Here is a 137,139-nt window from a genome sequence, read left to right on the forward strand (position 1 = left end):
TCTCAAGTGCACACAGAAGATTTTCCAGTGTAGATATATGTTAGGCCACAAATTTAGTTTCAACAGATTTTAAGAGGTAGATATCATATAAAATATCTTCCCTGACCACAAAGAGATGAAGTTAGAAATCAATAACAAGGGGCGCCTGGGTGGCTCAGTCAGTTAAGTAGCTGCCTTCGGCTCAGGTCATGATCCCAGGGTCCTGGGATCTAGCCCTACATGGGGCTCCCTGCTCAGTGGGGAGTCTGCTTCTCCCTCTACCCCTACTTGTGCTCTCTTGCTTGCTCTTTCTCTCAAATAAATAAAATCTTTTTAAAATTTGACAAAAAAAAGACTCAATAACAAAATTAAAACTGGAAAATACACAAAATTGTGGAAAATAAACAACATACTCTTAAACAATGAATGATCAAAGAAGAAATCACAAGGGAAACTATAAAATACTTAAGAGATGAATAAAGATGAAAACACAACATACCAAAAGTTATGGGATACAACAAAAGCAATACTAAGGAGGACATTTATAGTGATAAATGCTTACATTAACAAATAAGAAAGATCTCATATCGAAAACCTAACTTTACAACTTAAGGAACTACAAAAAAAGAACAAATGAAACCCAAAGCTAGCAGAAAGGAGGAAGTACTAAAGATCAGAATAGAGATAAATGAAATAGAGAATAGGAAAATAGAGAAAATCAAGGAAACCAAAAGTTGGTTCTTTGAAAAGATCAACAAAATTGACAAAACTTTAACTAGATGGACTAAGGAAAAAAGAGAGAAGACTCAAATTACTAAAATCAGAAATGAAAGTGGGGACACTATGACTTATCATTCTATGGAAATAAAATGGATTATGAGAGTACTATGAACAACTCTACACCCACAAACTGTATAACCTAGATGAAATAGACAAATTCCTAGAAACACAAAACCATCAAAACTAAATCACAAAGAAGTAGAAAATCTGACTAGACATAACTAGTAAGAAGACTGGATCACTCACTAATTTAAAAAATCTTTCAATGAAAAGAAGCCCGGCGGGGCGCCTAGGTGGCACAGCGGTTAAGCGTCTGCCTTCGGCTCAGGGCGTGATCCCGGCGTTATGGGATCGAGCCCCACATCAGGCTCCTCCGCTGGGAGCCTGCTTCTCCCTCTCCCACTCCCCCTGCTTGTGTTCTCTCTCTCGCTGGCTGTCTCTATCTCCGTCAAATAAATAAATAAAATCTTCAAAAAAAAAAAAAAAAAGAAAAGAAGCCCGGGCCCTGATGGTTTCACTGGTGAAATATACCAAACATTTAAAGAAAGACTAATAGCCATCCTCCTCAAATTTTCCCCCAAACTGAAGAGGAGGCAATACTTTCTAATTCATTTTATGAGGCCAGCATTACCATGGTACCAAAGCCAGACAAAGATACTATAAGAAAAGAAAACTAGAGACCAAATTCCCTGATGAACATAGACACAAAAACCCTCAACAAAATACTGGCAAACTGAATTCAGCAGCATATTGAAATGATTATATACCATGACAAAGGGATTTATTCTTGGAACACAAAGATGATTCAACATATGAAAATTGTTCAATGTAATGCACCACACTAACAGAATGAAGGCTAAAAATCATGATTTAAATAGATACATAAAAAGCATTTAAGAAAATTCAACATTCTTTCATGATAAAAATTTCATCAAACTAGGATCAGAAGGAAACTACCTCAACATAATAAAAGTCATATATGAAAAGCCCACAGTAAACATTATACTCAATGATGAAAGACTGAAGGCTTTCCAAGATCAGGAAAAAGGAAAGAATGCTGCTTTCACCATTCTGTTCTTTTTTTTTTTTTTTTTTAAGATTTTATTTATTTATTTGACAGAGATAGAGACAGCCAGTGAGAGAGGGAACACAAGCAGGGGGAGTGGGAGAGGAAGAAGCAGGCTCATAGCGGAGGAGCCTGATGTGGGGCTCGATCCCATAATGCCAGGATCACGCCCTGAGCCGAAGGCAGACGCTTAACCGCTGTGCCACCCAGGCGCCCCTCACCATTCTGTTATATTCATTCTTTTCACAATTCTAGTCAACATAGTACTGGAAGTTCTGGCCAGAGCAATTAGGTAAGAAAAAGAAATAAAATGCATCCAAGGGAAAGGGCACAGGGTTTGAAACATGGCAGACGATGTGGACCAGCAACAAACTACCAACACTGTAGAAGAGCCCCTGGATCTTATTAGGCTCAGCCTGGATGAGTGAACTTATGTGGAAATGAGAAATGACAGAGAGCTTTGAGGAAGATTACATGCCAATGATCAGCATTTAAATATGATATTGGGAGATGTGGAAGAAAACTGTGACTACCATAGACATTGTTGAGGAAACATACAAAGAGATATATAAATGAAGAAAATGGAATATTCTGATGCTCTCTGGAGAGATGGTGTTGTACTAGTTGCCCCTCCATTAAGAACTGGCTGAAACAAAGAATTTATCATGTATGGAATATAGGAGAGTCCGTATGATTGCCTCTTTAAATGTAGAAGACATTCAAAAGGGAAACCTGTGTAAATTTTGATATTAAGAAATGACCAAGTATTCTTCCAGTCCTGAAATGAATTGATTTGCAGATAACTCAAAAATTCTTAAGCTATAGGGCATTTTTATTTTTCCCAATCCTTTCAATAAATATGATCACCAAAAAATAAAAAATAAAAAAACCCATCCAAATTATAAGGAAGTAATAAAGTTACCTCTGTTCATAGATGAAATGATCTTATACGTGCAAAACACTAATGATTCTATTTAAAAAAAAAAACAACTGTTAAAACTAATAAATTGGGGTACCTAGGTGGCTCAGTCAGTTAAGCGTCTGCCTTTGTCTTGGGTCATGATCCCAGGGTCCTGGGATTGAGCCCCACATCAGACTCCTTGCTCATCAGGGAGACTGCTTCTCCCTCTCCCTCTGCTGCTGCTCTCCCTGCTTGTGCTCTGTCAAATAAATAAATAAAATCTTTAAAAAAAACCCTAATAAATGAATTCAACAAAGTAGCAGGATACAAAGTTAACACTCAAAAATCAGTTGCATTTCTATGCACTGACAATGAACAATCCGAAAAGGAAATTTTGAAAACAATTCCACTTACAATGGCATCAAAAAGAATAAAATACTTCGGAATTAACAAAAGGAAGTAAAAGACTTATGCAATGAAAACTATAAAATATTGCTGAAAGAAATTAAAGAAGACATAAAGGGAAACATATCTCATATTCATGAACTGAAAGACAAAGTTGTTAAAATGTTAATACTAGCCAAAGCAATCTACAGATTTAATGCAATCCCTATCAAAATCCCACTGACTAAAAAATACAAATAAAAAATTCATGTGGAATCTCAAGGGGTCTTGAATAGCCAAAACAATCTTAAAAAGGGAGAACAAAGATGGAGGATTCACACTTTCTGACTTCAAAACTTCGTATGCAAAAGTTACAGTAATCAAAACAGTGTGGGACTGGCATTAAGACAGACATATAAACCAATAAAATAGAATGGAGAGCTCAGAAAGAAACCTCTGCATACACGGTCAAATGATTTTTGACAATGCTGCCGAGACCATCTGATAGGGAAAGAATAATCTTTTCAACAAATGGTGCTGGGAAAATTGGTTAACCACATGCAAAAGAATGAAGTTGGACCCTTACCTAACACCATATATAAAAATTAACTCAAAATGGATCAAAGACCTAAATGTAAGACCTAAAACTATAAAACTATTAGAAAAAAACATAAAGCAAAATCTTCGTGATACCAGATTTGGCAATGATTTCTTGGATATGACACCAAAGGCACAGGCAACAAAAAATATATAGCATAGTTAGATATCGTGAAAAATTTTCAGGGTACCTGGGTGGTTCAGGAGTTGAGCACCTGCCTTCCACTCAGGTTGTGATCCTAGCGCCCTGGGATCCAGCCCTGCACTGGGCTCCCTGCTCAGCGGGGAGCCTGCTTCTCCCTCTCCAGCTCCCCCTGCTTGTGTTCCATCTCTAGCTGTCTCTTTCAAAAAAATAAGTAAAAACTTAAAAAGAAAAAAAGAAAAATTTTCAAATTTGTATATCAAAAGTTAATGTCAACAGAGTAAAAATACAACCCACAGAATGAAAGAAAATATTTCTGAAATCATGTATCTAATGAGGGATTCATATCCAGAATATATAGAGAACTCCACAATCTTTTTTTTTTTTTAAAGATTTTATTTATTTATTCGACAGAGATAGAGACAGCCAGCGAGAGAGGGAACACAAGCAGGGGGAGTGGGAGAGGAAGAAGCAGGCTCATAGCAGAGGAGCCTGATGTGGGGCTTGATCCCATAACGCCAGGATCACGCCCTGAGCCGAAGGCAGACGCTTAACCGCTGTGCCACCCAGGCGCCCCAAGAGAACTCCACAATCTGATTCAAAAATGGACAAAGGACTACAATGAGATACTATCTCACACACTTTGGTATGGCTACTATAAAAAAAAAAAAAAGGAAAGAAAAGAACAGGTGTTGGTGGAGATGTGGAGAAATTGAAACCCCTGTGCACTTTTGGTGACAATGTAAAAAAAATGGTACAGCTGCTGTGTAGAAAACAGTAAGGCAGTTCCTCAGAAAATTAAAAATAGAATTATCATATAATCTAGCAATTACACCTCTGGTTATATACTCAAGGTAATTGAAAGCAGGATCTCAAAGATATTCTTGTACACCCATGTTCATAGCAGCATTATTCACAATAGCTAGAACATGTAAGCACTCCAACTGCCTATTGAGGGATAAATGAACAAGCAAAACGTGGTACAGCCATATAATGAGGTATTTTTACCTCATTAGGAAATTCTGACATTTGCTACAACATGGATGAACCTTGAGGATATTATACTAAGTGAAAAGACAAAGACAAAAAGACAAAGACTGCATGATTCTACCTATATAAGGTACTTAGAATAATCAAAATCATGGGGACAAACAGTAGTAGAATGGTAATTGCTAGGGGCTGTGGGGGGTGGGTAATAGAGATTTATTGTTTATACAGAGTTTCAGTTTTACAAGATGAAAGAGTTGTGGAGGCAGATGGTAGTGATGGTGTGCAACACTATGAATGTGTTTAATAACACTAAGCTGTACACTTAAAACTGGTTAAGATGGTTTAAGTTTTGCATTATGTATATTTTACCACAATAAAAAAAATTGGAAACAATGGAATACAACATGGTATAGCCACAGAGAGTCATAGTTGCTTCTAAAAGTTAAACATACACTTTCCATATAACCCAGCAATACCACTACGAGGTATTTTCCCAAGAAGTTTTGTTTACAAAAACCTGCATGCCAGTGTTTACAGCTACTTTACTCATGACTGCCCAAACTGTAAAAATCCACATGTCCTTCAACTACTGAATAATAGATACACTGTGGTACATTCATAGAATGCAAAACGCAGTAAAAAGGAATGCAATATTGATACATTCAACATCCAGGAATTTCTTATATATTACACAAATGAAAGAACCCAGGCTCAAAAGTCTACATAAAGTATGATTTCATTTAAATGACATGCTAGAAAAGGCAGAAGTATAATGATTTCCATCACTATACTTGATGGAGATCCCTGGAACCAATCACTGGTTGCTGTGGGTTAAAGGTAGAGTTAGGGTTTGACTACAAAGGGGCAGCACGAGGGAGATTCGGAAGTGATGGAGCTAGCTGTTTTGTATCTTGACTGTGGTGGTAGTTACATGACTCTATATGTATTTGTCAAAAGTCATAGAACTATACACTTAGAGTAAACTTTTACTGTATAGAAATTTAAATCTAAAAATAATGAAAACCTTGTGTGTCAATGATACTTCAATTTAAAAAAGATTTTAAAATGAGATATTTTTTAGGGGCGCCTGGGTAGCGCAGTCGTTAAGGCGTCTGCCTTCGGCTCAGGGCGTGATCCCGGCGTACCAGGATCAAGTCCCACATCGGGCTCCTCCGCTGTGAGCCTGCTTCTTCATCTCCCACTCCCCCTGCTGTGTTCCCTCTCTCTCTGGCTGTCTCTCTGTCACATAAATAAATAAAATTAAAAAATAAATAAATAAATAAATAAAATGAGATATTTTTTAAAGATTTATAATCTTCTTTGGAATTTATCAAGATTTATAACAAAGCTACAGTAACTACAACAGAGATAAATCTCTGTATGGATAGATGTCAGATATATAGATATTTATAGATATCAGCTCTTTAATCTTGGGATAATGCCCTTATATTTAACTGTATTCTATATATTGTCTGAAAAGATATTCTATATATTGTCTGAAATTTTCAAATTTTTGTTTTGTAATATGTAGTAAGTCTTTAACCACCTTAGGTTGATTTTTTTATAAGGCACGAGGGGTGAATCTAAATTTACTTTTTTAAAATATGGATATCCAATTGTATCAGCACCATTTATTAAACAGCATTTTCTTTCCCTACTTATGTGCAGTGTCAACTCTGCCATTAATTAAAGCTCCATATATATGGGGGTCTGTTTCTGGGTCCTTTATTCTGTTTCATTGGTCATTTTGTGTATCCTTGCATATTTACCTCACTGTCTTAGTTTCTGTAGCTTTATACAGACGAGAGAGAGAGAGAGAGAGAAAGAGAATCTCCAAAACAAGTAAAACAAAACAATATAGGGACATATACATAGGTTCTAAAACAATAAAGAAGCAAGGAAATAGCTACCCTAAAAGTCAGAACACTGATTTCCTCTAGAGAGGAGGGAAGTAGTGGTGTTGGAGTATGAGCACATGGGATCTTATGGGATACTGATTCTTGACCAGGGTCATGGTGATAAGAATGCCTGTATTCCCTATGGGTCAAGAAGGCACCATGGAAAATAATTCAGGTTAAACTCATTAGCAGGTACACTACCTAAGAAGGCTGACTCTGGAGTAGGATATGAGAGGTGAAGTGGTTAGATTAGAGTCAAATCTCCTGTGTCAGCAAATTACGCTGTCCAGGGAGAATTCACATATAAGTCTCCACAAAAAAGTCACTATTCAGATTCCTCCTACACTCTGGGCCTACATGGTGAGTCTGTGTGTCCCAGAGAAGTAGAGACCACCACCAAGGGATGACTGTAGTCATGTCTCCAGTAATGTTGGAGATGACTGTCCCTTATTTCCTTCCATGAACACTCAGGCTTGAGGAAAGGAGGGGGTCTTAAGTTTGAAAACATTGGAGGACTTGTGGTGAGAAACACATGCTTGGAAAAGGGGGAGGAGATGAGTCAAAGGGGAAGGAAGAATAAAAGAAGAGACCACCTCTTTTCCAGTTCAGGTCCCTTGAGTCACAAGCCTGTCCAGGAATGGGAATGAAGCAGCTTTGAATTAGATGAGACTGGAGTTTTAAAGTAGATGTTAGACTGGATTTTTAAATGAATGAAAATGATCAGAAGTTAAGGGATCTAGAACTCAGCAAGATAAAGTCAATAATATAAAGGTAGGCACAGAGCTTGGGGAAAAACAAAGTCTGCTCATATTTGTACTCTACTACCTCAGACTATTCAAAGGTCGTGGTGTGTCTGTGTTTTTAACATTTATTTATTTATTTTAGAGAGAGAGAGAGAGAGCATGAGTGGGAGGGGCAGCGGGAGAAGGAGAGAATCTCAAGCCGACGCTGCACTGAGGCAGAGCTCCATGTGGGGCTCCACCCCACAACCCTGAGATCAGCACCTGAGCCCAAACCAAGAGCTGGATGCTTAACCTACTGCACCACCCAGGTGCCCCAGGGTTTTTTTCTAATTAAGGGACAAATAACGTATGAAGTCTTTGGAGAATTATCACACCCAGACCTAAAATAAAATTGTTTTACCTATTTAAAAAATCAACTTAAAAATATAAATAAATAAAATATCAACTTCTTGGATTAACCTATCCGTTGAACAAATATTTGATTACCTACTTGGGCCTAGAAGCACATACGACACTGTTCTAGGCATATGGATACAGTAGCAAACAAAATTCCTGCCTCCCTACATTCTAGTAAAGCTTATATTCTACTAACTTAAAATATCTTATATAGTGGGGAATATTTGAGTGTCTAACATCTGTGTATAAAGTCTGGGTAAATGCACAGATTTAGGGGAAAATTATAGAATCTTGGCACACTATCATCTATATTAGCCCTTTAATCTTGGAATCATTCCCTTATGCTTAATAATTTAATTTCCCCAAGAAATTTGTGGGATTATTTCCCAATCTCCTTTGACAGTAAGAAAGTTAAGGCTAAAGAGAGAAAGTGACTTGCTGAGGGTCACAGAACTACCTATGGGTTTGATATAATAAAAACAGATTTGTCTCCAAATGCTATGTTCTTCCCACCAGGCCAAGAAGCCCCTTAAGACAGAGATTGTAACAATACTCCCACCATTGGGTCTGGGATTAGTCTTGCTGCCATGGACACCTAAATCAGTGAGAAGACATTTGGGCATTTCTCTATTAGATGTCTACACACCCTACCACACAAAGTCCTAAAACTGAGGTTTTGCCTCAATTTGCCTGCCTAGACTCTAGGTCCACCTGCCCTATGCCATAGGTGGAAACACAGATGGATTTGTGGGTTTGGGGATGGGAAAACTGATGGAGACAATGTTGAGCTCATTCTGGGAAACAATAAGGGTGAGGGCTTATGGACACCAACTTCTGAGAAACGAACATCAAGAGTATCAGACCACATGACAGAAAAATACGTAAATGTAAGATCTGAGAAGCTAAATAAAAAATGAATTGAAAAATTGAATTGAGGGGCGCCTGGGTGGCGCAGTCGTTAAGCGTCTGCCTTTGGCTCAGGGTAAGATCCCAGCGTTCTGGGATCGAGCCCCACATCAGGCTCCTCTGCTGGGAGCCTGCTTCTTCCTCTCCCACTCCCCCTGCTTGTGTTCCCTCTCTTGCTGGCTGTCTCTCTCTGTCAAATAAATAAATAAATAAAATCTTTAAAAAAAAAAAAAGAAAGAAAAATTGAACTGAAAAAATGAATTGAAAATTGAAAAAATGAATATGAATTTATAACATATTTTGAATTGTTGAATTGAAAAAATGAATATGAATTTATAACATATTTTATCTTAGGAAACTATTTCCTAGGTGTATTTACTGAAAAGGCCTAGAAACAATGACAGTAGCAATGAACACCCCTAGCACAATATTGTGATCTCTAAACATCATTTCCCATCAAAAGGAACTAGCTATCCTTGGGAAAAAAAGCTGATTTCAGATCTGGGGTATGAAGTGTACAAATTAATCCTGATAAATAAGGGGAAAGAATCAAAGTTTACTTTGCTTTTCTCATATAAACGGTATACTCAGGTAGCAAATGTTTGGTAATTGGAAATTTCTTTTTCTAGAAGTATTAAGCTAATAAAAAAAAGAAGGAATGATAAAGTTAGAATACCACCATTTTATAATCTCTAATGAGTATGTACATCTAGCCAACAACCATCCATGGCTGCTCACATCACAAAAAGAGAGAACACCCAGAAATTTTTTGCCTCCTGATAGAAGCACATAAAACCATTCACGAAGTATTGTTGCCAGAATATTGATCCTAAAATGAATCAACTTGTTGACCTAACTACCAATTTATAAGAAATCCAGGGAACAGGGGGCATCTTAAATGACACCACAGGGAGGCAATTAGCAAATTCCAGATGGTTAGAAACTACAGAACAAATCACCCAGTTTCATCAGTAAATGCATTGCAAGAGAAAAAAGACAGAAGGAGCGCTATAGATTAAAAAGTTTCCCAATGGATACAGCAACAAACTGCAACGTATGAATTTTATTTGGATGATTCAAACAATCTAAAAGAATTATGAGACGGTCTCTCGAATAGTTAAACATAGAGTTGGCATATGATCAAACAATTCCACTCCTAAGTATATGCCAAGAGAAATAAAAACATACGTTCATCCAAAAAACTTTTACATGAATGTTCATAACAGCATTATTCATAATAGCCCCAAAGTGGAAACAACCCCAAATGTCCATCAACTGATAACTGGATAAATAAAATGTATATCTCTACAGTGGAATATTCAGCAATAAAAAGAAATAAAATACTGATATATGCTACACATGGATGAAGTTTGAAAATATTATGTTATGTGAAAGAAGCCAATCACAAAGGACTACACATGTTGTATGATATCATTTATATGAAATGTCCAGAATAAGCAAATTTCTTAAACCAAAAGTAGATCAGTGGTTGTCTAAGGCTGAGGTTGGAGGCCGGAGTGGTTGGGGTGACAGCAAAAGAAAGTGGGGTTTCTTTTGAGGGTAATGAAAATGTACTAAAATTGACTGCGGTGATGGATGCACAACTCTGTGATATTACAAGCCACTGAATTGTACACTTTAAATGGGTGAATTGTATGGTATGTGACTTATATCTCAACAAAGCTATTAAGGGGCGCCTGGCTGGCTCAGTCAGTAGAGCATGTGACTCTTCATCCTGGGGCCGTGGGTTGAGTCCCATCCTGGGTGTAGAGATTACTTAAAAAAAAAAAAAAAAAGTTTAAAGCAAGCCACAAAGCTGTTAAAAAAAGATAAAGCTACCACAAAAAAAAAAAAAAAAAAAAAAAAGAAGAAGAAGAAGGAGGAGGAGGAGGAGGAAGAAGAAGAAGAGGAGAGAGACAACCAGGAAAATCTGAACACTGACTGGGTATTTGATGATATTAAAGAATTACTGTTATTTATTTTACAAACAGTGATAATAGTTTTGTCAGGGTTTTTTTTTTTAAGCATTATTTTTTTAGAGATAAGTACTGACATATCTACAGATGAATTTGGGATTTGCTTCAAAATAATGGGGAGGCCTGTAGTGGGAGGAGGGAAAATGAAACCAGATTTGTCACCAGTTGGTTACAAGGTGGGTGATGAGTACAAAGGGATTCATTAAGTTATCCTTTTGTATATGTTTGAACATTTCCGAAATAAAAGGGCTAGAAGCCACAAGGCAAGAATCTTTATCAGGCTACCCCTGACTCACTGTGGGAACCCCTCTTTCTTCCGGGCCTCCTGATGAAAATTAAGGATGACAATAGCTATATCTCATACTATTTTTTTTTAAAGATTTTATTTATTTATTCAACAGAGATAGAGACAGCCAGCGAGAGAGGGAACACAAGCAGGGGGAGTGGGAGAGGAAGAAGCAGGCTCATAGCGGAGGAGCCTGATGTGGGGCTCGATCCCACAACGCCGGGATCACACCCTGAGCCGAAGGCAGACGCTCAACTGCTGTGCCACCGAGGCGCCCCTCAGACTATTCTTGTGAGGAAAGTGAAGATATGTGTAAGGTACCCTACCAAGGGACGGGGCTCCATTTTGTCTAAGGCCAGAGATTCCCAAGAGCAATGCAAAGGAAAATCTGCTCATCACACACAAAGGGTCTACGAAACCCGACACTGGACAGTAATGACCCCTAGATCTATGGAGAGAAGAACCTACAATAGTAATCGGTCGTTCTATCTATAATCAGTAGCCCTTACAGCAACGTGAGATATTCGCAATTCAAACAGCCTTGCGGTTAGGTGCCAAAGGACATTCAACAAGTGACCAGAGAATATAAAAATTTAGAGTGGGAAAAGACACACCAAAGTTTCATTCCACTCCCATCGGTTTATCCGGTAAGCCCCTTCTTTTCAATCCCTCTCCCACACGTTCCATTCCCAAAGCTGAAACTGGACGGGGAGGCAGAAAGGAGGATGAACACCACCAAAGGAAGGGGGTTCAAAACTCAGACCCTCTGATAATGAGAAGGTGACTGCCTCCTGTCGGATTTTTACCTTACCGGACTCAAGAGCACAGGGCTTCGGGCAGACAGATCGTTTAGATGGGGGCGGGGCTACAAGGTCCAGGAGCCAATAGGCGATAACCGGTAGGTTCACGTCCCGTCCCTCGCTCCAATCTTCCAAGCTTGCCCGGTGAGAAACTTCAGAGGTCCAAAGACTTTTGGGACCTCACGTCTTCCCACTCCCTAGGCCCATCCTCAGAGCCCCACCCGCCAATGGTTGAGATGTCTGCTTTTTCTTCTTTTGTCTCAGAAAGTTACGCAGAGGCAGCCACCCTATGGTAGCTAAGCAATCCAAAATACTGAGATCTCTGAGCATTAAGGGAAACTCATTCCTTGGATCTTCTGGTATCCCAACCACCACCAGCTACAGCTCCCATCCCCAGTCGCTAACTGACTGGCCCTATCTCCTTTTGGGAAGTACTTCAGCTCAGTTGTGGAGCTGCCCCTCCCACAAGTTCTGAGAGACCCACTCAGTCATCACCCACTAGGCAAATTCATTTGATTTAGCCGTTCAGTAAAACCTGCCATGTCTCCTACCACACAGATATGGGGCCCTGGCGGGCTCAGCAATATAGTTTGGTAGTTCCCTAAACTGGTTGTGTGTCGATTCAGTCTTGCAACCTCTTTTCAAAAATAATTTTTACACTCATTATAGGATTACCATGTCCCATTAGCAAGTGCATTAATATTCTTTCCATCCTTGCTGAAGCCACCATTTCCCAGGTTTGTCTTTGCTAAAGGCCAATCCCCAGATAAAAGCAAGGCTAGTAATAGAGCATCTGATTTTGCCAAGGCAAGGAGAGGGCAGGAATGCTGGGCTGGGCATCTGGCTCTCAAAAGAAAGAACTTCTGGGAAAAAGACATTTATAGGGAAAAAAAAGTCTGCTGACACTCAGTACTTGTAGTCCCAGTGGACTGATTTATTGACCAACAGCATTACTCCTCCAGCTCTCTTCCAGGAGCTGGACAGATGAGTCAAGAAGCAGATTTATTAGGCATTACTGATAGTGTATATGTATATATGTGTAGTGTATATGACATATACACACACACACACACACACACACACACACATATATACACACACAGAGGAAGAGGATGGGGAAAACACAATGACAGTGGTAATCAGGGAGGATGGGGGCTGGGAGGGGGCTCCAGAGTCAGACCTCATGAGTCCACCAAATAAGGCCTCTACTCTTGGGAGTAAAAGCAGTTCTGGGTCTGGGGATATCAACAGTTGCAAGCTGGTAGAGTTGCCTATTATGCTGTTTCGAGGAATGTGTGATGTCAAATGAATCAAGTTAGGCAATTACACAACAGGTTGACCAGCAACTTGATTATCACCTTATAGGATTTCTTCCTTTTGGACCTCTTCAATGGGTGTTGGCTGGATTAAGGGTAAGGATTTGGAGGATATCACAGGCTTGCCCTGACTTGTGGGGGTGAAGGAAATCCTTTGGGTGAGGCAATATACAAAATATGTGGGGATGGGGAGGGTGATAATGAGAAAAAGGGCAATCATCACAAGCAGCCCCCATGATGGATATTGTCGAAGCACCTCTTTTGACTGTGGAAAGATGGGAAAGGGGCTCAGAACATCAAAGTTCCCAGAAAAGGAAGGATTGTGGAAGGGAAGGGTGGGAGGCTGACCAGGGCATGGGACTAATGAGTCTGTAGGGAGTCAGGGAATGAGATGATAGGGTCTTTAGGCCATGGGTGGATTGAAAGATCCAGCCCCCACTCCCTAGGAAAGTCTGGTATCTAGGGAGGGAGGCTCACACTGTTTGAGTCCCAGGCCACATAGGTGATAGTCTTCAGAGACAGATGAATCAGAGTAATCACAAACAGGGCTAGCAGCACAACTGGAGACAGAAAGCACCACAGCCAACGAATGATGGGAGAAGCGAGGGGTCCCCACATGATCGCCAAGTCTTCAAGGAACCTGGGAGGAAGGGCCACAAGACTGTAGGAGGCCTAGTCAGACCTCACCCAGCCTTGGGGGTCAAGGCCTGACTGACCTTAGCATCTTTCAAATATTCTACTTTACCTCCAAACCCCTGCCTCAGCTCAAGCCTCATCCTCTCTTATCTTCTCCCTAGTCAGTCCTGCATCCCAACCCAAGAAAAAATTTTAAAACATCCCTCTACTGCTCAAAACCTTTCATGAGTACCCAATTCCCTCAGGATAAAGACCTAGTCCTTTCATTCATTCCACGAATATCAAAGTGTTTATGATGTGCGAGGGACTCTTCTACATGCTGGGTATCCATAGTGAACAACATAGACTGAAAAAGAAGGCAACACTTGACCTTCAGGGAAATGTTCTTAGTTTCTTCCAGCCCATGGATCGAGCCTCCTCTACTGCATGTTCTCAATCACAATAAATATCCAAGTGCGTCCTTTGGCCTAGAATGCCATTCTCTTTGTCTACTTATTCATCTGTCTGGACTATGCTCAACCACTTTCTCCTTTAGGGTGTCTTCCCGGTCTCTCCAGGTGGCCCTACAGTGCCCCCGGCTACCTGGACTACAGACTTACCACCTGGATTGGGATTACCTGCTTAGATAGGTCTTTCCCTTTGGTCTCTGTGTTTTTTGAGAGGAGGGGCTCACTCTAATTTATTTGTATCCCAGTAATGACAAGGCTTTCCCGACACAGAGAAAGCCCCAAGAAAATTTTCTGAATGAGTGAACCACTCTCACCTGAAAATGCTGCCACCTGAGCCTTCTGCTTCTGAATTATGCCACTTGGATGTCCACACACCAGCCTTTTAAAAAGTCAGGCTCAGGAATCCTTTGTGTTTGACTTGGATTTTCCTATTCTTCCTTTGCACAGTTATGTCTACTAAGTCCCTGTCCCTGATTTTCTTGTTCCCTCTTCCATGGTGGCTTTTCCTTGCAGCATTAGAGACATCTCTCAACCTACACCTCTAGCACCCTAGCCCAAGCCGTTGTTAGCTCTCACTTGGAATATTACAATAGCACCTGACCGTTCTCCTTGCTTCACTCTTGACTCCTCAAAGTCTATTCTCTACACAGCAGTCATAGGTATTTTTAAAAATAAATAAATCTGATGATACTACTCCCCTACTCAAAACCTTTCAATGCCTCCTGCTCTCAAGTTCTGCATGAAAAGCTAAGTCCTGCAATGGCTTAGAAGGTCCTACATGATCTTCTGTTATTTCTCTGGCTTCATCTACCAACATTCTACTCCAACCTGATCTCCTTGTTCCTCAAAAATTCCAGTCATGATGCATCCTCCTGCCTTGGTACTTAGTGTTTCCTCTGCTTGGAACACTTGCTCAAAATTTGTCATGGCTCCTTCCTTCATTTCATTCAGGAGTCTGCTTAAACGTCACCTTCTCAGAGAGGCTTTCCCTGCAATCCTATCTAAATTAATTCCCATTCTTGATCATCTTACTTTACCCTTTTTCTCCTGTCAATTATTAGCACCTGACATTTTTATACGTTCATCTAGTTATTGTCTGTCACAACCACTAGAATGTAAATCCCTTGAGGACAGGGATGCTTGTTTTATTCAATAACCTTGGTGAGTAAAACAGTGTCTGGCACATAATAAGCACTCAATAAATATGTTAAGTGAATGAATGAATGAACAGGTTTTTCAAGAAGGCCCTGAGGTTAAGGGTCCCTATGTCACTCTAGTTGGGTGACGACAGAGGCAGTAAGAAAGGGGGTCAACCTTCCCTATAGACCCAAGCTATCACCTCCTGGCCACATAGGCCCAGCCCACAGCTATGTTTTCAAGTATGATGATGATGGTTATGGGGAGGACCGTCCAGTATTCACTCAGCAGTCTGATGCAGTAGATGCCTGAAGGTCGAGTGAAGAAGAGGCCACACAGGAACATGAGCACAAAGACAACCACTGGAGAAAACATTGGATCTGGATCAAGGTCAGAGGTCTAGAGGTCTGGTTGGTGACAAGGGCTAAGCAGAGGTTATAGACCTGGGCTGGGTAAGAGTCTCAGAGAAGTCAGGGCCATTGGTGGGAGTAGGGCATTGGTCAGAGTACCTGTAAGCAGCTTTGTATGGTTCCTGAAAGAAGAAAAGGTGTCCTGGAGTGGGGTAAGGATGCCCTGCATGATCCCTATCATGCTGCTCAGCCCCAATGTCAGCAAAAGCAGGAAGAAGAGGATGGACCAGAAGACAGACCCAGGAATCAATGACATGGTTTCAATGAAGGCCACAAGTGCAAAGCTTGGGCCCGCCTTAACCTGTTGAGGGGAGAGAGGGTAGGAGTTAAAGTGTCCTTGAACTTAAAAAAATACAGACAAGGATACTATCTATCTTCCCTGGAAAACTCTCTAAAAGCTGTGGGTCACTGAGAAAATCAGATCTCCGGGCTGACCCTCTGATAAGGAAAACCAATCCACCTAACATTATCCACAGAAGGGCATTCTGCAAGCTATAGTTCTCTGCTTAGCAGGGCTGCAGGTTATCCTGGTGCTTTTGGGATTTTTTCTGGTGCTAACAAAAGCTAAAATTTCTGTTTCACTGAAGGCTTTGAGTAACTCTAGGCTCTCCTCACCTATTTTTACTGACCTTCAAAAACTGCTTCTCTAAGTTGCATTCAGTCACGTAGCTGAGGACCATGTCCTTGATGGGCTGGTGAAGTCTGCTGAGCCAGGAGTTGAAGATGGAGGATGGGTTATCAGCCAGGTTTGGAGGGGGCTGGGCCTCAACAGGCAGTTTCCCCAGGGTTACCAGCTTCGCAAGTGTTTCAGCATTCCTGGGGATGAGGAGTTGAACCACATAGAACAATCTGGCTCCTTAAAGAGATTGCCTTCTTTTCCTTTATCTTCTAGATAAGAAAGCACACCACTAACCTAGCACTACTGATCTAGGTAAGGTAGAGCCTGGGATAAAACCTAGAAGGTACCCACCTCCAGGATCATGAATTTGTGTGAGCCTGGAGAACTTATGACCATGGAGGAACCCCAGGAGATGTGTTGTCTATCATCTTTGCAGGGACTCTGGGGTACCTGCTGCAGTATCGTCTCTTATTCACCACCTACCTTTTCCCTTCCTCTCTTCTTAGACTAGTGGGTAAAAGGCAGTCTTCTAGGATTTGCATTACAGAATGTCAGGGAGAACCATTTACTTAAATTAACGTAATGCTCCTGTGGAGTTGTGCTATGTGAGAGAAACTGGTTCTTAGACTTCTTGATCTGAGCCCTGCTGACCTTTTTAACTGTACCTTCTTCCCATGACCTCTGCACATTTCATGCTCTAATCAGACTCAACCACTTACAGTTTCAGGACTGGCCATGCTCTCTCATGCCTAAGACCAACTCCACCCCCACTACCATTCTGCACTTGACTAATTCCTAAAAATCCTTAAAAATTCAGTTTGTTGCTCTATACAAACTGCAGTGGAAGGCTTGCCAAAACTTAGTGATAAGAGCAAAATGCAAGGTGCAGGGAAATAACTATAGTTTGATCACATTTTAGAAAATAAGATACATCCTCTTGGTAATAGGTAAGTTAAATATTTGGATCAGGGGCGCCTGGGTAGCGCAGTTGTTAAGCGTCTGCCTTCAGCTCAGGGCGTGATCCTGGCGTTCCGGGATTGAGTCCCACATCGGGCTCCTCCGCTGGGAGCCTGCTTCTTCCTCTCCCACTCCCCTGCTGTGTTCCCTCTCTCACTGGCTGTCTCTCTGTCACATAAGTAAATAAAATCTTAAAAAAAAAATATTTGGATCAACCCTCTCACTGTAAATAACTTAAAAGTCTGAAAGATATTTTAAATATTCTTTTTAATTTTTTAAAGAGTTTTTTAAAATTTATTTGACAGAGATATAGACAGCCAGCGAGAGAGGGAACACAGTCGGGGGAGTGGGAGAGGAAGAAGCAGGCTCATAGCGGAGGAGCCTGATGTGGGGCTCGATCCCAGAAGGCCGGGATCACGCCCTGAGCCGAAGGCAGACGCTTAACCGCTGTGCCACCCAGGCGCCCCAAGCATTAAAAAATCTTGAAAGCAACCTGGGAAAAAGGACACACTACATATATGGGAACAACAATTTGAATGACTGAATTTCTCATCAGATATGAAGGCCAGCAGGAAACAGTACATTTCTTAAGTGCTGAAGGAAAAGGACTGTCAACCTACAATTCTTTATCCAAAGAAAATATCTTTGGAGAATGAAGGTAAATTAGGGAGAGCAGGTGATATGATGAGCACTGGGTGTTATATGCAACTGATGAATTACTGAACTCTACATCTGGAACTAATGATGTACTATATGTCGGCTAATTGAATTTAAATTAAAAAAAAAGAATGAAGGTAAATTAAGGCATTTTCAGATGAAGGGAACTCTAAAGGTTCATTGCCAAAATACCTGCCAACATAAAAGAAATGTTAAAGGTTTCAGATGGAATCAAAGTAATCCAGGAGGGAAAATTCTAACTTCAGAAATGAAGGAAGACCAACAAAAATGGAAAGTCTCTAGGTAAATACAATAGTATATTTTCCTCCCCTTAAGTTTTAGAATATGTGTCAGTTGAAAGCAAATGTATGTTAATCGAAAGCAAAAGCTGTAACATTGTTTGATGGGGTTTTCAATATAAGTAAATGTAGTACATATGGCAACTATATCATAAAGGGTTGGAGGACAAAGGGCCCTGTATGATGGTAAGGTTTTACATTCCACTTGAAGTGGTAAAATATCAATTCTAATTCTGTAGAAAGTTAAGTGTGCACTTTTGTTGGGTTGTCTTCTTAGTGAGTTTTAGGAGTTCTTTACATATTCTGAATATAAATGTACAGATATATACATTTCTCCAATTTTGGGACATGTATTTTTATTGTCTTAATGGGTATAACTTTCAAAGAGAAAATGGTTTGAATTTTTCGATATCTGCCCACAGAATCACGGTTCCCTGCTTCATACCTCGAGACCAACTGCCAGAGATATTCTGTTTGTAGAGATCCAGATATTTAAGGCATCCAATTTTTTGTTTAAGTAGGCTCCACACCCTGCATGGAGCCCAGTGTAGGGCTTGAACTCTCAACCCGGAGATCAAGACCTGAGCTGAGATCAAGAGCAGGACTCAGCCAATTGATTCACCCAGGCACCCTGTGGCACCCAATTATTAGCTATAACAAGGGCTTACCTACTAAGGGGTGATGAGAACTCTAAAGAATGGAGGATCACAGATATAGAGGATGGCAGGCACTACCACCAGGCCTAAGGCAGATCTTCTAAGAAAGGAATGAATGTGGAAGAGTGATTCCCAGGATATATTATTACATGAAAAAAGGAAAAAGCTACCTATCATGTAAGAAAGAAGGGTAAATAAGAAAATATACATCTTTCTCATTTCTACAAAAACAGGAAGGATAAGCCAAAAAATAATGAGATTGGTTACCTACAGGGGATGGATGGGAACTGGGTTGAAGTGATGTGGAGGATTGATACTTCTCTGAGTATCCTTTTGTAGAATTTTGTCTTTTGAAACCATATTAATGTTTAACACTAAAATAAAAGTTTGGAGGGATATTAAAATTCCATACAAACAGAAATAAATTAATATAACTGTATTTCACATGAGTAACAATCATACTGAATGGAGGAAAAAGAACTAACCCAAGTAATTTTTCAACACAGTATTCTGACTCTAAAATTCAGGATAAAGACAAAAGATGTCAACAAATACTGAACCCTAGGATTAGTATGTTTGTTTTTGCAATGGTATGAGCTAGGAAATCTTTAACTATTTGCTGTGCATTCTACCATGGAGATTAAACAAGTTTGTGTGTGGGGGGGTGTGTTCGTGTGTGTGTGAAAGAGAGAGAGAAACAGAGACAGAGAAACAGAAAGACAGAAAAAGAGTTCATTACAATCCTAAAAATACTATGGAAAGTAATTTGGCATTATCTAGTGAAGCTACAGATACACGTGGTAGAAATATGGCCGTAGTGTTTTGCAGCTCCTCCCATCAAGAGGTAAAGTCTATTTTTCCACCCTGTGAATTTGAGGTGGATTTGTGACTTCCTTTGACTAAAGAAATGTAGCAGCAACAACAACAGGAGGATTCCCATGCTTAGGTTTCAACACTTTACTGATTCCATCTGTGTTCTCCGTGAACCGTCATACGAGGAAGCCCAAGCTAACCATATGGAGAGGCCTCCTGGAAGAGAGCAGCCCTTGTGGACCCGCCAACTGACTGGAGCACTAGAGTGAGCCCAGCCAACACCACATATAACAGAGCAGTGCAGTCTCAGCTGAGCCCACCTAAATGCAGAATTGTGAGTGCAAGCCTGACAGAAGAATTTTCCCACCAATCTATGGAATCATAAGAAATAATAACTCAGGGCGCCTGGGTGGCTCAGTCATTAAGCGTCTGCCTTGGGCTCAGGGCGTGATCCTGGCGTTCTGGGCTCGAGCCCTGCAACAGGCTCCTCCGCTGGGAGCCTGCTTCTTCCTCTCCCACTCCCCCCGTTTGTGTTCCCTCTCTCGCTGGCTGTCTCTCTCTGTCAAATAAATAAATAAAATCTTAAAAAAAAAAAAAAGAAATAATAACTCATTCTTGGTTTCAGCCACTTACTTTTGGAGTGATTTGTTACACAGTAATAAACAAGTGTGTCAACAATCTCACTCACAGATATATACCCTAGACAGATGTGCACATATGTAGGACATCAGGAACATGTATTAGAATATTTAGAGCAGAATTGTTTAAATAGCCAAAAACTAGAAAGCCTCCAAATGTTCAATAGTCGAATGGATAAATAAATTGTGGTATGTTCATATACTAGAGCACTCAGCATTAAAAGCAGACTACAGCTACACATAATATGGATGAATTTTACCAACATTCATTGAATGAAAGAAGAAAAACACAAAAGAATACCAAGAGAATGTACATATAAACGAACAAATTAAACCACATAAATGGACACACTGAACTATACTGTTTTATAGGGGCACCTGGCTGAATCTGTCGGAAGAGCATGTGACTCTTGATCTCAGGGTCTTGAGTTTGAGCCCCACATTGGGTGTAGAGATTACTTAAACAAATAAAACTTAAAAAAAAAAAAAAAGCTATATTGTAGGGGCACCTGGCTGGCTCAGTCAGTAGAGCCTGCAACATTCAATCTCAGGGTCGTGAATTCAAGCCCCATGTTGGGCATGGAGCCTACTTAAAAACAAAACAAAACAACTACATTGCTTTGTATAAGTGTAAAAATTAAACTATATTGCTTAGAGGGACACCTGGGTGGCTCAGTCGGCTAAGCGTCTGCCTTCAGCTCAGGTCATGATCCGAGGGTCCTGGGATCCCTGCAGTGGGGAGCCTGCTTCTCCCTCTCCTCCCTGGCTCGTGCTCTCTGTAGCTATCTCTGTCTCTCTCTCAAATAAATAAATAAAATCTTCTTTTAAAAATGTTTTTTAAAAGCTAATTGCTTAGTATGCATCCACAGATAATAAAATATATAGAAAAACAAGTAATTATCATAAAAGCTAGGATAGTAGCTAGGAGGAAAGAGGTTATAATTAGAGATACATTGAGAGTTTCTAGGGTCATTCTAGCCCTTAACATGGGTGGTGTTTGTTTTATAGTTATTTATACTGCACTTTTGGTTTTATGTGTGTTTCTATATTTATGTGTCATAATAAAATGTTTTTAAACGATAAAAAATGCCATTATACTCCCACCAGACTGGCAAAAATTTTAAAGTTTGAGCAAGTCTAATCAAATGTGCAGAAAGTAGAATACATGGAATTCTCACACATCATAAACCACTTTGGTAATGAGACAATAAAACTTTAGGTGTGTACCCCTTACCCAGCAATCCCATTCCTGAGTATATACCCTAGAGAACTCTCACACATATGCACGTGTATATGCCCAGGTTTATTCTAGAAGAAAATGGTGGTTATCTGCATGGGTTAGGATCACCAGGGACAAATTCAGTTTAGGTGTGCCTCCTCTGGGAGTCTCTCACTGGCCCAATCAGAATTAATGGCTCTGTCTTCTGTCTTCCCTATCATCCCTGCTATTAGTTATCATGAGTTTACAACTGTCCAATTATGTAATTTCCCCCACCTCTTCCCACAAAAACTGAAAACTCAGTGAAGGCAGGAACTATGGTCTGATTTACCTGTCCACATCTCTGTGGTACACAAAGAGTACTTTCTAAATGTCCAATGGGTGTTTTTGAAATTAGTGCCTAAAGAATGAAAACCAAGGGTGAGCAGACAATAAAGATTCTAGTTCTGAGGGTCCCTTTGGGATTTAAGTGTAATGGATTGACAGAAATCTCTAAATTTAGGAGTTGAAAGTTACAAGTGAGGGCATTCAGGAAGTATAAAAGTTCTCCAGATCTTGAATGTTTGCCACTTTTAACCTATCTCTGTGATGGCACTCTGAAGTGGAGAGTAGCAATCTCTGAGTTTGAAGATTTCTCGGGCCAGAAACGGCTCAGAGCAAGAAAATATATGACAGGGATTCTATTGTCTCTGTTTTTTGCTCCAGGGGAGAGTAGAGGCTTGCAAGTGCACCTGAGGTTGCCAGGTGTGAAAAGAAGTCTTTGCAGCACCTTGAAAGTTAGGGTCTCTGGGTTTTGTAGTTCCCTGGGGCTGGGACCCTCCCTAAGGGGCTGGCCTTACTTCTCATTGCAGTGGTGCGTGATGATTGTAGCCCAGAAGCCCAGGACACAGAAGGAAAAAGATGTGACCAGCAGCATGGTGAACAGGTTGACCAGAGCCACAACAAAGGCATCACTGAGACAGTTGGTAGATGGGTACATGTGCGAAGATAAGGAGACAACAGGGCCAAAGCCCAGACCCAAGGCAAACAAGACTTGATTTCCTGCTTGACACCATACATTCATGTTGTACATAGCCGATATCTAAAAAGAAGACGACAGTATAAGGAGAAATGTCAAAGAAGGAGAGGAAAATCTTAACAGAAATGGGGGGAAGGACGCGGGTAAACAATGCGGAAAGGATGCCCTAACAATAGACAGTGGGTGTCTTGCAAGGCCTGGTGGGGAAATGAGGGAGATTTACTTTACCTTGGCAAGCAACAAATGTTGAAAGCCAAACGCTGCCCCTTCCAGCAGTAGACTCCGGAAGAGCAAACAGAGGATGATGAAATAGGGGGCTGGCACCAGGACACACATTACCTGAATTGAGAATGGGGCATATCAGCAACCATGTACCAGTGGGGGGTCCACCAACGGTCAGCAGGGATCAAAAGTACTGAGTCAGGGGGTGCCTGGGTGGCTCAGTCAGTTAAGCAGTTAAGCGTCTGCCTCTTGGTTTCGGCTTAGGTCATGATCTCGGGGTGCTGGGATCAAGCCCCACGTATGGCTCGGCCCTCAGCAGGGAGTCTAAGGATTCTCTCTCTCCATTTCCCTCCCCCCACTTGTGTGCTCTCTTTCTTTCTCTCTCTCTAAAATAAATAAATTTAAAAAATTGTTAAAGTGCTGAGTCAGAAATAAGGAGTTAGAAGACAGTTTTCAGCAAAGGTCAAAGGCTAGTGGGAGCCAAAGACCAGAAGGAATGAGACATTAGATCAGTGAGAACAATGCTGGATGAGGTCTAAGGCATCCGAGAATGTCAATGGTGGCTTACCTTACCAGTAGACTTGAGCCCATTAATCGTGAAAGCACCAACAAGACACCAAGACACCAATAAGGGCAGGTTCAGACTGAAGACTGGTGACCCACCATCCTCAATTCTGTCTGAGGCCTTCAAGGTCACCCGGTACCAGAAGTACATGAAGGGTGACGTCCGTGCACATTCGGGATCTGGGGGGACCTGGCTTTGGACATGCCTGCTAGACAGGGTGACCCCTCCCCTCCTCTTTAGCCCTTCCCCCATTTCCCGCTACTCCTTCCCCCTCCCTTTTCTTCTTTTTTCTACTATTTTCCTCTTCTTTATCCCTCTTCACTCCTTTCTCTTCTTCCAAATACCCCTCCAGCTGTTTTCCCCTTCTCCTCTTTCACTTCCTCCTCACCAAAGTCACTGGAGTTCTCCAATAAGGGACATTTTTCCCATGGAACTGGAAAGTGGAAGGACTGGCCCAAGTAGAAGAGGGTCCAGGCATTGACCACATTCAAGTACAAGCCGGTGAGGAAGCATACCTGGGGGACAAGGGGGAGGTGGCTGGGGAGGAAGGATGAGGACAGGCAAAAAGAGGGGTCTGACAGAGGACTGGGGAGGACTTGAAGGGACTGGACCCGTGGAAGTGAAGTCATGGGACCCATCCCAGGACAAGGGTTGGGGTGGGAATGGGGCATAAAGAGTAGGCCTGGGCAGGCCAGGACTCCTTACCATGAAGCTGGTATACCCCACACCACCAATCCAGGGGCTGATGACCTTCCACGTACCAATGCTGCCCTGACGCATCCTCTGACCAGCTGCCATCTCCAGGAATAAAAGAGGAACCCCAACCAAGAACAGCATGAGGATGTAGATGATGAGAAAACTGCCTGTGCAGGGAGTCAGGAGGGGCTCTGAGAACCACCTGGCGTTTCAGTGCCTGGACTTCCTTGGGGGTCTGGGAAAATACATTCCCCACCAGTGACCTCCCTCAGGGCCACTGGCATCAGGGATCAACTGTTTCCACATCCCTCATAGTCCCAGGTGTCCCTTGGATCCCCAGGTCCTGGAAGACCCAGATGCTTAGTTTCCACCCCGTTACCCCCGACCCCAGCCTCCAACCCCACCATCCATTCTGATACCCTGTACCTCTATCCCTCTTATGATTCTAGGTGTTCAGGCACCTGACTCCTATTCTCATAGTACCAAGCTTCCAGCCTCTACAGATCCCAGAGACCTTGGAGTTTAAAGCCCCCTGTGGATCCATGCTTCTTGGTCCCCAGACTTACAACCTCCATTGTGAAGCCAAAGGAGGAAAAACCGCCACATACTGCTTATCTTCATGGAGTAGCCCACCTGAGTCAGGATGTACTCAACCTTATTGGACCAGCATGGACGGGTAAAGAAGACCTCACTCTTTTCCTTCTCTGCCACTTGCACCTTCTCAGGTAAGGGTTTCTGGTTCAGCGCTTCGGTAGCCTCCACCTCCAGTACATCAACTGGCCTGCATTGGCTGGCTCTGCACTGGGCCTCACCAGCCTGAATCTCCCAGGCCAGAGCCTTCGCCATCCGGGTCTTCAAATCCTCAGATTTTGAAACCCAGACCATCGGAGGCCAATTAGCTATTCTCTTATCTTCCCAAGTCTGGCTTCTGGGTAAAGCCTCAGAAAGCTCTATCTCAGGAGGTAAGGCTTTTGTCAGTGAAGATTTTGAAACCTGGGCCTCTGTCTTCATTCCAGGCAGACTCTCTGGAGCAGCTCCAGCTTTTTCTAGGGGGTACTCACCTTCCTGAGTAGACCTTAAAGACACCAAAACCTAGATTTAGATTTCAGAGTTAAGAAATGACTTCCAAAACAACCTCAGCACATACATAAAGCAAACTTTTCTGTTCCTACCACCACTGAAATTCAAAGCACACAAAATCTCTTACGTAAGTTTTACCTCTTAGAAATGTTTTGGTGCAAGGGATAAGGGTCGAAATAGCCAAGCTTATAATTGGGAATCGCACTCAAAGGGTTTCTGGAAACACTGAGGTATAGTCCCTACAGAGGGAAGTACCCTTTATAGTGGGCTTTTGAATCAAAGAAACAAATTTAAGGGTGACTGGCTGGCTCAGTCAGAAGAGCACGTGACTCTTAAGTTCAGGGTCTTGAGTTTGAGCCCCACGTTGATGTAGAGATTACTTAAAAGAATAAAATCTTAAAAAAAAAAACCCACAGATTTAATACCACATTTTCCTTACAACCTTAGGAAGGTTGCTTTACCTCTCTGAGCTTTCTCTTCTATAAAACACCAGGTCTCTGCTCAAATATCACCTTACCAGAGATGTCTTCCCTGCCTGCCTATCTAAAATAGCAGCTACCAGGGCACCTGAGTGGCTCAGTCAGTTAAGCTTCCAACTTCAGCCCAGCTCATGGTCTCAGGGTCCTGGGATCCAGCCTTGCACTGGGCTCTATGCTCAGCGGGGAGTCTGCTTCTCTCTCTCTCCTTCTCCCTCTGTCCCTCCCCCCACTCATGCTCTCTCTCTCTCAAATAATTAAATCTTTAAAATTAAATTAACTTAAAATTAAAAAATAAAATAGCGGTTACCCACCCTCAATATTCTCTCCATCCTACTCCCCTTCATTTTTCTTCATAGCATTTTTCACCTCCTGGTGTGATTATCTACTGATTTTTCATCTAGTTATTGTTTATCTCTGCCCCCACCCCACCACCGACTGCTCTATCCCCAGCAAGAGGACCGCACTCTACCTCATATTTGGGGTCACTCTCCTCTCCGCTCTCTGTGCTTCTGCCACTCTGACCTTTTGCTGGCTCCTCAAATGCTCTATAAGAGAATGGACAAGGAGGGTGCTGGAAAAGAAAAGAAAAAAAAAAAAACTGGATGTGGAAGAGGGGAAGAGAGAGGGACCTGGAGTTTTCTTTCAGAGGGAGAAGGAGCATGCCATCCAAAAGCAGAGGCAACAGGTAGGCATCAGGGCAGCACTGGTACATCTGGGTCACAGGAATAATCAGTTATGAGACATACTGTTTTGAAAGAGTTCTTTGTAGCTCAGGAAATGCTTATAATTCAATGACAAGTTAAAAAAAAAACTGAGATGGAAATCTCTGTCTTTAGTTCTATCTCTACTACATTTAAAAGTGCAATGATCTCTCCCCTTTCATTCATAATTTTATTAATTTGGGTCCTTTCTCTTTTCTTTTGAATAAGTCTGGCCAGTGGCTTATCGATCTTATTAATTCTTTCAAAGAACCAGCTTCTAGTTTTGTTGATCTGCTCTACTGTATTTCTGGTTTCTAATTCATTGATCTCTGCTCTAATCTTAATCAGTTGCCCTTTCATGCATGGCTTAGGCCTGTTCTTTTGTTCCATCTCCAGCTGTTTAAGGTGTGAGTATAAGGACTGCATTTTAGATTTTTCTCTTCTTTTGAGTGAGGCTTGGATGGCTATGTATTTCCTCCTTAGGACCACCTTTGCAGTGTCCCATAGGTTTTGGACCGATATGTTTTCATTCTCATTGTTTTCCATAAATTGCTTAAGTTCTTAATTTCCTGGTTTACCCAAACATTCTAAGCAGGATGGTCCTTAGTTTCCAAGTGTTTGAGTTTCTTCCAAATTTTTTCTTGTGATTGAGTTCCAGTTTCAAAGCATTGTGGTCTGAGAATATGCAGGGAATCATCTCAATCTTTTGGTATCAGTTGAGATCTGTTTTGTGACCCAGTATATGGTCTATTCTGGAGAAAGTGCCATATGCGTTTGAAAAGAATGAGTATTCTGTTGTTTTAGGGTAGAGTGTTCTATATATATCTATGAGGTCCATCTGGTCCAGTGTGTCATTCAAACCTCTTGTTTCTTCGTTGATTTTCTGCTTAGATGAACTGTCTATTGCTGAGAGTGGAGTGTTGAGGACCCCTAATATTAACATATTATTATCTATATGTCTCTTTATTCTGGTTAACAGTTGGCTTATGTAGTTGGCTGCTCCCCTGTTGGGGGCATAGATATTTATAATTGTTAGATCCTCTTGTTGGATACACCCTTTAAGAATAATATAGTGTCCTTCTGTATCTCTACGGTCTTTAGCTTAAATTCTAAACATATCATAATAAAAAATTAATTAATTCATTCATTAAATAAAATAAAATAAAAGTGCAATGAGTAATATTCCACTGTGTGTATATATATATTACTCAGTCATCAAAAAGAATGAAATCTTGCCATTTGCAATGATGTGGATGGAGCCAGTTTATTATGCTAAGCAAAATAAGTCAGTCAGAGAAAGACAAATACCACATAATTTCATTCATATGCAGAATTTATGAAACAAAACAGATGAATATAGGCGGAAAAAGAGAGAGGCAAACCATAAAACAGGCTCTTATCTATAGAGAACAAACTGAGGGTTGCTGGAGGTGAGGTGGCTGGAGGGAGATGAGCTAAATGGGTGATGGGTATTAAGGAGGGCAGTTGCTATGGTGAGCGCTGGGTGTTATATGTAAGTGATGAATCACTAAGTTCTACTGCTGACACTAATATCACACTGTATGTTAACTAACTAGAATTTAAATAAAAACTTAAAAATATAGATATTTAATTGTTTAAAAAAGTGCAATGAAAGCAAAGGCTGAAAGAAAATATGTCAATACATAGGTGATAATAGAATACAGGTATTTTTATATCTTTCTTTCTGACTTTATTTTACTAAATTGCCTAAAAGAAGTATTACTTCAAAAACCAAGAAGAATATGTATTGATAAGTGAAAATTAAAAATAAAAAGATGATACTAGACAAAGAAGTCAGATCGAAGGAGCTCCTTTCATCCATATATGGGGCAATTAAGGCATCAAATAGATAACTATATGGGGCACCTGGGTGGTTCATTCAATTAAACAACTGGCTCTTGATTCATCTCAGGTCATGATCTCAGGATCGGGAGACTGAGCCTGGCCCTGGGCTCAGCCGCACTGTGTGGAGTCTGCTTGAGATTCTCTGTCCCTCTCCTTCTGCCCCTCCCCCCACTCACTTGTGTTCCCCCCCTCAATAAATAAATAAACAACAATAGTAACAGATGAGAACCCATAGAATAAAATAGGAATCCATGAATCCATAGTGATATAAATAAGCAAAAGGAAAATTTCTGCCTTACAGCAAAATGCAAACTAATAAATGTATGGGGAATGACGACAGAATTAGAAAGTCATCATTTGGAAACCACTGAGAGTCGTAACTAATTCAAGTAAGAATCATCAATTGTTGCTAACACAAGAAAGTTTGATGGGGACAAATAATTGCCCAGTATTCATGTATCTCTTCCAAAAAACAGAAAAATAGTACCACTATGTGTTAGACACCACCTAAACCAAGTAATGAAAGCCTACTGATACCATTTATCTCCTGATATGATGCATGGAAAAGAACACAACATCGTTTCAGTGATATTCCTGCCAAAAATGTACAACCAGAATCTAATCATGAGGAAACATCAGACAACCCAAACTGAGGGACATTCTATAAAATAACTGACTTGTATTCATTAAAAATGTCAAAGTCATGAATAAAAGGAAAGATGGAAGAACTGCCAAGGTTGAAATTACAACTGTAAGTCTGAAACTACATGAAAATAAGAAGGTAATACTGGAACTTAAAAAACAGCTGGGTTGGACTTTCACCTTCTAGTTCACATGTTAGGAGCTTGGAAGTCACCACTCCACCCTGATAAGTAAAAAGCTGAACAGACTGAAAAATCAACAACTCTTCGTGGATCCCTAATGGAGGTAGGGGCAAACCACTGCCCTCAAGATTGACAGATGGCAAAACCAAAAACTCACGGATTACCGGAGCAGACACTCAGGAGGAGAAACTGCCATGGAACCAGTGCCAGAGTAGGAAAACCTCAATCGTAACTGACAAATTGCTGGAGGCTCAGTGTGGACAATCTCAGTGTGGACAATCTGAGAGTTAAAAACTTCAGGGAGACCCAGTCATGGGGGTGGAGCACTTTTTTGTTTTACCTCCAGGAGCTTGACCAGGTTTTCACAGAATATCAAATAAAAATCCCCTCATGCTTCCAGCAGGGGGAGGAAAAAGGAACCATATTGAAACACTCCAGGGCACTGTGTTCTTAACAAGACTGAGATGTACTGTAGAACACTTGCCCTCCCTGACGGCACCACATTACTAAAGGCCTGTTTATAGCAGTTCCTTTACCCAATACATCACGTCCAGCTATCAGGAAAAACTTATAACGCAAACCAAAAGGCAAAAAACATAATTTGAAGGGACAGAGTGAGCATCAGAGCCAGACAAGTCACGAATGCTGGAATTATCAGACTGGAAATTTGAAAGAACTAGGATTAATTTGCTAAAGGCTCTAATAGATAAAGTAGACAGCATGCAAGAACAGATGCGCAATGTAAACAGAGAGATGGAAATCCTGAGAAAGAACCAAAAAACACTGATAGATATTAAAAAAAAAAACTGTAACAGAAATGAAGAATACCTTTGATGGGCTTACTAGTAGACTGGACATGGAAAGAATCACCGAGCTTGAGGATATCTCAATAGAAACCTCCAAAACTAAAAAGCAAAGACAACAAAGACTGAACATCACCAGGCAGAAAATCAGTGATGGAGTGGAATTCAACAACACCATCAATCAACTGCGTATAAATGACATCTGCAGACTACTTCATCCAATAACACCAGAATACACATTTTTCCCAAGACTACATCCTGGGCCATAAAACACCTTAACAAACTCAAAAAACAAAAAGTCATACAATGTCTGCTCTCAGTCCACAATTGAACTAGAAATCTAACAGAAAGATAACTGTAAAATCCCAAAATATACAGAGATTGAACAACTCACTCCTAAATAATACATGGGTCAAAGAAGAAATCTCAAGAAAAATCTGTAAATATTTTTAACTAAATGAAAATGAAACAAGATTTACCAAAATTTGTGGGATGTAACAAAAGCAGTGCCTAGAAGGAAATTTATGGTACTGAATGTATATATTATTTTAAAAAAGCTCTAAAACCAATAATCTAAGTTACCACTTTAGGAAACTAGAAAAAGAATAGAAAATTAAATCCAAAGTAAACAGAGGAAAAGAAATAACAAGAATTAGAGCAGAAACTGAAGACAGAAAATCAATAAAGAAAATCATTAAAATCAAAAGCTCATTCTTTGAAAAGATCAATAAAATTGATAAGCCTACACTCAGGCTAACTAAGAAAAAAGAAAGAGGACACAAATTATTAATATCAGAATGAAAGAGGGGACATCACTATAGATCCCCACAAAGTCTCCCTAATGGACATTGAAAGGATAATAAAGGGACGTCTAGGTGGCTCAGCCGGTGAAGTGCCTGCCTTTCGCTCAGGTCATGATCCCAGGATCCTGGAATCAAGCCTGGTGTCAGGCTCCCTGATCAGCAGGAAGCTTGCTTCTCCCTCTCCCTCTGCCTGCCACTCTCCCTGCTTGTTCTCTCTCTGTCAAATAAATAAATAAAATCTTTTAAAAATAAATAAATAAGTAAATATATATATACATATATATATATATGTATATATATATGTATATATATATATATGTAAATAAAATAAGGGAATACTATGAACAACTCTATGTCCATAAATTTGATAATCTAGATGAAATGAAGCAATTCCTTGAAAGATACAACCTTCTGAAACTGACACAGGAAGAAATAATATGAATAGGCCTGTCTCTATTAAAGAAATTGAAAAAAATAATAACCTTCCAAAAAAATAATAATTAATGACCTTCCAAAACAGAAAGTACCAGGCTGAGATGCATTCACTGGTGAATTCTATCAAATATTTAAGGAAGAAATTACACCAATTCTCTATACTCTCTTTCAGAGGATAGAAGCAGAGGGAACACTTCCTACTTTATTCTATGAGACAAGCATTACCCAAATACCAAAACCAGACAAAGACATTACAGGATAAGGAAACTACTGACCGATATCTCTCATGAACATAGAAGCAAAAATCCTCAACAAAATATTAACAAATCCAACCCAACAATGTATAAAAAGAATTACACAACATGACCAAGTGGGATTTATCCCAAGTATGCAAGGCTGGTTCAACATTCAAAAATCAATTAATGTAATCCATCACAACAACAAACTAAAAAAGAAAAATCACAGTTGTATCAAAAGATGCAGAAAAACTATTTGACAAAATCTAACACAAAAAAACTATCAGTAAAGTAGGAATAGAAGGGCAACTCCCTCAACTTGATAAAGAATATCTACAGAAAACCTATAGCTAATGTCATTCTTTCTTTAAAGATTTTATTTATCTTGAGAGGGAGAGAGAGAGACTGTGCAAGTGCACGGGGGGAGGGGCAGAGAGAGAGAAAGAGAAGCAGTTCCCCCTGAGAGCAGAACCCAACTAGGGGCTTGCTCCATCTCGACCCTAACTAAGATCATGACCTGAGCTGAAATCAAGAGTTGGACACTTAACTGACTGAGCCACCCAGACGCCCCTAATGTCATTCCTAATGGTGAGAAACTAGGAACTTTACCACTAAGAGCAGGAAGAAGGCAAGGATGTCCCCTCTCACCACTCCTTTTCAACATCGTACTGCAAGTCCTAGCTAATGCAGTAAAACAAGAAAATGAAATAAAAGACATATAGATTTGGAAGGAAAAAGTGAAACTGTCTTTATTCACAGATGATATGATCATCTATGTAGAGAAATCAAAAGAATCGATTTGTCCTGAAACTAATAAGCAGTTAAAGCAAGGTAGTAGAATACAAGGTTAATATGCAAAAGTCTATCATTTTCCTATATACCAACAGTGAACAAGTAGAAATGAAAAATGTAATAACATTTACATTAGCACCCCCAAAAATGAAATAAATTTAACAAAATATGTTCAAAATCTATATGAAGAAAACTAAAAAATTCTGATGAATAAAATCAAATAACTACATAAATAGAGAAATATTCCATGTTTATGGATAGGATGACTCAATATTGTTAAAATGTCTGTACTTCCCAACTTCATCTATAGATTCAATGTAATCCCAGGCAAAATCCCAGCAAGTTATTTTGTGGCTACTGACAAACTGATTTTAAAGCTTATGTGGAGAGGCAAAAGACCCAGAATAAGCAATATGATATTGAAAGAGAAAGAGAAGAATGAAGTTGGAAGACTGACATTATCTGACTTCAATACCTACTATAAAGCTACCATAATGAAGAAAAAAAGTATTGACAAAAGGTTAGACAAATAGATCAATGGAACAAAATAGAGAGTACAGTCGTCCATATAAACATAGACAATTAGTCTTTGAAAAAGGAGGAAAGGCAATACAATGGAACAAAAACTGTCTTTTCAACAAGTGGTGCTGGAACAACTGAATACCCACAGGCAAAAAAAAAGAATTGGACACAGACTTCACACGCTTCACAAAAATTAACTCAAAATAGATCACAGACCTAAGTGTAACATGCAAAACTATAAAACTTCTACAAGATAATACAGGAGAAAATCTAGATGACCTTGACAATATGGCAACGACTTTTCAGATACAAATTCAAAGGTACAATCCATCAAAGAAATAACTGATAAGCCAGACTTCATTGAAACTAAAATCCTGCTCTGTGAAAGATTCTATCAAAAGAATAAGAAGATAAGTCACAGACTAAGAGAAAATATCTGGAAAAGATACATCTGATAAAGGAATGTTATCCAAAATATGTAAAGAACTCTTGAAACTCAGCAATAAGAAAATAAACAACCTGATTAAAAAATGGGCCAAAGACCTTAATAGATACCTCACCAAAGAAGATACTCATACAGCAGTATGAAAAGATGCTCCACACATCATATGTCATCAAGGAAATGCAAACTCAAACAAGATAGCACTACACACCTATTAGATTTACCAAATCCAAAATACTAACAACACCTAACACTGACAAGGATGTGAAGCAAAAGGAACTCTCATTCATTGCTGGTGGAAATGCAAAATGGTACAGCTACTCTGGAAGACAGTCTGGCAGTCTCTTACAAAACTAAACATACTCTTACCATATGGTCCAGAAATTGTGCTTCTTGGTATTTATCCTAGAAAGCTGAAACTAATGCCCACTCAAAAACCTGCACATGAATATATCGCAGCTTTTTTCATAATTGCCAAAACTTGGAAGCAACCAAGATGTCCTTCATTATGTTGGAAAAAATAAACTGTGGTACATCCAAGTGGAATATTATTCGGCACTACAAAGAAATGAGCTATCAAGCCCGAAAATAAATAGAGGAACCTTAAATGCAAATTAGTGAAATAAGCCCAACCCATAAACGCTAAATACTGTATGATTCCAACTACATGACATTCTGGAAAATGAAAAAATACAGAGACAGTGGAAAGATTGCCAGGGGTTTCTGAGGGAGGGATGAAGAATTGGAGCACAGAGGATTTTTAAGGCAGTGAAAAGCTCTGTTATGATACGGTTATGCTGGATACATGTCATTATACATTTGTCCAAACCCATAGAATGAACAACACCGAGAGTGAACTCTACTGTAAATTATGGACTTTGAGTGATTATAATGTGTCAGTTTGCTTCATCAACTGTAACAAATGTACCACTCTGGTGGGGAGAGGTTCCTAATAGGGGAGATTATGCACGTGTGGGCACAGGGGGTGTATCAGAACTCTCTGTACCTTTCTCTCAATTTTGCTGTGAACCTAATACTGTATTGCCCTAAAAAAATAAAGTCTTACATATGAAAAAAAAAATACTGGCAAGCTCCCTGCCACTCCTACCATTCACCATAAAACAAAAGGAAGTGCCTTCTAGGAGACCTGGCTACATGAACAACAATGTCCACACTTACCCACCATCTCCCTATGCCCCCTAAAAAACAAGTAAATGATTTTAAAAGGAACTCTTTTAAATATCTGGGATATTTAAGGGACATCTGGGGCACCTGGGTGGCTGAGGCAGTGAAGTGTCTGCCTTCACCTCAGGTCATGATCCCCAGTCAAGCTGGGCTCCCTGCTCAGCAGGGACTCTGCTTCTCCCTCTGCCCCTCCCCCTGCTCATGCTCTCTCTCACGCTCTCAAATAAATAAATAAAATCTTTTTTAAAAAATGGGGATATCTGCATCATTTCTAAAAAATAGTTCCCATCCTCATGTCAAAAATGGAGAAAATTCTGCTATATACGCGATAGGACCAAACTGTAGTCATTAAGGGATTAATTCACATCTATCCTTCCTGATAAAGTTGTTCAATGTTTTCGGAAATAAGTTATAATTTTCCAGGCAGCTTGTTGGAGAAATAAAAACAATCCCTCTCTCGAGCCCTTCTGTTCCAGTTAACCAACAGCTTCCAGAAGCTGTGTCCCAGAGGGTGCAAAGATGTGTGAGCCATTCCAAAGAACAAGTGAATGAGTTAATAGGTCTCTCCCTTAGACAAACTGCTGCCACAGCATTAGGAGGGAGCGAACCACAACTGTTCAGAGATGAAGAAAAAATTAGGTAAAGAACTCAGCCTCTGGCACAATATCTTTAGCTAAAAGGAAAAAAAAATTGGGAAATATTATAGAGATGAAGAGTTAAGTCTGGTCATGGTCCCACTCCCCTCAACTCTCCATCAGGCACCTAAATTACTCAACAGTAATATAAATCTAGTTAGTGAGGCTTCAAACTTAAGATCTGTGAAGAGCATTCTACACCAAGAATCAGATGATCAAGAGCAGTACAAAAAGAAATGTAATGCCACACAAATTTTAGACCAGAAGCAATGTAGGACTAATCTGTCTTCAGTCAAAGACAAATAAAAAGAAAGAAACATTTGGATTTTAATGCACATGCACTCTTCCTGAAAAAAAAAAAATCACAGTCAACTAAGATATCAAGCAAAATAATAATTAGGATATAAATGGCCTGGTGATAAGCACAAAAAAATACTAATAGAAATCGTTTAGATAGCGTCTACTAAACTTTCTAGCACAAATATAATATTTTTAAAACCCTACTCAAACCAGCTACAGCTTGTACCACAATCATGGTGGATCAATGCATCAATGCCAGCATTCTAGCTCAGTTCATCAACTGGCACGTTTGTCTTGCTGGGAGTTTGGAAAAGATTCATCCACTGGAAAAAAATAGTACCACTGATTGACAGAGCCCCATGATGAAGAAATCTCTGGGAACATGGAATTAGTTGGAAGACTAACAGCCAAAGCAACTATCATGTGTGTGTCTTATGTCCAGTTTAAAAAGAAGATAACCAGCCATCCTCTTGCTCTTGAACTTTACAGTGAAACTGTAAAAATTACCCATGAGTTCCCTCAGTTTTTGCCTTTGGGGGCTGTGCAATACAACTGATCTTGATTAATTTTTTATGAGTGTGAATGAGCTACCTTCAAGACTATTAAAAAAGGACCCTGATTTTTGAGGGAGAGAGTTCTACAGTTTCTAATATTTAATTTGCTCTCTTTTATAATTTCATTTACCTAATTTTAGATATTCCAGTCTGTAGCTCTTGATGGAACTGATGTATTGACAGTGTTCATCTAAGTCGTCTTATAAAGAATCCTTTCTCCAGTATATGGTCAAACTAGATGCAAGAACAAACCAAACTCTGAGCTTGGTTTTCTGTTTCATTAATAAAAATTAAAATGGTACATCCTATTGGTCAATTCATTCTTATTCTTTCACGCATGTATTCAAGCACAAACTTGGAATTTCATAGCTATAAGGTCAGGTCTTAGACCTACCAAATGAAACCTTGTATCAACTGTATTAAAGATTTACTCGCTACCTCACAATATGCCATATTAATTACTTTCTTGACACTCCCGGCAAGAAACAATTTTGATGAGGGGTGCCTGGGTGGCTCAATCAGTTGAGCATCCTACTCTTGATCTCAGCTCACATCTTGATCTCATGGTTGTGAGTTCGAGCCCTTTGTTGGGCTCCACGCTGAATGTGGAATCTACTTTAAATATATATATTTTGGGGCGCCTGGGTGGCACAGCGGTTAAACGTCTGCCTTCGGCTCAGAGCGTGATCCTGGCGTTACGGGATCGAGCCCCACATCAGGCTCCTCCGCTAGGAGCCTGCTTCTTCCTCTCCCACTCCCCCTGCTTGTGTTCCCTCTCTCGCTGGCTGTCTCTATCTCTGTCAAATAAATAAATAAAATCTTAAAAAAATAAATAAAAATAAATAAAAATATATATTTTGATGAATTAAAAGAGCAAACAGAGTCCTACATCTTCTGTAATTTGAGAAGTATCTTTTTTGGGGGATTTTAAAACTGAGCATTTACTAATGCTAAAAAAGGGATACATGATCATTAAAACAGTTATTGGAATCATTTATTTTTTTTTCTTCAACTGTCATTTTCCTTACTGTGGAATTACTGTTTACCACCAAGTAATTTGGGGGTTGGATAGGGAGGGATGTGACAAGTATAGATAGAGGGCGATGCAGAATAACTGTGATGAATTGTATAGCCAGTTAGGTTTTATGGCTTCACTCATTACCTTCAGTGAGGAAATAAACTAATTCCAAATTCACTTAGATTGTAAATTATACCAAAAAAATAATTTTATAACCTTAAATTTCAACTTTCAATCATCCCCAAATACTCTGCAAATTACTTAAGGGATGTTGCCAGAGCAGCTTATAGTAAAGGCTTTTATTTTAGGAAGGGACAACACTTCCTATTGAATTCAACTGAACTGAAATTCAACTGAAATTTACGAGGGACATCAGGTAGCACCAAAAACATACTGTTGTCTTAAATACCAGATAAAGGATCAGTCTTCAGTTACACTGAAAACTCAGTGTGATTAAATATTAAAAGCTACCATGTTTAGTAAATTGGACCAAATGAATAGGTTATTTTGCTTTCTGTTGAATGAATACTTTGTTAATGATTTATAGTACCATATGTCTAGTCCCGAACTCATTTCTCAGCTGCACAACATCTGTACCTGGATGTTCTACCAGCACTTCAATTTGAACAGGTGCAGTTTGAACTAGTGTAGCTCCCCTGCCATATGTTCCCTGATTTTTTGTAATAATTTTACTGAGATATAGAGCACATATCCAATTTACCTATTTCAACTGTACAATTCAAGGGCCTTTAGTATATTCACAGAGTTGTGCGACCACCATCAATTTCAGAACATCTTTATCACCCCAAAAAAGAAATTCTGTACCATCTGCTCATCATGGCCTAATCCCTCCATTACCACTACTCACCCTACCAGCCCTAAGCAACCACTACTACTAATCTACTTTCTGCCTCTAGAGATATGCCTATTCTGTACATTTCATATAAATGGAATCATGTAATATGGGATCTTTTGTGATTGGCTTTTTTCACTTAGCATAATATTTTCAAAGTTCATCTATACTGCAGCGTGTATCAGTAGTTCATCCCTTTTTGTGGCCAAATAATATTCCACTATACCATATATTGTTCATCTACTCATCAGTCGGTGGACCTTTGGGTGGTTTCCACTATTTGGCTGTAATGAATAATGCTATTATGAACGTTCGTGTATAGCTTTTGTGTGTACATATGTTTTCATTTCTCTTGGGCATGCACCTAGGAATGGAATTGCAGTGTCAAATGATAAAAATGTTTAATTTTTTGAGGAACCGACAAACAATTTTTCAAAGTGGCTGTACCATTTTCTAACCCCACCAGTAGTATATAAGGATACTAACTTCTCTATAGCCTCAACAACACTTGCTATTATCTGAGTTTTTTATTATAGTCATCATCATGGGTGTAAAGTAGTACTTCACTGTGGCTTTGATCTGCCCTGTTTCTTTTAAGGCTACCATAAACCACCCATTTGCCCAGAAATGCTTGAATGCATCCTTCCATTGCCACTTCCATACATCACTGCTATTGCCCCTATAAGTTCAGATAATTGTCATCTCTCACCTGAACTACTACAATAGCCATAGTATATAACTGGACTTCCCTGTTTCCAGCCTCTTGCCTTGACTCAGACCAAAGAGTTGCATAAAACATCAGTTATCATCATTATACTATAAAACTTGAAAACCTGAGATATATATAGAAAGGGGAAAACTTCCTGCAAAGCATACAGTAGAGAAACCAGGCAAACACTCCCTAAGTTAAGTGATCATTGTTAAGATCACCAGTGATGTCATGTGGCTATCATGTGCCTTTTTATTTTTTAAGATTTATTTATTTATTGATGGGGCACCTGGGTGGCTCAGTCGATTAAGTGTCTGCCTTCAGCTTGAGTAGTGATCTCGGGGTCCTGGGATAGAGTCCCGAGTCCAAGTTCGGGCTCCCTGCTCAGTGGGGAGCCTGCTTCTCCCTCCCCCTCTGCCCCTCCCCCCGGCTTGTTCATGCTCTCTGAAATAAATAAATATTTATTTATTTTAGAAAGAACGGGGAGGGGCAGAGGGAGTGGGAGAGAGAGAATCTCAATCTAATGTGATGTGATAAGAAGGGTACTTCCACACTTCTATGGTATTTTTCCAATACCCTAACTCCCGTCTAATTATGACAAAACATCAGACAAACCCAAATTGAGGGACACTCTGCCAATTATCTGATCAGCACCCCTCAAAGCTGTGAAGGTGAAGAAAAACAAGGAAACACTAAAAAACTCACAGAGCAGAGGAGACTAAGGAGACACAACAACTAAATATGATGTAAGATCACTGATTGGCTCCTGGAACACAAAATGATATCAACGAAAAAACTGGTGAAATGTGAATAAAGCCTGCAGTTCAGTTAATGATAATGTATCAATGCTGGTTTCTTAGTTTTGACAAATGTAGCATGGTAATGTAAGATAACATTAAGGGAGACAAAATGGACAAGGGGTTATATGAGAATTCTCTGTATCATCTTTGCAACTTTTCTGTAAATGTAGTTACTTCAAAACAAAACTAAAAAGCTACCCAAAATTATGTGACTAAAAGATGTCTAAAAATATACAAAGCTTTTATTAAAAATACAAAAATGTATCGAAAGAAATAAAAGTTGAACAAATGAGGAGATACACTATGTTCCTAGTGTATCCTCCAGTCTTTGCTATTCCCAGCATTTATATGGAGTATAAAGTGTCCAGTCATACTACAGTCTTCCCCCAAGTAAATAATTTTTAAAAATTAAAAATGTGGGGGTGCCTGGGTGGCTCAGTCGTTAAGTGTCTGCCTTCGGCTCAGGGCATGATCCCGGCATTCTGGGATCGAGCCCCACATCAGGCTCCTCTGCTGGGAGCCTGCTTCTTCCTCTCCCACTCCCCCTGCTTGTGTTCCCTCTCTTGCTGGCTGTCTCTATCTCTGTCAAATAAATAAATAAAATCTTTTTTAAAAAATTAAATAAAAATAAAAAATTAAAAATGTGGGAAAATCTGCAACACTTCTGGAAACTAAGGTCCCATCATCCTGTCAAAAACCAAGTAAGCTCTAAATAGAACCATATCAAAGTCACTAAGAGGACAACTCACAACTCCCATTCCTGATACTGTGATTCAGTATTTACTTTAGTCTCTTAGAGCTGTCATAACAAAAGTACCACAAACTAGGTGGCTTAAAACAACATAAATTTATTGTCTCACAGTTGTGGATGATAGAAGTCCAAAATCAAGGGGTCTTCAGGGCCATGTTCTCTGTGAAACATAGGGGAATCCTTCTCTGACTCTTCTTCATGTCTAATAGTTGGCTGACAATCTTTGACATTCCTTTGGCATGCAGCTGGATAACTTCAATTTCTGCCTTCATCATTACTTGCTCTTCTCCCTAGTCTCTATCTTCACATGACCATCTTCTTATAAGGACACCACTAATATTGGATTAGGGGCCCACTCTATATTAGTATGACCCATTCTTATCTGCATCTGCAATAATCCTATTTCCAAATAAGGTCACTTTATGAGTTACAGTGGCTTAGAACCTCAACATTTTGGAAAGCGGACACAATTCAACTCATAATAGTATTTCAGAAAATAAATTTAAAATTATTGGGCATAACTGTATTAAAATTCACAGGATGGTCTAAATAGCATAATGGATAGGACCCAGTAAAGGGTCAATAAACTTAAAGATGGGGGTGCCTGGGTGGCACAGCGGTTAAGCGTCTGCCTTCGGCTCAGGGCGTGATCCCGGCGTTATGGGATCGAGCCCCACATCAGGCTCCTCTGCTATGAGCCTGCTTCTTCCTCTCCCACTCCCCCTGCTTGTGTTCCCTCTCTCGCTGGCTGTCTCTACCTCTGTCGAATAAATAAATAAAATCTTTAAAAAAATAAAAAATAAAAAATAAACTTAAAGATGGACTGATAGAAATCACCCAATTTCTGAAAGAAAGAGAGAAAAAGGATGAAAGTCACAAACTCTTAGCGACCTAGGAGGCCAATCAAAAGGCCTAACAATGGATAAGTAGAGTCCTAAAAGGACAGGAGAGGATGAAAATAGGTCAGAAAAATATATATGAAGAAATAATGGCAGAAAGCCCCCAAATCTGGTGAAAGGCCTAAATTTCAAGTTAAAGAAGCTCTAAGAATAGGATAAATACAAACAGCAACATGTCTAACATGAGCACAATCAATCTGCTAGAAATCAAAGATAAAAAGAAAAATCTTGAAAACAGAAGAGAAAAAGAACAGATTACATACTGTGGAACAATACCAAATGCTGCATACTTGTCAAAAGAAATTACAAAGGCCGAAAGAAAGATGAATAACTTCTTTAAAGCAAAGAAAAGCAGAAAGCCTGTCAATCAGAATTCTATAAACAACAAAAATATCCTTCAAGAAAACAAGATGAAATAAAAACTTAAGCAAATAAAGAAAAACAAAGAGAATTCATCACCAGCAGACCCACATTACAAAAAATCATGACGGAAGAAGTTCTTGGGACTGAGGGAAATGACATCAGAGGGAAACTTGGATCTTTAGGAACAAATAAAGAGTAGGAAATGGTATATATGTGGGTGAATATAGAAAACTATATTGTCTTCTTAATTTCTCTAAAACATATGAATATTAAAACAAAAATTATATGTTGTAGGTCTTATACTAAACTTTAGATGTAAGACATATTAAAAGCAGCAGGTGGTACAAATATTGGACTTACATGGTTGTAAAATGTCTACATTTTTATGTGAATTGATAAAATATTAATGCTAAATAGACTATAAAAAGTTAGTATGAATTGTAATCCTTAGAAAAACTGCTAAATAAATGTGGAAAAGAGTTATAGCTACCAAGACAATAAATTAAAATGGATACTAAAAATGGTTCAAGCTATCCAAAGAAGGATAAGAGAACTAAAACCAAAAAATTAACAGAAAATAAAAAAAAAATAATAGAATTGGAGACCCAAATCCAACCATATCAATAATTACACAGAATGTTTTTAGTTTAAGCATTCCGATTGAAAGGCAAAGATTGTCTATCAATAAAAGATACCCAACTATTAGCTTCTAGAGAGATGTACCTTAAGTTTACAAACACAGATAAATGAAATTAACTGAATAGAAAAAGATCTAACTTGCAAATTAAGCATAAGAAGGCTGTAGTGGCCTTATTAATGTAACATAAAATGGGCTTTCAGGTAAAGAGTATTACCAGATATAAAAAAGGATATTTACTAATGATAAAAAAAAGGTCAATTCATCATGAAGCCAGTATTTACAAATGTATACACACATAACAAATCTCAAAATACATGAAGTAAAAATTTACAAAGGCTAAAGGAAAAATCAACTGAACCGACCATCATGGTAGAAGTTAACACTCTTTCTCAGCAATTGATGGGAAAAAAGAAGACCAAAATATTAGTAAAGATAAAGAAGATCCAAAAACACTATCAGCAACCTTGCCCTTATTGACATTTACAGAACCCCAAAACTGCAGAATATACATACTTCATTAATGCCATAGGCTAGGCCATAAAACAAGTAGCAATCAATTTACAAGCATTGAAGTCACAGAGTTTGTTCTCTGACTACGATATAAGAAAATTTCAAATCAATAACAGTAAGATGTGTAAGAAAATTCCAAATGCTTGGAAATTAAAAATATATTATTAAACAATCCATAGGTCAAAGACTAGATCACAAAGAAATTACAAAATATTTTAAACTGAAGGATAATAAAGCTACAAAATATCAAAATTTGTGGAATGTAGCAAAAACAATTTTAGAGAGAATTTTATAGCTTTACATGCTGTTATTAGAAAAGAAGGGTTTCTTTTTTTTTTTTTAAGATTTTATTTATTTATTTGATAGAGAGAGAGACAGCCAGCGAGAGAGGGAACACAAGCAGTGGGAGTGGGAGAGGAAGGAGCAGGCTCCCAGTAGAGGAGCCTGATGTGGGGCTCGATCCCAGAACGCCAGGATCACACCCTGGGCCGAAAGCAGATGCTCAACGACTGAGCCACCCAGGCGCCCCTAGAAAAGAAGGGTTTCAATCGATGTCATACAAAAAGCTTTCAGTAAAAGAACAAAATAAATCCAAAACAGGAGAAAGGAAAATATAAATATAAAATTAGAAATTATGAAGTAGAAAACAGACAATAGCAAAAAGTAAAGAAGCCAAAGCTGGTTCTTTAAAATGATCACAAACCTGGTAAATTCTTAAACAGATTAAGACAAGAAGATATGTAAATCACCAATATTAGGAATAAAAGTGGGGTTATTACCAAATATGCTATAGACATTAAAAGAATAAGAAAATATGACAAATTTATGCCAACAGACTTAACAACTTAGATGAAATGGGGAAAATTTCTTAAAAATACAACTTAACAGGGGCGCCTGGGTGGCTCAGTCGTTAAGCGTCTGCCTTTTGCTCAGGGCGTGATCCCGCCGTTATGGGATCGAGCCCCGCATCAGGCACCTCTGCTTGGAGCCTGCTTCTCCCTCTCCCACTCCCCCTGCTTGTGTTCCCTCTCTCTCTGGCTGTCTCTCTGTCAAATAAATAAATAAAATCTTAAAAAAAAAATACAACTTAACAAAACTGATATCAAATGAAATGGGAAATCCGTATAGTCTTATATCTACTAAATAAGTTGAATTCCTTATCAAAACCGTTCCCACAGAGAACATTCCAGGCCCAAATGGTTTCAATTAGTGGATTATAGCAAATATTGGAAAACAACAACCACCACCCACCAACCTTATATAAGTCATTTCCGTAAAGCAGAAGAGGAAACACTTCCCAACCATTTTACAAGTCTACCATAACCCAAAAACCCACACTTGAAGAAGTAAGCAGAAAAGCAGAAATCTTAATTCAATTCGTTCAAAAGTTAACCAAGTTGAGGAAGCCGGAGACATTTACGTTAACAGCTGGCAGCTCACCTAAGCACAAATGTTCACTACTACTAGATATTTTGCCTGCAGCTGAAATGTAACGTACCTCAAGAATAACAAGGAGCTCTTCTGGCTCTCACAATCGCGTGTTGTTAAAACCGATTTCGACTCTTCCTTCTGCTGGGGGGGGGAGGGTAGGAAATATGTATTCATGAAAAATACAGCCACGTTTCTTGAACACATTCCGAAAGGGTCTTCCTTAAAACAAGTTTTCTGGCAAACAGGTAATAAATTTGACCCTTCCGTGAGAGAAGTGAGTTTTGGCAAACGGAGACGCCGCCAACTGGCCCCCTGTGCCACCTACACAGCCCGAGGACCCTCGGCAGACCCTCCGTCCAGGCTGAGCGGCACTGGTGGGCCCCACACGTGACCACCTGCATCACCATTCCCAGCAATCGCTCTCCCAGACCCATGTCCTCGGGGGAGGGGGGGCTCGGGGTCCCCTCGGCGTACCTCCTTCCCTGGAACTGCCACCTCCAGGGAGGAAAGGGGGGAGCCGGGGTCAGATTCGTCAAGGAGCAGGGGAGAACTGTCCCTAACAGGCCGAGGGAAGATGGCGCTGGCCCGGGTTTCCGCTGCCCGGGCGCTTGACCCGCTGGGCCTCCCCGTAGGGCGGGGACCCACGGCCGAGGCCCCAAGTCAGATTCAGACAGCAAAGGGGCCGAAACCAGTTTGTGGGTCCTGGGAGAGACAAAAAGGAGGGGCTCTCGGGCCTATTTGATCCCTCGGCTCCTCGGAGCCCCGGGCATCCAGGGACCCCAGCCTCAAGAGCGACGCCCAGCTTCGCACACCCCGGATCTATGAATTTCCAGGCCACCCTGGAGCTGTCACCCTCTCCCCAGCCTGGAGGCCCCGGGCAATTCCGTGTTCTGCTAGGGGGAAAAAAATGAACCTGAAGAAGCCTCAACTGTTAAGCCTACCGAACAGGCCCCTTCAGGCCTCGTCAGGCCAACTCGAGACTCGCTCCGCGTTCCGCCGCAGAGGCAACCTTTCCCGCCGTCCCTCTGCGCATGCGCTACCGCCTGGGCGCACCCCCCTACTGACCAAGCGGGGGATTCCGCCCCTCTACCCCAATACGCCCTTCTGCATTGCGCATGCGCTCGCACGCCCTCTTCGCCACTTTGTTCTCCGCGCAAGCGCCCTGGCCTGCCTGCCTCCTTACCCCTTTAGACCATTCGCAGAACACCCTTCCACCTGCGAGCGCTGCTAAGGCCAAGCTTTTAGCCGCATCCCTGGGCTGGTGCATGCACTTTGCTTCCACTGCCCCGAATGACGTAGAGATGAGGGTGAGGTGGGAAGCTTGTTCTTCCAGGTCATTTCTCTTGCTTTCAAACTTTTGGTGCTTATTTAAGCTTCCCCTACTACTACCCAGACCTTAAATATGTGTCCAACAAGACAGACATGGACCTTGACTTCAGAGAGCTGAGAAACCTACTGGGATTGCGGCTGTGAATAATAAAGGGTAACCTCACTAAAATTGAGTCTGGAGGCCAGAAAAGGGAACTCTCACACCCTACCACTCTAGTCAATTGTAGATCCAGCAAGAAGAAACATACCTTGCAGGTGGATACTAGTTGCAGAAGGAAAGAGAAAGAGAAAGAGAAAGAGAAAGAGAAAGAGAAAGAGAAGAAAGAAAGAAAGAAAGAAAGAAAGAAAGAAAGAGAAAGAAAAGAAAGAGAAGGGAGGGAGGAAGGAAAGAAAAAGAAAGAAAGAAAGAAAGAAAGAAAGAAAGAAAGAAAGAAAGAAAGAAAGAAAGAAAAGAAAGAAAGAAAGAGGGGAGGAAGGAAGGAGGGAAGGAAGGAAGGGGAAGGGGAGGGAGGGAAGGCAAGGGAGAGAAGGGAAAGGAAGAAAGAAAGGAATGAAAGAAAGTTTTTCTCCTACCCAGCAACACCCCAGTCAATGAGAGACTGTCACAACTCAGCCAGTGAAAATTCACTACACTTCTAACTCCCAGTTTGCTCCAATGGAGATCTGTGTTTACAAAAACCCTCCCAACCCCCCCAACCCCGCCTTTCTGTAAAGAGTAGTTTTCTCCTTTTTTCCTGGACTTTTCTGTGGTTTTGCCATAGCTTGCTTGTCCTGAATTGCAATTCTCTGTTAGTCCTGGAAAATCTTTTTTTGCTGGTAAAATAACTGACAGTTTTCTCTTTAAGGTTAACAGTACTTGATGATCAGAAGTGGGATCCAGAGAAGACACCCTCCCCAACCAACAACTCCAAAGCTGGTGAGCAAACACATCCCAGTACCCACAGAGCCAGTTGAGCTCACTGCTTTCTTGAGGACCCTGGAGTTTGAGGGTAAGTTTTCTCCTGGATTTCAAGCTCCACTCACTGTGTTTTCAGCTCTCTGGGCATTACTTAGAGTCTGTTTTAAGATTTTGTCCTTTCTGAGACTACTTATTTGGACTTTGTTCAGACTCTTGTTTGGAACTAGGCTGTTTCCTATTGCAACCGTGCTGTCTAGGAATTTTTCTCTTTGCTCTAAAGAGAAACCTCTAAGAAATGGGATTCCCAGTCATCCAAATGCTTTGAGGCTGCTCTGCCCCGTCTGGGACCCTGGCTGGTTTTTTTGGCACACTTCTAACTAAATGGACTGACTTGACCAAAAGTATTTTAGAACTCCAATAGCAATTATGGGGAACTTGCGATCTCTCCAGACATGTCTTACTCAAAATTAAATCGGAAAGCTACAGGTCAAAAACACAAGCAAACAAACAAAAACCCCAAAACAAACAAAAGCCTGAATGGGATGCCTATTGTAATTGGTACCTTGAGGCTTACAAATGTTTTCAGGAGTCTAAATTTGCCTCTTTGCAAAATACTATTTCTAAATTAACTGAGGCAAATAAATAATTGAAAGAAGTCAGAATGTCTTCTCACGCCTCTTTTTCCTCCTCCCCCCACCTTTTGTCTCTAGACACTTGGCAGCCACCTTGTGCTCAGGCCCTGCCTCTGGCACCTTTTCCTCTGCGCAGTCCCCACCTCCTCTATACTCACCGCTCCCTGGTTCTAATCTTTTCACGAACTTCCCTTTTCCTCTGAAACTCTCTCCAGCTCTCTCCTCTCCTGAATCTGTGAAAATCTGCCCCTCTAATTTTATTCTTTGCGGGGGGGGGGGGGTTGCAGAGAGAGAGGGAGAGAGAGAATCTCAAGCAGGCTCCTTGCTGGGCATCCCAAGCAGGTCTCAGGGCTCAATTGGTTAAGCATCTGCCTTCGGCTCAGGTCATGATCCCAGGGTCCCTGATCATCGGGGAGTCTGCTTCTCCATCTCCCTCCGTCACTCTCCCTGCTTGTGCTGTCTTTCCCTCTCTCTCTCTCAAATAAATAAAATCATTAGGAAAAAAAAAGAGTCAGACACTTAACCAACTGAGCTACCTAGCCACCCCAAACCTGCCCGTTTTAAAGTTAAGTCTTCTGAGAATCCAAATAAACCCCAAATTTCTTATGTTCCCTGGACTAAGTGAGCCATAGTCAAAGAGTTTCCTAAAATAACTTGTGGCTGCATAATTCCAATCTCTGCCTCTTCCTTCACCTGGCATTCTCTTCTTTCTGTGTCTTCTGTGTGTCTCTTACAATGTAGGACACTTATCATTAAATTTAGGGCTCACTCAGATAATGCAGGTTGATCTCATCTCAAGATCCTTAATTACATGTGAAAAACCCTTTTTTCCAAAATAAGGTCACATTCACAGATTCCAGGACATATCTTTTTTTTTTTTTTTATTCCAGTAGCGGTAACATACAGTGCTTTATTAGTTTCAGGTGTACAATATAGTGATTCAGCAATTGTATACATTACTCAGTGCTCATCGTAAGTGTACTCTTAATCCCCCTCACCTATTTCACACATCCTCCCACCCACCTACCCTCTGGTAACCATCAGTTTGTTTTCTATAGTTAAGAGTCTGTTTTTAGGCCACCTGGGTCGCTCAGTCAGTTAAGTGTCTGCCTTCGGCTCGGGTCATGTCCCAGGTTCCTGGAATTGAGCCCCACGTTGGGCACCCTACTCAGCGAGGAGTCTGCTTCTTCCTCTGCCCCTCACCCTACTATCGTGCTCTCTCTCTCTTTCTTTCTCTCAAATAAATAAATAGAATCTTTAAAAAAAAAAAAAAGAGTCTGTTTTTAGGGGCGCCTGGGTGGCTCAGTCGATTAAGCATCTGCCTTTGGCTCAGGTCATGATCCTGGGGTCCTGGGATCAAGCCCCGCATCATACTCCCTGCTCAGTGGGGAGCCTGCTTCTCCCTCTGCCTGCCATTCCCCCTACTTGTGCGCACTCTCTCACTCTCTCTGACAAATAAATAAATAAAATCTTTTTTTTTTTTAAAGTCTGTCTCTTTTCCTCTTTGTCTCTTTTGGTTCTTAAATTCCACATATGAGTGAAATCATATGGTATTTGCCTGTTTCTGGCTTAATTCACTTAGCATTATATGCTCTAGCTCCATCCATGTTGCAAAGGGCAAATTCCATTCTTTTTTTTTTAAAAGATTTTATTTATTTATTCGACAGAGATAGAGACAGCCAGCGAGAGAGGGAACACAAGCAGGGGGAGTAGGAGAGGAAGAAGCAGGCTCATAGCAGAAGAGCCTGATGTGGGGCTCGATCCCATAACGCCAGGATCACGCCCTGAGCCGAAGGCAGACGCTCAACCGCTGTGCCACCCAGGCACCCCGGCAAATTCCATTCTTTTTTATGGCTGAGTAATATTCTATTATATATCACATCTTCTTTATCCATTCATCTACCAATGGACACTTGGGCTGCTTCCATAATTTGGCTATTATAAATAACGCTACAATACACATAGTGGTGCATATATCTCTTTGAATTAGTGTTTTAGTATTCTTTGGGTAAATACCTAGTAGTGGAATTACTGGATCATGTGTACTTTTTTTCTTTTTTTGAGGAACCTCCATACTGTTATCCACAGTGGCTGCACAAGTTTGCATTTCCACCAACAGTGCATGAGGGTTCCTTTTTCTCCACATCCTCATCAACACTTGTTGTTTCTCGTGTTTTTGATTTTAGCCATTCTGACAGGTGTGAAGTAATGTGTCACTGTGGTTTTGATTTGCATTTCCCTGATGATTAGTGATGTTGAGCATCTTTTCATGTGTCTGTTGGCCATCTGTATGTCTTTTTTGGAGAAATGTCTGTTCATGTCTTCTGCCCATTTTTTAATTGGATTATTTTTTTGGTTTTGAGTTGTATAAGTTCTTTATATATTTTGGATACTAACCCTCTATTGGGTATATCATTTGCAAATACCTTCTCCCATTCAGTAGGTTATCTTTTAGTTTTGTTAATTGTCTCCTTTGCTGTGCAGAAGCTTTTTATTTTGATGTAGTACCAATAGTCTATTTTTGCTTTTGTTTCCCTTGCCTCAGGAGATGTATCTAGAAAAATATTGCTACGGCCAATGTCAGAGAAATTACTTCCTGTGCTCTCTTCTAGGATTTTTATGGTTTCAGAAATCACATTTAGGTCTTCAATCCATTTTGAGTTTATTTTTGTGTATGGTATGAGAAAGCAGTCCAGATTTTCCAACACCATTTGTCTTTTTCCCACTGTATATTCTTGCCTCCTCTGTCAAAGATTAATTGACCATATAATCATGGGTTTATTTCTGGGCTCCTTATTCTTTTTTCTTTTTTTTAGATTGATTGATTGATTGATTGATTGATTTGCAAGAGAGTGATCATGAGTGAGGGGAAGGGCAGAAGGGGAGGGAGAGAATCCCAAGCAGACTCTGCACTGACCACAGAGCCCAATGCAGGGCTCAATCTCACAACCCTGAGATCATGACCTGAGCCAAAACCAAGAGTTGGATGCTTAACCGACTGAGCCACCCAGGTGCCCCATGGGCTCTCTATTCTGTTCCATGGATCTATGTGTCTATTTTTGTGCCACTACTGTACTGTTTTGATTACTACAGGTTTGTAGTGTAGTTGAGCTCTGGGCTTTTGATACTCCTTTTTTGAGATTGCTTTGGCATGGACATATCTTTTGCAGGGAGAAGGGCAGGGTATCACCATTCAACGTACTACAATCAGTATAGAAGCAATTGTAATTATTTGTGTGGAAAATGATGAGAGCCTGGATTAGGATGGTGGCCTTGGAGACAAGTGGGTGGATTTGAAATGTATATTAGTAGTAGAGCATAGAGAACTTAATGATGGCTTAGAAGAGGAGCTCAGGGATGAGGGATGGTGAATCAGTATCCTAATGGAGATTGGATTTAGGGCTATATAAACCAGGTCTGGGTTTCAAAAGACCTCTCAGGCTATGTAGGGAATGGACTGGAGGGGAAAGACTAAGACCAGGGAGGAGCCTGAGGTTTGGGTCCAGGAGGGAGAGCACAAGTCCTGAGCCAGCCCAAGCAATGAGAACAGAGAGAAGTGGAGAGAGTAGACAATCAAGAGGCAGAAAGGATTGGATTAGGGAATGATGGGCTCTATGGGAAATAATGAGGGAATAAAGGCATCCACCCAGGGGTTGGCCCACCAGGGAAGAAAGAATCTGTGAACTTGAAGACAGATTGCTTGATATGATCCAGTCAGAGGAGAAAGAAAGAAATAAGAATGAAAAAGAGTGGATTCAGTTTGTTAGCATTTCATTGAAGATTTTTGCATCTGTGTTCTAACATTACACCTCAAGGAACTAGAAAAAGAAGAACAGGGGCACCTGGGTGGCTCAGTCAGTTAAGTGTCTGCCTCCGGCTCAGATCATGATCCCGGGGTCCTGGGATCAAGCCCCACATGGGGCTCCCTGCTCAGCTGGGAACCTGCTTCTCCCTCTCCCTCTGCTGCTCTCCCTGCTTGCGCGCTCTCTCTCTCTCTCTCTCTCAAATAAATAAATAAAATCTTAAAAAAAAAAGAACAAAAGAACAAACTAAGCCCCAAGTTAGCATAAAGAAGGAAATAATAGTGATTAGAGCAGAAATAAATGAAATAGAGACTAGAAAGACAAAAAGATCAATGAAACTAAGAATTGGTTTTTTGAAAAAGTTAAACAAAATTGGAAAATCTTTAGCTAGACTAAGGAAAAAAGATAAATGACTCAAATTAATAAAATTATAAATAAAAGAGGAGACATAATAACTGACACCCCAGAAATGCAAATGGAAATACAAACTATAAAAGACAAGTATGAGAGGTGCCTGGGTGGTGCAGTTGGTTAAGCATCTGACTCTTGGTTTCAGGTCAGGTAATGATCTCAGGGTCATGAGATCGAGCCCCACATCAGGTTCTATGCTCAGGATGGAGTCTGCTTGGAATCTAGCTCTCTGCCCCTCCCCCCTCTCCCTCTCTAAAAAATAAATAAATCTTATTTTAAAAAACTACTGTGAACAATTAAATGCCGATAAATTAGGTAACTTAGAAGAAATGGATACATTCCTAGAAATATACATTTTACCAAGACTGAATCATGAAGTAAATCTGAACAGACCAATAATGAACAAGGAGATTGATGTATAATCAAAAATCTCCCAACAAGTAAAAGCCCAGGACCAGGTGGCTTTATGGGTGACTTCTACCAAACATTCAAAGAAGAATTTCTATCAATCGTTCTCAAATTCTTCACAAAAAATTGAAGAAGAAGGAATATTTCAAAACTCATTTTACAAAGCCAGCTTTACCCTAATACCAAAAAGAGAAAACACGGCAAGAAAATTGTAGACCACTATCCCTGATGAACATAGATGCAAAAATCCTCAACAAAATACTAGCTAACTGTGGGCACCCGGGTGGCTCAGTTGGTTAAGCATCTGACTCTCGATTTTGGCTCAAGTCATGATCTCAGGGTTGTGAGATCGACCCCCGAGTTAGGCTCTGTGCCAGGCATGGAACCTGCTTAAGATTCTCTCTCCCTCTCCTTCTGCCCCTCCCCCCTTTCCCTCTCAAATAAATAAATAAATAAATAAATAAATAAATAAATAATATATAAAATATTTATGTGTGTGTATATATACATATATTATACATATAAACATATATATGTATAAAATACTAGCAAACTAGGGGCGCCTGGGTGGCACAGCGGTTAAGCATCTGCCTTCGGCTCAGGGCGTGATCCCGGCGTTATGGGATCGAGCCCCATATCAGGCTCCTCTGCTATGAGCCTGCTTCTTCCTCTCCCACTCCCCCTGCTTGTGTTCCCTCTCTCGCTGGCTGTCTCTATCTCTGTCGAATAAATAAATAAAATCTTAAAAAAAAAAAAACTAGCAAACTAAATTCAACAGCACATTAAAAGGCTCATACACCATGATCAAGTGGGATTTATTACTGGGATGCAACATACATGTGGTTCAACATAAGTAAATCAACACCAGTGATGTACCACATTAACAGAATGAAAGAAAAGTATCACATGATCATTTCAATAGATGTAGAAAAAGAATTTGAAAAAATTCAACATCCTTTTGTGATAAAAATCCTCAACAAAGGAGACATAAAAAGAATGTACCTCAACATAATAAAGGCCATATGTGACAAGCCCACAGCTAACATCATACTCAATGGTGAAAAGTTAAAAACTTTGCCTCTAAGATCAGAAACAATACAAAAATACCCACTCTGTCAAACAAAAGAGCTTCTGCAGAGGAAAAGAAACAATAAATTGAAAGGCAATCTTTTCAATGGAGAATGGGAGAAAATATTTACAAATCATCTATCTGACAAGAGGTTGATATCCAAAATATATAAAGAACTACAACTCAACAGCAGAAAAGCAAACAATGCAGTTTAAGAAGGTGCAGGGGTGGCTCGGTTGGTTAAACATCTAACTCTTGATTTCAGCTCAGATCATGATCTCAGGGTCGTGGGATCAAACCCCACATTGGGCTTCACGCTCAGCAAGGAGTCTGCTTGTCCCTCTCCCTCTGTTCCCCCTGTCTCTCTCTCAAATAAATAAATAAAGTCTTTTTTAAAAATGTGCAAAGGAGGGGAGCCTGGGTGGCGCAGTCATTAGGTGTCTGCCTTCAGCTCAGGGCATGATCCCAGGGTCCTGGGATCGAGCCCCGCATCGCGCTCCCTGCTCCGCTGGGAGCCTGCTTCTTCCTCTCCCACTCCCCCTGCTTGTGTTCCCTCTCTCGCTGGCTGCCTCTCTCTCTGTCAAATAAATAAATAAAATCTTTTAAAAAAAATGTGCAAAGGACCTGAGCAGACATTTTCCCAAAGACATGCAAATAGCCAACAGATACATGAAAAGATGCTCAACATCATTCATCATCAGGAAAATGCAAACCAAAACCTGTGAGATATCACCACACACTTGTGAGGATGGCTATTATCAGAAAAAATAAGAGATACCAAGTGTTCCGGAGGATATGGAGAATAGAGAATCATTGTGCACAATTGTGGGAATGTACACTGGTATAGCTACTATGGAAAACACTATGGAGGGTCCTCAATAAATTAAAAACATAACTATTATATGATCCAGCAATCACACTCATGGGTATTATTCAAAGGAAATCAATATCTTGAAGAGCTACCTGCACACTCATGTTCATTGCAGCATTATTCACAATAACCAAGATATAGAAAGCTTAGGGGCGCCTGGGTGGCACAGTGGTTGGGCGTCTGCCTTTGGCTCAGGGCGTGATCCCGGCATTATGGGATCGAGCCCCACATCAGGCTCTTCTGCTATGAGCCTGCTTCTTCCTCTCCCACTCCCCCTGCTTGTGTTCCCTCTCTCGCTGGCTGTCTCTATCTCTGTCGAATAAATAAATAAAATCTTTAAAAAAAAAAGATATAGAAAGCTTAACATCCTTTAACAGATGAATGGATCAAAAAAATGTGAGAGAGATATACATATATAAATATATATATATAGGAATATTATTCAGCCATGAAAAAGAAGGAAATCCTCCCATTTGCACCATGAATGAAACTGGAGGGCATTGTACTAAGTGAAATTAGCCAGACACACAAAGACAAATACTGCACAGTATCATTTAAATGTGGAATCTCAAAAGAAAAAAAAAGCCAATTTCATAGAAACAGAATAGAATGGTGGCTATCGGGCTGGGGCGTGGGGGAAATGGGGAGGTGTGGGCCAAAGGGCACAGACTTTTAGTTAAAAGAGGAATACATTCTGAGGATCTAATGTATAGCATGGTGACTACAGTTAATAATTCAGTATTGCGTACTAGAAAATTGCTGAGAATATCTATTAAGGTTTCTCACCACCAAAAGAAGAAAAAAGTTAACTATGTGCGATGGTGAATGTGTTGTCTTGAGCTTGGTAATCATTCCACAGTGTATAGATATATCAAATCATCATGCTGGATGCCTGGGTGGCTCAGTAGTTTAAGCATCTGCCTTCAGCTCAGGTCATGATCCCAGGGTCCTGGGATTGAGCCCCAGGTCAGGCCTCCTGCTCAGCAGGGAGCCTGCTTCTCCCTCTGCCTGCCGCTCCCCCCTGCTTGTGCTCTCTCAGTCTTTGACAAATAAATAAAATCTTTTAAAAAAATCATCATGTTGTACACTAGAAATATATACAATTATAATTGTCAATTATTCCTCAAGAACATTGGAAAGAGAAAAAGAGAAAGTCCAGAGCCAAAAATCAGGATACTGTTAATATGAATTGATTTTTGATAATATTAATAAGAAAATAAATTGCATTTGGAGGTTTAAAAAAAAAAACAGTGGATGAGATCTCTCAGAAAGAGAGAGTGCTGGGTCTCTAGGAGGCGCCGGTTTGCCAGGGCCTGGGCGGATGTCAGGATGATAGGAACATCCCCAAACCTGGAAATCTGACTTGACGAGAGTGGGGACCGTGGGGCAGCAGGAGAGACTCAGAGGCTGCTGGGTGTGCAGCTCAGGTCTGGAGACAGCCAAGCGCTGCAGACCTAGCTCTAACTGCCAAGGTCCCGGGTTCAATCCTGACTCCTCCCCAGCCTCCCCTTCTTGGGGCCCCAGCGCAGATGCAGGAAGTACTGCTTGAGGCTCAGCTTCCTCTCCGGTGTTTTGGCACTGCCCAGCCACCCCCCTCACTCCCAGGGACCTTCCCACTTGGGGCACTGCAGCACTTTCACTTCCCCCAGGTGCCCAACCCCTGCCCCAGCATATGGGAGCACCGTGGTCTACACTTGTTGCTAAGAACAGGATGCAGACTCAGAGAGGGGCCGTGACAAGGTGCGGGGCGGGAGGGGGGGGGGGGTTCGGAGGCGGGGTGTGGGGAGGGCATAAGCAGAGAAAGGTCCGGCATGCAGAGAGAAGGGGCCAGAAACCCACAGATAGATGCAGGGGGTTGGGGGGGGGGGAGGCAGGGATGGACAGAGACCCAGAGAGAAGACAGAGACCCAGAGAGAAGACAGAGACCCAGAGAGAAGGGAACAGAGACCCAGACAAGGGAGGACAAGAGGAAGAGGGGACAGAGATGGATGCAGAGATGGCAGACCTTAGCAGGCAGTGAGGTCAGAGTGTCTGTGAGGTCGGCTGCTGTCCAGGGCTGGCCTGGGGCCCTGGTGCCCAGAGTGGGTGGGTGTGAGGAGCTCAGGAGTCCCTTTGGGTCCCCCAGCCTGAGCCATGGAGACCTGGGAGGGAATACCCAGTGTGTCCTTGGTGCCCACAAATTCCAAGGCCCCTCAGGTACTGCTGTGTGTCCCAGTGGGGCCGGTGAGGGAGACAGGGGGGTGGGGGGGGGGGTGGCAGAGACAGACAAGTAGGCCACCTTGCCTGTAGAGAGAGGGGGTGGGGCTTCACCCCGGGAACTTCCTCTTTCTCTGTGTTCTTCCTCTCTCCCTCTCTGTCTCTCACAGCCTCTTTCTGCCTGTCCCCTCCGGGGCCAACACCTCTTCTGTTCTGTCCCTCCCACTGGCTGCTCTCCCCTCTAGGCGAAGATGTCGGCCCAGGACAGCTGCCTCAGCCTCATCAAGTACCTCCTCTTCGTTTTCAACCTCTTCTTCTTCGTGAGTTGCCACATGGGTGCCCAGTCCAGGCCCTGGCCCCAGCCCCTGCCCCTGCCGCAACTACCTGACCTGATATGTTCCCCCCACCCCCCTTGCCTTTGTCCACCGCCATATTCCCATCTCCTCTCACCAGGTCCTAGGCAGCCTTATTTTCTGCTTTGGCATCTGGATACTCATTGACAAGACCAGCTTCGTGTCCTTTGTAGGTGAGGGGGCTAGGGCCATTGGGGAGGGCCTCCCGGAGCAAGTGTGACCTGGCCTGCCCCTGAGTGACCTCCCGGGGTCTCCCTTGTCCCAAGCTCTGCTTCACAGCCTGCTGCTGCTCTTAGCCTCAGGGTCTTCCTCTGGCAAATGAGTTGTGCATATGAATGATAATAAAAATGGTAATAGCCATTTCTCAGGCACTTCCTACGCGGTAGATCTCATGCAGATGCTTATCAGATCCTCCCACAAACCTTCCCCTCTCTTGAGGTTCAGAGAGGGGATGTCACTTACTGGATGTCACACAGCAAGGAAGTAGAAAAGCAGATAGAACACGAATAATAGTAGGAAAGTAATAATGGAATAATAGTCAAGATCCTAATGGCTCATATTTAATAAGTGTTTGCCCTGTATTGAGGACTGCGTTGAACACATGCCTCCCATGTGTCCCTTAAAATAACCCTAGGGAATAAGTATCACCTTCCCCTAGCACTCAGGGAGATTTTAGTGACTGATCCAATGCCACGGATCAAGTGATGGGACTGAAACTATTGGGGGTGAGAAGAAGCAGAAGGAGGAAAGAGACTGAGACCAAGAGGGAAAAACCGTGACCAGGGAGAAAGGGGGACAGAGATCCAGAGAGAAAACAGACAGAGAGGGGGATGGGGGAACAGTGACTCAGAAGGGACAGAGTCCCAGAGAGAGGGAGAGAGAGAATCCCAGGAGAGGAACAGAGACTCAACATGTGGCAGGGTCAGACACCCAGCAAAAGAGGGCCCCCAGAATACTGCTCCCCAGTTGAGTGGCTGTGTGGGTGGAGAATGGGGCTCCCCGGAGCTGTGTGCATGAGCCCAACGTCACTGCCTCTCACCTCCCCCAGGCTTGTCCTTCATGCCCCTGCAGATCTGGTCCAAGGCCCTGGCCATCTCCGGAATTCTCACCATGGGCCTTGCCCTCCTGGGCTGTGTGGGGGCCCTGAAGGAGCTTCGCTGCCTCCTGGGCCTGGTGAGTGCCCTGTCCACATCCCCCCTCAAATAGAGCCCTGGCAGCTCTGCATCCTGGGAGGGGGCTCAGTCTGACCTCTCAACTCTGCCCCCCAGTATTTTGGGATACTGCTGCTCCTGTTTGCCACACAGATCACACTGGGAATCCTCATCTCCACTCAGCGGATGCGGGTGAGCATGGCTTCCTCTCCCCACACTGCCCCCAACTGTATGGAGGGGGCTGGGAAAAGACAGAAGCAAAAGCAGACACAGGCTGACATGGACAAAAGGAAATAACGTGCCAGGCCGAGGAGGATGGAGAGAGACAGGGACACAGAAACAGACACACAGGAAGATAGAGACAAGGATAGTCAAAGGAAGACCACGACACGGATGGAGGAAAACAGACATAGCAAGGGGGACGGAGATCCAAAGGGAAACAGACAGAAAAAACAGGTGGAGAAACAGGAGGCTCCGAGAGCGAGCGAGAGAGACCTAATGAGAGAGCGTGGGAGATAGCTGGGGGAACAGAAGACAGACGATAGAACCAGGCAGAGATTTTGAGGAACAGAGACATAACTAGCCATTCAGTGAGAAATCGAGAGCCCCTTCAAGCCACTCGGGGAACCCTTGGGACTGAGAAAGCCCGGGAGTGGCTAGGTTGGGTAGGGGTGAATGGGGGTGGGGAAGCGGGTGGCAATCCAGCCTCACTCTCCGCCTCTTAGCTGGAGCGGAGGGTGAAGGACATCGTGATGGAGACGATCCAAAACTACCGCTCGCGGCCGGAGGAGTCGGCGGCGGAGGAGAGCTGGGACTACGTGCAGTTCCAGGTGCGTGAGGCCCCCACCCACGCGGACGCGCATCCCTCCCTCTAGCTCTGGGACTCTGACGTAGCTCTGACCCCTGCCCCGAGCAGACTCCGCCCGGACGGAGCAGGGGCCCCCAGCTGCAGGACCCCAAGGTAACCCTACCCCACCCCACCCCACCCCCAACTCCTGCCAGCCCTACGTGGCCCCACCCCGAGAAGATAAAGTAACCAACTCCACTGTGGCCGTTTCCCCCCAGGTCCCAGACCCTGGAGAGGCTGTGCTCTCTGCCCCGACAAAACTTCCCCCTCAGCCCCAAGGCCCTAGCGTGACCCCAGTCCCTAATCCGTGGTGACGCTGGCCCTCACGGGACCCGGCCCACGTGAGACTCCATTCGCTGGTCATTCACGTGGCCCTGCCCTCCCATCCACCTGTCCCCTACTTGAGGCTGAATTGCACTGCACACACAGTCTACGGTCCGCAGTGTGATTCTGCAGCTTCCCCCCCCCAGCCCCAGGTGGCCTGTGATTTGTCTCTCCCAACCCCATGTTCCCCTAATGTCCCCAAGCCTAGCCCGCCGTCCCCCACCCTGCGCCCACTCCTTAGCCCTCTACTCCGCAACACGACCTCATACACATCATCCAGTCCCCTGAACCCCCAAATCATCTTGAATCCCTCCAATCCCCGTCCCTCTGAATCTCGTCCCTCTTCCAGCTGCGCTGCTGCGGCTGGAACTCTCCTCGAGACTGGTTCAATATCCCCAGCCTCATCAGCAACGAGTCGGAGGTGCATCGCGTGCCCTGCTCCTGCTATAATTCATCGGCGACCAATGACTCCGCCGTCTTCGAGAAGCTCTCCTTCCCCCAGTTCAGCCGGCTGGGACCACTGGCGCGGCCCCGGCACAGTACAGACCTTTGCGTGGTTTCTGAAAACAGCAATATCTACAGCGAGGTGGGGAGGGTTTGGAGCCCGCTAGTAAGGGGGAAGGCCCTGTGAGGTAGAGGTTTGCTCCCCAGGAGGCGGAGCCGCAGGACATGGGCGGCGTCTGCAGGCTGGGGCTACTAGAAAGCGGTACACGAGGAGGGGTGGGGCCCCTTAGAAGGGGCGTGGTTTTTAGGGGCGGGGCCTAAAAGAAAAGGCCTGACTGAAAGGAGGCTGGGACCCGGAGAGGTGGAGAGACTAGAGAAGCCTACTAACTAGGGATGCGGGGCGGTGCCTGAAAGAGGGGTGAGGGCTGGGCTGAGGAGAACAGCGGGCACGGGCTTGAAGGCGAATTCCAGAAAGAACCCTACTTTTAACCTTTCCCCACATCCCCAGGGCTGCGCGCGGAGCCTCCAGAAGTGGTTGCACAACAACCTCATCTCCATAGTAGGCATTTGTCTCGGCGTCGGTCTACTTGAGGTAATTTGGTCCCGCCCCCACTCGCGATTGGCCATACAATCCCTAGATGGCCCCGCGCCAAGCTGCGCGTCCTCCCATTATCTGGGAAAGGTGCGTGAGTGTTAGAGCGTCAGCCAATCCGGGCTCTCCTGCCTCTCCACTTGGCACGAAGGAGGCCTACCCTCTGCGAGCCCTGATTGGTCGCACTCAGGAAGTAGGCGTTCCCTCCCGCCCTCGCGAAGTTCCCATTGGTCCTCCTTGGCGTTCCAGCCCCCTGCTCTTAGCCGCAATATCCCTCCCCTTTCCCTGCAGGTGAGTGTAGCGGGGCTGAGCCTGCTACTACTGCGCAGGGCGCTCCGCCGGGAACGCCGGTTGCAGGTGCCTGGCGCCTATGGTTCGAGCCCCGGGCCTGGCCCGAGTGCTGATGGCGGCGGCGGGCGCTGTGGTGTACTGAGCAGCAGCGGGCGTAGCGGCGGTCTGTGGGGTGGCTGGGGCATGGCGGATGCCTGTCCCAACTGGGGGGACAAGGCCCCACAGGGCAAGCTGCCCATGGCCCTGGGGTCCTGGCCGCTTTGGGATCAAGACGAGGAACAACCTGAGACCGGGAGCGCGGGCGAGGAGGTGGAGGTCGAGGTGGAACTAGCGGCCGAGGCAGAGAGGGAGACAGATGAGCCTCCGGAATAAAGTACCCTGGGCTAGCTCCGGATCTCACTCCTTCCCAGACTCTAAACCTGCGCTAGACGCAGCTGGATACGCCCCCCCCCATTCCCCTTCTCTCCATCCTCCCCCACCCCACCCCGCATCTTTGGTAGCCTACCCTAAGCCCCCAAATTCCCATCCCTGACCCCATCTTTCACAACCTGGCCGAGCTCCCCCTCCAGCCCCACCCTTCTCCGCCCCTCCCATGACCCCATCCCGCCAAACTTCGGCGCTTAATTTTCTTCCCCTGGAACCACCCCTTTTTTCTCCTTCGGAACCCCCACCATCCCTACCCCAATCCCCCTCGCCGTTACCCTGTGGACCTCTCTGACCAGGTCTCCTTTCTCTATAGCTCAGCTTCATGACGCTCTCGATATTCCTGTGCAGAAACCTGGACCAAGTCTACGACCGGCTCGCTCGGTACCGCTAGGCCCCGGTCCCTTCCCAAAGCCCCGCCCTGATCCCTTCAAGTGCCCTAGGGGCTTCCCTGTGGTCTGTAAATATTTGTTCAATCCCCAGTTCGCCCCAACCACTGAGTCCTCCACCTCCTCATTTCCCCGGGGGACCCAGATGTCTGCCTGCCCAGCTGCTGTCACCTCTCCCGCGGGACCTGGGGCTTCCGGCCACCAGCTTCCTGCCCCCAAAGATACCTCATTTCCTTGCCTTCGGCTTACCACCTCCCACAGGATTATTTTCACCGAAACCCCAAATAAATCCCCTGCGTTTTGGTAAAATAGTTTTATCCTCTGTCAAAACACAAACCAACACACTTTGCGGGTGAGGGGAGGCAACACAGTATAGAGCCCACGTCTTATTGAGAAGAGAGGATGAGATTTTAAAAGCCTCACCCCACAGCTTGCCCAGCTGAGAAAAAGTCACGACCCTAATACCCACTTATAAATATCTCTTGTTATATTAAAAAAAATATTTCCAGGGCCCATCTGGCTCTGCTCCTGCACAAAGGGTTAACCTTCAATATTTGATCTCAAGGTCACAGGGTTGGGGTGGTAAAGAGAGGCAGACTGGGAAAGGGGGGGGGTGCTGAAAAACAGAGGGACAAACCAACATACTTTCTAAGGCCATTCAAAACATCCAGAACCAAGCTGGGGGAGAGCACCTGTTAAAGACTGAGAAACCAGTGCTGTACCTCGGGGCTGTCTCACTTCTGTCCCCAGTCCCTGATGCTCTGGAGTGATCTGTCCTTTCAGACACCACTGTGAGGCCCCAATATCAGGATCCATCTTTTCAACTCACCACCCAGCTTTTAAGGTCCCCTCTAACACGGAGCAGCCCCTCCCCAAACGAGCATGAAGAAAGCTGGAGGTCCTTCCTGGGAGGAGGATATTCCAGGGGGGGTGAGCCACTTTTGGGGTCCCCTTTCAGTCCCTGACCAGGCGGTAAATGTGGTGCTGGGCCCCCCGCTCACTGGTGGAGACCTCAAAGACGTAGGCGGTACAGAGCAGCAGCTCCTGGGTGTCTCTGTTTGTCACCACCTGCCAAGGAGGCCAAGAGAAAGGGTTTATGCAAAAAAAGGGAGAGCAGGGAACACTGTGCCCTTCCTGAGGTATCATGAGATGATACCTAGGAAAGAGGTCCCCACCATATCACATTCCCTATATAGAGGGGATGCCTGACAGGTCCCGTTCCCCATTTGAGCATTGGCAGTGAGGGGCCTCACATCAGATGGCGTATCAAAGTTAACCAAAGTAGGGGGCACCTGGGTGGCTCAGTCAATTAAGTGTCCAACACTTAGTTTCAGCTCAGGTCATGATCTCACAGTCCTGAGACTGAGCCCACATTGTGCTCCGTGCTCAATGTGGAATCTACTTCAGATTCTCTCTCTCTCTCTCTCTCAAATAAATAAAATCTTTGAAGTTGACCAAAGTTAAAGGGGATCCCACCATATCATGTTCCCTGGGCTAAGGTTAGGTTCTCTATGAAGGCGGTCCCTTAAACTGAGGATCCCCAGTGAGGGGGATCACAGTTTCCCCAGTGAGGGGGGATCCCCCTAAATGAGAGTGCTGTGGAGTTCCCACCACATCCGTTCTCTGGGTAAAGGGGTCCCCTAAGCAAAGGCTCAACTGTGGGCTCCCCCTGTGTCAGTTCCCCAGGCGAAAGGTCCCCGGGCTGAGGGGCCGTTGTGGGCACTCCCCACCATATCGGCTGCCCTGCTCGACTCAGCCCCAGTGCCTCACCTGGAGGATGGTGAAGTTCTCCAGGACGCTGTTCATCATATAGCGCTCGGGCAGCTGTCGCAGTTTGTGCAAGAAATTCACCAGGTACTCACACATGGGTGAGCGCAGCAGGCGGTACACAAACCTCCCGTCCTCCAGCTGGGCACGCTCCGTCTGAACCAGGATGGGGGCGCAGAGCGGGGAGGACAGTGACCGAGAGACACAAGGGTCGCCCCAGGCACTCTGTGCCTCTCCAATGCCACGCCCACTCCCCACTGCCGTCCTTCCCCCATCGCCCCATCCGTGGTGAGCAGAGATGGGACCTGGACCCATGGGTGTCCAACTTGGGATCCCTGAGCCTGAAAACCAGCAACCCCTCCAGCCTCTCAAAACTGTGCTCTGAACCCTCCAAGACCTCTGAACTGCTCTGACCCCCAGGCCCTCAGATACCCTCACACCCTCTAAAGACCCCCTCCACTAGGTCTCCAAACTCTATATGACCTCTGAGTTCAAGAGCAATCCCTAAGTGTGACCCCTGAACCTCCTTGCCCTGCAGATTCCTCCATAGACATAAGAACTTTTTGAATCTTAGTGACTAAAAATCTCTGTACCACACATTACCTCTCAACCCTCAAAATAACCCCTACCCGTGCCTTGGGCACGCAGTATCAGCTCTAAGTCCATGCATTAATGAAACCCCCAAAGAGGATAGGACGCTCCCCACCCCACCACACAGACACCCAAGTGCAGGAGCTGTTGTGGCTTTGGTCCCTTTAGTCTGCACGCCCAAAGTGGCAGGTGGCTGGGTGCTCACCTGCCCAGAGCTCCACCCCTCCAGCCTCACCTCCACCTTCTCCACCACCTGCTTGCCAAAGGAGCAGACCTTGGAGGAACAGGTGAGGGTCATGTGCTCCAGGCTCTCGTACTGGCTGCTCACTCCATAGAAGCCACCGCTGCTGCCACCGGTCCCTACCTCCTCGCCACTCGGGCCCCAGTTCAGGTCCGCCTGGGGGATGGGGAGGCACAGGTAGGTTCGTTATACATGGCGGGGACGCATCTTAAGTGGGAGCTCTGCCCCATGGCCTGGCTTCCCCCCATAGCCCTGCAGTGGCCCACCTCTCCTCCTCCACATTCAAAGCCCCACATCTCCACGGGCCTGTTTCTGGAAAACACCCATCCTTCTATCAGTACTGGAGAGGCTGGCTCCCTAAAAATGGTCCTGACCCTCTCTCTCCAGTAAAAGCCCCTTCCAAGACCCTGGTTACTAAGGAGGCAGTTATTCCCTAGCAACTAGAGACACCCCGCCCCAGCGAGCCCTTCATGACCCTAGTTGCTAAGGCAAGTGGCTGCTCCCTAGCAAAGGGGCTTGGAGGGGCCTGGGGAAGCCTGACTCCTCTCTAGAACATTCTCCCCAGCCCTTTCAGCCAATTCTTGGAGGTCAGGCTCCTCTAAGACCCCAGTGGTCAAGTGGACATACAGTCCACTAGGCCAAGTGGGACCTAACAAAGCCTAAGACCTCATCACACCTGTGGCCTGAGCCCCTTGGCCACCTTTCGGGAAGCCTACCTGTCCCTCTTCCTAACTTCACTGCTAACTCGACCAGGTCACTCTCTGAGATGGTTTAGTCCTCTCCTCAGAGGCCTGACTCCATGCATCACCCTGGCAATGGCCATTCCCAGCCTTCCAGCCACACCCCTGCATCCCTTCAGAGGCTGGGCTTTCTAGGGTTCGTTCTCCAGTCAGACCTGGTGAGGCCTATCTTCAGTCTCAACAATGCCTAAGATCTCGGCGACACATCCGCAGAGCCATCTTGGGTCTCCACACACTAGAACTCTTTATAACCATGGTTGCTATGGGCCCAGCAGAACCAGTAAACTTCCAGGCCTCAGCTGGCTTCCTTCTTAGACACTAGATCATGCCACAGCTCTGGTTAACAAGCGTTAACACCCCCTAGACATTCATAACATTTATTGGACCCCTACAGTGCCAGCCATTGTAATGGACACCAAACCAAATGGGCCTAAGAAAGACCCAAGATAGACCGTCTTATTCACAATTATATACATAGCACTTGGCATAGGGCCTGTATACAGTAAGTGCTCAATAAATGATTGTTAAATAAATAAATGTTTTCACAAAGCCCCTCCCAGGTCCTTTAGTCACTTTCTCAAGGCCAGACGTTCTCTAGCAACAGAGCCCAGTGGCACTGTGCTCTCTTCAGAGACCAAACTCCATGCCTCTATTTGCTCAGGGACGGGAGCCATTCCTTAGCAACAAGGCTTCATGTGGTCGGATGGGGTGCAGGGAAGTCTGAAATGTTGCAAGCCAATCCCCAAGGCCACATCAGTCACGCAACTGGTTGTGGCAAAGTCTAGTGGGATCTGGGGAGGTCCGAGTCCTATCCATCCCGCCCCGGGGGGAAAACTGCTGGCCGTTCCTTGTTAGAGAGGGGGCTGACACTCTGAGCTTACCTCCCTTAGAGCCAGAGGACTTAGATGGGATTCCATGTGACTTGTGGGCACTTTGTTTTGGTGGCAGAACTCACCCAGAACTTGACCAGGAAGAAGGCATGAGGGGGCCCACGATCATACAACTCCCGCAGGCCGCCCTTTTTCTCAGGGAATTTGTCATAGATCTGCCGGACGTCCACACTCTCAAGGGGGGGCGCTCCAGGGCTGGGGCAGTGCTGGCTGATGTGTACGAACAGGTGCCTCTGGTACTGAGAAGGGTGGGCCGTGGGTGAGGAGTGGGAGATGGGCTGGACCCCAGGCTCTCGCTGACCTCAGCTCCCACTAGCCATTTCACTGTCCACCCAGACACTGGGCCTGACTCCCAAGCACCGTCGCCATTCCCTTCTGCCCCACAGCACCTCGTTCCCTAAGTCCTGTCCCTGGTTCTCCATTCCCACAGCCCCGTCCTCTCCCCCCTCTCCCCAGCCTCCTCCCTGGCCTCCCAGCCTCCAATCTCTACTCTTGAGGTCATCCCTCACAGACCCCCAGAGCTGACCGTGGACCTCCCCTGCTCACAATCCTTCTGTGGCTCCCTAAAGCACCCAGGACAAAGCCCACCGCCCCCCAACCTGGCCCTATACTGAATCGGTGCTCCCAAATGTTCAATCAATGGATGGATAGATGGATGGATGGATGGATGGAATCCACACAGCCCACATCAAGTCTCCCTATGTGTCCCCATTCTTAGCACTTTTTGTCCATATTCTGAAATCCTCATACCTTCCCACCTTCTCTGTCATTACAAATCCTCCCTCCCTCTTCTATAGCTCCCCGTCACCCTCAGGAGAAAGTCTAGATCCCTCCTCTTGGCAATGCCAGCTCCTCCTGAACTGGCACCTGCCTACCTATCTCTAGCCTCACCAGCTCCCACACCTTATTTGACTATTTGTTTCCCTGAAAACTTCATGCCGTTTTCATCTCTGTACCTGGAACATAAAGTTCTGCACATGGCAAACTCCTATATAACCCTCAAAGCCCAACTCAAATGTTGTCATTTCAGGGAAGCCTTCACTAACTTCCCAGGCAGAATGACTCCTCTGGGACGCCTGAGTGGCTCAGTTGGTTAAGTGTCTGCCTTCAGCTCAGGTCATGATCCCAGGGTCCTGGGATCGAGTTCTGCATTAGGCTTCTTGCTCAACGAGGAGCCCGCTTCTCCCTCTGCGCACACCCCTGCTTGTGCTGTCTCTCTCTCTCTGACAAATAAATAAATCTTAAAAAAAAAAAAAAAAAAAAAGAATGACTCCTCTCTACACCCACAAAACTTGAGCTTCCCCTATCGCAGCACATACTCATTATTCAATAGATATCTATTGAGAGACCTACTGTGTGCAGGCACTATTCTGGGTCTTAGGGCTACAAGACAAAGTCCCTGGCCTCACAGAGTTCTCCTGGAGTCTACTGCCAAAGACAGAAAAGTTTAAAAAGCAAACCATGGATAATATAAATTTCAGAGTGATAAATGCTATGAAACAATTTCCCAATAAAGAATAGTACAGCGGTTGAGCGTGATGGCAGCTGGCATTTTCCATAAAGCTATCTGGGAAAGCCAATCCGAGAAGATAAGCGAAGGCCTGAATGAATGGAGAGAGACAGTGGTGGTATCTGGGGAAAACATATTCCAGGTGGCAAGAACAGCAGATGCAAAGGCCCTGAGGCAGGAGTGGGCCTGGTGTGTTTGAGAAAGAGCATGGAGGCCAGTGTGACCAGAGCAGAGTGGGCAAGGGTATCAGGGCAGGACGTGAGGACAGAGCGGGAATGGGGGTCAGATCATGCAGAGCCTTGTGGGCAACTGAGAGGACTTTACCTTTGCTCCCAGTGAGATGAGAGGGTTTCAACTTGGGTTTTATAGGCCCACCATATGCAGCAATTGGTGTTTATGTGGCTTTGACAGAGACTGGTAGGTGTTCACAAACTACCCCCCATTCCTTTTCACACAACTAAACTACACTTCCCAGACTCCTTTGCAGTGACGTGTGTCCACATGACTAAATTCTGGCCAACGGGATGTGAGCAGACCCTGATAGTTGCCACTTCCAAGCTAGACCCATAAAAACTCCTGCACAATTCTTGAGTCTCTCCCTTCCACCATCTGCTGGCCAGATGCAGGGAATCCAGCAGCAGATTATGAAGCCCTAGAAAACGTCAGAACCACAAAATGGAAGGAGCCTGAACTCCCAGAATCACTGTGTGGAAGGCTCCTAACTCAACACCTACACAGAAATGTTACATGAGTGAGAAATTTGTGTTATGTTTATTCCCCGAAGGTTAAGGTTATTTCTGCTAACAGTCAGCTCACCGCGACTAATACGGCATCTGTCTCCATCCTAGCCCGGGAAAAGCTCAAGTCTAGAAACAAGATCTGCTTTTCTAGGTTCCCAGTCTCCACCACAAAGCCTGGCACACAGTAGGCCCTCAAAAATGTTTGCTGAACGAACAAGCAATGACCTGGCGAGTTTCTCTGACCTTCCCAACCGTGACCCCACGACCACCCAGTTCCTCCATGCTAGCAGTTCTCAAAGTGTGGTCCCCAGGCCAGCAGCATCAACATCGCCTGGGAGAATGTTAGAAATGCAAATTCACAAGCCCCACGCCAGACCTATTGAATCAGAATTTGGAAGGTGGGGCCCAGCAATCTATGTTTCAACAAGCCCTCCATGTTATTCTGATACAGGCTAAGTCTGAGAACCACTGCTTAATCCTTTCCCTTCCTATCACCCTCTGCATTCCAACCCCCCTCCCCCGTCCCCTGCCAGTGACTATTCTAAAATTGCACTCACAGAATCAACTGCATCAGGCGGTTCCACAAAGGCCGAGAACTCCACCAGCTGCAACCGGGCAGTGCCCAGGGCCCGAGCCTGCCAGGCTGGGGGTGATGGGGCAGGTGGGGGCAGGGCAGGGGGTGACAGGGCTTGGGGGGGCTCGTACCCTAGAGAGAGAGGAAAAAAAGAATAAAAACCGCTAACATGTATTAAATACATCAAGCACTCTTCTCTCTTGCCTGCCTCCGCTTAGAAGCTGAAAAAGCTAAATACTCACTTTCCCAGCCTCCCTTGCAACTAGAGATGGCCATGTGACACAGTCCTAGCCAATGAGACGTAAGGGGAAATCTGCTGAGGGGCTTCTGAGGAGTTTCTTCCTGAATGAAAAAGACAGAACTTTGGAAGGAGAAAGCTTCTGGCCCTGGCCAAGTCCTGCTTGAGACATGATGCCTGGAATCACAACAGCCATCTTGGGACGATAAGAAAGAGGCCAAAGGACCTATAGAAATGTCAGTCCCAATATTGCTGAGCTGCTGAGCCAGCATAAGAGCACCCCACCTCCAGACTTTTTGTTTTGTGAAATCATTAAAGCCTTTATTATTTAAGGCACTATTAATTGGGGCATTCTGTTACTTGCAGCCAAAAGCATTGCAAATTGATGAGTCTGTGGAACCTGAGAGTTCTCTTTCAGCCAGTGTGAGTTCTTAGGACTACATCAGCATGAACTTCTGGAAGCCGTCTTTGCTGCCAGGTGGGCAGAGCCTGCCTGGGAATGAAGCCACCATATACCACAGGGGAAAGCAGAACCAAGCAAATCTGACACTACAATTTGAGCCCCTGGATCCAGCCGTGCCTGAAGCCATCCGGCCACTCCTGAAATATCGGTTACCTAAACCAATAAATTCCTTTTTTTTTTTTTTTGTCATTGAGCTTGATTTGAGTTTCTGTCACTTGCATCTGAAAGAATCTCGACTCATACACCTTCCCAGTGTCCTTTAGGCTAGCACGTGACAGAACACAAACCCAGTGTGTCTGAATTCAGAGGCCATGGTCTTAACCACTACAAATTCTATCACTCATCTTTCCATTCCCCCTACAAGCCTTGTCTCAGATCTGGACCTCTGTAGAAATGTGTGTCCTGATCAGCAGAAGGTGAAGAAAAAGAAGCTGAGGTTGAGGAGAGAGGGGAGACAAGGAAGGTACAGAGCAGACTCTTACCTGGGAGGTCAGTAGATGGGGGGGTCAGTGACAAGGAGAACGGTGTCTGTGAGAATGGCTTCACACTGAGGGAGAAAGGAAGCTGGGGGTCAGCAAGGTAGAAAGATAACTGTACCAGCTAAGGTTTACCAGGGGCCACCACAAGCCAGACCCTTTGCTAGCACATAACGTGCAAAAGTTCACTGAATCCTCACAGCCTAGGAGGTTAGGTACAATTACTGCCCTTCTCATTTTGCATAGGAGGAAACTGAGGCACACACAGTCACAGAGCTGGGGCACAGTGGAGCCTGGACTCAAATCCACGCCAGTCCGAACTACGAAGTGTGTGGTCTTGTTGACGATATTTTGGTGCCTCGCACAAAATGGCGGAAAGAGAAAAGAAACAGGATCTCAGGAGGTGGGGAAAAACACAAAGAACAGGGAGTGTGGACAAAGAGGAGGATGAAGGGTCAGGAGGGTAGGAGAAAATGACCAAGGTTCAGGAGATGGGACATGGGTCCAAAGTTCGGGGTGGGGAAACAGCACCCCAGAATTGGGGTCAGAGGTCAGGAAGAGGTCAAGAGTCAAAAGACCAGGGGTGCCTGGCAGGCTCATACTCCATAGAGCATGAGACTCTGGATCTCTTGGCTGTGGGTTCAAGCCCTATGGACGGTGTAGAGATTACTTAAAAATAAAATCTTGGGGCTCTGGGTGGCTCAGTTGGTTACGCATCTGCCTTGAGCTCAGGTCACCATCCCAGAGTCCTGGATCCAGCCCCATATTGGGCTCTTTGCTCTGCGGGGAACCTGCTTCTCCTTCTCCCTCTGCCTGCTGCTCCCCCTGCTTGTGCTCTCTCTCTGTCTCTCTGTCAAGTAAATAAATAAAATCTTTAAAAATAAAATAAAATCTCAAGGGGCGCCTGGGTGGCTCAGTCAGTTAAGGGTCTGACTCTTGATTTCGGCTCAGGTCGTGATTTCGTGGGTCGTAGGATGGAGCCCTCCGTGGGGCTCCCTGCTCAGCGGGGAATCTGCCTGAGATTCTCTCTCTCTCTCTCCCTTTCAAATAAATAAATAAGTAAAAATAAGATAAAACAAAATAAAATATTTAAAAATAAATAAATAAAATAAAATCTTTAAAAAAATACACATTAAAAATTAAAAAAATTTTTTTAAAAAGGTGTCAAAAGACCAGAATCAGAAAGACACAAATTCCAGGGACCTTCAGACCCCCCACATCCCAATTCTGAAACCTAAAATCCAGTACCCTACCCACTGACTTCATCTCTTGTCATCAGGGCTACTGGCCAAATGCCACCTCCTCAGAGAGGCCTTTCTTGAACCCTTTCTTGCCTAAATAGGGCATATACACCTTGTTTTATTTCCCACATTTTGTCCTTTCCTGCGAAGGCTTACTTGTTTACATGTTTATTGTTGGTCTCCTCCCTGCTGCAAATATGGAAGCTCCATGAAGCTAGGGATCTTATCTAACTTGTCTCAGATTGTGTCCCAACCTAAGCAGAGTACCAGGCACTTAATAGGTGCTTAATAAACATTCAACTGACTGGCCAGTGGCTGAATACCTTCTCTCATTTCCTGGAACTCATCAAATTTTCCTTCCTCAGGGCCTTGGCACATGCTGTTTTCACTGCCTAAAAGATTCCCAACCCCCATTCTTCACCTGGCCAAGTCCTACTCTGCCTTCAATGTTACCTCCTCCTAGAAACCCCCAGAACTCTCCCCCTCAGCCCGGAACCTACTGCAGTTCTTCATACCACCCACATACTCTTCAATTCTGTGTTTAAGCAGGTGATGATTTAACTAACATCCGTCCCCTCCATTGGACTATCAGTTCTCCTAAAGGTGGGACCCCAGCGCCCAGGGCAGTGCTTGCCGACCCACCCCTCCTTCCAGCTCTGCCCCCTCCCTGCAAACCTGCAGTGCCTTCTGCCCAGAGGACTTGTTCTGACCCTTTCCTGGGTCCCAGCACCTCACCAGGGACATTTCTTCTCTCCCTGGAGCCTGGATCCCACAGTATGTCACTTCACTTGCACACTGGCAACACCCTCAACACCACTCCTCACAGTCCTGCAGCCACACTGCCCTACCAATAACCAGCCTGGATCCACTGGCTCCTCTCTGGGCTGAAAACTGCCCTTCCCACAAGCCTCTGGGGCCTATTTTATTCTTCTAGGCAACAAACACACTATGTCACCCTCAAGGCTCTCTCAGCGTTGAAACAGACATTCCCATGTACCTTGGGGACCCATCTTCTTCCTTTTGACTCTGACAGAAGACAACTGCTCTCCCCTCAGGCCCAAGAACACCTCTACAGAACATGCCTTCCCATGAGCCTCTGGGGCTCTCTCAGCGTTGAAACAGACATTCCCATGTACCTTGGGGACCCATTTTCTTCCTTTTGACTCTGACAGAAGACAACTGCTCTCCCCTCAGGCCCAAGAACACCTCTACAGAACATGCCTTCCCATGAGCCTCTGGGGCCCAGCCAATCTCACTGGGATGCCGTTATCCCCATGGACATCTTCCCGGCCCTGCACATTCATGCAACCCCACACTGATCTCCTTTCTTCCCCAAACCTGTTCCTCCCCCAGGACACCCATCTCCAGACTGCCGCCAACCCCAGTCACTGTCCTTGCCTCCCCACTCCTTCTCAGCCCATGAGGCCCCTCCTCTGGACTCTCCACACCGCCCTGCCTCAGTATCCCAGGTCAGGCCTCGTCCTCCTCTCCAGACCCTTGCCCCAGCCTCCTCTCTGGGACTCAAATCCATATAGCTGGCTGCAGAAGAAAGGTCTATGTAGAGGGACTGGGGGGAATGCTGAGCCAAAACAGAAAGTACTCACTCTGGAACATTCCAGGGGGGGCCAGAGCCCCCTGACCAAAACTGGAAAAGCTCAGAAGCCTGAAAAAGAGAGAAATGAGGGGGGCTCAGTCAGTCAGTGCCCCATCAAAACCACAGCCCCCCCTCCAGTTCTGAGCCCCAGAATCCCTAAGCCACCTGAGGACCAGCAGGGCCCAGTTTGGCCTGCAGGGAAGGTGCTGAGATGAGCTGGGCTGAGGACATGGTGGCCATGGTCTGGAAAGCCTTGTCCTTGGAAACCTGGTCCTGGAGGAGAAGTTGAAGTCCATGTTAATGGTGAATCCCAGTCGACACAGAAGGGGTGGGTTAACACCAGGGAGGGCAAGCATGGGGAGATGCAGAGCTGGGGAATCCAGGCAAAGGATTGGGGGAGGGCACAAATCCTTCTTCCTACAGCCCCCTGCCCCTCCTGCCCCCCTCAGGAATGTCTGGGGTAAAGCAGCAGGTGGGAGGATGGGCAGGGGGACTTACCACATTCAAGGCCTGCCCGTGAGGGTGGGGGAGGGTGCCAAAGGAGGAAAGAAAACATGACTTAGGAAGCGAGGCCTGGATTCTCACTCTCCTGCCCTCCTAACCCCTACAGTTTCACCACCCTGAGCTGAAAAATGGGAGGAAGAAGGAGCAAGGATGACTATGGAACAGGAAGTAGAGGGGCCCGGGCCTAGATGGATAAAGGGGTTCCTATACCCAGAATAAAAGACAGTATATACTATAAGGGTTTCTAGGTCCAAAAGAGCTGGAAGTGAAGGTTTCCGGATATACAGGCAACAGGAAGTGAGAATTTCAGACCCAGAGGGAATAGGCAGTGAACATTTCCTAGTCCAGACAGGACAGAGGTGGGACCATGAGGTCCAGAAAAGACCAGAACTGAAGGTTTTTTAGACCTGGAAAGAAAGCAGAGGGAGGCTTCTGGGTACAAAAAAAAAAAAAAAAAAGGAACAGGAAGTGATGGTCCCCCAATTCAAAGGAAGAGGCAGAAAAGACCCCACACCCAGAGAAGAAGAGAATGAGGGTCTTGGGCCAAGAGGGAACTGGAAATCCAGCAGCAGAAGAAAAAGGATGTGAAAATTTCCAAACAAAATGAAGATTTCAGGACACGGAAATGACAGGCAGACCACGTAGGGACTAAAAGTGGGAAGATGAACCAGAAAGAGATGAAGAGGAGGTCCTCATAGCACAGGAGGGGAAAGGGAGGACACCAGGAGAGGAGAGGAGAGGAGAGGAGAGGAGAGGAGAGGAGAGGAGAGGAGAGGGAGGGGGAAGACAGCAATAGCCAGAGGAGAGGCCCAACACCCTACCCTTTTTGCTGTTCTGAGCTAAATCTCTGTCCCCCTCTCTCTACGAATCTCTTCCCCACCCAGAACCTCTATCCACCCCGCTTGATGGGCCCCCACTTTGGATCTCTACTTCCTCATTCTGTCTACATCTCCCTCTCCTTTTTGCTGTTCTGAGCTAAACCTCTGTCCCCAACACTGGTTCTCTGTGACCCACTCTGGGCCTCTCTGTCCCCCTTTCTCTGCATTTCTATTGACCTCTCCTCTGGGTCTCGGTCTCCCTCTCTCTGGGTCTCTGTGTCCCACTCTCTGATCTTCTGTCCCCCACTCTCAGGGTCTCTGCCCCCTCTCTCTGGGTGTCTGCCTCAGTCCCTACCTTGAGCTTGGACTGGATTTCCCTTGATTTCCTTCGAGCCAGAACTTGGATGTGACTAGAGACCTGGGGGGAGTGACAGAGAAGCAGATTCAAGCCACAGCCACTTGCCCTTGAATCCCCTCTCCCTTCCCACCCTCCAGGTGGCCCCCAGGGCTCCCGGAACGTGAAAGACGATGAACGCACAGAGCAGGCACACGCTAACACAGATGTGCCCACAGAGGCTCGTCTCTTCTCACTTATGCTACTGATCCTCCCCAGACCCAGCAAATCCGGGCCTCCTTTCCCTTCCTCATTTTCTCTCTTTGGATCTTTGGGTCTCTCTACCTTACTCTCTGGTTCTAACACAACTGGTAAGAGATCCAGACCGAATCAGATACAGTGAAGCATACTTACAGAGGTGCCAACAAGACAGACGAAAGCACATGAACGACATCCTCCTTAAACCTGAACCTGCCCCATCCTAGGATGCGCCACCCCCTCCCCCTCAAGAGAAGCCTGCCCCAGAGAGAGGCCCACAAGTCAGTCCTGAGACCTGTTTGCGAGTTCGGGTCTTCCCTGTTCTCAGCTTGATGTAGCGGGCAATCAGTTCATTCCGACCTGAAGAGTCAAAGACGGGACAGAGTTAGACCTTCACGGCACTTCCCCCCCCACAGGACACCAGGGAAGACAAGAGAAGCAACGGTTGCCAGAGGTCTGCAAGCAAGCCGGGCTGCAAATCATCTCAGCTCTGTGGGAGAGGGATTACCACTGCAGGCTTTGGAGCCGGACTGCCTGGGTTCAAATCCCAGCTCCACCACTTCTGTGACCTTAGGCAAACCACTTAACCCTTCTGGGCCTCAGTTTTCTCATCTGTGCACATAGCGACGCCAGCTCTTACCTGAGTCTTAATCAGTGGGGGCCAGGGCAAAAGAGAGGGGCGGACTCACCGTACATCTTGCCTTCATCAGACAGGATGATTTTCCGCCGGCCGCATGGCGGGTAGATGGCCAGGGCCTCCTGGAAGCTCTGTTCGATGTCTGGACTCCACACACCTTCTGCGTCCGGACCCCCATCTCCCCCAGCCCCCTCGCTGCCGCCGGTGCCCTCCTCACTTCCTTCCTCACTTCCTGTCCAGCCACTGCCATCATCCAGGGGGGCCCCAGCCCGGGGTTCCCCCATCTGGGCCTAGAGGAACACAGAGCTCAGCAAGGTTTCCCACCCCTCCCCCGCTCCCCCCACAGACAGACTTCAGGGCAGTGAGGACTGGGAGTTCAGATTGCTGGGTCTGAGGGAGGAGATGGCAGGGGGGCCTGGATTTCTGGGTCTGCGGGAAGCAGGAGGCTGGGGGCTGGGACTCCTTAAGTCCTGCAGAATGGGGCTGGATTTCTGGGGCAGCTGAGGGTGAGAGTGCCCTCTGTGTTTCCAGGGGAGCCTGGGTTGTGGTGAAGTCTTGAAGACCCCAGAGTAATGCCCACGGCGCATGAGAGCCAAACCTTTGGGTATGGATTACTGGCTTAAAAAAGACAGGAGTCGGGGACTAGTTGCAGGGAAGGGGGTTGTGGATGAGATCTTCTCAGTCCCACCCCAAGAACAGGTGCGAGATGTGAACAGCAGCTGCTAGAAAAGGAGGAGGAGGGGCCCCGGCCCTAGTAAGACTGAGTGAGGGGAGCGTCCAGAGAGAGAGGAACAGATACCCAGAGATCATAAGTCAGACTTCCAGAGAGGAGGAAACAGAGATCCAGTGTGGGGGGACAGACACCCAGAGAGGGGAGGCATAGAGACCAGAGAAAGACGGGGACAGAGACCCAGAGAGAAAGGGACAGAGACCCAGAGAGAGGAGGGACAGAGACTCAGGGCAGAAACTCAAGCCCTGACCAGGAAAGACCCACAGAACCACAAACTGGGGGGCAGGGGAGCCCTGCCATCAGGAGAGCCAGAACAAAGGGCCCAGGCGTCCCCTCCCCCAGTTTCCCACAACCCCCATCTGGGGAGGGGCTGGCCGGCAAGGGCACCTCCCCTCTGGCCTTCGGCCCCGCCCCTTCCCTCCCCTCCCCCTGTGCCGTGGGCTCGGATCCAACTCAAGTTCCCAGTGACTTTCCGGAGGCCAGGAACAGGGGAAAACTTTTTCCAATACAGTCAGATCCCGCCTCCCAGGCGGCTCCACGTCTTCCACAGCTTTCCCAGGACCCCAGAGTCCAGGCTCCCATCCCCCTCCTCCCTCGGACCCTGGAGCCCAGGCCGAGACAGACAAAGACCCCAGGCCGAGCCCGGTGGCGCTGAGGCGTTCAGGACCCCCGTAGGCCAAAATCCCAGCCCAGCTCTCCCCCATGTGGCCAGACAAAGGGACGGAGGAGCCGGGTAAGAAAGGTCCCCAGTAATTTCCCGCCCCAGGCCCCAAACTTCCTAAGAGGCAAGACTGAAGATCCAGAAAGCACTGTAGCCCGCCCTATGCCACCCCGGAGGCCTCCTTTCTCCATTAGGAGGACCAGGCGTCCACAAATGGCACAGAAACCAATTCGGCCAGAAACACGCACAGGGGTCCTTTCTCACTTCAAAACCACACCGCCGCATACACTCACACTCCCCGGACACAGCCGCCAAAGTCCCCAGCCCTCACCCACTCCCGAGCGCACAGTCCCAAACTCAGACCCATCAACAGACACCCCAACTCCGGCGAAAGTTCCAACACCTCACTAAGACTCGGTCACAAGCGCAAACTCGGGCCCCCGGGCAAAAAGAGGGCGGCAAACAATTCAGAGACGATCCCACAAACACCTCAACTCATAACGCGTAGCTTCCCACCCCAACTCACACACCCCAAAGCTGGATCCCCGACTCCCGCCGGCGCCTTCCTACCTCCCGGCCTGGGGCTGGGGAGCCGCGGGCGGGCGGGGCGCTGCGAGGGAGAAAGTTGCCCGGGAGCTTTGTTTGGGAAAAGTGGGAGGGACCGGAGGGGGGGGGCGGGCCCGGGCGCCGGACACAGGGAAGGGGGATCCGACGGTGACAGTCTGAAGGAGGATTTTTGCTTTGGCAAAGGTGAAGTCTAGCTTGGGCCTGGTAGGAACTTCAGGATTCAGCTGCTTGCATCCCTGGGAGAGGAGAGAGATGGAGATCCCGACTCCTAGGTCCCAGGGAGGAGGTTGATGGAGGCCAAGAAACCTGGGTCTGAAGGAGTTGGGGTCTGGGGGCCTGGACTTTTGGCTATCTTTTAGTGTGTTTGTATGTTGGGGATGTGGGAGTGATAAAAACACAAAACCTTTTCTGTTCGGCCTCAAGTATATTTTTGAGGATCGAGGTATGAGGATGGGTTTTTGATTGATTTCTAAGACAACGAGGTTTCCTGTGACTTCGCCAGAGTTAAGAGGCAGGCGAGAGGACTGGGAGTTTACTGGAGCTCCACGGGACAGCAGACGTTTGTAAACACACGCGCCAGTGGACTGGAGGTGGCAGCTCTCCCAAGACCGGGAGAAAGCCTCGGTGCCCGAGCGGAGAGGAGCTAGGGCCCGGACTCCTGGGTCCCTTAAAGATGAAGTGTTGGATGTTCAAACTCAGGGAAATAGAAGGGCCTGGGGCCCGGACTCTGGGGCCCTAAGGAGAAGGGAGTCTGGATTCCGGGCTCCTTTGGAAGGTGGAACATAGGTCCGGATTTAGATTTCCAGAGAGGGTGGGGCTTTTTAGTGGAGCCGAAGAGGTCTCCAGTTAAGCGTCTCTACGTTACACTCTGTTGAATGCAGCAATCATTTCAAATCCCGGAGAAGACGAGAAAGGACATGGAGAAACTCAGAGATAAATACAAAACTAAGGAGTGGATGAACCAGAATGTTCGGACTTGGGCACCGGGAGCCTAAGAATGGAACTGAGGGGGCTGGCGGCGAGATCTGGGGCACAGAGGAGTGGCCCAGGTGTGGGGGCACGGCTCTAAGTCAAGGAGCGTGGTCTTCTGCGACTGGAGTGGGGCGCGAGGGCCGAGATCCGAGAATACGGGCCACACTGGGTCTTCAGGGCCGAGGTCAACCGGCAGGGGCATGGTCTGACCATGGGGGTGTGGTTAACGGATAGGGATGTGGCTCTGCCCTTAAGGGCGTGACCACCCAATAGCGGGACCCGCTCGTGGGTGAGGTCAGCAGAAGGGGGCGTGGTCAGATAATAGGGGCGAGGCTAAGGCTCGCGGAGCTCATCTAACGCTCCAGGTATCCCTCCTGGGCTCGAGACCAGAACTGTTTGGATTTAACAGTCCGTGGACGGACGGTCAGAGTCTGAGAGTACGGTGACCGGGCTGTGGCCTAGCATAAGGCGGAGCCCAGGAGAAGGGGCGGGGCGTGGGAGAAGGTGAGGAATGAGATCTGGGAATGAATGTGGGCGAAGGAGAGGAATGAGATCCGTTTGTGGGGCAGCGCCCTGAGGAGCGGGGCCTGGGAAAAGGGGCGGGGCCTGACGGGGTGGATTGGGTGGGGGCAGAAGGACGGAGGAGGGGCAGTGGACGGGGTGTGAGGACTTGCCCGGGCCAGGATGGGAAAGGGGTGCTTGTCTTGGGTGGGAGCGTGACCACTTAGGGGCGGGGACTCTGACCCCTACCGTTGCCACAGCCTCCCGGCCCGCCCCGCAATGTGGCAACCTCTGGTCCTGCTGCTGCTCGTCCCCTCTGCCCTGGTGCCCCGCTCCGCTGCAGCCCCAATCCGTGATGCTGACGCCCAGGAGAGCTCCTCAGGTTTTCTAGGCCTCCAGAGCCTAATCCAAGGCTTCACCCGGCTTTTCCTGAAAGTGAGCAATGACAAGGGTTGGGGGTAAGAAAAGGTAAAGAGGAGAGGGACAGGGGCAGATGGGGACTGAGGGATGGAAGGGGTTCGGAGAGACAGAAATGAAGACGGGTTGCGGCCAGGCAGAAGGACAGACGGGAAGAGAAGGAGTCAAAGGGACGGAGAGAGATCAATAGAGAGTGACAGCCAGACTGAGAGAGAGAGAGAGAGGACGAGAGGGAGGAAGAAAGGGAGGAAATCAAGCAGAGAGAGAGTTGGTACAGAGAGACAAGGACTGGATGGAGAGAGAGACTCAGAAGGAGAAGAGGATGGGGCCATAGAGACAGTAGGTTGGGGGTGGGGAGGGGGGAGCAGAAATAGGAAGTTAATGGGACAGAATAGAGCCAGGACAGATGGGGAATGGGACAGAAGGTGACCTGGTTAGGCCCTAAAGGTCAGAGGACAGAGAGAGAAGGGGCTGGGTGGTACGTGCGGCAAGGCCTCAAGGACATCCTGGTAGGGCTGCAGATTTACTGGAGAGTCTTGAGGTCCAGCAGATCAATGGTCCCTCCTCTGGCCCCAGGATGACTTGCTGCGGGGCATGGACAGCTTCTTCTCTGCCCCCATGGACTTCCGGGGCCTCCCCAGGAACTACCACCAAGAAGAGAACCAGGAGCACCGGCTGGGGAACAACACACTCTCTAGCCACCTCCAGATTGACAAGGTGCCTGTGCCGGAAAGTCCCTCTTGGAGTCTCCCCCATGATCCCTCATGCTGCAGTATCAGTGGGGAGGAGGGCAGAGGAAGGAAGCGGTTTTGCTCTCACTCTCACCTTCTGTCCTCACAGGTGACAGACAACAAAACAGGAGAGGTGCTGATCTCCGAGCAGGTGGTGGCATCCATTGAGCCAGGAGAGGGGAGTTTGGAGGGTGACTGGAAGGTTAGGACATGCCCCTGACAAAATGTCCAAGCCCAAACACTTTCTGTAGTTTAGAAGATGAGTTGACACTCCCACTCCAACTGTTCAGCACTTCCTCTCACTCGGCCTCAGTTTTATCATCTGTCAAAGGGACCAACCAGCTCTCAGAAATGAGGTTTACAACCTCAGAGTATATATGGCCACTCACTTAGTAAACCCCAGAGAGTTTTGTAAACCAAGAAGTGCTTTTAATTCCAAGTGCTGGGTAATCTTCACCCTTGTAAACCCCAAAGTGTGTTTTTATCTCAAAGTACTCTGCAAACCTCCAAGTATTTTTTAAATTATCCCAAAGGGCTAGGCAGATCTCTCTCATAAACTTCAAAATGTGACCTTTCGTTCCAAAGTGCCTTATGAACCCCAAATGCTTTGCGTAGCTCCCCTTTGTAAACCTCTGAGGGTGATTCTAACCACAAAGTGCTTATTTTCTTATCCTAAAATGTTTTAAGAACCCCAAGCACTTGGCAAACCCATATGGGTCTTCCACACACCCCCAGGTTTTTATTTTTAAATTTTCGACTCTACAGAAGAGTTGAAAAAAATATATAATACAGTAAACCTGTATTCCCTTTTCCATAGAGCAAGGTTTCTTGACCTTGGCACCAATGGCATTTAACGGCTCATCAATCTTTGGTTGCAGGGGCTGTCCTGTGCCCTGTAGGATGCTTATAAGCAGCGCCACCTCTACCCACCAGATGGAAGTCACACCCCCTCCCCCGCCAGTTGTTACAACCAAAAATGTCTCCAGACTTCCGTTGAGAACCTCTGGCCTAGACTTGTGAACACTTTATCACATTTACTTTATTTTTACTTTTTCATTTTTGAACTATGTGACAGTAAATTATTGACATCATGACACGCCACCCTCAAAGCCTTCAGTGCGTATCTCCAAAGAATAACGCATTCTCCCTCATGACTACAGTACCATTTTTACACCCAAGAAATTGAACATTGAAAATCACACTATTATCTCTGTATTAGTTTGCTAGGGCTGAATGTAACAAAGTAGCACAGATTGGGTGGCTGAAACAACAGAAATGCTCGTTCCCAGTTCTGGAGGCTAGGCATTCAAGGTCAAGCTGTCACCAGGTTCTTTCTGAAGCCATGAGGAAGAATCCGTTCCAAGCCTCTCCCCTAGCTTGTGGTGGTCTGCAGAAAATCTTTGGCATTCCTTGAAATGCAGAAGCATTTCCCCCACCTGCACCTCTGCCTTCGTCTTTCATTGCCTTCTCTCTGTGTGCACCTCTGTGTCCAAATTTCCCCCTTTGCATAAGGATACCAGTCGTGTTAGATTAGGGCCCACCCTAATGACCTCGTCTTAACTTATGAAATCTGCAATGACCCTGTTTCCAAATAAGATCATATTCTGAGATACTGGGAATTAGGACTTCACCATACGAATGGGGGTGGGGGCGTGGAGACACAATTCAGCCCATAACAATCTCCCACAGGACTTCTCGGAAAAATGCAGACTCTGATTCAGTAGGTCTGGACGTCTAATTTGCTAATTTGTATGTCTAACAAGCTCCCAAATCTTGCTGATACTGCTGGTCCACAGCCCACACTTTGAGTAGCAAGGACCGAACAGACATTCAGTCCATACTCCAATGTCCCAAAGAGGGACCAAAAGCTGTCCACAAGAGCTGATTTGGTTTTTGATCCAGGATTCAGTCAAGGATCACACGTTGCATTTGTGGTCATGCTTTAGTAAAGGCTGGAGCTTTTAATCCCAAAGTGATTTGTACATTTCCAATTGCTTTCTAAACCTTAGAGTACGTTTAATCCTAAAATGTTTTTGAAACCTCGGAAATGTGCTTTCAATCCCAGAGCATTCTATAAACCTCAGTATTTTTAATTCTAAAGCACTTGTAAACCCAGTGCTTTGTAAACCACAAAATGAGCTTTAAACTCCCAAAGTGCCCTATAGGTGGCAAAATGGGCTGAATATGCCAGTGAGGACTTAGCATCCTGGGGTTGTCATTTCGAATTTGAGATGTCTCCTTGTCCCTCCTCTCCAGGTACCCAAGATAGAGGAGAAGGAGGCCTTGGTGCCTGTCCCAAAAGCCATCGACAGCTTTCACCCAGAACCCCATCCCCGAGTGGCCTTCTGGATCATGAAGCTGCCAAGGCGGAGGTCCCACCAGGATGTTCAGGAGGGTGGCCACTGGCTCAGCGAGAAGCGACACCGCCTGCAGGCCATCCGGGATGGGCTCCGCGAGGGGACCCACGAGGACAGCCTCGAAGAGGGGGCCCAGGGCTCCTCCCACGCCAAGCTGCCTGCCCGGAAAACCCACTTCCTGTACATCCTCAGGCCCTCCCAGCAGCTATAGGGGTGGGGACTGGGGAAAGCCTGCATGTACCCCCCGACTCACCAGATCCCACCCCAAGCACCATATAGAAATAAAGTTCTTACATCTAGCAGCACTTTCTCCTTTCAGGATCTGTCCCCAGGCCTCAGCCGACTGGGTCATGGCAAGTCCCCCCAACCCTAGCCTTAAGAGTGACATCTGGCTATGCCACCGGCTCTTGCCAAGGTCTCCAGGCTGTTTTCTCACTCAGATATCTGTCTGCTCATTGAGCAACTCTTGTCACCTCCAGCCCTGCCCATCTCCTCAGTCTCTGATCTTGTCACCTCCAGCCCTGTCTGTCCTGTTCCCAATGTCTTCACTCCAACCTCTGTATTTGTTTCCTATCCCTGCCCCAACAAGTGACCACAAACCAACTGAGAACGCATATGTATTCGCCCGCAGATCTAAAGGTCAGAAATCCAGGATGCCTCAGCTGGTCCTCTGCACAGGGTCTCACAAGCTCAAAATCAAGGGGTTGACCTGCTGGGTTTTTATCTGGAGGCTGCAGGAAGAATCCGCCTTTTTTTTTTTTTTTCTTAAGACTTTTATTTGTCAGAAAGCACAAGCCGGGGAGAGGCAGGCTCCTGCAGGAGCCCGATGCGGGACTCGATTCCAGGACCCTGGGATCATGACCTGAGGCAAAGGCAGACGCTTAACCAACTGAGCCACCCAGGCGTCCCTGCACACTCTCACCTTTATCTTTTCATTCCTTGACTCTTGGCTTACAAGCTGACTCCATCTTTGACTTGCTGTTTGTCTCTTCCTTTGTCCCTCTGTCTGTCCCTCCGTGCCCAACACCTAACACACCATCTCTGCCAGCCAGCCTGATGCCTCAGCCAAAGCTGGAAGTTCACAGACCCTGTCTTGGGTGCCCTGTCCACTGTGCCCCCATGCCCAGCATGTCTCCTATTCCTTCCGAGAACCCTCCCTCAAGACCTCTCCCTCATCTAGAAGGCACATCAGGGTCATCTTGGTGCTGAGTCCTGTGGAGGATACAGACATAACATGAGCTTTCTCCCTTGAAGCCCAGGCTCAGGGTCAGATCACCCCACAGACCGACCCAATACACTCAAGAACCTAGAAATGCATGGGTATAAATAAAAGTGAACTTTCTTTTGAAAATTTAGGTTTTGGGAAGCCTGAGTGGCTTAGTCGGTTAAGCGTCTACCTACAGCTCAGGTCATGATCCCAGGGTCCTGGGATTGAGTCCCTCATCGAGCTCCTTGCTCAGAGGGGAGCCTGTTTCTCCCTCTGACTGCCGCTCCCCTGCTTGTGCGTGCGCTCTCTCTGACAAAATCTTTAAAAAAAAGAAAAAGAAAAAGAAAAAGAAAAAGAAAATTTAGGTTTTGGGGTTTTTTTGGTAAATATTTTAATCTCTTTACCCAATGTGGGGCTTGAACTCACAGCCCCAAGCTCAAGAGTTGCATCTACTGACTGAGCCAGCCGGGAGCCCCTGAAAATTATGTTTTTGATCCCAAAAAGCATCAGTATGGTCTCCATGCAGAATATCAGAACTCGATTGCCCTTTCGATACCTTCTCTTCACTAAGACCCATGAAGATGGGTTTTGTCTTGTTCATGGCTTAATTCCCAGTGCTTGGGGTTCAATAAATATTTATTTAGCTAATAAATTCTATGTTATAAATACTTTTCCCCCTGCTCACTTTGTATGTGTTTGAGATTTTTCAATATATCAAGATTTATATTAAGTAACCATAACTAAATACTCCAAATAAAGGGCAAAAACTTGCAGATCTACCACTTAATATAACAGTATGGCTGAAACTTACAAAATATTGAGTAAAAGGGGCACCTGGGTGGCTCGGTTGGTTGAGCATCAGACTCTTGGTTTTGGTTCAAGTCATGATCTTGGGGTAGTGAGGTCGAGCCCCATGTGGGGCTCCCTGCTCACCAGGAGTCTGCTTAAGAGCCTCCCCCCTCCCTCTGCCCCTTCCCTCACTCATGCTCTCACTCTCTCTCAAATCTTCTTAAAAATATATTGAGCAAAAGAGCAAGACCAAAAAGTGTATACATATATGGTTCTCTTTATATAGAGCATGAAGACAAGCAAAAGTAATCTATGCTTTTAAAAATTGGGGGGGGCGCACCTGCTTGGTTCAGTCAGTGAAGCATGCGACTCTGGTCTCAGGGTCATGAGCTCGAGTCCCACGTTGGGTGTGGAGATTACTTAAATAAGTAAATGAACCAAAAAGAAAAGGAAAAGGCAAAGTGAGAAAGAGAGAGGGAGGAAGGGAGGGAGAGAGAGAAAGAAAAAAAATTAGGGTAAGGGTTACCCTTGGAGAGCAGAGACTGGAAAAAGCCACGAGGAGATTCTTGGATTCCAGCAGTGTGCTTTTTCTCGATCTGGGTTCTGATAATACAGATATGTTGAATTTCTAAAAATTCATCAAGCTTGTCACTTATGATCCATGGACTTTTCTAGATAGATATTATACTTCAATGAAAGTTGTAAAGTCAGGGGCGCCTGGGTGGCACAGCGGTTAAGCGTCTGCCTTCGGCTCAGGGCGTGATCCCGGCGTTATGGGATCGAGCCCCACATCAGGCTCTTCCGCTATGAGCCTGCTTCTTCCTCTCCCACTCCCCCTGCTTGTGTTCCCTCTCTCGCTGGCTGTCTCTATCTCTGTCAGATAAATAAAATCTTTAAAAAAAAAAAAAAGAAAGTTGTAAAGTCAAAGATTAGCAGTTCACACACACACACACACACACACACACACACACACAAGAAACAACTATATACTGTTACAAGAGCTTCACCTTAAATATAACGGCACAGAAAGATGGAAAGCATTTGCCTTTGGCTCAGGTCATGATCCCAGGATCCTGGGATTAAGTGTCTTTGTGGGGCTCCCTGCTCAGCATGGAACCTGCTTCTCCCTCTCTCTCTACCCCTCCCCCCTGTGTGTACATGTGTGTGCTCTCTCTCTCTTAAATAAATAAAATCTTTTTAAAAAAATAATTGGGGCTTATACAGAAGCTTTTGAAAATTACAGTACATTTTCAGAGAAGTGATAAGACAAAAGAAAATGGCTTTGAGTTTCTAGGACTGCAAACTGTAGGAAAGCAAATATATGGGGGGAACCAATGGAGTATAAGGGCTAGTTAATAAAGTTTACCGTATAGATTCCTTCAGTGCTGTGTCTGAGTTGCGAAGAGTCTACAGCTGTCTCCAGTTAACTGTCGTCCTTCCAGGTACAGAGAGGAGGGGAAACACCTCTACAGATTTATGCCCAGCCTTCAGACAAATAGGAGGAGAGCAGAGAGCTTTTCTTGTATCTGCTTCTTCTCCATTGTCTTCTCACATTGATCCTTATACCATAGTGGTATGTTTTGGGTGGTATATTGCTACCCCTCGTTGCATATAAAAATCAAAAATCAATTATATCCCTAAGCATTTAGAACAAAAAAATTCAAAAGAAATTTTAAAAAAATGATGGAAAGTAGCATAAAAAAATAAAATACCTAGAAATAAACCTAACAAAAGATTTGCTAGGTCTCTAAACAGAAAACTATGAAACATTACTGAAACTGATTAAAGAAAATCTAAATAAAATAATTCATAGCAACAGTACTCATAATTGCCAGGAGGCAGGAACAACCCAATGCCCATCAAGTGAAATGGTAAAATTGTGGCATATTCATCACTGGAAAATTACACAGCAGTGAAAAGAATAACCCACTACTGTGCAATGAATCTCATATGATTAGGAGGAGGTGTGAATAAAGCTTCTGGGTGGACAATACTCTCTTTTCTTATATGGGTGGTTTCATTAATGTATTACTCTATACAGAAATTTTTAAAGATTTATTTATTTATTTATTTATTTATTTGAGAGAGAGGGCGTGCGCACATACACACGGTGGGAGGGTCAGAGGAAGAGGGACAAGCAAACTCCTCGCTGAGCACAGAGCCTGATGCAGGGCTCATCCCAGGCCCTGAGATCATGACCAGAGCCGAAGTCAGATGCTTAATGAACTGAGCCACCCAGGGGCCCCTACTCTATACAAATCTGATTGAGCTATAACTTAAGATTTAGCACTTTATGTATGTTACAACTATATATAATTTTTAAACAATTTTTAGGTCTTACAAAATGACCCACACCTCAGAAAAGTAAGAAAGGAAGGATGGGAGGGAGGGAAGGAGGAAGGAACAAGAAATACTGAAGAAATAAACAGAAAGAATGAACTTATACTAATAAAGCCAAGGAGTCCACCACTAGACAGCTTGTACTAAGAAAACACTTGGCAGGGGCGCCTGGGTAGCGCAGTCCTTAAGTGTCTGCCTTTGGCTCAGGGCGTGATCCTGGCGTTCCGGGATCGAGCCCCACATTGGGCTCCTCCGGTATGAGCCTGCTTCTTCCTCTCCCACTCCCCCTGCTTGTGTTCCCTCTCTCACTGGCTGTCTCTCTGTCAAATAAATAAATAAAATCTTAAAAAAAAAAGAAAAGAAAACACTTGGCAAACATTCTTATTGAACTCTCAAGACCCCATGAGGTGGGTACTACTTGTTCCCATTTCAGAGAAGAAGCTGAGGTTCAGAGAGGTGAAGTCACTTGCCAAAGTCACACAGCAATGGCACTGGGTTTGTCTGATTCTGTATCTCACACTTTCTTTCTTTTTTTTTTTTTTTTTAAGATTTTATTTATTTATTTGACAGAGAGACAGCCAGCGAGAGAGGGAACACAAGCAGGGGGAGTGGGAGAGGAAGAAGCAGGCTCATAGCAGAAGAGCCTGGTGTGGGGCTCGATCCCAAAACGCCGGGATCACGCCCTGAGCCGAAGGCAGACGCTCAACCGCTGTGCCACCCAGGCGCCCCTGTATCTCACACTTTCAACCACTCATCACATCGCCTGTCAAACAAGTTCTTTCCCAGGCCTTATGACAAGTCACCATCTAATAGCCATAATAATACCAATTAACAGCGATTACCACCTAAAGTCCTCAAGGTAACCTAAGAAGCAATTACTATCTCCATTTCTGGGAAGAAACCTGAGGCTCAGAGAGGGTAAGCCATTGTGCCAAGGAATGATGGAGCCAAAATTTAAACCCAAGAATGCCTGCCTCCAGGCCCACAGCCTTGTCATCAATTCTATACTGCCCAGTAGTTAAGAGACTTGGATTCCATCCATTGGTTCACTCATTCATTCAACACTTTTTTTTTTTTTTTTTAGCACTCACACTGGGCCAGGCATGTTCTAGCCCCAAAACAGACTCCTACTGCATATAGCTCACATTCCAGTGGGGGTGACAGTACACAGACAGTATGTCATGTTGTGAGACACGCTATCAGGACCACTAAGAGATAGTGATTAGTGAGATGGGGGCCTAATGCAGGCAGTGTGGCTGCGGAAGGTCTGAGGAAGTGACAGCTGAATAAATGATGATGGCATGAACGGGAAGATGCAGAAGGATTCCTTTTCTGTGTCTTTGAATGGATGGGACATCTTGAGTCCCAAATCCCCATTCTTGGGGGTCGATTTTGGGTGTAATTCTCTTCTCTCTAGCCAAAGCTGAAAACATTCCCCCCCCACTCCCTCCTATAAGGAATGATTGAAACGGTTGGAGAAAGAATCCTTCAGGGACTGGAGCCACAGAGGGCGCGGGAGTGGTAGGGCAAGACGGGGTAGGACATCATTGTGACGGTGACCGGCAGCCTAGCACGGAACAGACGGCAAAAAGGGCAGGACTTAGTAGCTGATAAGTAGGGGATGGAAAAGGGGTCCCCCAATCCAAATCTCCCTTGCTTGTGCCCACTGCACCCAAGCTTGAGGCAGGAGAGAAGACCCCAGCGCAGGGGACGCAGACGCCCCTCGCTTCCCCTACCAGCCCTGCTTCCTCCAGCCTCTGCCAGTTTGGCCAATACGCATGCGCCCACTCCACCAGGCGGGGCGCGTGCCCGGGTAGCCCTACGCATGCGCGGTCTCGCCGTTGCAGGTAACCAACAAGACTAGAGCGAGCCTTCCCCCGGTGCGCGCCTGCGTCGCGGGGAGGAGCCCAGGTGGGGCGGGGTTTAGACGCCGCGCGCGCGCTCTTGGTCCGGCCCCCCGCGCCTTCTCGTCTTTTCCTGGCGGGGGCGGCGCACGCGCATCTTCTTCCCCAGCAACTGTCGTTGGTCAGTCGTGGTCGCCCGCGGTGTCCCGGGACTGGGACGTGGGCCCAGGTACGCCTTGGCTGTGGCGAGGTTCTCCAGAGATGCCTTGTCAGAGCCCCCAGATCCTGGGGGAGCGTCCCCAATATCAAGGCCTTCCAAATCTCGCTAGAAGTTTTCTTGAAATCCTGACCAAATACCCTCAGAAATACTGAAAAGTACTCAGCAGGAAGTCTAATAGATGACCCTTGAAACCTTGTCAGAATCTTCTCGAAGTTCTGTCAGACTTCTCCCTCAGAGCGTGCCAGACTACCCCCCGAAATCCTGTTACACTCCCTAGCCACCCCCCCCCCCCGAAGTCCTGTCAGAGATCCCCAGAAGTCGCCAAAACTCCTGTAGGATTCCCCTCCCAGATCCTCTCAAGAGACCTCTGAAATCCAGTCGACACCCCCAGAAATCCAGAGACGTCCCAGAAATCTGGGCAGAGACCCCTCTAAGATCCAGACGCCCTTAAATCCTGCCTGGGGCCTCCTCCTGCTGGAACCTGCCTGTCAAAGACCCTCCCTCAGTCCCTCCCCAGGAGTTTACCCCCCAATCCCTGTCAGGCACTCCCAGTGCCAGACCCTTCCCCACTCTGGCCCCACAGCCATCACCCCCCTCTGCGCCCTCCCCCGTTGTCCAAACCCTGAAACGGTCTCTCTTCAAAGGCCACTCTTTCTAGAACATTCTAAAATGTAGACCCAGCTGGTGCCTGGGAGAGCAGGGTCAGGGGAGGACTTGGTGAGGAAAGGGGTAATGAGCAGGTGGGGTGAGGACAGACAGCAGCCAGGTGACCCTGTGCTGACCATTTGCCCCAGGGTGCCCAGTTCAGCCCCGCGGGGCATTGTTGTCCAGTGTAATTATTAACAGCACCCTTCTCACTCTTCAAAGTGTCCTGGAGTTGGGACAAAAAGTCATATGGTCAACCTGGTTATAATGGAGGGAGGACATTGTCAGGGCACAGAGGAGGAAGTCCCTAACTGGTCCAGGGGCTCAGGGAAGGCTCCCCTGGGAGGCTGTGAGCCCGGGCAGGGGCCACAGGTGAGGATGGTGTGTGTGGTGTGACGTGGGCCGGGAAAGACCATGGAAAGATGCAGAGTTCCCATGGCTGTGCTGAGGGTGAGGGACCTAGAGGTCGGCCAGTGGAGAGAAAGGTGACAAAAAGAGGCAAGGAATTGCAGGGAGCACTCTGTCCCATACCAGCCAGAGGGGCTGGGACTTAGTCCTGAGGGCACTAGGGATCCATGGCAAGAGTTGGAGCAGGAGAGAGATGGGGTCAAACTCTCACGGGAGGCCAACAGTTCCAAATACAGGCTGATACAGAATGTCGGTCACCCAGGGCGGTGTGGGAACACAGAGACAGCAGCTCATTCAGAAACATTCTCCCAGAGAAGGGGACATGTGAGCCAAGACAGGAAGGGCTTCGAAAAGGAGGGTCCCAGTCAGAGACCCGGAGGTGGGAACAGCCAGCCCAGTTTGGGGAAGAGCATGCAGTTCAGAGCTGCTGGAACTGCAAGTATGATTTGGGGTGGGGAGGCAGGCAGGGCCAGGCCATGCTCAGGCTTTGATGCCAGGTCCAGGGTCTAGCCTCTGTCCCTGGGGTGCTGGGGAGCCGTGGGAGAACACTAAGCAGGGAGGGACAGGTCAGCTCCGGGGCCCTGCAGGGATGGACGGGAGGGGAAAGCCTGGAAACTGGGAGGTGGGGGAGGAGGATGGGATGAGGGTCCAAGGGGAGAGGTTGGGGCCTGGCCCAGAGCTGTAGGGAAGGAGAGGAAGGGATAGGGCTGAGTCATAAGGCAGGAGGGACAAGGTAAGGGACTTGACAGGCTGTGGGGAGGAAGGGTGGAAGGGAAGCAAGAAGGCAGTGACACCCACCCACTAGCCCCCACTTTGATCTCTGCTGCCCATTCCTTGGCCCCCCATTTTCCCAGCCCACACCTCCAATCCATAAAACAGGTCTGAGCGGGAGCTGCTCTGGTCGTGGCAGGGGTGGGCAAACAGGTTCTGAGAACCCAGAGCGGCCTGGGGCACAGGTGGGGCAGGGCGGCTGGTCTGAGGAGGCCATTCCCATTTGTCCTTCCAGGAGCTCTCAGAGCCATCGAGCCTTTGTCAGCCCCTCCCAGTGATGGAGACAGGCTGTTAGTTTCTCCAGCAGCCGCAGAGCAACCAGGGTGGCCCATGGATGTGCCAGAGAGCCGGGCGGGTGGCCCCGCGGCAAAAAGTAGGTGGCTGGCCCCCCTGTTTGCCCCATGGGAGGATGAGGGGGGAGCAGTGGGTGAGTGGGTGCCGGGTTGTGCCTCGGGGACTTAGGAGAGGTGGCCTGGGGTGTCTGAGCCTCCACCTTGGTGCAGGGTGGGAGTGGGGGAGTGAGCTGTCTTTGAAGGGCCTGCTGTGTGCCCACCTGTCTGGACACTTTATCTCGTTTGCTCTGGGGCAGCTAGAGCAGAAACCTTTGCACACGCTGTGCCCTCTGCACGGAGCACCCTTCCCTAACAACCTGCTGGCCCAGCTGTCACTTCATTCAGATCTCTGCTTCCTTTGAAAAGCTTCCTTTCACATTCTCTCCCCTCTCCTGCCTCTCTTCATAGGACAGACATCTGTTTGTCTGTCTGTTTCATGAGGCGGGGTCTGTTTCATTCACTCTGGTATTCCTGGTCCCTAGAGCAGCACTGTCCAACATGCCAGCCATAAATGTAATTTTAAATTTTGTTGGTAACCACGTTTAGTTTCTTTTTTATTTTTTAAAGATTTATATATTTATTTGAGAGGGAGAGGGAGAGAGAACCTCATGCAGTCTCCCCACTGAGCGCGGAGCCCAATGTGGGGCTCGATCCCAGGACACTGAGATCATGACCCGAGCTGAAATCAAGAGCTGGCCACCCAACCAACTGAGCCACCCAGGTGCCCCAAGTAGCCACATACAAAAGAAAAAAGAAACAGGCAAAATGAATGGGAATGACAGATATTATTTAACCTAATATATCCAAAATAGTATCCTTTCAGCATGTAATTAACATAAAAATGTATTGGAGATATTCTTTAGTTTTTTCATACCAGGGTTTCAAGATCTGGTGTGTAGTTTACAGTAAGAGAGCGTCTCAATTCACACGCGCCACAGTTCAAAATTCCCAAGAACCGCGTGTGGCAAGTGGCCACCCTAAAACAGTGTCTGACTTGTAGGCGCTCAACCATGTCCTTGATTGTTTGGATGGTTGCAAACCAAAGTGGCCTGAAATCCGGCTTCGGGAGAAAGAGGAAGGAAGACGCTGGAGGCTCTGAAATCCACTTGCTAAGTGGGAGAGCTCATTGTGATAGGGGAGGAGGCTCCCACCCTAGGGGAGAGTCAGGGTTGCTTTTTCGAGGCTCCCGGCATCCAGCAGCAGAGTTGTATCTTTTCTTAAGGCCGCAGGCCTGGACTCTGGCCTCAGGAGGCTTTCCAGAGGGGAAGGCAGGAGGCAGACACCTGGGTGTGGCAACCTGAGGGCAGGTGGACAGAGTGACTGACATGGCAACTTTGTGGGCACCAGCAGAGGGCGTGCGGCCACCGCTCCCGTGAGCGAGGACTGAGCCAGCTTTGGGAGGCTCCTGAAGGAAAGGGAAGGACACACCCGGGAGAGATGGAGACAGAGGAAGGCTGGGATGGGGGGGGGGGGGCGGTGAGATGCGGAGACAGTGGGTCAAGGAGATAGAAGGCTTGGGAAACAGAGAGTCACGAAGATATGGGAAAAGAAGCCCAGAGATGGAGGAAAACAGAGAGACAGGGCTGGGGAAAGAGAGGGATGGGGAGGAAGATGGAGAGGAGGAGACAGAAAGAAAACTAGAAAAGGGCAGAGACAGAGACGCAGAAAGAGGTAGAGACACTGAGGACGGAAATGAAGGAAACAGAACAGGCAGAGCAGTAACATGTTCCTGAGGGGCCCCAGGAAGGGACTATAGACCCATGTGGATCCCCTGAGCCGGACAGTCCGGGGCTGACTCTGGCTCTGCTCTTCCTGGCTGAGCAGCCCTGGGGAGTGAGCTTGCAGGGCCTGTGAGCTCTCTGGGCTCCCAGTCCTCCTCGGTAACCTGGGGAGCACAGAGAGAGGAGAAAATGAGAGAGTTGAGGTAAAGCCCCAGCAGGGGCCCTGGTATCCCCTGTGTTCCCCTTCCCCCCTTCCCTTGGAGCATGGGTTCAAACATTCAAACCTGAGGGGGCTGAATTTTAGTTCTCTACAAAGAACCCCAGAGAGTAAAAGAATTAGAGCGCTCATGGCCTCCTGCCTGGCTCAGTTGGTAGAGTGTGTGTGACTCTTGATCTCAGGGTCGTGAGTTCAAGTCCCACATAGGGCACAGAGCCCGGAAGTAAAACAAACAAACAAAAACCCAAAAGAACATTCGTATGTTGAACAGGTGACCTGGCGCAAGTTCCTAACTCCTCTGTGCCTGAGTCTCCTCATCTCTAACATGGGGCTAAGAATAGCAGCCACCACAGGCCATACAAAACCCCGAGAAGAGGAAGGGCATCTACTAACTGCTAGAAGATGGTCAGCTCTGTGATGGAGCCTCCACCACATGCCAGGCCCAGGGCCTTTCTAGATTTTATCTCACTTCTTCTCAAGCAGGGAGGGAACATCCCCATTTTCCAGAGGAAGAAACTGAGGCTCAGAGAGTCTATGCTCTCCTTGCTGTGGTTGCCCCTTGGGTCTGTCAGACCCTCCAGCCTGTGCTGGGCCTGCTGCTATACCCAGTTGTTCAAGGTCAGGGCAGGGAGCCTTGAAGGTCACTTCCAGTCCCAGAGACATGGAGTCCAGTAACTCCTGGGGTGGAGGATCTCCTCCTGTATCTTGAAGCATCTATTGAGTGCTTACTATATGCAGGCACTGTGGACACAGCAGTTGACAAACAGACCCAGGGACGTGCACGTTGTGTGTTCATGTTGGGAGGGCTGTTCCCATACACAAACCTAACGCTCCCAGCCCTGGTAAGGTGGAGCGGGATCACCACCTGCCCATTTTACTGGTGGGGAAATTGAGGCTCCGAAAGGAGAATCGACTTGCCCACAGTCGTGTAGCTGGGCTCTGACCTCCTAACCACTCCCACACTGCCTGCCCTACCTAGATCACCCACCCCCTCTCATCTCAGGCTCCTGGCTGTGGGCGCCAATGACGCCAGCCTCTCCTGGGGATTCAGGTAGGAGAGAGACCCGGCCCCCCAGGCAGGCAGGGAGACCGGAGATGCAGCCGGCAGAATCGATCCAGGCTGCCCGCGCCTTATTGGATTGTTCCTGGCTCCTGGGCCCCCCTTCACCCTCAGCTCCTCCCAGAATCCTCTCTTCTTTGCCCTCCTCTGCCCCTAGCCCCATCTGAGCAGAGCCTGGGCGGCAGGGGAAGAGAGGAGGAAAGGGTGATCTCAGAGCCTTTGTCATCTGGGCTCCTGAGTGGCTTGGACACAAAGGATTAGACAGCAGGGGGGACTTCCTGGCCTGAAAGATGGGGCCCACAACCTCAGGGTGCAGAGCTACAAAACCACTCAAAGACCCTTACCTTGCTGTCCCCTCCAGAAGCTGCCTGTTGTTCCCCACCAGCCCCCACTCCAGGTAGCTCAGAATGCATTCCCTCCCCTCTGCAGGAGCACAGGACCTAGGATCACTCCTTCTTGTCCCCCTTCTCATGGGTGGGCTGACCCTCTTGTCTCTCCAGTGTACCTCTGGGACCAGCTGGAAGAGGGGACCCTGGGGACGCTGCTGAGCTTGGAGGAGCAAATACTCAACTCTACGTTTGAAGCTTGTGACACCCAGAGGACAGGTTGGGGGGGGCAGGATGGGGTGGGCTGGGAGACACAAGGAGTAAAAAGGGATTGGGGGGTTGCTGGGAACTGGGAAGCCATAGAGAGAGAGGGAGGGACTAAGGCCCCTTCTTGGGGGGCCTGCAGGGCGAGGTGGGTGATTGTCGGAAGCTTCAAGAAGGAAGTGGATAAAAGGATGGAGGCTGTTCAGGGTGAGAACATTAATGGAAGAGGGTAGGGCTGGGGAAATGGAGGGAGGGCAGCCACTGTGGGCCTGATGGGGGTACAGCAGGTCCTCTTTGGTCCACCTTGTATGTGACAATGGTTGGGATCTATTTCCAGGTGAAAAGGTTGACTCAGAGGAGGGGAAGGACTTGCCCAAAGTGTCTGGGTTAAGTCATGGTGCAGGGGTGCCACCAGCCCAGCCATTGGTGTCCTACTTTCAAGCCATCGCCTGCCCCTACCCCCCACCTGCCCCAGACTCCCTCACAGCATGCTGTGTCCCTAGGCATTGTGGCTGTGACCCATGTACTGGCCTACCTGGAGGCTGTGACAGGACAGGACCCCCAGGACGCACGCCTCCAAACACTGGCCTGCAACCTGGACCCCAATGGGGAGGGCCCTCAGGCCACTGTGGACTTGGACACCTTCCTGGCCGTCATGCGGGACTGGATCGCTGCCTGTCAGTTGGATGGGTGGGTCTCTGCACCTCCAACCCTCCCCCCACCCCGGGAAGTCCTTCCTAAGATCTAATCTCACACTGCTTACTGCAGGCAGCACCCTTTGGGCACAGGGACCTACTGTGGTTTGAAGGAGGATGAGGAGGAGAAAAAAGTGAAGAGATGGGGTTGGGGGGTGGGGTGGAGGGTCTGAAGACAAAGTTCCTGGGATGGGGAGGCAGAAATAAAAGGGACTAGAAGGGGGAGACGTGGGAGTGTTGGGGGGCTGACAGAGGCACCTCCCCATCCCTTTTCCAAACCCAGTCCTTGCCCCTCCTGCTTTTCCATCTGGCCCAGGGCTCTTGCCATCTGGCCTTACCTTCCTCCCCACGGTGGTGCTCTCAGTGCTCTTGCTCTCACCTGACCCGGCCCCTCCTCCTGCCCCGGCCCCTCCTCCTGCCCCCAGCAATCCCCCTGCGTGGCTGGTCAGGATTGGGGGTGGCTGCAGGGGGCTCTAAGCCTCATCCCTTTGATACAGGGGATTAGAGCTGGAAGAGGAGACAGCCTTCGAGGGGGCCCTGACCTCCCAGCAACCGCCATCTGGTGAGACTACTATATATAGAATGAAGCAGGCAGGCCCACGGTCAGACAGTGGGAGGGACTTCCCACCTGGGGATGGGAGCCAGGGGCATTGGGTGGGACCCCTGGAACCTTTGCTCTCGCCTGGAGCTGTGAGTTTGGCTTTCTAGGCACCTCCATGGCTGCCTCCCCACCTTCCCTGAGCTTTGGGGTTTTTTTCTTCAGGGGCTGGTTCCAAGTCCTCCTCCTAACTGCAGCGCTGTTGTAGAGTCCTGCAAGGCCCTGCCCACCTCTCCCTGTCAGCATCATTAGGCTCCTGCCTACTCTCTAGTCCCCGCTCCCTCGGGCCTCCTGGCTCAGCCTGGAAGTTCCCCGTGCCTGCCCACACGCTCTTCCGCTTAGGTAGTTCTCCCTAAACTTCCTGCACCTGGGGAAGCCCCGGGATGCCCCAGGCTAAGGCCCCTGGCTGTCCAGGCTCACTGACAGACCTGCATTCCATTCCTGGAGAAATCCGACCATCTGATTCAGTTACCTGCCCTGCTGTTTGGTTAGTTGATCTGTTCCCCATTTTATCCCTAGGACCTCACACATAGGAGGTGCTCCATAGAAAAGTGTTCCTGTTACACCTTACAAAAACAAAACAAAAGAAAAAAAAAAACAGCTTTTTGACATTCCCTTGAGCGTCTTCCAGTTGGGGGCCAGGGGAGGGGCAGGTCAGCTGGTGTTGAGGAAACACCCCTCTGGGTGGGGGAAGGACAGGATGGGGGAGGCTGGAAGCCAAGAGGTGGGGAGGCTGGGGACAGAGGTTGTGGTGAGGGTCCTGGAGGAGAGGAAGAAGCCTGAGCCAGGACTGGCCGTGACAGAGAGGAGAGTGGAGCAGAGTCAGGGAGGAAGGGGGGGGGGGGGGCGACTGTGGGGATGAGGAGGAGCCAGGGAGCCAGGACAGCCCAGTGGCTATGTGAGTGGGTGCGAGGGAAACCTGGAAGAGGAACAGGTTTGGGGGCAGCTGAGGTGCTGCTTCCCAGTGCTGGGTGTGATGAATTCAGGGCTATGAGAGAGATCCAGCCTGGGCTCAGGGTACCAATGAGTGAGAGGCCTTTCAGATGGTGGATATAATCCTAGCCCCAGGAGCAGATGAGATGACCCAGGGCAAATGCAAGGGTGAGGCTAGTGGAGGCCAAGCCCGAGTCCTGGGGCACCCCAACACCTAAGGTCACCAGGGAGCCCACCACTCTCTGTCTCCCTCCAGGATGCCCAGAAGCCGAGGAGCCAGCCAACCTGGAGAGCTTCGGAGGCGAAGACCCCAGACCTGAGCTGTACCTATGTCCACCCCCCCCGGCCCGCCCTCCCTGCTGCCCATGCCCTCCAGCCTCCCTACCATAGGGCTTGGGGTCCTTTGGGAGTGGGTGAGGGATGGGAACCTGTGCTGCGAGCTCCAGGAGAGCGGGGCAGTCTCTCTCCTGTTCTTCTTTCTCCAGAAGAGCCTCATCTCCCCACTGCCACCAGCCCCACCTGGGAAGGGAGGTGGGGGCTGTGGCCAGTGACCAGCCCCTCCCTGACCCCAGGCCTGCCACCGCCGAGCTGCTGAGCAGCCTGGAGGACCTGGAGCTCAGCAACCGCAGGCTGGCCGGGGAGAACGCCAAGCTCCAGCGCAGCGTGGAGACGGCTGAGGAGGGCTCGGCGCGCCTCGGGGAGGAGATCGCAGTCCTGCGCAAGCAGCTTCGCAGGTGGGCTCCCCACGTGCTTTCCCTGCACCTCCTGCCCTGTCTTTGACCCTGCGCTGTCGCCTTCTGCTTCCTCTTTCGTGTCCCCCTGGCTCTGGTCTCTCTGCCTCTTGGGTTCAGACTCCCCTCTCTATTCTTCTCTGAGTCTCCCCTATCAGTGGCCTATGCCTGTCCCTATGCTCTTTCTCATGTCTGTCACGTTTCTCCTATTTTAGTCTCTTGCTCTTTCTAGGTCTCTGTCCCACCCCCTTAGTCTTTTAGGTAGAAACTGGGTCTCTGTCTCCTGCACTAGGTTCTTTGCCCCGCTTTTCTCTCTGGGTCTCTGTGCCCCACCCCCAGGTCCCTGTCAGGATTTCTCTATTGCTTCCAACTCTCTGAGTGGATCTGTCTCTCTGGTCTCTGTTTCTCTCCCATGGGGACCCCCCTGCCCCACCCCCACTCAGTACCCAGCAGGCTCTGCAGTGTGCCAAGGCTGTGGATGAGGAGCTAGAGGACCTGAAGACTCTGGCCAAGAGCCTGGAGGAACAGAATCGCAGCCTCCTAGCCCAGGCCCGGCAGACGGTAGGTTCTGGGAGGGGCACAAGGATGCCCTCTTCCTTCCCCCTTTCTTGGAGTTGGAGCAACAGAGCCTGACAATGGAATGGGAAGGAGCAGAGGTTACCCTGGCTTCCTCCCTGACTCCAGGTCCTGCCTGCCCCAGACTTAGGATCCAGATCTATTTGCCACCCCTCTCACCCCTCTCCTGACAGCGGGGACAGCAGGAGCCATCAGGGCTCCCAGACCCATTCTCCCAGCCTTGCTCCTCCAGGGCCCAGACCCGAGATAGGTTCCAGGTGTGGGAGAAGGGTAATATGGGGGCAAGGAGGCCCGGAAAGAAGCCTTTGTTCTCTCTCTGGGATTGTTCAGGAAAAGGAGCAGCAGCATCTGGTGGCCGAGATGGAGACTCTGCAGGAGGAGGTGAGCGGAGCCCCAGTGCCCACTGCCACCCTTTCCCAATCCTCTGGATCTTACCACCCTACCCCTGCTGCCCCCAAACACCCCCAGGAGCCTGCACCCAAACACCCTGACAGTCTGTAGAGGGAGATCCCAGAATCCCAGTAACGTGCAAGTGTCTCTGAAGGTCACATCACAGCGTGCCCTAGTTGGTAAGAGTGTGGGGCGTGGGGCGGACTACCTGGGCTCACGCTGGGGCTGCCTACATAAGCATGGGCCAGTCCATCTCCTCTCTGTACCTCAATGTCCTTACCTGTAACCGTGGGCAAAATAACAGAATCTCCCTCTTTGGGTGTTGTCAGATTTAAACAAAAGGATGCTTGTAGTCTTAGGCATGAGGCAGGACCCATGGGAAGTGCTCGCTGAAAGTTAACCACTGTTGTTCATACATCAGCATTTTTTTATGGTAGAAAGAACACAGGCCTTGAAGTCAGCCCTGAGTTCACATCCCGTCTCTGCCACTTAAAAGACACGCCACCTTCAGGCATGTGACTCCCCTTTCCCGAGCCTTTGTTTTATTCTCTGAGAATGGGAGGAGGCTAATTGTTTGGCAGGATTGTTATAGAAATAAATGGCAACGCTCAGCCCAGGCCTTAGCACATCTGAAATGGCCCAGTTCAACCGCATGTCTGATTCAAGCCCCATTCTATCTGACACAGAGAACATCATCTTAGTAAATCTGAGTCCACCTAGTCCTTTTTTAGATGGAAATTGAAACTCATCAATTGATGAAACTCATCACCACCCCCCTGCAAGGTGGCATCTAAGTTGCTGGAGAACCCACACGGCATCTCAGGGCTCCAGGAGGCAGTGGTCCTCCCTCAATGTCTGTTCTCTCTGCTGGTCACAAGATCGATGTTCATCCTCCCATCTGGTCCTCCGCCTTAGTCACCACCACATGCTGGCATCCACTGGGAGGCTGGCATTGCCTCTGGTCTCTGGACATACAGTCCTCACTGCATCTGCTGGCGGTGGCCCCCTGGACCCCCCAACACACAAGGCCTCTGGGGTTCTCCCTCAGCCCCTTCTACACCCTTCCAGGGCCACAGAGGAGGCTCAGCTGCTTTCCTGAGACTGTGGCCACAAGGGGCCTCGCTGGGCCTCTCTGCCTCCACTCCTCACACAGCCATCTCCATTCTGTAACTCACAGGCCTTGCTTGTTCTGATACTGAGCTGAGAAATGCCCCCCTCAGATTCCCAGACATCCCAGGGGTTGCTTGGTTCAACTGCATCCTTCCTCTCCACTCCTCGCAGCTAAGCTGGGGCTTGGGGCTGGCGCAGGACCTGTTTTCCCTCTACTGCTCTCTTTTTTGACCCTCCTGTGCCCCTCCCCTGCCCTAAAGATCTCTGCCTAGTCCAGGCAGTGATACTGATTCTGCGCAATCCCCCCAAATCTCTTTATCCTACATCTGTATTATGGCTTTTACATTTAAATCCAAAACTTATCTACTGTTGCTCTCTGGCTCTTCCATGAGAATTCTGTCCTCTGGGATAATGGGAATCTCACCACAGGATGGCTGCCACAGTATGAGGCATGGGATGCAGACAGGATGTGACTGTTTTCTTCCAGAACATCTCTTTTTAAGAATAAGGAGAAATTTTCCCTAAAGCCCCATGGCAGAACCTCCATCTTATATCTCATTGGCCAAGTGATGACATATGAGTATAGCCAAACCACTCCCTGGCATGGGTGATCCAACCCCGGATGGGCCAGAATACTTTCTGCTCCAAGGAAGAAAACACCGAAGAAATGGTGGTTTCAGTCCGAAGAACGCTCATTTCCTTAACAAGAGGCTTTGAAGGTCTCTGAGTTGGTTTGGTGACTCAGGCTTGTCCCTCAGCCTATGGCCTTGTGATCGCAGATGGCTGCAACAGCTCCGCCCTCATGGTCTCATTCAAAGCAGGACAGAGAGGGGCAAGGGGGCCCAGTTAATGCTCCTCCCATGACTCTCCTTTCATCAGAAGGAAAAGCTTTTCCTGAAGCACCTCCTGGTACCCCCCCCCCCCAGCATACCTCTCTTCCATCACACTGGCAGGAACTGGATCACATGACACCCCCAGCTGCAAGGGAGGCTGGGAGTATATCTGACCTTCCTCAGCCTCTGGAGTGGGAGATGAGCAAGTGAGTGGGGCAAGAATGGCTGCTGGGTTAGCTAACCAGCCAATTCTCCTGAATCTGCAGAAATCTCCCGAATCTTCCTCTTATTCACCCCCCCCAGGGTGGGGCTAGGACCCATCCACCCACGTGGAGAGTGGACCCCCGATGAAAGCAGAAGAAGGAATAAGCAGGGTGAATCACAGCCAGCGGTCTCTGCCTCCTCCCAGCCCAGAAGGCTGGCTGCCAGGTCAAGTGCCTTGAGCAGCGCCTGGGACATCCTAGGCGCTCGATAAACCAGAGCTATTCTTGGTTGCCTCCCCCCTTTCCCCTCCCCACAGCAGCCTACAGAGCATCTATAGATCAAGTTCTCAAATTACAGGAGAATAATGCTGGAGTAAGGGACACTCAGACACTAGGCTTTCCTACAGAGAATCTACAGAGCAGGGCTCGTGTTACTGCAGAAGGCAGGAGAGGCTGAGTAACCAGGTTCCCTGCTGGGTGGCCCAGGATCCAGCCTCCAAGTCCCTACCAGGTGGACAGATGTTGACACAGCGTTCCTGGCCTGTCCTTCCTCTGCCCTTCACCGGGCAGCCCAGGCCCGCTGAGCCCAAGAAGGAGGGATGGTTGATGGAGGACTTGGAGCCCAGCCAGCTGGAGAGAGGGAGGAACTGGCCTTGGTGTCCCCAGGGGCACCAGGAGGAGGGGTGTGGCAAGGGAAGTCCAACTGCCTCTCTGCCCTGAAATGGTTTTGCCCATGGCCGCTTCACATCGAAGTCAGTGCAAGTTGCTGAGTTTTTGGTGCCTGAAAACTCTAGACTGGAGGATTTAGGGGCCATTTTACTGTCAGATCCCATTTCATGGCTGGCGCGGGTTGCCCCTCTCCTGGCCCCCTTGTTTTTTTGGCTAATTGTCCCCCTGGAGGGCTCAGGGTGCCCCAGCACTGCCTCTTCAAGACGCCCCTCATCCAGGCTCCCACAGGGCCCAGGCGCTAGGCCTCATCAGAGTCTGCCTCCCGTGTTATCATCTGCTTCTGCACCGGTCCCCACCTCTAGCGTTGAGCTCCCTGAGGCCAGAGACAAAGCTGGTTCCCCATTCTCACCCGGGGCTGCGTCTGGCTCAGAGAGCCTGAGGGTTATAAGTGCAGCATTTGGAGTCAAATTTGGGTTTGAGTCCACTCACCATGTGACCTTGGCCAATTTCTTAGCCCCTCCACTTGTCAATTTCCTCTGTAAAATTGGAGGGTGATGCCAATAAAAGCATTAACCAGACACGACATTCTTCCTGAATGGCACAATATGACATGCATAGCAGCACCCGGGAAATCTTCCTGCCAAAAAACTGAACAGGGGCCTGGACAGTGTCCTGGATCTACCCACCAGTTTAGAAGAAATAAAGAGGTTGGAAGCATATGGTGAAAGTCCCGTGGAGGGAATGAGAGAACTCAGGAAGCCAAATCCAAATGCACCAATTCTACAGAACAAATAACCTGATTTCTTCCCCCAAAAGACAGGCCCCCCGAAAGTGCCTGCATTGGGACAGGTGGGCGACCACTGTCAGAGGAAAAGAAATGAGACATTTCAACCAAAAGCCACAACCTTGTTTGGATCCTCATGCAAAAAAACTAAATGTGGAAAGACCTTTTTGAGACAACCAAACCAGGGGGGAAAAAGAAAAAAGCACAAATTCTGTATGAAATAGTAGTAAGGAATTATTACATTTGTTAAGAGTGATCGTGGTATTGTGAGTTTGGTAAAGTAAAAAATTCCTTGAGTAGGAAATTAAAATGCCAGAGTCGTTCTAGGTGGAAATCACAGGATACCTGGCGTTTGCTTTAGAGTCCTCTGTTAAACGAAACAAAACAAAAAAAGTTGGAGGATAGGGAAGAAACTGGGGAAAATGTAATCCTTGGAGGTGGGCAGTGGGCGTCCATTATACTGGTATTTTTACTTATATGTGTGTGAAGAACATTTAGAATTCGAAGTTTTGAAATTATCTTTAAAATACATGTTTTACATTTCCTGAACGTTTGGTATGTGCCAGACACTATTCTAAATGCTTTGTGTTTATTAACATATAGTAGCGTGTGTTTGCATGAATTACCACCCGTATGACCTGGGGGGGTGTTCAACCTTTCTGTGCCAGGCTTGCCTTTATCTTCACAAGGGGGGAGAAGAAATGAGGTAACACTTGCAAGGTGCTCAGAACATGATCGCAGATACCGGTATCACCCCCGTGAGGTAGCTCTTATCTCATCTCCATTTTTTTCAGACAAATACCCAGTGAGGCACAGAGAAATCACAACTGAGATCTCATAGGATGGGTGGAGGGATTCAATGGACCAAAATATATACAGTGCTCAGCACGAGGCCTGTTGTTGCCCGCCAGGTGTTCAGGCAATGTCCGCTGCAGGTGCTAACATTGCTGTTGGCTGAAGTGGTCGTTCCTTCTTCCAGAACGAGAAGCTACTGGCTGAGCGGGATGGAGTCAGAAGGAGGAGTGAGGAGCTGGCCACGGAGAAGGAGGCTTTGAAGGTGCCCCCCCCCCTAGTGTCATTTCTACCAATTTCAGCCGCTCCGGCGGAGTGAGAGCCAGGGACTTCATCAAGCCATCAGGCTCCCAGGGCTCCAGGCAGCTCGGCTGAAATCCCTCTCCGGGTGGCTGATGTCCAGAGACATCATGGGAGGTTGAGGAGTGGGACTTGGGAGAGTTGGTGGGCTGAGGAGGGCAGCACCGGCTGGGGCCAGTCCTGGGAGGCCGGACAGATGGACGGGCTCCTTCCTTGGCAGCGGCAGCTCTATGAGTGTGAACGCCTCATTTGCCAACGAGATGCTGTCCTCTCGGAGGTGAGGGGCCTGGGGGTGGTGAGGGGACCTTTGCCTTCCATGTACTCCTGGCCGTCCCCTGCCCCTGCCCCAAGGTCTGGAAAGGGGAGTCCTGGCTGGGTCTCATCCCTGGATAAGCAGCCCAGAGAGGTCAGAGGGTTCCCCTGGAATGGCAAGCCTGTCCCTGCAGGATCTGGAAACCTGATGCTCTCCCTCAGGCCCTAGCTCTTCCCCCAAGCTCACCCTGCCAGTCGCCCCTGACCCTGCCTCTGCATCTTTGCGGGGCTGGGCCCCATCTCACTGGGCTTTGGGCTTCCCCAGCGCACTCGCCACGCAGAGAGCCTGGCCAAAACATTGGAGGAGTACAGAACGAGGACCCAGGTAGCCAGCTGCCCTCCCCCCTCACCCCCTTGCCTGGCCTGGCTCTTCTGCCATCTCTGCGATTCGCTGCCTCTTTCTTCCCCTGTCCGTCTTGTAGAGTCTGTGTGTCTCTCTCTGCCTTTCTGCCTTCTCACTTGTCCTCTGTTCCCTCCCCCTCCACACACACACACACACACACACACACACACACACACACACACACACACACCATGTATCTCCACCTCGGGTACAGTTTCATTCTCGGGGCAGGGGGGGGGGGGGTCTTGTCAACGCATCTCTCCTGCTCATCTTTCTGTGTGTCTGCCTTTTTAAATCCAGTCTGTTTGTCTCCAGGGGCGACTTTACCCTCTGTTGGTCCCTGATCATTATGAGTCTCCTGCACCTCACGTGTCTTTTGCCTCTCTGTAAATCTGTGTCCATCCATGTCTTTGTTCTTAATTTTCCTGGCTGGTGAGTTACCTTCTCGGTTCCTGCTGCTCTCTGTCTCTCTTTGACCTCCTAAGTTTCTGTCACTACTTTCTTCCCCTTGTCCCTTGGCAATACGTGTCTGGAGGACACAATATGGGTCTGGAGGGCAGTGGAATTGACTGTAAGAGGAGCCCAAGGCTGGGAGATGGAGAAAAACGGAAAGACGGGTCCCCCACTCCCTCCTTTGCAGGAACTGAGGCTGGAAATCTCACACCTGGAGGAGCAGCTGAGTCAGACCCATGAGGGGCAGGATGAGTGAGTGGAACATCAGGGGTAAAGGAGGCAGGAGGGGAGCCCAAAGGCAGGGACCCCCGACCTCCAGCCACAAGGTGGGCAGAGCGGCCACCCCGGAGTGGGTGGACTGACAGGTAGTGGGCAGGCACAGAGAGAGCCTTCCCCTCTTGATCGTGTGGCCAGGCTACCGGAAGGGGCCCAGGTGAGAAGAATGGGCTGGACCAGGCTGTTGCCCCTGTCACTGGGAGTGGAGATCGAGGCCATTCAGCAGGTGGGTCCAGCTCCTCAGGAACACCCCAACCCACTGCCAACCGCAGCTCTGGTGCAGCCCTGATTCTCACCCTACCCCATCTCCCCCTCAGGACCTTCTCATCCCTACCCCAGTCCTTGGTCCTGCTGCCAAACCCTTCCCAGGTCCTGCCTCCACCTGCTCCCCAGCCCAGCCTCACCCCAGGCCCCCGTCTCCTCCCACCCCATGCCTCGGCTCATGTCCATCCCCATCTCTGACCCATCTTCTGCCTTCACCTGGCCCTCCCTGGCCTCAGAAACAGCTTCTCCTCTCCCAGAAACAAGAAGTGGCAGCCGCCGCTCTCTCCAGTCCTCTGTGTGGAGTGTGGCAGTGGGAGGAGATCATCATTGAGACAGATGAGGAAGTGGAGTTTCCGCCTGAAGCCTCATCTGGGGCACAGGTGAGCTTGGGAGGGGCTCCGAGACCACCAGAGTGGTGGAAAAAGGGCCTGGGACTCCATGTGCCACGAGCTTGCTGCCCCATTCCATGGGCAAACGTTGACCAAGGGTCTGCTGGACACAGAGCCCAAGCCAGGCAGGACACCATCCCTGCTCTCTAGGGACTGGCCCGCAAGGGGAGTAGACTAGAGCAGACAAAGTGAACGCAGATAGCTCAGTGGTAGTTTTGTCATTGAGAAAACACTGACAGGAAGCACTGATTTACAGTGCTCCTTTAGGGGAAGCTAAGAAGCGAATCGTTCCTCCAGACACCATAAACATACATTAAGCTCTTACTTTTTGGATACAAGGCACCTGCAAGAACAGCTTAGCAAGCCCACTGTGAAATCTTGAACTCACCCATAGCGGTTGTTGTATGACTTCTGTAATTACCTGAGCAATATTTCGACATCCTTCGAAACAACTGAGACAACTCATCTTCAGTGTCCACAACAGAAAAGTGAGATTTTAATCTGTTAGCGCCAGAAGTCTGTCTCTCTCTTTTTTAAAGGAAATATTGCTAACAGTTCTGTAACTGCGTTGTCTTGAAAATAATACTGCTTCAGAATTATACTGTTCACTGTTCTTAAAGGAGAAACTCGTTTCTTTGCTCACTTTCTCCCTGGGTTGAGAGAAGCTTCTGTGTTTCCCTTCAACACCCGTGCTGTTAGATTTTTTTTTTTTAAGATTTATTTATTTATTTGAGAGAGAGAGCATGAGTGCAAGTTGGGGGAGGAGCAGAGGGAGAGGAAGAAAGACAGTCTCAAGCAGACTCCACGCTGAGCACAGAGCCAGCAGGGCACTCGATTTCATGACCTTGAGATCATGACCTGAGCTGAAACCAAAAGTGAGATGCTTAACCGCTTAACCAATTGAGCCACCCAGGTGCCCCTGAGTTTTCATTTACTTCCCTCCGTATCTCTTTGAGGTAAGCATCCTCACCCCTCATCCTGTTACCTTTGGGAAACTGAGGCTCAGAGAGGTCCCCCAGCCTGTGGGCAGCAGAGTCACATCCCTCCAAGGAGGTGTTAGAGTGAATTCCGCTGGGAGCTCTTGAGGCCCCATCCGGGGGACCACTGGCCTAGGCCTTGGGGTGCCGCCTGTTCCAGGTCCTGGAGCTATAGTGTGGAGCCGCTCAGGGCCTGGTGGGGAGATTGTGCAAACGGGCCATCCCCATGCAGGGTGATGGGTGAGCAGAGGTGGGGGCCAGGCCCTGAGGGAGCCCAGTGAAGGGAGGACCTGTGTCAGGTGGGAGACTGGAGGGGTGTCACAGGGAAACTGACACTTGAGTTTATTTTGGAGAAGAGAGAGAAGTTGAGTGGTGTCAGGAATGAGAAGCCTTCCTGGCTGCGGAAAGCACACGTGTGAGGATGTGAGGCATGAAAGCACAGAACACGCTTGGGCAGCAGAGGGAGTGGCGGGTGGCTAAGGAGCCTTGAGGCCTGATCACGACAGGAACTGTGGTCAACTCTGAATGTAGAAAGATCCCTGGGTGGGGAGTAGGTGGGACATGGGGACTGACTAGAGGCAGGAAGGCCAGAGAGGAGGCTGGGCCCAGAGTCCAGAGGAGGAAACCTCAGCCAGGGCAGGGCCTTGGGATGGAGAAGGAGGGATGGGCAGAGAGAAGTGGGGCATGGGAGACGGGGCCAGGGGTGCAGGGTGCTGGTAAGGGAGAAGACAGAGAGACGCCAAATTTACCTTGCAGCCTAGTGAGATGGGACCCCAAGAGACGGCCAGGGGGCTGCCTGGGGTCAGTGGTGCACAAGGCTGGAGCTCAGGAATGTATGTAGAAAACAGTGTCAGGCTGGTGATTGAGGCCACAGGCAAGGAGGAGATGTCTCCAGAGAAACTAAGACCTGGGTCCTAAAGGAGAGCTGGGGGGGCTGCCCGCAGACCAGGAAACTGGGAGGAGAAGTGGATATGGGAGGGAAAGGCTGGGCCTCCTTTGGGTCCATGTGCGTGTGCGAAGCTTGTGGGAATGCAAGAGGTTTGGGGGACCTGGACCCCTGGGTGATGAGGAGAAAGGGTTCTGGCTTCTGCTCTTGGGGGGATTTAGAGCCAGCCCCCCCCCCCCCCGCCCAGGGAGGGAGCCCAAGAGGAGGGCAGGTTTTAGAAGCGGGTGGTGAATTCTTGCAGGTGTCACAGTCCAGGAGACCTAACCTTTCCTTTTCCCACAGAGAAACTTGCAGGGAGAGCCAGTGTACCCTCAGGGAGAAAGGAAGGAGCGATCAATGTGGTAAGAAGCTTGTTCCTTCCAGAGCCATCACCCTGCCTTGGGGTGACACCACATTCTTGGACAGTGTGCAAGGACTGGAAAAGTCCTGGGGGAGTTGCACATCATTCACTCCTTCATTCATTCATTTCCTCACACTGAAGTGAGCCTTGGCCTGTGAACCAGGATGAGCCACCCCCAGCCCTGCCTTCATCGTCGTCTAGTCTAGAGGGAAATAGACTATAGACTCTGACCCAACCGGTTCTGGGAGAACATCTAGCACTTCGTGCCACCTGGGGGGGATGGCTTCCCAGGGAGATGATGCTTAAATGGGATCCCATAGGAGCAGTACTCATATAGGAGACTCTTAGACAAGAAGACAGTTGTCAGGCTGATGGGAGAGCTCAGTCACTTGGTCACTGTCACTGAACACACCTCTCCCAAGGCCTCCAGGGAACCCTGGGATGAAGGAAACCCAGACTGGCCCGTGGAGAACACCCAGGTAGTTAGGAGACAATCGAAGACTCTGGAATCAGACAGCCTGGGTTCAAATCCCACGATAGGGGTGGTGTGAGCATTAGTGCCAAGGAGCCCCAGCCCTGTGATTGTTAGGAAGCTCGGGCTGCAGGCCTCTGAGGAGAGAGAAAGCACTAGATGTCTGGGCCCATCCTCCTCGGGCCTGGCCTTGGGGCCTGTGGTTTCCTGTGGTGCCTCCTCCCACCCCCCCACTTCAGGCTCTTGGCTGCGACAACTAATGAGGCTGCCTGCCACTGGCCTCTAATTGGACTTGTCTGAGAAAGCTGAGATTGGGCAGGAGCGGGCCTCCAGAGCTATGACCTCCCCCTGCATCACCGTCACCGGGGAAGGGAAGAGAGAAGGGACTGAGCAGCAGCGGGGGCAGGGGCTGGACATCTGAGTTTCCCAGGAGCAGGCAGTATGATCCACATTGGGAAGCTGGAAGCAAGGGAGGGAGTGAATCCCATGGCCCCTAAAGGTGACTAGGGGTGAGGGCTTGGATCTTGAGAGGCGCTGGGGAAGGAGCCACCTGAGGCCCAAGTAGCAGTCCCAGGGGATGAGACAACTGTGTGTCTGACTGGGCAGAGGCTGGGCGCTTACCAGCCTAAATGCCTTTTTGGGTGCTAGTTGAAGACACAGCTATGTCCTGAGGGTGTCAAGGTGGCGACAGCTGGAGGGCCGGACCCCTGGTCCCCAGTGAAGGTGGTAGCCAGTGGTATGGATGTCCAGGTCTCTAAGGGGCATCTGGGAGGGCAGTTTGAGGTCTGAGTCCCCAAAGGGGCATTTCAGGGGCTCAGAAAGCTGCAGCCCTCAAAGGGGCAGAGGTTGGGGGCTTGCACACCAAAGAGAAATGACTTGTGGGGGGAGTTGCTCACACAATTGGCTTCTGGAATCTCAGTCCTAAAAGATGACCCAGTAAGACTGAGACTTGCTGAAAATGTCACAACCCCCAGGCACGAAGTGGGAGTGTATCTACACCTGCCCTAGAGTCCCGGAGAGCTCTGAGTCTCTGGTGTTTGGGAGAGTAAGAGAGCAGAAGCCTCAGCTCCCAGCTAGGGCATCAGCTGGAAAAAGAGCGGAAGAGAAAGCCAGTTTGATCAAGAGACCCTCCTACCCTTTTGGGGGGGGTCACACACTCTTTTGAGAGTTTGTTGAAAATTCCCCTGCAAAATATGCACACTGACCTACACACAGCAGTTTGCTCATGGGGCTCCAGGACACCCCTAGGCCCATCCATGATGCCCAGTCCCCGCTAAGACCCCTGCTTTAAAGGCTCATCCAGCTCCACAGTGGGCTAGTGGGAGCCAGGCCAAGGGAAGATGCTTGCAGTGACTCTCTTGTCCCCTCAGGTTGCCCAGAAGAGAGGAAGAAGAGGAAGCAGAGCCCCAGATCATGGTAGGCAGTCCCCAGCACCCCTTCTCTGTCCCCACCCGCTCCAGGCCCCTGAGGAGGGTGACGCAGTGGCCGCTCCTTCCAGCCTTCACCCACACCCCCACTTCTCCTGAGCAGAGAGAAAAATCATTTGGCCAAGAGATAACAAGGCCCTTGCTATGGCTAATGAGAGCGGACAGCGCCACGGGGGGAGGCCTGCGGGCCAGTGGGCGGCCAGAATGTTCCCGGGGGACCCCCCAAACACATACACAGGGCTGCAGCCGCTAAGCCACAGGCCTCAAAGACGTGGCTACACCCCCAGAATGCGAAAATGCACACGCACATGCGCCCACACACAGGAAGGGGCCGGGCCCTCCCCAGCCAGCCCCAGAACTCCCTGGGGCACAGCGCCTGTCGCAGCTCCTCCGCCTGGCAACACACACACCAGCTGCTTTGCTCCTCAAAGCCACAGGACGAGGTGCAGGTGCCAGTCCCCATTCTTAGGCAGGAGAAGGGAGGGAAGCTCTGGGAGGAGAGGCGGGGTCCCAGGGTAGGAATGTGAGAGCCCAAATGTGTGCCAGGCATCTGGGCCCCTTCAGAGTCCAAACCCTCCAAGATGGTCTCTCTGAGCAGCCTGACCCCAAAACCCACCTTGCTTTTGCCTCCACGGATACCGGGCCCCACCTCAGTTTCCTCACAGCTGACTTGACAATGATCTCTCCCTAGCTGTCGGGGTGGGGGGGGGAGTGTTTAAGGATCACGGGAAAGCCCCCCCCACCCACAGCAAGCGCAAAGTAGGTGGCAGTGGTGAAGGGAGGGGCTGAGTCTGGTGGCCCCTGTTATTCTTTATTATTGCTCTTACTGCCATCATCAGCATCCACGGGACAAAGGTATGGGGGGGAAGCCTGAAATCTGCAGACAGGGCACCCTTTTGGGCGGACATGGAGAGTGAGGTGGCCCCTGGAGGAATATTTGGGGTTTTCATCATAAAGCACCTGCAGGTTCTGACGCAGGCAGGAAGAGCGCCCACGCTGGCCTAGGCCCAGCAGAGGGTTGGACTCCTGGAGAAGATGGCGTCTCTGCCCTCAGGGAGCTTGGATACTTCCAGAGTCAGATGCAAATGGAAATAGTAATATTGAACAGCTCCCATAATTACTGAGCACCCACTATGCACCAGTCACTGTTCCGAGCGCCCTCCCACTCTTTTGCTTTTGACCTGGATTCCTTCATGCAGACTCCCCTTCGGCCCTGTGAGCTGGGTACTGCCGCTGACCCTGTCCAGATGGGGAAACTGGGGCATGGAGATGTGGGGTGACCTTCCAAAAGACATATAGCGGGAAGCCAGCAGAGCTGGGAACCCAACCCAGTGGGGTGTCTCACTATGCTCCACCCCCTTCCATGTGGTCACTTCTGTCCAGTGGCCTGAGCCAAGGGCCTCTCCCGATCCAGGACCCAGGGTCTCAAGTTTGTCTCCTTTGTCCTTCCAGGCCAATCTCCCCAGCCCTCTGGGGGACCCTCATCCTGGAGACGTTCCAGGAAGCCCTCCTGAGAGGTAACAGGACCCACAGGGACTTGGAAGGGGCCTGGAGGCAGAGGAAAATCCAGCACGATTGCCCTGTCCTCCTCTCTGTCCCACAGCCCTGAGCCCGAGCCGCAGCAAGCGCTGGTGCCTGTGGTGAGAGAGCTGGTCCCGGTCAGGGGGCCGGTCTGGGGCCAGCTCAGCCTGCAGCCCCTGCAGCCCCAGCCGCCGGTCAGGTGCGCCCCGAAGCATCTCCAGAAGGAGGGTGGCCAGCACACGTTGGGGCATGGCCCCCTGCTGAGACCCCACCGGCAACCCTCCACCCCAGACCCCTCCTTATGGACTGGACTGCCTCCCACCAGGGTCACTCGGCACCCACTGATCCCAGCACCTATCCTGGGCCTGCTGCTGCTGCTGCTGCTCTCCGTCCTGCTGCTGGGCCAGTCCCCGCCCCCCACCTGGCCCCACCTCCAGCTCTGCTACCTCCAGCCCCCCCCAGTGTGAGGCGCTCAGAGAAGGTCTAGTCAGAGAACTCCCGGGGAATCCTACAGTTATTACCATTGTTGTGCCACCATTAGCTGGGGGGACCCCGGTACGGGGACCCCAGATACAGTGCTCCAGGATCCACACCCCTGTATTGCGTTTTTATGTGAAGTCTTTTGGTTTTTTAACGTTGGTAACTACATTTCTTAGCAATAGCAAAACACACCCAATAATGAATTAAATACTAGGAGTTTGTTTTCCTCCTGAAACAAGTTTGGAGGAGGACAGCTGTGGGCCCACAGCTCAGAGTCTCCACAGCCTGGGAGTCAAGGGAGCTATGATTCTCTACGATCCTCTCGGCCCTTCCCTCTTGCTCAGGAGATGGCAGGTGTAGCTTCACACATCACATCTGTAGGAAGAAGGGGACGTGTCCCTTCTTTTCTTCATAAAGAAAAGCTGTGGCCTTCCCAGAGCCAGCAGCCGACCTGTGTTTAGGTCTCGTTGGTCAGAAGTGTTTGTTGTGACCACTCCTAGCTGCAAGAGAGGCTGGGAGGCTGAGCACCTCTCCCCTCTCCTGGCAGAAAGAGGGAGAGAGACAGTGGGCCGGGCACACATCACAGATGTCCCCTGCAGTGCAAACAGCCGGCAGGAAATGGACCAGTGTGCCATTTGCTCACTCATCACTTACTGCTCATCTGCGCGCCACAATTAGACCTTAGAAGATAAAGCTGTAGGGGCGCCTGGGTGGCTCAGTCCATTAAGGGCATGATCTCGGGGTCCTGGGATGGAGCCCTGCAAGGCTCAGCAGGGAGTCTGCTTGTCCCTCTGCCCCTCCCACTCGTGCTTGCACACGCTCACACTCTTCAACAAAATCTTTTAAAAATTCATTTAATTGTTTTTTTTTTTTAAAAAGGAAGCTAAAGCTGTAGAAAAACAGGCCTTCCAATGCCAGGCTGAGGAGCACTGGTTTTCTCCTGAGGATGATGGAAGCTTTCAGAATTTTATTGCTTGTTTTTTGGTTATTTATGTTTTATTGAAGTGTAACTTACATACAAATAAATGGACACATCTTAAGTATCAGGTGCATGAGGTTTTGCATATGTGAAGACCCATGAAACCAAAACCCAGGTCAAGATAGAGAAGAGTTTCAGCACTGCAGAGGCTTCATTAGAGTTTTGAGCAGGTGAGGGTCAGAGTCACCCCTATTTAAAGGCAGATAATGATAGAGGTAGCTGTAGGCTCCATGGGAGCCCAGAAAATGCACTAAACCCCCTCCTGGGAGGATAGGGATTTTGTCCCAGTTAAGTGACATCTGTATGCAGTCTTGAAAAACAAACTGTAAAATTTGTCACAGAGAGCAGGGACCGAAGGAGGGTGTCACGGGCAGAGAGAATAATGTGTGTGAAAACCAGGTGGTGGGAAAGAGCCTCTGTGTGCAGAGCGCCATAGGAAGCACCATGTTGCTGGAACTAAAAAAGAAAAAAAGGAAGGGGGATGGAGGGCCAAGGAAGGATTTGAGGCTACAGAGTGGTGAGAAGAGAGGTAGGCAAGAGCCCATGAAGGGTTTTGAACACCAGCCTGAACTTGACTCCCAGGTGCCCAAGAAAGGGCTGTGAGCAGGGAAAGGGCAGAATCAGCTCTAGGTGGGGAAGAGAGCTTCTGAGCCTGCATGGGGGATGAATATAAAGTGAGGCTGGAGGCAGGAGGTGGGCAGAAGGCTGGAGCTGTGGTCCAGGTGGGAGAGGATGAGGCCTAAGCTGAGCTGGACTTGTGGATGGAAAGAAGGGGAAGGGCAGAGAGAGGCAGTGCAGGAAGGATGGAGCCAAAGACTAATGGCTGTGAAGGAGGATAAAGAAGGAAAGGGGCAAGGACAGCACATGGGTCTGACCCAGTGACTGGTAGACAGTGGAACATTTCCAAAATGGGAACCCATGAGAAGGAGTGGGTTTGCAGGAACACTGAGCCCATGTGGGATGGAGTGAATGTCATTATTCCAATAAGGGGTGGGAGCCCTGAGCCTTGAGCCCATGGTCTGGAGATGGGGTTCTGTGTGTTATTACCTGTGACTGACATTTTGGGAATTGGTGAAATTTCCTGGGAAGAGGCGAGTAGAGTGGGGGAGGGAAGAGCTTCCAAGCACCACTTTATGAAAAGCCTCAAACGCTAGGGAAGACATGTAGGGAGGAAGTATGGAAGGAGTTCAGGCCAAGACCCAGCTACCAGGCCCTCCAGGCAAAAGCCAGTGAGGCTCCTCACGGGGTTGTTGTGAGGTTCAAAGAGCCAGTGGGAGTGCAATATTTAGGGACGGGCCTGGCATATAATAACTGCTCATAACTCTTCAATCCCATTTCTCCATGAGAGTAATGGCAGGGTCTAGACTTAAGTCACACAGATCTGCGTTCCGGTTACCCTTTTGTCCATTACTGGCGCTGACAACTTGGGGAAATTACTCTTGACTTTTAGAGTCTTATTTATGAAATTTGGCCAACTCCAGACGGTGTTGAGGAATATAGTTATTCCTTCATTATTCAGTGTTTCTAAGAGAATCAGGCCCACCCTCTACAGCCTAAGGGCCAATTAGGGCGCGGTCCGCCTCCCAGCAGTACAACTTCTGCCGGAGCTGGCCAGTCGCCCAGCGCCAGCCCCGCCCCCTGCCCACGAGCCCACGAGCCCCACCCCGCCCCCTTCTCTAGACCAATCAGCGCGCGATCCGCACGAGCCGCGGCCAGGGCGCGCTCCTTAGAGCCCTCTGCCTACCCCTCGGAGTGGGTTGCCATGGTCACCACTGAGCGTTGGGACTGAAGGGCTGGCGGCAGCCGCCAGCGAGAGAGAGACAGAGATAGAAACAGAGACCGGTTCTGATTGGCTGCTTCTTCGCTTCACCTGTGCCCCAGCCCTGTGCCTCCGGGAGCCTGATGCCTGGTTCTCTCTGTCCTCTCCTCCCGCCCCAACGGTCTCCCGGGAAGGGAGCAGTCAGAAAACCCTGAACAAACTTCTGGAGGCTGCTGCTAGAGAGGCGGAAACCCTTTTCTAACAAAAGCGTTTTGCTTCGCGGGAGCTGTGAAGAAGTTGTCTCATGGTGTATCTCGGTTTATCGTCAGATGAGTAAAAAAGGCTCAGAGGTTAAGCAGCCCTTCCCAATACCACACAGCTAGGTTTTGGGGAACCTGGTCTTGAATGGCAGGTACATCTCGCCCTAGAGGCAACCCCCCCCCCATCTTTCCACTGCGCCCAGAGAGAAGTCGGGAAGTGAGGAGAGAGCGGAAACGGCGAAATTCGGGGAACATGAGAGCTGGAAGAGGGAGAGAGGGAAACGACAGAAGAAAGAAAAGAGGGAATCAAGAAAGAAAGAAAGAAAGAAAGAAAGAAAGAAAGAAAGAAAGAAAGAAAGAGAGAGAGAGAGAGAGAGAGAGAGAAAGAAAGAAAGAAAGAAAGAAAGAAAGAAAGAAAAGAAAAGAAAAGAAAAGAAAAGAAAAGAAAAGAAAAGAAAAGAAAAGAAAAGAAAAGAAAGAAACCGATTGGGAGTGGAAGGAAGAGTTTTAGAGGCTGAAAGAAGAGTAGAGAGAGAAGGCAGAGGGTTAAGCCAGGAGGATGGAAAGAGATAGAAGTACAGAGACTCTGAGAGATGGTGAACAGACACCCAGAGAAGGACAGAGACCTAGAGAAGGGGACAGAGACTCAGGGAAACAGAGACCTGGTAGGTTGCAGGGAACCAGAAAAGGGGACAGAAACCCACAGAGGAGGGCGGACATCCGCAGGTGGGGTGGGAGCAGAGATGCGGGTGGGGAGGGACAGAGGCACAGAGCAAGAGGAGGGGACCGAGCTGGGGGATGGAGGGAGGAAAGAGCAGAAATGCAGAGAGAGAATAGGAGTGGAGGGAGGGAAAGATGATTGGGAAATAAAGGGGGGGAGAGAAAAGAAAGAGAGGACTGAGGGGACGAGATACGCCGGAGTAGCGACGCAAGCCCCGCCCGCGTACGCCGCACACACACCGCCGGGCACAGGAAGGAGGCGCAGACCCGGGCGCTCTGCAGGATCTTTATTCAAGTGGGGCGGGCGGGCGCGGCGCTCAGCGCGCGTCCAGCACCAGCAGCTTGTGCATGTACGAGTTCAGCCAGTGGCGGCGCTCGAGAGCGGCCAGCAGCCGCGCGCGCTCCCGGAAGGCCGCGTCGTCCGCCAGCGCCAGGCTCCGCCGCGACAGCGGGGTGGCCGGTCCCGCCCAGGCCCGGCCGGGGGAGCGGAGGCTACGAGGAGACCAAGAGAGGCGGTTACCGCGGGTCCCGCCCCGCCCCCCGCCGCCACCTGTATCCCCCGCGGTCTAATTCGAAGCCCCGTCCCTGCACAGTCTGTGGACTGGCTCAGCGTCTGTCCTCTGTCCCCCTGTCTCCCTCTCGACGGGTCTCTGTCTGTTCCCCGGGCTCGAAGCTCCCTGAGTACGGAGACCGAGTCCGATGCCTGTGTCCACCCCCAGCGCTCAGCGCCCGGCCTGCCACACACTAAGAACCCAATAAACTTTGCTCAGGGAACGAATTCGCTCTGCTTCAGCTCGTTCCAAATCTCTCAACGCCGTTCAGAATCTTCTTGTGTCTGTTCCTCGTGCTGATTCCCTGCCCACACTCCACCTCTCTCCATCCCTGGTCTCCGTCCTCCTCTCTCTCGGGTCTCTGTGCCCCTTTCTCTTTGGGTCTATTCCCACCTCTGCGAATCCCGCCCTCTCTGGGTGTCCGGGGCGCCGCACGTACCTGAGGACCCCGGCGGGGGGCAGGGCGACTCCCGAGGCTGTGTGGTCGCCCCAGGGCACAAGCAGCAGGAGCAGCAGCAGCAGCCGCACCCGGGGGCTCCTGGGCACCTGGCGGGTCTCCATCACCTGTGGAGAGACAGGGAAGAGCTCAGTGAGGCCCACGTCCTGGCCCAGAACCCCGGACCCCACCACCCACCCACCTCCTGCGCCCGTTGGCAGGGCCCGCTACCGCGCAGTGGGCTTGGACAGCCAGGCTGCAGCCCCCTTATATCGCCTCCACAGCCCCCGCAGCGGGCAGTGACGCAGACCAGGGGGCTGGGGGCACGGGTCAGCCCCCCCCCCAAGGCTCATTAGGAGCCGCCAGCGGTAATGAGGAGCCAGGAGTGGGGGCCCTGCTTCTGCCTCGGCAGCCACCAACTAATTGGGACCAGGAGCTGGGACCTGAGGGGACGCAGGAGGGGGAGAGACAGACAGACGGAGAAGTGGACACAGGAGGTGTGTCAGAAAGATAAAAATAGAGACCGGCAGAGGGACCATCAGAGCAGAAGCCAGAGACACAGAAAGAGACAGGGAAAGCAACAGAGGAGGGACTGATGGGGAGAAGCAGAGACACATAGATGAAGTAACCATGAGAGGGAAGGACAAAGACAGAGTGACAAAGGAAAGGGTTGAGGGGAAGAAAGAGAACAACAGAGGAAGAAGGAAAGAAGAGGAAGGAAGGGGTGGGGGGGAAGAAGACAAAGAGCCAGCTGGAGATGGAGGGAGGAGGCTCTGAGAAAGACATGAGATAGAAGGACAGCCAGCCAGCACAGAGATGTCCAGAGATAAATCCAGGCAGCAGAGAACCAAAAAGATAGAATGAGAAATGGAGGGGGGGAAAGGCAGCAGAAAGCAAATGGTATTGGGGCGGGGGGCGTGAAGGCAGGTAAAGTGACAGGCAAAACTGCAAAGAGGGGAAAGACAGACCAGGGCCCCAGAGCTACCCTGTGCATGGGCCTAAGCCTTCCCAGGGAGGAGTTTGGGGGTATTGTAAAGGACCAGTCCTCTCACACTGGCTCTTAAGCGGGTGCTCTCTACACAGTGAGGGGAGGTAGGCCAAGGTTAGGAAATCCCAAAGGGCAGGAGCAATCTGGGTATCTGACTGGCAAGACATGGGACCCTGGGCTCCTAGTTCCCCAGAGAAGAGAAGCCTGGGAACCTGGATTACTGGATCTGAGGGGAGGGACCTGGAGGCCCAGACTCCTGGGTCTTCAGGTAAGAGGGCACCAGGGATCTAGACCCTTGGGCTTGCATGTAGGAGATGGCAGATGGCCTAGACCCCTGGTTGCTTGCCCTTTCTTTCTTTCTTTCTTTCTCTTCCTAAGATTTTATTTATTTATTTGACAGAGAGAGAGAGAGAGCACAAGCAAGACTTGGAGCTCGATCCCAGGACCCCGGAATCATGACTCAAGCCAAAGGCAGATGCTTAACTAACTGAGCCACCCAGACACCCTTGGACCCCTGGTTTCAAAGAAAAGATAGCTTGGTTGGGCCACATCCCTCCACCAGATAGATGATCCAGTCCCTAACTCCCTTCCCTATTCCAGAGATGATGTTCTTTATCTCTGTCCCTTTAAGAGCACAAGCCTGTAGCCAGGCTCCCAGGATCCCCAGGGAGGGGGTCAGGTGCGTCAACCTGCACCCCTGGGACCCTACCTCCTGCTGCCCCTCCCAGAGCCATTCTGCAGCATTCACCGATCTCTGCGTCCAGCTCTGCTCACCACTGTTATCTTGGACCTCACTGAGCAGGTAAGAGACCCCAGGCCCCAAGTAACCGTGTCCTACCCAGGTATCTGCCACCCCCACCTCCATCTGAGCACAGACCTAGGTGTCTCTGCCCAGACCAATCCTGAGAGCCTGGCATCTCAGCTCCATCCTCAATAAACAGAGGGACCAGAGTCCTGCCCTACAGCTTTCTGGGCAGGCTGGGGAATCCAGAACCTTACACCCCTATCTACTGAGGGCCCAAGACTCGGAGTTCACAGTCCCCTAAAGTTCAAGACTCCTGTCTCCTTTCTCCCCTGTAGTCCAACCCCCCTAAGCTTGCTCCTTCAAAATTCTAGGCATCTGAAACTTCGGGCCTCTCCTCTCTAAGGAACCAGGACTTTAGACACGCAGTGCCCTCCACCCTCCGGAAACTGGGGTGAACCCCCAGCAGCCTTCTTGCCCAGGTCCCAGGAGTCTCCCTCCTCCCTCAGATCTAGGGGCCCCCAGCCCACAGCCACTCCTTCTGAGCCTCCTCTAGTGTAAACAACTGTGCAGTGAAGGTGTCCCCAGAACCCTCGGAGAAGAAGGGCTCCTGTGTCCCCTTGGAGCTCTACACCCTCTGAAATAGAAGTCAAGGAGGTCTGAGGGCCTGGAGAGGTCTGAGGTCTCTCCCAATTTTTCTGGGACCCCCTCGGGGAAAGAGATAAGGAAATTAACTACGACTCCCAAGAAGCCCCGCGCCTCAGTCTCCCTTAGCTACGGTGGCTACGGCCCCACAGCCTTCAGGGAGTTGCAGCTGGTTTCCCCTCTTTTCCCGGGCGCCAAGCTGGGCAGGATTTTGGGCCACCTGGGGACCGGTGGGCGTGGCCTCCGGGAGTGGGCAGGGGTTCCCGGGAGGCTTCCAACCTTAACCCCTTCCTTCCCGCTCCCCCGCAGCTATAGGCGTCTCCCAGAGCTATGACATCCCTCAGCCCGATCCTCTTCCTCCTCGTCTTCCTCCTCGCCCGGCTGGGTTCCAGGGCTGACCCTTCGGCCTCGCCGCTTACAGCCTCCGACTTCCCAAAGATGGGCCACCCTTCTCAGACCTCCTCTCCTGCTTCTGAGAATTCCACTCGTGACCTGCCTAACCCAGACTCCCCTGCGACTGCTCATCTCGAGCCCTCCAAATCACCTCATGCAGTTTCCCCTGAGCCCTCCCGCCTTGACTTCACTGAGACGACCAACCATGACCTCCAAGAAACCCCACACCCAGAGTCTCCTGAGAGCCCTAAATCTGACTCGCTCAACACTTCAATAGCAGACTCTCTGGAGTCCCCAAAAATTAACCTCTCCAAAATGATAGGTCCAGAACCTTCTGAGACCCCCAAACCTGACCTAACTGATATTCCACACCCAGAATCCCCTGAGACCCTCAAACCTAATCCCTCCAAAACCTCACACCCAGAATTTCCTGAGACCCCAAGCCCTGACCCTACCCAAACTCCACACCAAGAATCCCCAGAGATTCCCAAATTTAACTCCACCAAAATCTCACATGCAGAAGTCCCTGAGACCCCACATCCTGACCCCACCAAGACTCTTCACCCCAAATTAGCAGAAACCCATAATCCTGACACCACTGAAACCCCAAACTCTGAATTCTTCCAGATGGCCCATCCCGACTCTACTGAAACCCCCCACCCAGAATCCCATGTGACTCACAACCCCAGCCCCACTGAAATTCCCCAAACAGAATCTCCCACAACCCAGTCCCAAGATGCAACAGAGAACCCCATGACCTCTGACCCTGAGATCTCTGCCAGTCCTCACCCAGAAACTACTAGACCTTTCAAGGACAAAGCTACTGCCCTAAATGAGCTATCTCTGAGTCCCAAACCAGAAACCCCTGCAGTGACCCAGCCTGACTCCCTTAAATTGCCTACCTCAGTTTCTCCTGGGACAGTTGAGCTGAAAGCCTCCCAGAACTCTAGCCTTAAAGGGCCTGATGCCCTTCTTCCCTCAGCCCGGATTGCAGGCCCCCCTGCTCCTCTGGGTTCCCCCAGTCAGCCGGCCCCTGCCACTCCGCGGGCCCCCCAGCGGCGCAGCCGAGGTGAGAGAGTCAGCACTATCATCGTGGTGGAACGAGTGGAGAAGACCGGTGAGGGGCCAAGACCGGACTCCTGGGCCTGAGGGAGAAGGGGGCTGGGGGCCGGGACTCCTGGGTCTCGGGGAGGGCGGGCTGGGGACCCCGCTCCTGAGTCTGAGGCGGGAGGAGGCTGAGGGCTGGTATGTGGAGTCTGAGAGTGGAGGGAGATGGGGGCCGGGACTCCTGGGTCTCGGGAACTAGGGGCTGGGAGTTTAGATTGCTCAGTCCCTGGGCCCTCGTCCTTCAGGTGTGACCCTGGTGCGGCGCCCCCGGGGCGCGGCGGGCGGGGCCCTCTGCCTCTTCCTCGCGGGGACCGGACTGCTGATTGGCATTTTCCTGCTGCTGTGGTGTCTCTACCGCCGGGCGGCTCGACACCGGCCCTTCGCACACCACAGGCTTCCAAACGACGGAGATGAACCGGGTGAGCGACCCTCACAGCGTCCCTCTCTTTGAATGAATGCGCGTCCTTAACCCGGTTTCGCCTGGCACTTTAGGGCGCCCTGCCAAAAAGTACAGGTCCCCACCCAAGGCCAATAGAAACCCCGACGCCTCCATGATCCTGCCCCCCAGTTCTCCGAAATTCCCCCGGACACACGTCCAGCGCCGTCCCCAGCCCAGCTGGGAATTGCAACAGGCTGGGAGCCGCCGGTCCCCCCCCCAGCCCCGCCCCTTCCACCTCCCCTTGGAGCCCTGAATTCCCCGCCCTCTTCACTGCAGGCCCCGACCTGCTGCGCCGACGCCACGCCCCCTCTTTTATTCTGGGGGCTCCGCCCTTTAATTTGAAAACCCAGTTCCAAAGAACAGTCGGAATCCTCTTTCCCGCCTCCTCTTTGGCCAGCGGCGCAGCAGAGGGGACAGGCCCCCTGTCCGCCTAGTGATGACCTCGCCCCTTTGCTCCCACAGTTATGCATTTGGAAGCCCCGAAGGACCCCTACAACCTCTACTTTTATGCCCCGGATGCCTGGGTCCCTTCACACATCGCCACCAAACAGCCGCCGCCCACCCCCCCGCTGCCGCCCAAGCTGCCCCCGCCGCCCCGCGGGAACCGCCCCCAGAGCCTGGAGCCACTCTCTCCCGCCACGCTCCCCAACAATTTCGTGTGAGCCCCACTCGCGTCCTGCCAGACCCGCGCCATCCCCAGACGGAGGAAGGACCCAGAGGTCCTGTCCTCCAGGCACGCTTTGCTGAATAGTAGTTCTCTTGGGTAGGAGGTCCAACACACGAGATGCTTTCGCTGTGACCGGAGAACACCGTCTGAGGCCGAATAAATCAAGTGTTCCCACGGGCTAGACCCCTACTCTGGCCTGCTTCCTGGGAAGGAGGGGGCTGGGGCCCTCGGATTCTGGGTCTGAGGGAGGAAGGAGCTGGGGGCCCAGGCTCCCGTGACCGCCACCGCCAATGACGACTGGAGTGTGTACACCAAAGCATTTTATTGGGAGTGAGGCAGGGCAGGGTTTACAGTCACAGAGACAGAGACACAAAGACACAACCCTGCTCTGGGGAAATCACCCCTCTCCCCCAGCCCCATTCCCTTTCCTGGGATTCTGTGACTCCTCCTGCATATAGTCCCCAAATTCTAAGCCGAAAGAGGGGAGTCTGAGAGAGGAAGGATCCCAGATTTTGAGTCGTTTAGCCCCTGAGGGACACAACAAATGGCCACTGAGAAAACAAGAGTAGTTCGAAACCACCCAGGAGAATAAAGTGCAAGGAATTAGGGGGAAGAGGGGCATCTTGAAACCACCGTGGGGAAGTTCAATGATGGTGGCTTCACGCCATTGAGTTGATGGACTTGAGCAGCCACTATTTAGACCTGAAAACGTGTCAGAGAAAGTGCATGGGGGTGGAGAGAGGCATAGTGTTAAAACTGCCATCTTGCTTCCCTAGACATTGTGCTAAGCTAGGGAGAAGGTCTTGGGGAATTTGGTGCTTCAGCAGAACCTGCTGGTGGAGGGAGGGGTGCCGGGGGGGGGGGAGGGGGCCTGAAACCGCCATTCTCCCTCAGAAACGCTGGTGAGAATCGATCCATAGAATGGCGGGGATGGGCGATTGGTTAATCCAACCTGGAAAATGCAAAATGGAATCGGGAGAGATCTGTAACTTCTAGAGGAAGACCTTGAATGTTTCTAAAAGGCGAGGAAGGCTGAGTAGTCTCGGGGGGGGGGGGGTTACCCCGAGAATCCCAGGGGTTAAAGGAGAGGGCGGGGGAAGGGTGCCTCAAAACCACAAGAGAGAGTAAAAGATTGAACTGTCCATTCAAATAAAGCCCTGAAAGGAGAGATTTGAAACCACTGAGGCAGAACAAGTGGAGAAGGAAAACCTGTAGGAGAATTTGGGTATCCTTGAAACTGCCAGTCTGCAGCTTCACTACCCCTGAGAGGCGAGATCGGGGGAAGGGGAGAGGACTTGACAGCACTGGGGAAGAGGGCGAGTGCTTCTTAGGCCTGCAGCAGGACAGAGAGAACTGGGGTTCCTTGACAGTCACTCAGGCCAGTGATGTGTGGAATGGAGGTCCTGGAAACTGCCATTCAGTGGGAGGCACACAGTCAGTAGTCCCGGACAGGGGGTGGGGGTCTTGGGGGCTGAACTGTGCTGTGTGTGGCCCCATAGGAAGGAGGGGGGGCGGGAGGAGCCCCGGGGGGTTCAGCCTCATCCTCCATTTCGCTTTCGTCACTGCCAGCCAGCTGGTCATGGCCAACGAAGCCACACTTCTCTTCGCTCATCTCCTCAGGCTCTGCCCACGGCTGCTTCTCCCCGGAAGCGAAGACCCCGTAGAAGATGACACCCCCATAGTGCACCAGGGAGGCAATTAGGAATACATACTGCCACTCCTCCCGAGTCTGTGGGGGGACAAGGGGGAGGTGAGGTCAGAAGACAGAAACAGAAGGTGGAGAGAGAACCTGAGAGCAGAGAAAGGGAGACGGAGACCCAGCGGGAAGCGTTAAGAGACCAGGAGAGGGCAGGGATGGAGCCCAGCGAGGGTGAAGCCCATCAGGAAGGCCCCATACACAAACTGGGAGGGCGAGCGGGTCAGGGCCGGCGCACGGACCTTGTGCTTGGTCATGGCACCCACGATGATGGGGCACACCATGCCTGACAACGTGCCCACGCCGTTGGAGATGCCCATGAGGATACTGGCGTAGCGCGGGGCGATGTCCAGGTGGTTCACGTTGAACCCTGGCGAGGCAAGCCAGAAGGCGTCACTCCCGACTGAACCTCACTCGGGTGACTCCTGCTGAGCCGCTCCTCCTCCCATCGCCACCTCCTCCGCCCCTCCCGCTCTTTCCAGGCCACCTCCTGAGAAGCTGCGAGGTCCCCTTCCTGAGCCAGGAAGTTCCCTACAGAGCTGTCCCGAGTCCGCCAAGCTGCGGATCCGCGGTTCTCACCAGAGATGGCGAAGCCGCTGAAGCCCACGGCGAGGACCAGGAAGGAGATGGCCACGCCCTTGGAGTGCGAGTAGCCCACCACCAGCAGCAGCGTGGCTTCCATGCCGAAGCCTACGGAGGGCCGGAGGGCCGACTCATCTGAGCGTCGGCCTCCCCACACCGCCTCTCCAGCCCGCCTCCCACCGCCGCAGCCCCCACCTCCATGCCTGTCCCTGGCTTTGTGCGCGTTCAGCTTGCCTTGTCCTGCATTCCGCCCGCGCCCGCCCTAACCCAAACCCTCACCTCCCTAACGTCTTTGACCGCGCGCACTACAGCCACCACGGTCCCGCTGGGCCGTCCATGGCCCCATTCCCGACTAGGCCACGCCCTGAAAACGCAGGGTCGGATCCCCACCCGTGCACCACCCCACCTTCCCTCGGTTCTCACTCATTAGGCAGCAAGCCACCCAGACCTCGTCTGTCCGGGTCCCCCACTCATGGCCCCTCTTGACCACCTAGTTCCCCTCCTGCTCCGCCCAGGCCCGTGTAGGCCCCGCCCTGCCAGACCCAATTTGGTCTCGCCCGTGCTTCGCCGGGCTAGTCGCACCCGCCTTGCGCTTCCACCCGGTAGGCCTCGAGAGGCCGGAGAGTCTGTTTCATCCACGCTCGGCCTCGAGAGGCCGGAGAGTCTGTTTCATCCACGCTCGGCCTCACCCCGGCTCCGCCTTTTTGGACACGCCCCTGACCCCACCTCCATCCTCCCGGGGTCCCGCCCCGCCCGGGCTGTCCCAGACTCGCCGCAGGGCCCCGCCCCACTCACCTCCACAATTCATCAACTTGCGCACGTTCGTGGTGGACATGATTCGGCGGCTCCTCAGGAAGTCCGCGATCTGGCCCCCGATGGGCACGATGATGGTCATGACCAAGTGGGGCAACGCTGACACCAAGCCCACCTGCACCAGCGACCGTACAGAGCGAGGCCTCAGGGGCGGCTGGCCCGGCATCTCCACCCGCTTCGTGCACCTTTGGCTCCTCCCTACCCCTTGTTTCAACCTCTTGGGATCCAGGCCCGGCTGCTCCGTCTCCCCCCGCTGCGCCCCCTGCCTTTCCTTCCTGGACCCAACCTTGCTGATCTCGAAGCCGAACACCTCCTCGAAGTAGGCGGGCTGGGAGATAAGAAGCAGGTAGAACGTCCAGCTGCGGCAGAAGTTAGCCACGATGATGGCATAGACTGGCATGGACGTGAAGAAGCGCCGCCAGGGTGTGTTAAACTTCTGTGGGGGGAGGGTGTGGAGAGGAGAGGCCGCTAAGACAGAGACCAGGGCTGGGCGCTCTCTGTGTCCCTTCAGGACCCAATTATAGCCCCACAGAGACCCGGGTTTCCCAACCTCACTAAAACCTCCAGCGACGCAGAGGCGCCAACTTGACCATGTCCTTGTGGGGACCATCCTAGCCTCACAGTGACACTTCAGGGATGCAGGTGTTCCGACTCTACAGTGCCCCTCAGGTGCACAGATGTCCGGACCCCACGACGACCCTCAGGGACTCAAAAATGTGCGCCCAGGAGTCTATTTCCATTCCATTGTGCCCCCTAATTCTCGCCTCACTCACCCCCAAGGTCTAAGCAAACCCCGCATATTCAAATCCCGTTTCTGCTGGCTTAACCACGCCCCACAGTGGTTCTGTCCACCTCGCCACCCAGTCCTGCCCTCGGCACCTGCTAATTCTTTCTTCCCCGCGCCTTAACTCCGCCTCCTAGGCTCTAGCCCCGCCCACTGCACCTCCCCATCCTGTCTCCTCTGAGCGTCTACAGGAACCCACTGCGGAGGAACACTGTGGAAGTTCGAAGCCCCCTTTTTCTCCTGCCTCCCTGCCTGAATATCTCTCCTTGCCCCACCGCGCCTCCGCCCCACAGGCTTGGGCCCTGACCGTGACCGGGTTCATGAGTTTGGCGCTCTCGCCGATGGCGTCCTCGATGTACTTGCGCTCGTCTTCCGAAATGCTGGGGTGCAGAGCCGGGGACTCATAGGAGACGAGCAGCCAGAACAGGTACCAAAAGATCCCGAAACTGCCTGGGGAGGGTCAGGAGGGGGATGGAAGCGAGGTGATGACCGGCCTTGCTCCGCCCCAGCGCCACCCGGACCCAGGCGTCCGGGTCCCTCACCGTAGACGTAGAACACAGAGCTCCATCCTGAGTACTGCACCAGGACCCCGGCGAGAGGCATCGCGACCACCGCCCCAGCATAGGAACCTAAGGGGGAGGACGCAAGATGTAGACCGGGCTTATCTATCCTCAGATCCGGGAATGTGGCCTCCCAGCCCCTGCCTTCCGGGGACACAGAAATATAGGCCAGAGTCCCTCCCCCGCTGACCCGCAAGTCTGGATCCTAGCCCCTTCCTCTCACCGCAAAAAGCTGTTGTTGCCAAGCGACTCCGCTCTAAGGGCGGGGCCCATTTGCTCCAGATGCCGTGACAGGCAGGGTACGTGACCCCCTAGGAAGGAGAAAACCAAAGTCAACGGCAAGAGGCGGAGTGAGAACAGGCACAGGGTCATATGGAGCAGGGCTTTACCTCTACCAACCCCTGCAGGATCCTCACGAAGATGACACAGCCATAATGGACTCGGGCAGCCGAGGGGATCAGCATGTTTAGAGTGGATGTCGCCACAATCGCAAAGCCGAAAACCCTGGGGGGAAGCGTCCACAGTACGAGAATAGGGCCCAGCTATCCCGCCAAAGCTAGGATTCTGCTCTTTCTGCCCACAGCCGGCCAGGCCTTGTGTTCCCCCCAGAATTCCGGCCCCCACCTTCCCTGCAACTTTCACCTTCCACAACCACAAGCCCCGCCTTCTTCTAAGACCCCGCCCCTAACTCAGGCCCCGCCCATTTCCCCAGGCCGCCCCGAAATGCCAGGCTACCACACCCTCTAAGTCGTTCCCGCCCACCTTGAGACCCCAGCCCTGTACCTGTTGGCTGCGAATTTTTGGCAGATAAATCCTCCGGGAATCTGGGTGACAATGTAGCCCCAGAAAAAGGAGCCGTGTATGAGGCCAACAGTCTCTGGATCCCAGTTAAATTGAGCTTTCTGCGGGCCAAAAGGCACGTCAAACCAGCCGCCCTGACCCCAGGCTCTGCCCCTCCACCAATCAGCACAGATTTAGACCCTCAGCCAATCAGTAACGAGGACCCCTCTCGCGCCAAAACACCTGCCAATCAGAGCTCATGCCGTCCTCCTCCCAATTCCTTTGGCCCAGGCTGCCAGGCGCACTACCCCAGCAAGGCGGCCTGTCGCTGCCCCGAAGCCTCGCTCTGCCCGCTTCAGTGCCCCTTCTCTGAATGTCTAGGGGCCCGTCAGTGGGGTGGGGACTCTGTCTCCACTTATTTCTCTTGACCAAACTACGAACTGTTTGCGGAGTGACTGCGTGGGGTCTAGTCAGGGACAAGAAGTAGCCAAAGGGGCGAGGTAGGCCAGTGCCGAAGTCGGGAATTTTTCCTGAGGCAGGGGCACGGCCTACACCGGAATTAAAACAGGGAGAAAGTGGGGCTCCTGGCTGGCTAAGTCCATAGAGCATGCAACTCTTGATCTCGGGGTTTGTAAGCTCAAGCCCCAGGTTGGGTGTAAAGTTTACTTAAAAAATATTTTTTGAAAAATAGGGAGAAAGTCTGAGATAAGGCGGGCTTTAGGTAAAGGCCAGAAATGATGAAGTGGGATGTAGCAGGGACTGAACTTCAGAAAACCCAGGATCAAACTTCAGGGTGGAGTCTGCACTGGGACTGGGATTAGGATGTGACACTGGGACAGGCATGGGTGACAGGTGGAGCAAAGTTTCTAGGGGGCCCACAACGGCGCGGGGGCAACATGCTGGCGCACAGTCTGCATTTGGAAATCAGGGAGCTGGAATAAATAGGGGCGGGGCTTCCTTTAGATCGGGGCGGGGCTTAGGAAGGGGAGAACCCTGAGGCAGAAGGGAGCCTGCGGAAGGGGGCGCACAGATGGGCGGGGCTGCTCAGGCTGGGGTTGGAAGGGGCTTGGCCTGGGCTTCCTCCGCCCGGAGGAACGTGACGTCATCAGCGGGAGTGGGCAGGGCTAGGTGGGCCAGCGTGCCAAGTCACGCCCCTGAACTACCTGCACCACCACGTGGCCCCCGCGGTGGGTCGTGCTGTTGTTGACCATGGAGACGATGGCCACGCCCAGGTTGCAGCGGATACCAAAGCTGATGCAGAAGCCCAGACCGCTCATGATGGCGATAATGTAGCGGCGAGGGAGACCGAAACAGGTGCAGTCCACCACCGGCGGGTCCCGGGTCTGCGTCGTCACCGGGCGCCCATCAGCACTCAGCTCTAGCGTCTCTGCACCTTCCTGTCGCTTCTCCAGAAGGCTGCGGGGCATCAAGTGTTGAAGACTCGTAAGTCCAGGCCTCCGGCCCCCTCTTCCCCAAGACACAGGAGTCCAGGGAAAAACCTCTTGCTTTTAAGACCCTAAGGATCCTAAGCCCTAACTCCCTCCTTTCCCAGGAGTCCAGGTCCTAGCTCCCTTCTCCCTCCAAGATCCAGAAACCTGGACCCCCTCTCTCCATCCCCTTCAGACCAGGAATTCACGCTGCCAGCCCCCTTCTCCTGCAGGCTCAGGTGTGGCGGTCCTTAGTCCCCTTTTCCCCCAGCCCTCTTATCTCTCAACTCAGGAGTTTTAGACCCCAAACTACACTTGGTGATCCAAGAGCCTGTGCCCCCAGCCCCCACCCTGAGGCCCAGAGACTCTCTCCAGCCCCCTCTCCCAGATATGAGTCTATTTGAGGAAGCAAAAGGCGCTAAGGAGATGCTTCAGCAAAGGTGTCAAAAGAACAGATGCTTCTCAGCCACGTCTGCTATATATACCGACCACCCTCCTCCCCTGCCCCCAGTGGCTTGCCCTTCCCTGCTTCCAGGCCCCAGGTGTGGGGCTGACATCCAGCTGACTCCCTTCAGACACCAGGAGCCCATTCCCTGGGGGTGGGGAGAAGTCAGGGTCCCTGGAATCCAGCAGCCCAGCCAGACATCCCGGAGGAACCTTGAGTTCAGGCTGTCAGCTGGGGGGTAGGGAGGGGGGAGTGGCGGGTGGTGTCCTGGCAAGGGACAGATGGCCCTGGTAGGGGGATTGGCTCAGTCCCCAGCGTGGCTCTCGCCCCCGCCCGTTCTGGAACCGGGATTGAGTCTGTGATGATGGATAGGGTATTTGGAGAGCCGCCTCACACCCAGAGAGAGGCTGCTGGGAAAGAGAGGTGCCCTGAGACAGATGTGCAAAGACCCCCAAAAGGCGGGCGCCAGAGATGGGAGGGGGACAGAGGCTGAAACAAAAAGGGCCAGAGATACAGAAGGAGGGACAGAGACCCGGAAAGAGAGAGGGACAGAGACCCAGAGAGAAAAGGGGGAACAGAACAGAGACCCCCGAGAGGGAAGGGGACAGAAACTCAGAGATGGAGGGGGACAGAGACCCAAACATCAGTGGGGACAGAAACCCAAAAGAGAGGCTATAAATGCAGAGACCCAGAACGTTGAGAGAAAGATGGAGAGACCGGGGGACTGAGGAGAGACAAGCTGGGGACGTGATTTGTGAGATGCGGCCCCTCTCTGAGACGGGTATGCAGCCAGGGGATCGGGCTGGATCCCAGGAAGGGGCTAGAACAGATGGAGGCGAGGGAGACTGGGACGGGGGAGGAAAGAACAGCCAGACGGTCTGGGGGGAGGCGGGTGGAAGAGATGAGAGAACACAGCCACCCTCCCCATCTTAGAACTTCAGGAGGTTGGGGGGGCGCTAAGAAACGAGGGTAGGAGGAAGAGCCTGGGGGAGTGGACAGAACCCAGGAGGGACGAGAAATGAGAGCCAGAACGTGCCTGCCAGTACAATTAGACTTTGACCCAGGCCCCTATCAGATGCTATTTGACCCTGACACTCCTGAGGTGCTTGCAACCCCTGATATTTGATACTCGTTAATACTCCAACGTGTCCGATCTCTGACCAAGGCTTTCTAAATGGGGTGTGGCGGGGGCTCGGTCTCCCACATCTAGAAAATGGGGGCAGGGATAGAGTGTGAGGTTACAGACAGGGAAGCTCCAGGTGATATTGATCATCTCAGGATAGGAGAGTAGGGGCGCAGAGATGACGTGACCCAAGTACTTCCCCGGCAGACCAGAAAGGACAGGGGAGAGCCTGGAGGGAGAGCCTTCTTCCCTCCCTGGGTGCCTGAAACCCAGGTCTGAGGACTTGATGAGGAGAAGCCGAGCTTAGGAAGCAGTTCACCGAAATGAAGAAGGTGTCGCAGTCCCCTCTCTGGGTCTCTGTCTTTGCTTCTTTGGGGTTCTCTGTCCGTTCCCCTGCTCCCCCAAGCCTCTGTCCCCTTATGTCCCTTGGTACTCTCTTCCCATTGTACATCTAAGGAAAAACGGAGGTTCAGAAAGCAGAAGGAGTATGTCCGAGGTCACACACCAGAATAGTGATGGGGCCCTGATCATTTCTTGGCCCCCGGCATCGCCCCATCCAAGGCCTGGCTCTCAGGAAGGAGGCACCGTGGCGCCTGTCTCTCCTGCATTCCTCTTCCTCCCATGTCCTTGCCCCAAGTCGCTCTGGGTTACCGTCTGTTTCCTGGGCTGAGGGAGTTCCCCACCCACTCTAGGATCACTCATTTCATCTCGAGGAAACTGCAGCCTCCATCCCCGGCTTGGGAGGGGCTGGCCTGGGTTCGAATGACGGCACTTGTACTTATCCGTGGATTTCTCCCCCTTCTCGAACTGAGCCTCAGTTTCCCCAGCTTTGTCTAAAGGATTACATGGAATCAGGGTGTTATGTCCAATACGGGGCAACCCCAGGGTTCAGACACAGCACTCTTCTCAAACTCCAACTCCTTGGTGAGGGTCCTGGTGGGAGCTCTGAGCTCTGGGGTCTGCAGGGCCTCAGAAGGCAGCTCAGAGAGATGAAGGTAAGACACAGACAGACTGAGAGAAACCCAGACACAGACGAGAAGCTGAGAAGCAGGCACTGAGGGAGGGGGCCTGAGGAACACATCCCTCCTGCCGCCACCCCCCTTCCAGCCCCCTCCATCAGCACGTCTCTCTCCCTCTCCTGACTTCTCACTGATGTATTTTGAGAAACTCGTGAAAGGAGGCGAGAAAAAGGGTGGGGAGGGGCTGGAAGATTGGGAAAAGAAGGGGTGAGGTTATCTCAGCTCCCCCTCCCCCCACTGCACCATCCTCCTGCCCCCTCCCTTCTGTCCAGCCTTATTCCCATCTCTCCAATTCCTAGAGGGCGGGGGACCTTTGGAGCTAGGAAGTGACCTGCAGCGAGCAGGACTAGTGTTTGTCTTAGAGAAGGACTTGCACGGCCTAGGGAGATGGACTGAGTGTCAACTAAAGACAGGGTCAGGGCCAAGGGGACAGGGTCCGAGGGAATGGCAGCAGGGGCATGGTGCTGATGGGGCCATCTCCTCCCCGCACCGTAGCCAGATATTTTTAGGCTTCTCCGCAGCTGAGTAATTTCTCTGACTTGGAGCCAGGGCTGGGGTTGGGGGTGAGAGGCTGGGGGGAGGTGTCCAGACTGCCCTGGGGACACTGAGGTCACTGGGGTCATCTCCCTGGATGAAAGGAAGTCCTTTTTAGCTCTAGCCTATATCCTTTGGGAAGTCTGTCGTACCCCAGGAGCCTCATTTTTGGCCTGCAACTTCTTTCTCCCCCAGAGACCCAGGATACCCTGGCTTCTCCTCCCAGCTTAGCTCTCCTCAAGGACAAGGACCAATGGGCCCCAATCCGCTTTAGCTTCAGATTAAACTCTCTGAGAGATGGAAACTGAGAAGACATGGGGAGATGGAGACACGCAGGCTGGGGGATGAAAAACCCAGAGCGAGGGGGACAGACACCCAAAAGGAAAGGGTCAGAGACCTAGAGAGAGACCAGCAGAGACTCAGAGAGCGGGCAGAGATCCGAAGAAAGGAGGCAGATGAAGATAAGAGAACGGAGACCAAAAGTGGGGAAGGGGATCAGAGACCCAAAGAGAAGGAGATATGCAGTCCCAGGGAAAAAAGGGTAGAGTCTGGGGTGGGGTGGGGCACAGAAAAATTAACGAAATGATGGACGAGACTGGACCAGGGAGAGGGGACTGTCGAAAAAGGAGGGAGAAAACCGGACAGATGGGTGGAACCCCTATCCACGGGTATCGCCCGTCCATCTGTCCGTCTAGGCCCAGGTGGGAATGTGCGTCCTCCTCGGACCCTCGGGCTCTTCCCCGCCCAGTACCCTCACCACGCTCACCGGTGCAGCCTCCCGAGGGCACGACCCGCTAGCTTCCGAAACTCCTCCTGACGGAACTCCATGGTGGCTGCCCCTGCCGCCGGTCCCCCCGCCGATCCCCCCGCCCGCGGGCCCGGGCGGCCGCGTCCGGGTTCCCGGGGTCCGCCCCGGCCCGGCCGGCCCCGCAGCTCCGCTCGGGGGGAAGGAGGCTGCGTGTGCTGGCTGCCTAGGGGCTGTAGCTGGACTCAGCGTCGGGGGCGGGGCGGGCGGTGGCTATGCCCCGCCCATTCTCGTTGGACCACGCCTCTTATGTTCTAGTCCCGCCCCCTTTCGTAGCCCTCCACCTCGATTCTGTCCCTGCCCTTCCATTCCAAGACCACGCCTCTGGGCTCTGAACGCGCTCCTCTGAGTTGCATCGCCCCAATTCTATCCCTTCCAGGAGTTACTCCCCCCGTTCCACCCCTCCAGCTCCTTCTATCTCTTTTCTCTCCTCCCGAGTTCTCTTGCTCACCTGAGGTTTCCTTCTTTTTAGTTCGCCCTAATTTCGTCCTTGCTTTTCGTCCCCTACGGTTCCATCTCCTGCATTTTCATCCTCCCAGCCCCATCCCTGCGAGTTTCTGTGTCCTCCAGATCCACATCCCGCCCCCCGATTTCCATCACTATCCCTCATCATCCTTAGTTCCAACTTCCTCATTCAAAGGGTGCTTTTCTCATTCAGGGATTTTCTTCCCCCTGAATTCCGACCCCCATTTCGATCCACGCATTGTCCCCTCTAGCTCTTCCCTCATCCGGTTTCTTCCCTCTTGACTTCCTTCCACCTGTTTCCATCTTTCCTTTTTTAAATTCTATACCCTTCCAGTTCTATTTCCTCTCGGGGCGCATGCCCCTCCTGGTTCCTTCATCCTCGATTTCCTCCCCCTCTGAGTTCCATCCCTGACAGTTACATGCCCGTCCCCAGTAGCGACCCCCATAATTCCCACCAGCCTGGAGCCTATCCCGCCCTTTGAGTTCCGTCCCTACTCCCCCGGGTTCTCTTCCCGCCCCTTGAGTTCGGTCCCCTCCCCTGAGATCTGTCCCTGCCCTAATTTTTGCCCCCTTCCCCTGGAATCGGTCCGAGTTCTGTCCCCACCCCCTGAGTTCTTTCCCCGCCCCCCGAGTTGTGTCCTCTCCTGCTGAGGTCTGTCCCCGCCCTCTTACTCCAATATCTGCCAGCCCTGGCCCTTTGGGGTTGAACCCGGACTATTTCTCCCGCTCAGGCGGGCAGGTCCTGTCCCTGCTCCTTTCTCCAGACCAGCCCTTCTCCCCGACGCTGAGTCCACCTCCAGATCCACCCTGGGAGGGTGCTCCTTTCCTCACCGCCTCCCTGAGTCGGGCCGCAAATGCATTTGGGATTAAATTTTCATGATGTGGCACAAGCCCTCGAGGGGGCTGGGAGGGAGCAGCCGGCGCGGCGGGCGGGCGCCACCGACCCGGTGGCCCGGCAGCCACTGCCCGCCATAGCCTCCCGTTTCTCGCCTTCTCCCGCTGGGTCTCTGGGTCTTACAGTTTTGCTTATGTTTACGAAACCCCCGGGCCCTCGGGGAGGTGGAGGTTGGGGGCTGGGACCCCAGAGTCTGAGGGAGGAGGGGCTGGAGACCCGGACTCCTAGGTCTGAGGAAGGAGTAGCCCACGGAGCCGTCCACGAGCGCCACCCTGTGGCGGCAGAATTCCCGGCCCGGGTGCGGAGGCGGCGGCCGCGGCTCCGGGCCAGGTGTGAAGGTGGAGCAGATGGTGAAGAGGAGGGAGTAGGAGGGGGGCCCCGACCGCTGCCAAATCCCGGGCCTTCGCCGGAATCATCACCATGGAGACCGAAGAAGGCGGAAAGGGCCCAGCTCCACACTTTTTTGGGACCCGGGAATGAGTTCCTTGGCCTCCCACGGAGGGTCCCCGTGCGAACTACAAGTCCCAGCGGCCCCCGGACCTCACCGTTTACTTCGGAAGAACCGCGCTCTCCGAGGGCCGCTGGGAGTTGTAGTTTTCTGAGCCACCAGGCTGAGGCTGCGAGGCGCCCTCTGGTGGACAAGACGCCACGTTCACTCCTTCATAGGTCCAAAAGACCCCACGTCCGAGGTCATCCCCCTACCTTTTCACCTCCTCACCATCTATCTACTCCTGCCTCCCTACCCAATTCAGTCCATTCTAACCACGCTGATCTCCTCGCTGTTCTTCCAGCATTTACCACTGAGGGTCCTCTATTTACCTATCCTCCCAGGACTCACTATGGAAGGAGAGAGGTGGCAATCATGCACTAACTCAACATTCGTTGAGTTCCTACTAATTGTAAAGCATTATCATGCCACAGGGGCATACATTCAATGAGGCAACACTGGATACCAGACACCACCAGAGGAGGACTCTAACTCAGCCAGGGGAGATCAGAGAAAGCCTGAAGTTTGAAAAGCTTCCCGGACAGAGCTCACTGAAAGGGATGACTTGGGAGGGGGCGGAGGGAGTATCCACAGGAGAGGAACCAGTGCTTGCAGAGTCAGGAAGTGGGACATAGTTTGGTGTGATTGTGATGTGAAGCGCCATTCCAGGAACGGGAAGCTTGTCAGGACAAGAGGTAGGAGAGGCTAGAGATGATGGCATACATCGGATTACCAACGGACCCAGGAAGGGTCCCCTGGGAGGGCAAGACAATTAGGCATTTCCTGGATTTTACTGGAGGAAACGACACTGAGTAGAGGGAACAGTGGAAACTAAGAGAAGGTGCAATACACAGGTGTGGTCAAGACACCCTTCAGTGTGATGGGACTGAGCAAGAGGAAGGACAGAAATAAAATGGGGCATAGGAGCATCTGACTTCAGCTCAGGTCATGATCTTGGGGTCCTGGGATAGAGCCCTGCATTGGGTTCCCTGCTCAGCTGGGGGTCAGCTTCTCCCTCTCCCTCTGCCCCTCCCCGTTTGTGCACTCTCTTAAAAAAAAAAAAATGGGGCGCCTGGGTGGCTCAGTTGTTAAACGTCTGCCTTCTGCTCAGGGCGTGATCCTAGCGTTCTGGGATCGAGCCCCACATCAGGCTTCTCTGCTAGGAGCCTGCTTCTTCCTCTCCCACTCCCCCTGCTTGTGTTCCCTCTCTCGCTGGCTGTCTCTGTCAAATAAATAAACAAAATCTTAAAAAAAAAAAAAAAAAGGCATCAAGGGGGCCACACCAAACATGGCCTGGGTGCTAGGCTGAGGGGCTGGGATCTTCTCCTGGGGCACTGGGGAGCCAAGGAGGGGACCTGAAGAGAGGGGAGGGTCCGATCTGGGACAGTGTGGGACAGGAGGGGAGAGACTGGAGGACAGGAGGCCAGGGAGAGGATCTGGAGGGGGAGAGACTGAGGCCAAAGCTGGGCAGTGACTTCTCTGTGACTCCAGGACCCAGTCCAATGTCCCTCTTCCCTCCCACTCCCCATGTACTCCTAGCCAGACACAGAACAAAGGCAAAAATCTTTTATTTCAATTTCAGAGAAGCCCCCACCAGCCTCTTCTCTCCACTTGGAAGCACAGAAAGAAACCCAGTCAAGAAGCCACAGACAGAAGGGGCATGGCCACCATCAATTGCTGAGGAGAGACAGGAAAAACAGAATGAGGATTCAGGACCAGGAGTCCAGGCCCCCCAGTACCCCCAGTGCACACCTCCCCCAACCCCCCAGGTACCTTTCTCTTCCGATGGAAAGCTGCCTTGCTCTCCTCAGAGTTGATCCGTAGGGGGATATAGGCATCCAGATGGTACAGCTGCTGGGGGCCCCCTATCACCAGGCGGTTCTCCCCAATCTCCAGCGACAGCCCCAGAGCTCCACCCTGGGAATACAGCGAAATAAGCCCACCCTTCCTTTCCCAGCAATAGGACAATAATCACATGGACCAGGGAGAAAAGCCTCCTGTGTTGGGATACCATATGTAAAGGGTCTAATCCCCCAGGAAAAAGATGAGAGGCAGTAATTACAAGTCCCCATGACTAAGCACTTACCTCAGGACAGCCCCAAAAGCGGACCTGAAGAACCCATGGCAGGCAGCCGTACTCAGGGGACAGCGCTAACCAGACTCCCACAGGTCTCGCAATGAGCCCCACTCACTCCCCCTCAGAGACCCCCAACCCTTCCAGACCTTTCTCCAGCTCTAGTCAAGCATGAACTCACCAGTTTGGGGAGGTCAATTTCAGCCAAGAGGAGGTCAGGGGCTTCTAGCCAAAGGTTCAGGTGAGGCTTCTCTGGGCTGGGGAGGAACAAGACCCACAATTGAGGAGAGCCCACCAGGTCCTTGCCAGGGCTCATCCTTCCCTTTCTTCCACCTCTGAGTCCTGCTGCCTCGGGAGCCTTCTCAGTGGGAGTGCTGCTTCTCCCCTTTCTGGGTTCCCAGAACCCCCAGGACACTGCTTCCTATGGGGAGGGAGAGACGTGAGAGAGAGAACCCATCGAAGGCCCACCCTTCCTCAGGTCTCAGGGAGTCAGGAGTATACAGGTTTCCCAGCTCCTGGATCCGAGGACGCTGCTGGGAGCGGATATTTTGCTGGGAGATGGAGCCCAGGAAAGGCCGGTTCTTCAACATGCGCCACTCTGTGGGTAGGAAGCTCGGGGTCAAAGGTGGCACAGGTCAGGGTTCCCTTTGCTTCCCTAGGGGTAATGACAGCAAGAGCCTCGGGAAAGACTCCAACCCTCCGATGATGCCAGGGATCTGGCCACACCCCCAAGCTTAGCCTTAGGAAAATCGGCCCACCTTAGCCCTGCCCTTCCCGGGGTATTTGCCCCCCCCAAATCTGTCCCCGGTGAGATGCTCCTGGCTCCGCCTCCTGACTATCCAGACCCCGCCCCTTATCTGGTTCCTGGGCCAGCCCCGCCCCCGCCCCATCTCCATCCCCATCCTCAACCTTGGGAAGCCTCGCCTTCTCCCTGTCATCCACAGGCTAGGGACCAAGAAAATCCCTGCCCACACTTCCCGCCACCTTTTCCAAGGGCTGCCGCCGAGCTGCTCCAACCCCTCTAGTCCCCACTGGCCCAGGCCTGCCTCTCACCTGGACTCAGCTGCAGGCTGTATTTGTCCTCAAGGCCCTCCCTGGCAATGGTGACCACCAGCTCTCGCAAGAAATCGCTGTTCTAGGAGTGAGAGAGGGAGGCTGCAGGAGGGCTCCAGATGGAGGCAGAGGCCCCGGCCCAGGCCTCACCCGCAGCCCCGCCCCCAACCTGCATCCTCCGGTAGAAGTCGCTGTTGACAGCTACGTCGTAGGCGGTACAACCCTGGCCTTCTGTGGGGAGAGAAAGGGGGTGAGACCCCCAGCCCTCCGAGGGAACCCCACCGCCGGATACAGACAAGGCAAAACCAATGACGGCCAGCAGCCGCAAGAACCAGAGAGCCCCAGAGACAATTAGAAAGTAAGGGCTCAAGACTCGCACTTGCCAGTGTGGACTCATACCAGCCTCTTCTCTTCCCCCCGGGTCCTTTCCCACCACGTCCCAGCGCTGACCTTGCCGCTTCCCTGCACACAGCCCTCCCATGGCTCCCCAGCACCCCAGATGAAGGTATGTGTCCTTTGGCATGGCGCGTTGGAGACCCTGTATGGTCTGCTCCTCCCACCTGGAGAGAAGCTCACTTCTCTGTTAGAGCCCTGGTCCCTTTAAATTTCTTCCAATCTCTCTCGATTACTGATCAATCCAATTCAATCACTCTCCAGCCTCTGGACTCCTCTGTCCCCTCTGCCTAGAACCCTCTTCTCTGTCTTGGCCTGATAAACTCCTCCTGTTCCTTCACATCTTATATCTGACACTTCCTCCTCCAGGAAGCCTTCCTGGACCCCTCAGTTTGGGTGAAGAGCCCCCACCAGAGCAACACAAATCATACCATACTGAAATCACATCTGTCCCCTCCACCCTCTCCTAAGACTAGAGTGTCTCAAGGGCACTGCCCAAAGCGTGGTCTCAGGAGGCTTCCCAGGACATATGTGAATTGAAACACAAGCATATAGAGACAGAAACAACAGAGACAGGTGAGACAAGGCAGAGAGCTGGGGGGGGGGGAAGGGTGAGGAAGGAAATAGAAACAAGAGTGAGAGCTGGTCCTGCCAGCTGATAAGGACACCTGCCCAGCTCTCCCTCACCATGGGGTAGGGCAGGGAGAAGTGCCAGCCTGACCAGGTGGGCAGGACCAGGACTGTCCCCTGCAGCAGGTACTGGAGGCCCAGGAGGCTAGGCATGTGTCACAGAGAAAAGGATAAGGTCAGGAGGGCCAGATTTCTGGCTCCTGAGGGGGGAGGGTCCCGGGCCCTGGATCTTGGATCCCCAGGAGGAAAGGACCTAGGGAGCTAGATCCCCGGTCCTGTGAGGGCACTGACTTGCATCCAGTTCAGCATGAGGCTCTCCCAGACTCATGGGGATGCGAAACCCAGCTTGGTCTTCCTCCAGCATTTGAAGCAGCTCGTCCTCAGTCACGTCAGCCGGAGGAGGGATGGAAGGAGAGTGACAGATGTTGATGAACACCTTCCCTTCAGGTGAGTTGGTCTTTATGCAGAAACCTGGCGGAAATGGGTTTGTCCTGAGTGTCTGCCTCTGCAAGCATCTGGGTTACCATCCATCCCCTCCTCAGTCTCTGTTCTTCTCTTGATCTGTCCCCTCTTTGTCCCCTTCTCTGGATCAGTCCTCTGTTTTCTGGGTCTGTTCCCTGCCCCATCCCCTGGGATCTCTGCATCTCTTTCCGTCTTCGAGCCTCTTCCCCCTAGTCATGCCTGTCCTCCTCCTCCTTTCTTTAGATCTTGGTCCCTTCCCTGCTCTCTCTGGATCTCTGTCACAACCCCCGCCAAGGCCTCTGTACCCCATTACTGTGCCTCTCTTCTGCCTCCTCTGTGTCCCCTGCCCCGAGCTTCTATCCACCTCTCTCTGGGTTTCTGCTTTTCTCACCAGGTTGCGGTTGGATCTGTGTAGATTCTGGTCTGCTTGTCTGGGCTTGGTGGAGCTCCTTGGAGGCCTGTGTGAAGGAAAACAACAAGCTGCATGCTGGCCTCTGTGCTATCAGACCCTCATTTGTTCTTCAAAGGTTTGTCGAGAAATTTTATGCACATGAAATGAACATAGAATAGGACACACTATGTCCCTCTCCTTTGAGGACCCTTAAAAACAACCCCAACCCCACTTGCATCTCTCCCATGGCCTAGCACACGTGGGAGTTAAACAATTACTATTCCATGTAGTGCGTTCTGCAAATGTAGTGCC

At 49.3% G+C, this 137,139-nt stretch overlaps 9 protein-coding genes and 1 pseudogene across 20 annotated transcripts in view; 5 read left to right on the forward strand and 5 right to left on the reverse strand.

The window, feature by feature from the left end:
- Positions 1-2,169: 2,169 nt before the first annotated feature.
- LOC123776232 (U6 snRNA-associated Sm-like protein LSm3 pseudogene) lies at positions 2,170-2,475 on the forward strand (annotated as a pseudogene).
- A 10,453-nt stretch (positions 2,476-12,928) lies between these two features.
- Positions 12,929-43,917, reverse strand: LOC123776304 (orphan sodium- and chloride-dependent neurotransmitter transporter NTT5). The gene is made up of 13 exons (XM_087870975.1): positions 43,850-43,917; positions 26,180-26,281; positions 24,718-25,226; positions 24,161-24,318; positions 23,844-23,970; positions 23,459-23,634; positions 22,897-23,007; positions 22,490-22,731; positions 16,422-16,608; positions 15,892-16,093; positions 15,585-15,762; positions 13,638-13,821; positions 12,929-13,425 (listed from the first exon to the last, which is right to left on the reverse strand). Exons 2-13 carry the CDS (start codon positions 26,182-26,184, stop codon positions 13,204-13,206), a joined length of 2,301 nt encoding a protein of 766 aa, XP_087727101.1. The 5' UTR covers positions 26,185-26,281; positions 43,850-43,917; the 3' UTR covers positions 12,929-13,203.
- Positions 43,918-54,812: 10,895 nt separating this feature from the next.
- Positions 54,813-60,522, forward strand: CD37 (CD37 molecule). 5 transcript variants are annotated; one of them, XM_045772235.2, is made up of 9 exons: positions 54,813-54,943; positions 55,645-55,719; positions 55,853-55,925; positions 56,801-56,925; positions 57,021-57,095; positions 57,629-57,733; positions 58,424-58,660; positions 59,027-59,110; positions 60,141-60,522. In XM_045772235.2, exons 2-9 carry the CDS (start codon positions 55,651-55,653, stop codon positions 60,216-60,218), a joined length of 846 nt encoding a protein of 281 aa, XP_045628191.1. In that variant the 5' UTR covers positions 54,813-54,943; positions 55,645-55,650; the 3' UTR covers positions 60,219-60,522. The 5 variants fall into 5 exon arrangements, with proteins under 5 accessions (XP_045628191.1, XP_045628190.1, XP_087727104.1 ...); XM_045772234.2 differs by having other exon boundaries at positions 54,879-54,943; positions 55,570-55,719; XM_087870978.1 differs by lacking the exons at positions 54,813-54,943; positions 60,141-60,522 and adding exons at positions 55,102-55,399; positions 59,402-60,123.
- Positions 60,523-60,677: 155 nt separating this feature from the next.
- TEAD2 (TEA domain transcription factor 2) lies at positions 60,678-75,879 on the reverse strand. 4 transcript variants are annotated; one of them, XM_045772233.2, is made up of 13 exons: positions 75,791-75,879; positions 73,882-74,119; positions 73,488-73,552; positions 72,956-73,018; positions 71,777-71,788; positions 71,444-71,551; positions 71,289-71,347; positions 68,450-68,514; positions 67,250-67,398; positions 64,508-64,681; positions 62,846-62,968; positions 61,984-62,136; positions 60,678-61,281 (listed from the first exon to the last, which is right to left on the reverse strand). In XM_045772233.2, the coding sequence occupies exons 2-13, from the start codon at positions 74,111-74,113 to the stop codon at positions 61,168-61,170; spliced, it is 1,317 nt and encodes a 438-aa protein (XP_045628189.1). In that variant the 5' UTR covers positions 74,114-74,119; positions 75,791-75,879; the 3' UTR covers positions 60,678-61,167. The 4 variants fall into 4 exon arrangements, with proteins under 4 accessions (XP_045628189.1, XP_045628187.1, XP_045628188.1 ...); XM_045772231.2 differs by having other exon boundaries at positions 62,807-62,968; positions 75,791-75,878; XM_045772232.2 differs by having other exon boundaries at positions 62,807-62,968; positions 75,751-75,829.
- A 1,214-nt stretch (positions 75,880-77,093) lies between these two features.
- On the forward strand, positions 77,094-81,067 carry DKKL1 (dickkopf like acrosomal protein 1). Its single transcript, XM_045772237.2, has 5 exons — positions 77,094-77,263; positions 77,521-77,695; positions 78,254-78,394; positions 78,518-78,610; positions 80,665-81,067. The coding sequence occupies exons 2-5, from the start codon at positions 77,540-77,542 to the stop codon at positions 80,974-80,976; spliced, it is 702 nt and encodes a 233-aa protein (XP_045628193.1). The 5' UTR covers positions 77,094-77,263; positions 77,521-77,539; the 3' UTR covers positions 80,977-81,067.
- Positions 81,068-87,055: 5,988 nt separating this feature from the next.
- On the forward strand, positions 87,056-110,766 carry KASH5 (KASH domain containing 5). Of its 2 annotated transcripts, XM_045772211.2 has the most exons (19): positions 87,056-87,174; positions 89,225-89,362; positions 92,820-92,924; positions 93,413-93,599; positions 94,102-94,166; positions 95,392-95,458; positions 95,708-95,869; positions 96,310-96,427; positions 96,773-96,823; positions 101,411-101,488; positions 101,744-101,800; positions 102,101-102,160; positions 102,819-102,883; positions 103,046-103,133; positions 103,429-103,551; positions 105,766-105,824; positions 107,666-107,711; positions 109,175-109,239; positions 109,326-110,766. In XM_045772211.2, exons 2-19 carry the CDS (start codon positions 89,320-89,322, stop codon positions 109,708-109,710), a joined length of 1,824 nt encoding a protein of 607 aa, XP_045628167.1. In that variant the 5' UTR covers positions 87,056-87,174; positions 89,225-89,319; the 3' UTR covers positions 109,711-110,766. The 2 variants fall into 2 exon arrangements, with proteins under 2 accessions (XP_045628167.1, XP_087727105.1); XM_087870979.1 differs by lacking the exon at positions 101,744-101,800.
- Positions 110,767-113,758: 2,992 nt separating this feature from the next.
- PTH2 (parathyroid hormone 2) lies at positions 113,759-114,610 on the reverse strand. The gene is made up of 2 exons (XM_045772267.2): positions 114,432-114,610; positions 113,759-113,933 (listed from the first exon to the last, which is right to left on the reverse strand). The coding sequence occupies exons 1-2, from the start codon at positions 114,551-114,553 to the stop codon at positions 113,759-113,761; spliced, it is 297 nt and encodes a 98-aa protein (XP_045628223.2). The 5' UTR covers positions 114,554-114,610.
- Positions 114,611-116,120: 1,510 nt separating this feature from the next.
- GFY (golgi associated olfactory signaling regulator) lies at positions 116,121-119,404 on the forward strand. Its single transcript, XM_045772241.2, has 4 exons — positions 116,121-116,218; positions 117,119-118,313; positions 118,549-118,722; positions 119,205-119,404. Exons 2-4 carry the CDS (start codon positions 117,134-117,136, stop codon positions 119,402-119,404), a joined length of 1,554 nt encoding a protein of 517 aa, XP_045628197.2. The 5' UTR covers positions 116,121-116,218; positions 117,119-117,133.
- Positions 119,405-119,712: 308 nt separating this feature from the next.
- SLC17A7 (solute carrier family 17 member 7) lies at positions 119,713-130,005 on the reverse strand. The gene is made up of 12 exons (XM_045772214.2): positions 129,939-130,005; positions 125,788-126,040; positions 124,628-124,746; positions 124,234-124,348; positions 124,068-124,155; positions 123,827-123,913; positions 123,592-123,734; positions 122,787-122,936; positions 122,483-122,615; positions 121,685-121,795; positions 121,348-121,475; positions 119,713-121,138 (listed from the first exon to the last, which is right to left on the reverse strand). The coding sequence occupies exons 1-12, from the start codon at positions 129,998-130,000 to the stop codon at positions 120,845-120,847; spliced, it is 1,683 nt and encodes a 560-aa protein (XP_045628170.2). The 5' UTR covers positions 130,001-130,005; the 3' UTR covers positions 119,713-120,844.
- Positions 130,006-133,376: 3,371 nt separating this feature from the next.
- Positions 133,377-137,139, reverse strand: part of PIH1D1 (PIH1 domain containing 1) — a 6,185-nt gene continuing 2,422 nt past the window's right edge. For all 4 annotated transcript variants that reach the window (XM_045772219.2, XM_087870981.1, XM_087870980.1 and 1 more), the window contains exons 3-10: positions 136,828-136,894; positions 136,266-136,445; positions 135,121-135,182; positions 134,952-135,033; positions 134,367-134,496; positions 134,080-134,155; positions 133,598-133,741; positions 133,377-133,501 (exon numbers count right to left, since the gene is read on the reverse strand). In XM_045772219.2, the coding sequence (XP_045628175.2) occupies positions 133,460-133,501; positions 133,598-133,741; positions 134,080-134,155; positions 134,367-134,496; positions 134,952-135,033; positions 135,121-135,182; positions 136,266-136,445; positions 136,828-136,894 (783 nt within the window). In that variant the 3' untranslated portion in view covers positions 133,377-133,459. The remainder of the gene's footprint in view (positions 133,502-133,597; positions 133,742-134,079; positions 134,156-134,366; positions 134,497-134,951; positions 135,034-135,120; positions 135,183-136,265; positions 136,446-136,827; positions 136,895-137,139) is intronic.

The sequence above is a fragment of the Ursus americanus genome, chromosome 21, assembly GCF_024610735.1.
Source record: "Ursus americanus isolate L20-20 chromosome 21, mUrsAme1.1.p, whole genome shotgun sequence".
In the NCBI taxonomy this organism is placed as follows: domain Eukaryota; kingdom Metazoa; phylum Chordata; class Mammalia; order Carnivora; family Ursidae; genus Ursus; species Ursus americanus.

What these genes read in the sequence shown, in the direction of transcription:
- LOC123776304 (XM_087870975.1), bottom strand. An exon ending in AACATTTGTTGCTTGCCAAG is followed by an intron (nt 22,732 to 22,896) that starts GTAAAGTAAATC and finishes TCTTCTTTTTAG; the next exon opens with ATATCGGCTATGTACAACAT. An exon ending in ACGCACCACTGCAATGAGAA is followed by an intron (nt 16,609 to 22,489) that starts GTAAGGCCAGCC and finishes CCTCATCCCCAG; the next exon opens with GAATGCTGAAACACTTGCGA.
- CD37 (XM_087870978.1), top strand. Translation starts at nt 55,337, where the DNA reads ATGGAGACCTGGGAGGGAATACCCAGTGTGTCCTTGGTGCCCACAAAT. An exon ending in CAAATTCCAAGGCCCCTCAG is followed by an intron (nt 55,400 to 55,644) that starts GTACTGCTGTGT and finishes TCTCCCCTCTAG; the next exon opens with GCGAAGATGTCGGCCCAGGA. An exon ending in ACAGCAATATCTACAGCGAG is followed by an intron (nt 58,661 to 59,026) that starts GTGGGGAGGGTT and finishes CCACATCCCCAG; the next exon opens with GGCTGCGCGCGGAGCCTCCA.
- TEAD2 (XM_045772231.2), bottom strand. Translation starts at nt 74,113, where the DNA reads ATGGGGGAACCCCGGGCTGGGGCCCCCCTGGATGATGGCAGTGGCTGG. An exon ending in TGATGAAGGCAAGATGTACG is followed by an intron (nt 73,553 to 73,881) that starts GTGAGTCCGCCC and finishes TTGACTCTTCAG; the next exon opens with GTCGGAATGAACTGATTGCC. An exon ending in AGACCCGAACTCGCAAACAG is followed by an intron (nt 73,019 to 73,487) that starts GTCTCAGGACTG and finishes CACTCCCCCCAG; the next exon opens with GTCTCTAGTCACATCCAAGT.
- DKKL1 (XM_045772237.2), top strand. Translation starts at nt 77,540, where the DNA reads ATGTGGCAACCTCTGGTCCTGCTGCTGCTCGTCCCCTCTGCCCTGGTG. An exon ending in GCCACCTCCAGATTGACAAG is followed by an intron (nt 78,395 to 78,517) that starts GTGCCTGTGCCG and finishes CTGTCCTCACAG; the next exon opens with GTGACAGACAACAAAACAGG. An exon ending in GTTTGGAGGGTGACTGGAAG is followed by an intron (nt 78,611 to 80,664) that starts GTTAGGACATGC and finishes CCTCCTCTCCAG; the next exon opens with GTACCCAAGATAGAGGAGAA.
- KASH5 (XM_045772211.2), top strand. Translation starts at nt 89,320, where the DNA reads ATGGATGTGCCAGAGAGCCGGGCGGGTGGCCCCGCGGCAAAAA. An exon ending in AGATCGAGGCCATTCAGCAG is followed by an intron (nt 103,134 to 103,428) that starts GTGGGTCCAGCT and finishes CTCCTCTCCCAG; the next exon opens with AAACAAGAAGTGGCAGCCGC. An exon ending in CCAGGAAGCCCTCCTGAGAG is followed by an intron (nt 109,240 to 109,325) that starts GTAACAGGACCC and finishes TCTGTCCCACAG; the next exon opens with CCCTGAGCCCGAGCCGCAGC.
- PTH2 (XM_045772267.2), bottom strand. Translation starts at nt 114,553, where the DNA reads ATGGAGACCCGCCAGGTGCCCAGGAGCCCCCGGGTGCGGCTGCTGCTG. An exon ending in CCCCCCGCCGGGGTCCTCAG is followed by an intron (nt 113,934 to 114,431) that starts GTACGTGCGGCG and finishes GTCTCCTCGTAG; the next exon opens with CCTCCGCTCCCCCGGCCGGG.
- GFY (XM_045772241.2), top strand. Translation starts at nt 117,134, where the DNA reads ATGACATCCCTCAGCCCGATCCTCTTCCTCCTCGTCTTCCTCCTCGCC. An exon ending in GGAACGAGTGGAGAAGACCG is followed by an intron (nt 118,314 to 118,548) that starts GTGAGGGGCCAA and finishes CTCGTCCTTCAG; the next exon opens with GTGTGACCCTGGTGCGGCGC. An exon ending in AAACGACGGAGATGAACCGG is followed by an intron (nt 118,723 to 119,204) that starts GTGAGCGACCCT and finishes TTGCTCCCACAG; the next exon opens with TTATGCATTTGGAAGCCCCG.
- SLC17A7 (XM_045772214.2), bottom strand. Translation starts at nt 130,000, where the DNA reads ATGGAGTTCCGTCAGGAGGAGTTTCGGAAGCTAGCGGGTCGTGCCCTC. An exon ending in CAAAAATTCGCAGCCAACAG is followed by an intron (nt 124,349 to 124,627) that starts GTACAGGGCTGG and finishes GCTTCCCCCCAG; the next exon opens with GGTTTTCGGCTTTGCGATTG. An exon ending in CTCTGTGTTCTACGTCTACG is followed by an intron (nt 123,735 to 123,826) that starts GTGAGGGACCCG and finishes GACCCTCCCCAG; the next exon opens with GCAGTTTCGGGATCTTTTGG.